General features: G+C 36.9%; 1 protein-coding gene across 1 annotated transcript; it reads left to right on the top strand.

The window, feature by feature from the left end:
- The first annotated feature begins 21995 nt into the window (after window positions 1-21995).
- Window positions 21996-111184, top strand: TANK (TRAF family member associated NFKB activator). Its single transcript, XM_065880753.1, has 8 exons — window positions 21996-22213; window positions 55612-55759; window positions 77060-77168; window positions 78279-78397; window positions 99965-100041; window positions 100687-100802; window positions 106323-106903; window positions 110341-111184. The coding sequence occupies exons 2-8, from the start codon at window positions 55661-55663 to the stop codon at window positions 110515-110517; spliced, it is 1278 nt and encodes a 425-aa protein (XP_065736825.1). The 5' UTR covers window positions 21996-22213; window positions 55612-55660; the 3' UTR covers window positions 110518-111184.
- Window positions 111185-144179: the final 32995 nt, after the last annotated feature.

Raw genomic sequence — 144179 nt, forward strand, 5'->3', positions numbered from 1 at the left:
CCGGCACATGCAGTGGGTTGCATTTCAGAAAAGGATCTTTGAACTTAGGAAACTTAGGTCTTTTATACTGGACAGCAAGCATGCCTGCCCTTTGTTCTGGTGGGAAACACTCTCTCTGTCTTCAAAGGCTATTTGCTATATAAACCTTCTTGAAAAGACTTTCCATAGCAAAGGGCAGTCTGTGTCTCTGCTCGTGCAGAAATGTGAGAGACACACAGAAAACAGTGCTAAGTCTACTGTAGCATTTATAAAGGCCTCAACCCTCAGATAATCCAGGAAAAGAAATCAATTAGCTGGTATGGGTTTTGAAGCAAAAAATTTCATTTTCCAGTGCTTCTCTTCCTGTGATTATAAAGTAGGAAAGATATCTGCCCACTCACTGCTTATTTTGAGAAATAAAGGAAAAAGAATAGTCTGACAAATGTGTTGAGTTTCATGATGGACACACTAAAATAGAAGAACACCATATAAAAACATACTGGGTTCTAATCACAGTTTTGTTCTCTGATGCCTTTGAAGGAAGTATGATAAACATATAGATATTTCATTCTGAGAACATGGAGATATTAATTTTTTAATGCTGAACATGTATTTAAGCCATTAATCTCATCAAACTGTAAAGCTGATTACATGTATTTAAATATTCTGTTTTTGTTTCAAGCACTGTTTAGATTTCTTAAGAAATCCAATAGGTGTGCTGTCTCTTTATCACATCACTTTGTAGTTCAGGGATCCCTGGGTCCTCCTTACAACATCTTCCCCACACCCCACATCATGTCACATGCACAGTGGGCAGGACTGCCTTCCTGTCTGTCTTCCAGCTGAGGGGTAACCGATCTCCTCCTCATTCCCTCAGTCTCACTTCCTCTCTACTGCCTGGTGAGTGATGGCATAAAGTCAAAACTAGATTTTATGCTTATAGGTATAAGAATCACTAGGTTATACAGACTATATTTAAAAGTTTACTTAAGCTCAAATATAGAACCTAAGCATTCCATGGTTAATTGTGTTAAAAGATGTCCTAAATTTTCCTGAAAACAGTGTTTACTTATCAAATGTGCTCTATAACCCCTACACAAGAAAGTCTAGGTCCACACTCTAGATCTAGTTAATCAATACATCTAAGGATAGAGCCAGAAATGTGCTTTTTAATAAGTCCCACAAGTGATTCTGACAGTCACTAAAGTTTGAGAACCAATCCTTTAAAATAATCACCAATAGAATTTTAGTAATTACATTCATCTTCTAAATTACAGAATACAAGACAGGAGCATAGGTCAAGCAAGAGACAAGCAATGTTTTTTAATTCAATGGAATGATTTCTAAAGACCAAGTATATCTCAATTTTATGTGTGTGTGTGTGTATATATATATATATATATATATATATATATATATATATATAGTATGTGTAAATAGCCTGATTACCTTTATTAAAAAGCAAAGAGTCTAAAAGGATTAAATATCCAACAATAGGAAAAGAGTTAACTATAGTACATCCACTCAATGGAATATTTTGCAGTTGTTACAAATGATCATTATGAAAACTATTAAGCAATATAAAAATATCTATGAGAAAATACATCAAAATGTAGAGCACAAAACTGCATGTACATAATTAGTACAACTAAATATATGTATGTGTTTAGGAAAGTCTAAGAGAGAAAAGTTCATAGTTATAAGATTACGGATGAATACACAACTCCATTTTTTTTCAAAAATATATTTAATGTATTTTTTCTACAATTTAAGCTAAAGAAGATTGTGATAGAGTTTGGGAGTCCAAATTGCAGCCTCTGACAATTCTATCAAGTAGATTAACAATGCTATTTTGTAAGTATTATGACACGAGAATAAGTGAAAGTGACTAATTCTGTTAACCCTGATTTCTGATGGGGCCTAGATTTCACATGAACATATTACGGGGTCTTTTCATTCCCATAATCTTCCCACTAATATCCAAACGTTTATCATCAGGACTTTTAACTCACTTCTCAAACTAGAAACCCAATACTCTCCTTCTCCTCCCTCCCTGAATGGCTTCAAGTTCCTATATCTGTTCACTGTCTCTCAAGGGGTGGCACCAAGATCCACCCTCCAGAAAGTACCTACATTTCCCCTTTCTGGAAACCCACAGTAGAATCCACAATAAATTTTGCTCTGCAGTACAAAAGCCACTGACTGACCTATAAAAATTGGACATATTTGGTTTTTTTGTTGTTTTGTTCTTCTTAGAGTTTCAACTTAGGAGGGGAGAAATTTTTCCCACTACATACAAGTTGAAAACATACGATACTGAGACTCTGAAGATGAAATACTTTTCTTCAACCATCCCCTTATCTTATAAGCAGTAAACTAGTATAAATAAAATAAAATCTTGTGTCAGGGATGCCATGAATGGTTATTCAGGAGGTGCACTACACAAGAGTTCAGGCAAGACATTAAGTGACGGCCAACATCGAGTCAGAACTCTGCTCACTACGTCTGTTCTTTTGTTGATGTAACACCTGGAAGGGAGTGTACATTCTCCACTGGGAGAAGTCTGCTATGTTTGTCTATTTTTAAAGCTCCTTGATTGTATGATTTTCACTGCATCAAAAATGCCTGCCCAGGGGCTTCCCTGGTGGCACAGTGGTTGAGAGTCCACCTGCCGATGCAGGGGACACGGGTTCGTGCCCCGGTCCGGGAAGATCCCACATGCCGTGGAGCGGCTAGGCCCGTGAGCCATGGCCACTAAGCCTGTGCGCCGCAACGGGAGAGGCCACAGCAGTGAGAGGCCCGCGTATCGCAAAAAAAAAAAGCCTGCCCAAGAAAGTCTTCAGTATAGCAGACAACCTGTGAATACAGACTTGTTCCCTTTCTTCATGCTTTTTTCCCCCTGTACTTTTAACTATACTGGGAAACAAAGGAACTGGATCAGACCCTGCCAAGACTACTCCGGATATTCAGTTTCTTCAGGGAATACAAGCTCCTGAACAGAGCATGACTTCTGTTTCCCTGACTTAACTCTAGCACCTGTCCCACCCAAGCACAGTTCCAGGAGAGCTCAATAATAATGTTGCTAGTGTCCCTGAAGGTGCTACAGCTCCTTCCGTATATGGAGAACAAGATGGAAGCTGGCACTTCGTATCTACAATAAGTCCTTTCTATCAAAAGATACAAACTTCCAGTTATAAGGTAAACAAGTACTTGGGATGTAATGTACAACATGACAGATGTAATTAACGCTGCTGTATGTTATATATGAACGTTTTAAAGAGTAAATCCTGAGTTCTCATCACAAGAAAAAAAAATGTTTTTTTGTATCTCTTTAATTTTGTACCTATGTGAGATGGTGAACGTTCACTAAATTTATTATGGTAATCACTTCATGATGTATGTAAATTAAATCATCATGCTGTATACCTTAAACTTATACAGTGCTGTGTGTCAATTATATCTGAATAGAACTGGAAGAAAACTTTTTAAATAAAGAAATGAGTCCTTTCTATTTATGAGCTTTAACTTCAGAGCTAATGTGTGCATACAAGTGCCTAACACAAAACCTAGAACCATTGTGTACCTAGTGAATCACAAATATTCTCATCATTGTCGTCTCTCTCATCTAAACTTTGAGTAAAGAGGAAATCAGTCAAACACTAAGTTGGAGGTGGGGAGATCCCAAAGTAATGCACTGGGTAAGTTTCAGACTAGTCCCAAAACTGTATTTTCCACTTAGCTAACTCTTACCCAGATTAATGAATGTTCACACCATGCTTAGGATTGAAACCATAACTTGTGACAGTCATGTGCCCTTACAGCTGTCCCAAACCACCACAAGACTGCTTCTGCTGCCAAACCAATCTTACAACTGTTATCAATTCTTTAACCACCGATACTTTTTTTATAGAATTGCTTATTTTTAACACTTTCTCTCATTCAAATCTAATGAAAACTACAGCTTTCATTTTAGGTGTTTAATATTTTGTGTCCATTTTGCGGAGTTGCTATCAAAAAACTTTTCCCATGAGCTCACCCTAGTGATTCAAGCAGTCTTAAGTACATCAGATTATACAGAAGAGCCAGCTCCAGAATTACCTTTGACAATAGTTTTATTCAGTTCCATCCGTAATTCAGAAATATAGTCTTATGTTAACTATTGAGTGTTAAGCCTGAACGAATCTCTGAATTAGAGTATTTGAAGTTATGATTCTATCCCAATTCCACCTGGATCAAAGTCAAATCAAGGCTCAAGCACCATGCAACTCGTTGAATTCTCTTGGGTGTCTCCAGGCTTGGTCCAATCTGACCCTCCACCTAAACTGGCAAAGACTGTCAGGCCAGAATCATCAGTTATAGGATTTATAGAGAGCCTGGGAGTTAGTCCAGCATTCGGCTCTTCAGCTCCACAGGGAGAGAAGGAGTGTACCATAGGATGGGAATAGTTGAAGATTTACCAGAAAGAGAATGATGGGACGTGATGGGAAGTGAGAGGAGCCAGATCACAGTCCATTACCACGATGTAAAACACAGCTGGACACATCTACTTAATATGCGTTTCACATGCCACTTGGCTGTGGACTTTTAAAGAAATACTTGTCAGCCGTCTATCATATGTGGGAAATATCTTTATGGATATCAAAGAAACACGATCTAACAGGCCCTTCTGCCCTCTGGGGAACACAGCATGTGTGCCATACAAAGACCACAGGCCCTAGAGACAGACATACCTGAATTCAAATCCTGATCTGCCATTTACTATGTCCAAGTTACTTAGTCTCTGGGAGCCTACTTCATCCTCTGAAAAATATCTAATTCACAAGGTAGTTGTGAAAATGCAATGAGAAAGCCTAGCCCAGCACAGAATAGGCTCCCAATAAACACTAGCTTCTTGCTCCTTTCCTTCAGAGGAATTTTCCAACTAGGTGTTAAGGTAATAAAAAGAATCTCTGCATTTCCAGGATTAGCCTTTTGTGGAGCTGCTCCACTTCAAGGCAGTCTAATTAACAGCCACTCTTCACCTTCACCCACGCTTTACAGTGTCAACATGGTTCATCACCAGCAGGAGGTCACATATCAGATCCAGGCCTCCCGATTCTTAATCCCAATTTAAACTTCTGAGTATCTGTTTGCGACAGGAAATTTAAAGTACAGGCTTTATTTGTAGTTTTGGGAAAATATTTAGCTCTTCAAATTCATGCCCTACCCCCATCCTTCTAGGTTCTAACACAATAAAAAGATATTTCTAATTAAATGCTTATCTAATTTTTTATTAATTTATGTGAGCATGTATTTATGCTATAGGAGAGCTGCTTTTTTACGGAGTGTAAACACTTATTATTTTTTCCCCTGAAGGTCTTTATTTTAAAGGTCTTTAAAGAAATAAAATATCACAGACTTCGCAATGCTGTTCGCACAAAACAATCAATTGGGGAAATTTTAAAAATACTGACACTTAGGACAGACCTGAGACCAATTAAGTCAGAATCTCTTGGGGTGGTACCCAGGCACTAGAGGGTTTCTAAGGTTCCCCAGATGATTTTAATGAGCCGCCTGAGGGAAGTAGGATGGAAAAGACATGACTAGTTTTCTCCCCTTTTGTTTATTATACCTCTCCCCACTGATTAATCTCTGAGTCCCAACTCCAGCCAAGGTACTCGTTGGGATTTTAGAAGAGCCACATCATCTCTTCCCAGGAAGGAGCCCGGTGAGTTTGCACTGACTTTCCAGGCACAGCCCAGCAGCATTTCCTATGACGCAGCTCTTCCTTTCAGCCCTCCTGATGACTTGGCCTGGTCCTGTGTCCCCGCTGCCCTGGGCTCCTCTTTTAAACTTGTGCTAAGAATGCCCTCATCCTGTGGTCATGGTAGACTTTGTTCGGTTCGCTAATCTGCCAGGCCCTGGTTTCCTTGACAGAGCAAGAATCACCTGGGGATCTTGTCGAAAGGCAGAGGCAAGGCCCTAAAATGTTGCATTTCTAACAGCCTAATGGTGCTGATGATGCCGATCTGTCAACCACACGTAGGTAGCAAGGACATGGATGGTCTTTTTTATCTCTAAATTCTAAGGAAGAAAGCAATGCTCTTGTTTCAAGGCCTTTTTTCTTTTGTGGGACATTCTTTGTTTGCTATTTCTGGTATATTTGATGTTGAGTCTGTGGGTAGAAATATATCCCACAATTAAAGCGTTGCTCCTATGGAAAAGCACAATCCATTTTATGAAAACCCACTTTTATATTCAGTTCACAGGAAGCACCATGGTGACAAGAAAGAGTGTCTCTGTATAAATTAACTGATAGCTACAATTTAGAGCAGTATATGCTACATATCAAGTGAGGATATCAATCCAAGTTGGTAAATACACAGCCACCACACATATGTCCCACTACCTTGCCTCTCGAGCCTTTTGAAGATATCAATGACCATTGATAACATTCTTTCTCTTTGAGCACATATTTAGCCTTAGAATCCTTCCCAACACAGCAACCTAACCCAATGTCCAGCATTTGCATCCCTGACATGGATATGATGAGAGTTTAGACAAAGAAACAATCAATTCCAAGAGGAGCATTTCCCAAAGGGAGTGGATTTTGATTCAGCCTGGCCAGACAATTTAACAGCATCTCTTTGTGACACCAACCTGACAGTGATTAATAAACTAGTATGTTTAAATGGTCACACACTTAAGATAACATTACATATTCAGTTTATCTGTAACTATGTAATTATAGTTTGTGCTTTATCAATACTTCTCATGAAATCCTTGATTTTTATCTTCCTGATTTACTATCAATAATAACCAAATAACAACAATAATTTCAAATGGCACTCAAAAATAGCTTTGATAGGGCTTCCCTGGTGGCGCAGTGGTTGAGAGTCCGCCTGCTAATGCAGGGGACACGGGTTCATGCCCCGGTCCGGGAAGATCCCACATGCCACGGGGTGGCTGGGCCCGTGAGCCATGGCCGCTGAGCCTGTGCGTTCGGAGCCTGTGCTCCGCAACGGGAGAGGCCACAACAGTGAGAGGCCCGCGTACCACAAAAAAAAATAGCTTTGATAGAAAACCCATAGATGACATTTAGGATGGTCAGCAGCTGCTACTGCTGACTTAGAGAATTGGGTCTGGAATTCGATGCCACTTTTGTTCCGCACTCCGTTTGCTACCATGCAAAAAACATGGTCTCTCCCTGATTAGGTTTCCTGTTTCCTTGTCAGTTGGTATATAGCTGGAGAGTGTGTGGCTTAGATCAGAACTTCCAAAATGTTTGGATTTTATGAAATAGTAATATTTTCAAAAAATATTTTGGAGACTAATGTAAGGTTGTTCATCTTTAATTTGCTAAGCAAAGATATAAAAACCAATAATGACCATCCACTAACACTGTTGTTTTATTTTTTAAAAGCACATATTAATACCAAAAAAAATAAAGTAGGAGGGAACAAATCACAGACTAAAAAGCAATTCTTTAAAGTGACTAAATTTAGCTTTAGAGGAAAAACCACTACATTATCCTCCTCATTTCATGTGGTCTGATAATAGACAACAGTCCATATACTGTCCTTTGGGTACTACAGGCTTAAGTAACTGAACTCTGGGCAGCAGGTAATGTTTTCCTCATCAACAGCAAGGACTAGGGTCTTCCTTTGCTCAGGGAATGAATTGGCTCTTTTTGAACCAGGCTAGAAAATCAGTACCTGCCAAAACCAGCCCTGTACAAATCATGCTTGTTGTGCTCTGCGTGGAGGACACCCAGCTGTCCCTGGAAGGGCAGTTCTGTATCCATCTTTCCCATCTCAGCTTCTTTCCCTCACCTGCTTGTCCATATTGATAGGTTCTATCATGTCTAAGTATGGCAATCCTCTCTCCTATACTGAGGAAATGCCAGGTTATAGACAAAACAATCTTTTCCAGTCTTCATTTATTCCAGAATGTGAATCTCTGATTTCTATCAAGTTGCCACAGACTGTTTTACACTGTGTGGGCTGCATTTATGAGCCCATTTATGAGGCAGCCCACACAGTGTAAGTACTTAGAAGAGGAACAGGTCTCCAAGCCTCTGTCAGGTTTTAATTCTGTCATTACTTTTAAGAAGTTATGTTGGCTTTGAAGAGAAGGCAAAGCAATTATGTTTTCTCCCAGTCTTAAACTGACCTCAATGACAGTAAAGATGAAATCAAAGAAAAGATTTGGGGGCTTTGAGATATGTTAACTTCTTAAATCTTTACTAGCAGGCAAGCTGTGAAAGCAGTGGCAGGATCTTTCCTGATGAGTCACAACAATGGGATGATTCATACTCAAGCAAATTCAAGGCCGCGGAAATCAGAACTCTAGCAAGGGAGAAGCAGGAATCAGGCCAAGATTGTAATTTCAAGATTGGAAATATGATTATTGAAATCAAGAGTAAAGTTTAGAAGTAGCACAGGCCACAGGCTGTTTGAGTCTGTTGATCATGCCGAAATTAGGAACACAATAGATCAGAATTGCATCATAATTTGAGGATCAGGAATGTAAAAGACCAGAGGTAGATGGATACTAAGTGAAGCCTCTTGATTCAGGCTTTCTGGGAAAGAAGGCCTAAAAGACCTTAAATAGACGTTTTGGAAATCTGCTCCTCTGTTGGCTCTAGCCTAACAAAATAACTCTCATTTGCCCAGTCTATTCATTGCCTGTCTGTGGGAACCACCCTGAAAGAGTGATGAAAGTCTCTGAGGCTAATTCTACGCACCAAACTGGGTTCAACCATATTGACCGAAGCAGTACTTCAAATAAGTCTACAAATTAAGCCATTGTCTTGTTGAAAGATATAGCCCAAATCTACACTTTGTGTTTAAATTGTCTCAATAGTAAAATTACTGATGTGTGTAGCAGTATAAGTAGACTTGTTCCTGTTGCCTCTGATTTTCTTTTTTTTTCATGTTTTTAAAAAATTTTTATTTTATATTGGAGCCATCATCGATTAACAATGTTGTGTTTGTTTCAAGTGTACAAGAATGTGATTCAGTTATACATATACATGTATCTATTCTTTTTCAAATTCTTTTCCCATTTAGGTTATTACAGAATACTGAGCAGTATTCCCTGTGCTATACAGTAGGTCCTTGTTGATTATCTATTTTAAATATAGCAGTGTGGATTTTACATGTCAATCCTAAACTCGCAATCTATCCCTCCCCCACTCCCAACCCTGGCACCCGAAATTTCGTTCCCAAAGTCTGTGAGTCTGTTTCTGTTTTGTAAATAAGTTCACTTGTATCATTTTTTTTAGGTTCTGCATATAAGCGATAGCATATGATACTTGTCTTTGTCTGACTTACTTCACTTAGTATGATAATCTCCATGTCCATCCATGTTGCTGCAAATGGCATTATTTTATTCTTTTTATTGGCTGAGTAATATTCCATTGCATTGCATATATGTACCAAATCTTCTTTATCCGTTCATCTGTTGATGGACTTTTAGCTTGCTTCCATGCCTTGACTATTGTAAACAGCACTGCAATGAACATTGGGGTACATGTATCCTTTCAAACCATGTTCTTCTCTGGGTATATGCCCAGGAGTGGGATTGCTGGATCATATGGTAGCTCTATTTTTAATTTCTTAAGAAACCTCCATACTGTTCTACATAGTGGCTGCACCAGTTTACATTCCCACCAACAGTGTAGGAGGGTTCCATTTTCTCCACACCCTCTTTGAAGCCCAAGAGCAGAGAACAGTGTTAAGAGCCCACATTATCTGTACATCTGCTCAGGGGTCACCAAAGAAGCTAACCCAGAAACTCAACCCCAAAAATAAAAAGAGGCAAGGTGATGCATCCTGACAAGATTATAGCTGGCCCAGGGGGTGGAGTTGGGGTTGGGGGTTTGGGGACAGGAATTGTTCAGAGAGAGTAATTATTTGTCAAGAAGTTTCAAAGGGGAATGGTAACAAAAAGATGAAAGATAAATGCTGGCGTGGATGTAGAGAAAAGGGAACACTTGTTCACTGTTAGTGAGACTGTAAATTGGTACAGCCACCATGGAAAACAGTATGGAGCTTCCTCAAAAAATCAAAAATAGAACTACTGTATGACCCAGCAATTCCACTTCTGGAAATATATCTAAAGGAAATGAAAAACACTAACTCGAAAAGATATCTGCCTCCCCATGTTCATAGCAGCATTATTTACAATAGCCAAGACATGAAAGCAACCTAAGTGTCCATCAGTGGATGAATGGATAAAGAAGTTGTGAGATATATACATATTATATTATTCACCCATACAAAAACACGAGGAAATCCTACTGTTTGTGACAGCATGGATGGACCTTGAAGGAATTATGCTAACTGAAATAAGTAAGACAAAGAAGGAATAAGATCTTACTTATAGGTAGAATCTAATAAAAATCCACACAAACAAATAAATACACCAAACTTGTTGAAAAAGAGATCAGATTTGTGGTTACCAGAGGCAGAGGGGGAGGGGAAGGAGGAATTGAAGGAAGGTGGTCAAAAGACACAAACTTCCAGTTATAAATAAGTAAGAGGGATATAATGTACAACATGATGACTATAGTTAACACTGCTACATGATAGACAGGACAGTTAAGAGAGTAGATCCTAAGAGTTCTCATCACAAGGAGTTTTTTTTTCCTTTTATTTTTGTTTTATCTTTAAGAAATGATGGATGTTAATTAAACCTAGTATGGTAATTATTTCACAATAATTGTAAATCAAACCATCATGCCATACACCTTAAACTTAAACAGTGGTGTATATCAATTATTTCTCAGTAAAATTGTGGGGAAAGGGGGAATAATGATTGAGATACAGAACTTCAATTCCAGTCTCCTCAGACTCTTGGTAGGATTTACCACCTTAATACTTTATGAGTGAATATAAATCCTGGCTAAGATATCTCCACATGAATGCTCGATTGCCTCCTGAATATCAGTTTCCATAAAAGTGAACAAATCTCCACCATCATGGTCCTGTTCTCTCTACATCCTTCATCTAGGTTCTAGTGTGATTACGAAGATTCAATGAAATGAGATATTTGCATGCAGCATCTAGAATGGTGTCCGGCACAGCATTCAGCACTCAGGTACTGGCATTACCAACTTTCCAGTCATCCACTTAGAAACCCAGTAGCATCCTCAACAACTGCCTTTCCTTGGTTTCCCACATTTAATCAGTCCCCATATTCTGCCAATTGTACAGTCTAATAATCATTCCTAACTGACCTCCCCGCCTCTAATCTCTCTTCTCTTCATTAGATTAGATTATAATGTTTTATACCTCTCTGCATCCCATATATTAGTACAAGTAATTTATTCTACTCAGAGCTTTCAGCTATTAAATAACCCTTTCCTCAGAAAGAGAATGTGTGTACACAAAAGCTGTCTCCTCTAGATGACAGAAATTTTCAAAGTGTAATGGGAAATCCCAACAAATAAATATTTCAGGTACTTTTAGCTTCAAAAACTTACAAGGCTCCAAAGCTATCCCATCTGTGGTACTACCTGTTTCCAGATCATGCCCCCTCATTTCAGCAGCTGGAAAAATATCTTCCCCGTCACACCCCTGCCCTGCTGGGCCACCAATTGGATTAAAACTGTGGTTCTTGTCTAGGCCACTTCTGACAAGCCCCACTTCATTCTAGCCAATTTCATTCAAACCTACAAACCCAATCCTCAAGGAAATGTTCTCTGCTTTTAGAGGAGACCCAGGTCATGCACCCAATCTAAGTAAGTGAATTTGCCACTCATTCTGATGATTATAGATTCTCTTCTCAAGAGAGACTATGTCATGTAGAAAGAGCCTGGGCTCCAGAGTTAGGCCTCAATCCAAATCCTGGTTCCACATCAGTGACTGTGTGACCCTGCCATCTCTGTTTTCTCATCTGCAGAGTGAGAACAAAATCTACTTAATAGTGTGGTTGAGATGAGTCATTAAGATACTATGGCACCTGGCACAATGAATTTACTTAATAAATATGTTTCTTTATCTTTTTTATTAATATTTATTTTTGGCTCTCTCGTCTTATGCCTTGAATTATTTTGAGAATCTTGGAAAAAAGCTTGGAGTCCTGCCAGTCATGACTTTAGCTCATACTGAGCATTGTCATAATGTTTCTTTGTTTTATTTGGACCATAATTCTTATAAATGGGCAGGACCAAGGTATTCAATTGGGTGGTTTCCTTAAGTTTCTGGGTGGGACTCAATTCAAGAAAAGAGTGAATGCCCAAAGCCTTTAGCCTTTTGTTTCTGTGAATAAGAGTCTTGTTGCTATAGGAAGTTTTTCTTAACATGTAATGCCAAATAGGAAATTCTTCCTTTGATTATATCATTAACTCATAATATATCAAAACTGAAATATATTATTAACCTCATAGCACTTCTAGGTGCCATGAGAGTATAAATTATGTGCAAGTCATGGCCTCTGCTTTCAAAATACGTGGAATAATTCTAGAACAATGAAGGAATATGTAAGATATAGCTAAACTGTGTGTTTCACAATCTCGTTGCTTAGAAAAGTTCAGAAGAGACAGGAAAGTTTCCCTAATGATAGGGGAAAGTTTCAGCTTAGGGAAAAAAACAAAACAAAACTTCTAATTCAAGAACAGAATATCCACAATGAATGTACCATCAAATACTAAATTCACTATATTTGTTCCAAGTTGGATAGTTTCATTTTTCTTCTCAAGAACCCCACCTTCAGCCTTGCACACTGGGCAAGTCATCTCTGCAGCCCACCTGCCTGCAACCATCCTGGCACACACGTTCACTCCCCACCTTTACCTCCACTCCACCTTCTTTTCTTCTCAATTTCCTCCTGCGTCCTGTCCCCTCATAAACAAGCTCTGTGTTAGAAATTCGATCATGCCAAGGAATAGAATGACAAATTATTGACGTGTTGGAGCCAGATGGCATCTTAGACATCATAGACTACCCTCCCCTTCATCCATTGTATGCAGTTGAGGACTTCTATCTTCTACTACTGTTTAGTTATTCATTATTTCACTTCAAAAATATCTAAGCCATCCTATCATACACAAAGTTCCCAGTAACTGTATTTACTGCTAAATCTCTCTTATCCTTAAGGGTCTTATTCCCTGCCTTTTCTCTATGTGATTGGTTCAGACAAAACTGGGAAATGGACAAAATTGTCTTTTGTACTCCTAGCCTCTTCATTCTTAGCCCATGTTCCCCTTCAGTGACCACCCCATCCTAGTTCCTCAAAAATTTCTCATTTCCCTTATCAATGGTTATCATTAGAGTCTTCAGTCACCCTAAGGTTTAACGGCCCATAACAGTATAACAGTTTTCTTTCATGAGGTAGTTACATTTTAATTGGGGTGTAAGTCTTATATTACAAATAAAAGTCAACATATTTTGGACCTTAGTCAAGGAGGATTTGGGGAGCCTCAAGACTTTGGTGAGAACCTGAAGAGACATTTTATAAGAGACCTGTTTTACCTACCTTCAAGTAATATAGATGATATACTTAAATAAAAGCTACCATTGAATATTGACATAACAGGGTAAAATGAAAACAAATCCCCTACCTTCAAAAGTGTTCCAGCTAAAACTGTATTGCTTCCTAGTTCCAAAGCCACCTTTGTTGTCTGCCCTAAAAAATGGAGCTGGAATGTTGGAATATTTCTTCTTTCAATGAGCACGATGTTAAACTTTGTCAGTAAGAGAACTGGAGAGACACTACAAGAGGAACAGGACTTCTCCTACTGGTTCTGGTATCTTCCATTTGCTTCTTGTTCCTATCTCATGGCTGCTGCCAGCTTCATGCTTGCATTTCTTCCAGTGGCACTCACCCTCATCAAATTTCTGTGGCACATGTGCAGACAGCTTCTCATCAAGTTTCAGTAGCGTCTTGATTGACAGCTTCCCAATGAGTCTCACAGGTATCCCAGAAGCCAGTTTCCCAGCCTTGGCCCACCTGCACTTTGGAGGAGTGGTTCCTGCTTGTCCAGCATCTATGGACAAGTCCTAGTCTGGGCAACTGGATTGCAAAATTCTCTGCAATCCAGGGGTCCACGCCACACCTTTTCCAATGTGGCCTTCCTTAATCTCAGCCTTAGGGAAGAGAGATCTTTTCCACATTTGTTCCCTCCTTGGGTACCCTCCTGAGCCCTAGAGTATTCTTTTGAGTTATCTTTACCCTTCATAGATCACCATCTGTTACAGTTAATTATTCTTGATATAAAACTTTCCCTGTTTAAATTACTCTAAGGTGTCTGTTTCCTGATTGGCTTCTCATTGATATAAGAGAGGGGAGAAAAGATCTTCATTCCTGAGGAATAAACCTTCAAAGCATTTGTTTAAAAACCCAAATAATGCAAAGAACCAGAAAGATAGTTTGACTTTCTGCCGGAGTAATCTATTGCAAGCGAGCCCAATATCTTGATTACAATAAATGAGATAGAAAAAAAGGCAGTGAACATTCAAATTTTAGAAAAAAAGGATTTTCATATTAAGCCTGCAATAAAATAAAGCAAAATGAACAAACAAAATTAAAAATTCAAACCTCAATACACAAGGGCCTTAATTGTCAAGTTTCAATATTGCTGTGCCCAAATGATTATCTTCTATATTTAGTTTAAAAGATTATCTGGGGGATCAAGGACGAGGATGCCTGAATAATTAGACTTTTACATTTGTTTTCTGTGAAAATATTAGCACAAAAATATGCCACAAAGAGGACCTGCTGGAAGTATAAGGTCTGCAGTCATGATACTTTGCACATGGTGTTCATAGTTTCACTCTTTGACTCACAGAGAATGAGAATCGTAAAACCTGTCTCATGGAGTTATTATAAAGATCAGTACCTAGGACAGTGCTTGCCGCATAGCAACTTCTCCAAAAGTCTATTTTTTGTGGTTATTGCTGTTATTCATGACTTCTTTTTTATTATATTGAGTATTATAGCAAGAAGATTTCAGTTGCTAGTAACAGAAAATCCAACCCAAATTAACTTAAACAATCAAAAAAGTGCTTTGGGGACTACATAATAGGAAAGTCAAGAGGTAAAGGGAAAGTGAGCTATGCATTCCAAAGCAGAGTCCTGAAATTCACTCAGATTAGATTGGCTTGGGTCACATGCTCACCCCAATAGCAAAGTTCAGAGAAATGTAATGTGCTGACTGGCTTAAGCCAATCCTAGCTTACCCGTGAAATCAGGGGTGTTTTCCCAAACTGCAGATAGGCTATAAGGGGGAAAAGGAAAAAGCAATATGGATGTTGCATAGAAAAATAAAAAGATCTTGCTTAAATAATTTAATTTCCCTTGTCTATTTTTCCTGTAAAGCTTGTATAAATTCACATTATGATTTTATAGAGATAGTGAATACAAATATAACAAAGAATAAACAACAACAACAATCTCACATAGTCTCATCCTGTGCTCAGTGTTTTAAATGCTTTAGATATACTCATTCATTCAATCCTCAAAACTATCACAAGATTTAAGCAAGGAGCTATCCAAGAATGGAATCAGGATTTGAAACTTAGACAATAAGGCTCCAGAAACTGTGTGCCTAGCCCTTCTGTTAGACTGTCTCTCAACAAAGCGGTGATACTTAATTCCTCTGGTGTGCTACAGAAATGTTGTGGAGCTTGGTTCTATGGTGCCCTCTGTCCAGGGGTGATCAGCACAGAGCAATTGATGAATGAAGGACTAATGAGTAAATGAATGACTTGGGAAGGAGGTGTTCTAGAAAGATTTTTTTTCCCATTCAAACAATATTTTAAAACCTGAAACCCAATGACAAGAGACAAAGCACATAGGCCATTCACCAACAGAGTAATCTGAAGTTCTCCAGTCACATTCCACTCAGCTTCCAAACCTTAAGAGCATCCTCAAATTGTAAAGTCAGAGATGATCTTGGATCTACGGTCTCTAATTCCAAAGATTAGAAAGCTGTCAACACCGTCAACTGAGAAAATCAATCTGAGTCTCAGATTCTTCCCCTGTGAAGTAAAGGAATACAACAAGGTTGTCTAAAGAACAGCATGTACACACATACACACACACACACAATTACTCCTACACTTCTAGGACTACCTCAATTTTTCCCCCTCAAACAATAGCTTGTGCTTTTACTTGGAACCCATGTTTATTAAATCTTTCATCATGCCTCTGGCGTCCCTCCAAATATGATCAAACTAAAAAGGAACGTAACTGGTAAACCAAAGAATAAATAACACACAAGAAATCTTGAAATCTCTCTGCAAGATTCAGCTGGTTAATCCTCCCAACATCCCCCCGGAGTCAAGCTAATTGTTTTCAAAGGTCAGATCTTTGAAAGCCTGACTAATTTTATTAAAGCCATAGAAAAACCCAGAGTTTAAGGATTATCCTTCCTGTCTCTCCCTCTTTTCTCTTCTCTCACTGCGTTGTGTCATAGAGGCTATAGATGGGCTAACATGTTTTTTATCTCCTTATTTATATAGAATTACAAATTGGAACTATTAATCCTGCTAATGTTAGAAACTATATCAGGACTAAATTACTGTACTGTGTGCTCGCATAGAAAATTATTGATGACCTTAAACACCTCACAGCAATTTCAATTTCATAAATTTATAAATCCAAAATAAATATGTTTCAGGTAATGCAAAAGCACCATTCATAAATTCTGGACCTTCGTGAAGGATCCAGGTAACTTCTATTTTCTCTATTCTAATAGCTAAATCATTTTCTGGGTTTCTCATCTTAGAAAGAAAGTGCCTATGAGACTCATTCTTTTGGTTGGTGATTCTCATTAACCTCAGACAAGAGAAATCCCAGTACATAGATCAAAATGAAAGGGCCATTTGGCAATAAACTATTGCTACCTTGGCCACTAAAAGAGAAAGTAGAATGTATAATACCTGAAACAAACTTTTCCGTGGTGAGGTACCTTCATTTCCTGATGAAATTCTGTCAATTTATAGAGATTTTTTTATGGAGACCTAGATAGTTCACCTTGTATCCTGTAGAAAGTATCATGGATTTTTATTTTATGAGATTTACTTAGCAATCCATAACAGATGAGAAAGGAAAAAAATTGAAGGCTAAGTAAATCTGCAGAAGCAAAATGTTCACTGTCATCTTCCTTAACTAATGGCATTGAATCTGTTCCAAGGTTGCCCTTTTTTTCTAAATTGACACTTGAGAAAAGGCAGCAAGTCTAATACATCCTCCACTTCTCCACAGGAGCCCAACTTCTGCCCCACCCTCCTTTTCCTTTCCCATCACCTTGCTGTCTCCAATTATACCATTCTTACATGCCCATCCTAAGGCCAAACTGGTAGATGTTGGGCAGGGATTGGAGGTGGCATATGCTCAGTTCATTAACTTCTTGGCAGGCTGGAAGCTTTCAAAACTGGACATAAGAAGGAATAAAAAGTGACAGAGAAAACACCTGAATTTCTTTTCACTGCCTCTAAAATGTTGTGCCCTCAGTAAATGAAGGAATTTGTATTCAATAAAGTGCATTATAATGGACATCCCAGCTGCACTATAGTGAATTTGTTAAGAGCATGGACTTTGGAGACAGATGTCTGGGTTTCCACTTAATAGCTACATGCACTTGGATAAATTAGTTAACTTTCTTTATGCCTCAGTTTTTATCTATAAAAGAGCACCTTCCTCATAGGATACTTCTAAGGATTAAATGAGGTGATATGTGTAAAGCACTTAGAATTGTGCCAGGACCACAGGAAATGCTATATAGGTATTACTCATTATTATCTCATCTGAGATTTTAATAACCTTTCAATATACCCAAGCAGCGGTCATTTATCCTATGCTTGATTTTCCCCCAGAACATGGAACTCATTATCTCCCAGGGTAACTTACTATTGTTCTTACTATTGTAATGTTGATCTTTCTACAGTGAACCAAAATTTGTTTTCCTTTTAGCTCCTACTTACTGGTCTGAGGCTCACCTTGGAGCTCTATAGAAGAATTTAATTCAGGTATAAATACTGTTATTTCCTTCTCATTTTCTTTAAGCTAAATATCTTCCTTTCCTGCAATCACACATATGTAATATGGATGAGTATTTAATAAATAGTTTGTCTGTGGTCTTTTTAAAGCGTGGTACCTGCAAAGATGTGTCTGAAAGCAGAACTAGTGCTTCCCTCATTCTAGAGGGAATTCAAAGGTCCTATTCATTTTGGAATTTTTTTAGCATCCCTGTATTACCACCTCAGATGAAACTCTTAAGTCATTTTTGTATGACTGCTACAAATTGCATCTCACCATCCCTTTCTGGCCTTATGTAATTTTTTCGTGTTTTTTGTTTGTTTGTAGGATGGTGGATGGTTGTAGGGTGATGTAGTCTGTAAGTGAGAGTAGTGATTACTCCTGTTATATTTCATGTGGCAGCAGCCTACAACATGAGTTTGTCAAGATATTTTTGGATTTTAGTTTTATCAACCTTCATTTCATCATACATCACAAAGTGTCCTCTTCCTTTTGATAGTCAAAAGTATGTAGCCATCATACAATGAGGATGACAGAGTACTGTGGAAACCAGGGTCGTATTTTTATTCCTAGTCTCAAAACAAACAGACCTAACATACTTCTTAACTGCTCAGGCTATCTGTGTACTTCGCAGCTTTGTTTTGTAACGAGAGTTACCCAAAACACTAAAATGGTATCTACCTGTCATCAAGACTGTAAATAATCCTCTAGAATGTTAAAAACCAAATTAAGGGCTTCCCTGGTGGCGCAGTGGTTGAGAGTCCACCTACTGATGCAGGGGACATGGGTTCGTGCCCCGGTCCAGGAGGATCCCACATGCCGCGGAGTGGCTGGGCCCATGAGCCATTGCCGCTGAGCCTGTGCGTCCGGAGCCTGTGCTCCGCAACGGGAGAGGCCACGGCAGTGAGAGGCCCGCGTACCGCAAAAAAAAAAAAATTATTATTTTAGAAAATGTTTACTTATAAAGCTATGGAAATGAGCAAAAAGCCACAAGGTTAGCCTAAAAGAATGAATTTACTGAGAATATGCAGAAAGGTACAAAATTGATTTTTAACCTTTGATCTTCTGCTTGCTCAGTTTCTGGATGTCTAGGCATCTCCTTATGAGTTGCTCTAGCTCTGAGAACTGCCTCTCTGCCCACACGGCACTTTGTACGTATCTCTGCTCTCATTTTGGCAATGGGTAGAGGAAAATGTTGTTTGCCTGACTGTCTCTTTCTTAAGATCATGAGCTCCTCAAAGGCAAGAAAAAGCATTCTAATAATTCCTACACCCAGCACGGAACCTAACACATAATAGATAATACATGTTTATTGAGTAAGCATGCTAAATGCATGTACCTACTGATACGAGGTCCGTCATTAATTTAGGTTACAGCTTAAGTAGAAGAATTGTAAGAAGTAAGGACATTTCCCCTTCCCTACCTCCTCCCTACTTCCACCAAATCCACTTCCCCTGTTCACTATGACCAGAAATTCAGTTAAATAAGCACATTTTAATTCTACAAGTCTCTAAGAGAGAAAATGTAAGTATCCCCACTGGAGCAATACTTTGGAATAAATTTATGTTAAGTTGCAAAGTAGTGATATCAGCTACTCCCCACAGTGCACTTTATAGAGACTGAGGTGGTAGCAAAAGAGAGTATCCATCATCCCTGCAGATCCCAGCCCTGCTGCGGCCATGGGCCAATGAAATCCTGTAGCACCAGCTCACCAGCAAGTAGAGGCTAGAAAAGTCTGTTCCTCCCACAAATACCATGCCTGGTAATTGTCCTTGTAATTGTCTGAACGAAGTTTTCCAATTAAACACCTACCGCATGCAGCCCAGCTGCCTAACTAACTTCTTGGCCAGAGTTACAGGCACCTGGGTCCCGTCCTGAAGGAGGAAGTCTATCTCTGAATCCCAGTCAGCAATGAAGAGCACAGGCTTCTGTGCCCTCCGCTATCCCCAGGGAAGACTCTGCTTTCCAGGGATTCTTCTTCGGGAGGTCTTTCACCCAGACCTGCCTAGAGAACCTTGTTGTCCCTTGGTGGTGATTTCTTCATTCTTTGATTAGCAAACCCTTGGCCATTCACCTCTGCCTGAATGGGAACCTGACTTGTGCCTCCCATTGTCTAATTTGGGATTGGAGCTCCCCACCCCCTGAATCCCCCCCGCTTCTTCTAATCATTGGACCCTAATCCTTGCCAATCCCTCAGTACCAATTTGCTCCTTCCTCCCCTGCAGGAATCTCTGCATTTCTATCTGCTCCAGTCACATGGTTTATGACTCTGAGAGGAAAAAAGGAGGGGGAGGGAATAGGAAAAGGAACCACTAGAGACAACAAAGATAAAAACTTCCATCCGCCTCACATGTTTTGCCTAGAGCCAGAACCAGTCCGTGACAGAGGTTCTAAATTCCATGCACGCAGCCAAAATTTCCTCCACAAGCGTTTCTAACTATAGCTTCTCTGTCTTGGCCTCAGGATCTTCTTGCAAACAGTGCCCCGCCAGGTTGAGACCAATTACCCTGGATTAGCCAGTTCTTCTGGGGCTTGGGCTCATGCCAAGCTCACATGCCAAAGTAAATAGAAGAGGGAGGGGGCACAGAATAAAGAGATCAAAGGGGCATTTCCCAGTTAAGACATCAACACTGCTTTAAAAAGTAATAATAAAAATTAAAAAAAATTTTTTTTAAACCTATGTTTTTAAAATCCAATTCAAAAGTGTAAATTCTTGACAAAAAAACTTTTCTTTCCACCAATGGCTATCTCACTTTTTCGTTTTGATTTGCTGTATTCACAGTATTAGATAGGTTTTATTTTCCCGTTACACACAAAAAAGTTTAATGTTTGTATCAGTAAGTTTATTATAAAATGTAAGGTGCTAAAGGAAATTAATACTTCATGATATGTTAGATGAGTAAAAGGAACGTTTTTAATCATAAGCTTATTCATCACTTTAGATTAATTCAGAATTATTTCCTTTTTATAGAATAATTTCTTCAGGAATAGAAATAACTCAGGTTTATTTAACATCTAATTTAAGAGAGGTGGTGTTTTAAAGTGGAAAAGAAACTAGACCAAGAATCCAAAGTTCTAAATTTTAGTTCTTCTGCTAACTGTGAACCTTTGGGTAAGGTCTCAAACTCTTCATCTATAAAATGCAGGAGTTGAACAAGGAGACTGCTCAATCGCTATAGTCCTTTTCCTGTTCAATAACTTGCTACACTGAGAAAAATACACTCATTCAAAAGACAGATTTTAATCTGAGTGCTGCCTCTAACTTTCTTGGTGACTTTGAGCATTTACCCTCTCCTGTTTCCTCATCTGTAATAAAAAGGAAATGGAACAGATGGTGTCTAAGGACATTTCCAGCTCTAAAATTTTATAACAAAGAAAAATGTCTGGGGTGCATATGCCGCCTTCCATTTGCATGTACAACTTGATGTTTTGCTCCAAGTAGCCTGGGAAGAATATATGTATTTGTAAAGCATTTCCCCAGTGTGCTGGCATATATGCTTATCCACATGAAGAGAGAATCTGAGGTCCCAGGGAGAAAAGCTCTTAAGAGCCTTTTATGTTTCACCTCTCTTCTAAGTACATGAGGTCAGGCTCTGGAATGCAGCATAAACTTTAATATTACTAGGCTTCATCCTAGTGACCTCTGTAGGCCATGAAGCAAAGACAACTATACTCAAACCTAGTCTTCACCTACTGTTTATAAATATACTGCTCAGGTCAAAAAGTGACTTCTTAAAACCTAAAAAAAGCCATTTATCAAATAAGCTTACTTTAAAATTTTGCTACATGAAAATGCGCTTAATCCAAATATAATTTGGGGTTTACAATTTCTGGATTTTTGTTAAAACGTCCTAGCTCTTCAAGTAAAGTATCTTTGCTTCAAAAGGAAGTCAAAATTACAGCCACGGTGGTTTACAGAACATTTTCTGGTAGTCTTTGCTTTGTTTCAATATCTTGCCATGATTGGCTGTTGAAAGTTACAAAAAAGGAAGTCTTCAAGGCGGGGGATTTCTCAGTGGAAGTTCCCAGTTTAACTCAAGGGAGATCTCAGGACAGTTTGGGCGACACTGCTAGAGACTCGAGGTAAAACTTCCAGACCCTGTAACTGCCTACTTCTTTAAAAGCAATAGTCTATGAAGGAAGACTTGTAACCTGGAGAAGAGGTAATCAAAACTTTAGTAGTTCCTACCGATTCTCAAGCTAGCAAGGTGGCCTGGATGTCTTAAACTGAAGTGTTGCAGATTTGCTCTACAATTCCTTCTGTTAAGTGAGTAATTTATGACATGATTCAGTAATGCCTTTTATTCATTGCCACAGTTGGAAATTCAGCCTTTTAAAAATGGGGTCCCTAGCCAAGACTAAAGGAAAAATTTTTTAACTGTGATCTTTTTGCATTCTTCTCAACTTTTAAGGTAGAATTTATGTCTTTATTTGAAATGATTTTTTTAAAGTTTATATCTGGAATATAGCTTTCTCCAGTGAGTGGTTTTTATAACGTAAGACTTAAAAGATATATATTTAGCATAAGTTAAGTTGTATACTGCTTACTAGGTTGAAAAGTAAATACTGTATATATTCATACTGTTTTTGGTTAAATTTTTAAAGGTCAATTCTGGCCTGATCCAGTGTGTTCATTCAAACATTCACTCACATTTACTATTTTTCTATCTTCTAAGAAACACATGTTTATGAATATTTCTTTACAGTAAAGTATTAACCTTATAGAAAACTTTGCATTTCCTACCTTCGAACATTTAAATTTACACAATAATAGCAATCCAGTCTTATTCTATTATCAACTGGCCTTTATGTTCACAAAAAATGAATATTAAAGATAGTATAGTACATTCTCAAGAATAAGTAGATAGTTCAAAAAGATTAAACCTCAAGGATCATTACTATTGTTATATTAATAGCTGCCATTATTGAGTGTCTGCTACAGGGAAATGGTCACAGGATCTCCCAGCTAGTAAGTGGTAGAGCCAGAGCTTAACCATAAATCCACATCATTTCTTTTTCCATGGCTCTCTGTTACCACTGCCCTGCCTTCTTACAATACTGAAAAAGTATTTTGAGTTATCTAAACTGCAAACTGATGGGGGGAAAAGGACAATACTTGGCCAAGATCACAGAGAAGCCAAGTCATTCACAGAAGCTTAGAATTCATTCCTAGGTCTTCCTTGTCCTCACTTGCCCACCCCATCTCCTCACTCCCTCCAGGGCTCACTTCCACCTGGGCACAGGTGCACACATTAGTCTGCCTCAATGCAGGAGGGGGGACCTATGGCTGTATACCAGGTCTAACCTGACTGAAGTTCCTGCTAGCAGCCAACTAGAGCAACATCCAATTATTTCTCTTAAACACTTATGACAATGAAAGAGATGGCCAACTGGAAGATTTAAAATAAATATGTTAAATTCTTCCCCAAAAGAGCTGGGGAGGAACTTATGCACTAATTTGAAGAAAATAATTATCCTTACAGGAGAGAACCTTACTGTCTGCAAACATTCTTTCTCTCCATGTGTTAAGGCCTCAGGAAACATAGGTTGTTTGTTTATTATAAAATGTATTCCAATATATTTTATCTTCTTCGTGTGTGTCATAGGGATGCTATCTTGATAAGGGTATTATTTCCACTATATTTTCTAACTAATTACTGCTGACATTTAGGAAAGTTCTTGATATCATAATTTTATCTTGCGTCCAGTCATTATATTGATATTTTATTTATTTCTAAATTATTTTAGGTAATTCACATGCAAAGCCTAGATAGGAAGAATTTACTTTTGTCTTCTTTTTTTCTTCTGGTGGTGACATTGGCCAGAACTTCTAGAACAGTGTTTAATAACAGAGGAGATTGTAGCCAACCTCATCATGTTCTCATCTCAGTGGGAATTTCCCTAGTGGTTAACATTAAGAATGACGTAGGCTGTTGGTTTGAGATAAACACATTAATCATAAAGACCAAATAACTACCAAATATGCTTCTAACCCTAGTTTGCTGAAAGTGTATCAAGACTTCATGGTAAACTATATTCATTGTCTTTTTGATATCATCAGAGACAACTGTATGGTTTTTCTACTTTAAACTATATAGTGCCCTGTTGTTACACAATAGAGTAATTGTATTTTTTAAAAATTACATGTTGTTAAAAATCATCCCTCGGTAATAAAAGTAGGTTTATAATTATGAAGTATATTTTGTTATTGCCCTGGTTAAGATAATAAATTGGTTGATCAAAGCAAACCAAACCTACACATTTCCTCATTTTCTCTTCAATCCACATGCTTAAACGCCTCTCCCCTATTATTTTGGCTTCACAATTCAGTTCACAACTCAAATTAACAGAAAAGAATGAAAACAATGTGGAATAGCCAAGAAACCCTATCAAGGCAGAGCAACAAATACTCAAACAAAGCAGCTGTTCCTACACATTGTGCAAAAAGCTTTCTCCCTATTTTAACACTGCTAGCTGCAGACCACAATTCAGTTACAACCAACAGTGGTGTGCAAAATGTGTGTCCAAATTGATTTATCTTACACCAATTTATATTAAGAAAACACATACTGAAAAAGAATTAATGAGAATTTTTGCATTCCTATTCATAAGTGAAATTCATCTGTATTTTTATTTTCTGATAAAAATACCAAAACTCTCCATGTTCTAAAAAAATTTCGTGGGACTTATCGGCTCCTTGAAATGTTTAAAGAGCATATCTTAGCACTCTGTCCTTGACATGCACTTTTGGAAGTAATTCTTTAAAAGCTTTTCAACGTTTTCTATTGTTATTGACCTATTCAGGTTTTATGCCATTTTTTCACACAGTTTAGGTTATTTGTTGTTTATAAATAAAATTTTATCAAATTTTTCAAATGTATTAGTATACATGGTATTGTAATTTTTACCGTCTCCATAACCATATGGATAACCCTTTTCGTTATGTTTTCTCTCTCTTTTTTTCCTGATTGGACGTGTCAAAGGGTTAATCTCTTGGATGTATCTCATTTATGGTTAGCTCTTTTTTAAATAATTAGTTTTTGCTTTTATCTTTATTACTATTTTCTTACTGCCTTTCCTTCCTTCTAGATTATTTTACTTTTCCTTTCCTCAGTTTTAGATTTGGTTGCTTAGTTCATTTATTTTTTTTCTTTCTTATTTTGTAATGAAAGTATTTAAGGCTAGGAATTTTCTGAGTACCATTTTAACTGCTCTTACACGTTTATATCATTTTCACATTATTTCATTATTATTTTATGTTTTTCTAACTGCAGTTTTATTTCCTCTCTGATCCAAGAGTTATTTAGGACAATAAAGGTTTTTCTTGTTTTTTGGATTTTTTTACCTAACAGACTTTATTTTTTTCGAACAGTTTTAGATTTAGAGAAAAAATGAGTAAACACTACAGAGAGTTCCCATGTACCACCCTGCCTCTTCCCCCGCACCCCTGCTCCCCAACATAGTTTCCCCTGTGATTAACGTATTAGTGTATGGTACATTTGTGACAATAGAGGAACAATACTGATACATTTTTATTAACTCAGTTTATAGTTTATTCAAATTTCCTTATTTTTTCCTTTTACAAAAATTGAGGTAAAATTCACATAACAAAGTTAAACATTATAAAGTGAACAATTTAGTGGTATTTAGTTCACTCACAGTGTTGTGCAACCACCACTTCTATCTAGCTTCAAAACATTTTTACCACCCCAAAAGGAAACCCTTTACCCATTAAGCAGTTGCTCTGCATTTCCTGCTCTCCTCAATCCCTGGCAACCACCAATCTGTGTCCTATCTATATGAATATACCTATTCTGGATATCTCACATAAGTGAAATCATATAACCTGTGACTTTTTCTGTCTGGCTTTTTTTCACTTAGCATAGTATTTTCAAGATATATCCATGTTGTAGCATATGTCAGTACTTCATTTCTTTTATGGCCAAGTAATATTCTGTTGTCTGTGTATACACCATTTATTTATCCATTCATCTATTGATGGACAGGATAGTTGGGCTGTTTTCACTTTTTGGCTATTGTAAACAGTGCTGCTATGACCATGCATTTACATTGTATGATTACCTATTTTCAATTCTTTTAAGTATATACCTCACAGTGGAATTGTGGGGTCACATTGTGGGCTAATTCTATGTTTAACTTTTTTCTTTTTTTTTTTGCGGTACGCGGGCCTCTCACTGTTGTGGCCTCTTCCGTTGCAGAGCACAGGCTCCAGATGTGCAGGCTCAGCGGCCATGGCTCACGGGCCCAGCTGCTCCACGGCATGTGGGATTTTCCCAGACCGGGGCACGAACCCATGTCCCCTGCATGGGCAGGCGGACTCTCAACCACTGCGCCACCAGGGAAGCCCTATGTTTAACTTTTTAAGTAACTGCCAAATTGTTTTCCACAATGACTGAACCATTTTACATTCCCACCAGCAATGCATGAAAGTTCCAGTTTCTCCACATTCTTGCCAACACTTGTAATTTTCTGGGTTTTTTGTTTTGTTTTTGTTTTGTTTTTTGTTTTTGGCTACGTTGGGTCTTCGTTGCTATGTGCAGGCTTTTCTCTAGTTGTGGCAAGCAGGGGCTACTCTTCGTTGCGGTGCACAGGCTTCTCATTGTGGTGGCTTCTATTGCTACGGAGCACAGGCTCTAGGCATGTGGGCTTCAGTAGTTGCAGCATGCGAGCTCAGTAGTTGCAGCACACAGGCTCAGTAGTTGTGGCAGGTGGGCCCTAGAGCATGCAGGCTTTAGTAGTTGCAATGCATGGGCTCAGTAGTTGTGGCTCTCAGGTTGTAGAGCGCAAGCTCAGTAGTTGTGGCACACAGGCTTAGTTGCTCCACAGCATGTGGGATCTTCCCAGACCAAGGATCAAACCCATGTTCCCTGCACTGGCAGGCAGATTCTTAACCAGGTAAGTCCCCTTTCTGTTTTTTAAGTTATTATTATTATAGTCATCCTAATGGATGTTACATGATACCTCATTGCGGTTTTGATTTGCATTACCCTAATGACTAATGATGTCAAACATCCTTTCATGTGCTTTTTGGCCATCTGTATAGTCTCCTTGGAAAAATGTCTTCAAGTCCTTTACCCATTTTTTAATTGAGTTGTCCTTCTGTTGTTAGGCTAATATAATAAAAGAGTTCTTTATATATTCTGGATACACGACTCTTATGAAATACATAATTTGCAAACATTTTCTCCCATTCTACAGATTGCCTTTTGATAATGTCTTTCAATGCACAAAAGTTTATTTTCAAAAATTTTTAGAGTCCAATTTATTTTTTTCTTGATTGTATTTTTTTGTTTGTTATTTTGGTATCATACCTAAGAATCCATTGCCAAATTCAAGGTCACAATGATTTACGTCTTTTCTAAGTTGTATAGTTTTAGCTCTTGTATTTAGATTACTTTTTCACTTTGAGTTAGTTTTTGTATATAATGTGAGATAGGGGTCCAGTTTTGTTATTTTCATTATGGATATCAGTTGCTCCAACATCATTTGTTGAAAAGACTATTCTTTCTCCATTAAATGGTCTTTGTACTCTGCTCAAAATCAATTGGCCATAGATGTAAGGGTTTATTTCTGGACTCTCAGTTCTATTCCTGTGGTCTATATGTCTATCTTTATGCTCTTAGCACGCTGTTTTGATTACTGTAGCTTTGTAATGAGTTTTGAAATGGGGAAGTGTGAGTCCTCCAACTCTTTTAATTTTTTCAATATTCCTTGGTTATTTAGGGCTCCTTGCAATTCTACATGAAACTGAAGATTGGCTTTTACATTTCTGAAAAAAGTCATTGGAATTTTGATACAGATTACATTAAATCTGTAGATCATTTGGGGAGTATTGCCATTTTAACAATTTTAACTCTTCCAATTCATGAACACAGAATGTCTTCCCATTTATTTAGGTCTTCTTTCATTTTTTTCAGCAATATTTTGTAGTTTTCAGTGTACAAGTCATTTGCCTCTTTGGTTAAATTTATTCCTAGATATTTCATTCTTTTGGATGCTATTATAAATTAAATTGTCTCCTTAATTTTCTTTTTGAATTGTTCATTGATAACATATTGAAACCAACTGATTTCTGAGTGTTGATCTTGTATCCTGCAACTTTGCTAAATTCATTTATTAGCTCTAGTAGCTTTCCTGTGGATTGTTTGGGATTTTCTACATGTAGGACAATGTCATTTGCAGATATAGTTTTACTTCTTCCTTTTTAATTTAGATGCCTTTTCTTTTTCTTATTTAATTGCTCTTGCTAGACCTACCATGACAATGTTGAATAGCAGTAGTGAAAAAAAGCACCCTTGTCTAGTTCCTGATCTTAGGGACAAATCTTTCAGTCTTTCACCATTGAGTATGATGTTAGCTGTGGGTTTTTCATAAATTCAGAATGTCTTAATTTCTCCTTCATTTTTGAAGAATGGTTTTGCCGGATATAGAATTCTTGGTTGGCACCTATTTCTTTTTTTTCCCCAGCATTTTAAATATGTCATCCCACTGCCTTCTGGCCTCCATGATTCCAAAGTGAAATTGGCTGTTAATCTCACAGAGGATCCCTTGTAAATAAAGAGTTGCTTCTCTCGCTGCTTTCAAGATTCTCTCATTGTATTTGGCTTTCAACAGTTTGATTATAATGTGTCTCAGTGTGAATCTGAGTTTAGCCTACTTGAGTTCACTGAACTTGAATGTACAAATTCAGTCTTTCATCAAATTGGGAAGTTTTCAACCATTATTTCTTTAAATATATTTTCTGCTCCTTTTCGCTCACCTCTCCTTCAGAACTTCCATAATGCATATTTTGGCTTACAAGATGATGTTTCATAGGCCTCTTAGGCTCTATGCACTTTTCTTTATTCTCTTTCCCTTTCTGTTCCTCTATCTAGATAGTTTCAATTGTCTTATCATCACATTCACTGACGTCTTCTGCCTGCTCAAATCTGTTGCCCCTCTAGTGAATTTTTCATTTCACTTATTGTACTGTTCAGCTCCAGAGTTTCTATTTGGTTCCTTTTTACAATTTCTATCTCTTTATTGATAATGTCGTCTTGTTCATACATCATTTTCTGATTTCCTTTGGTTTTTTGGTCCACAGTTTCCTTTGGCTTTTTGGGCATATGTAAGACAATTGATTTAAAGTAAGAGCTTTTTCTAGTAAGTACAATCTCTACACTTCCTTAGGGTGAACATTTAAAGACATTTTAAATGATAATTCTGACTACTTACTTAAATTAAAAATCAACTGCATGTAGAACGACCTACTTAAGTTACAGATATTATCTATACAACATGGGTTTGAACTGCATGGGTCCACTAATAGTGGATTCTTTTCAATAAACATGTACTACATGATCTGCAGTTGGTTGAATCTGCAGTTACAGAACCATGGATATGGAGGGCTGACTGTAACATTATATGTGGATTTTCAACTGCATACGGGGGTTGGTGCCCCAACCCTCTCATTGTTCAAATGTCAACTGTATTAGCTAATATTTATTGAGTTCCTCCTATAATCCAGGCCCTGTTCATATATTATCTCACTGTACACATACACATACACACACAACTTTTTTTTTTCTTTTGTGGTACACGGACCTCTCACTGTTGTGGCCTCTCCCGTTGCAAAGCACAGGCTCCGGACGCGCAGGCCCACTGGCCATGGCTCACGGGCCCAGCCGCTCCGCGGCATGTGGGACCCTCCCAGACCAAGGCACAAACCCGTGTCCCCTGCACTGGCAGGCAGGCTCTCAACCACTGCACCAACAGGGAAGCCCCACACACAACTTTTGAGGCCAGTATTATTATAGTCTATACTTGACAGGAGAAGAAACTGAAGCTCGAGGTTGGTCATATGATTAGTAAATGGCAATACCAACATATGACTGGGGCAATTTTAATGAGAACTCTCATTTATAGCCTGCTTGCATTAGCCTATGTCAGCTTGAGTTTGCCTTTGTGAGGGCAATGATCATCTAGGCCTCAGACTGTGTTACAAGTTTCTTTAATATTAGTTGTAATAGCCATCCTAACTTCAGAAACACCCAAATATGTGTCTTGGAATTTCAAGTGTGAGGCATGTCATAAAGGGGAAAGGACAGGGTGAAATAGGAGCCCATAGTTCTAACCTGGAAGAGAAGTCAAGTGGGGCCCTGCTTTGGATCAGACCATTCAGCTGAGGCCTTAATAGACCAAGCAAAATGTGAGGGAAACATGTTCTAGTATGAGGAAAACACACTAGCAAACACCTGAAAAAGACAGAACACGGAGCATTTGAGGTGTTGAAAGAAGCCAGAAGAAGAGGCAGGATATGAATCTAGAGAAGTAAGAAGAAACCTCATACTATGTTTAGAGTTTGGATTTTATTCTAAGGTTAATAGAAAGTGACTTTGGGTGCTAAAGGAACATAATAAAATTTAGAATTTGACAAGAGAAGAAGTTAGGAGAATAGTTAGGAGATTGTGTGGTAAATACGAATTTGATGATGGCCTGAACAAGGGGTGTCTATAACAGAGTCAGAGTGTGACAGTGAGGACAGAGTTGACAATGAGGACAGAGTATATGCATGCAAAAACAATGTTGCAGAGGAGTGCTCACAAGAGTTACCTTACTGGATGAGTTTTACATCTTCATTACATGAGCAATGCTTTCCTTTCTTTCTCCTCTATTGAGGAGCATGAAAAAATGGGGAATTCTATGGTGGTCCAATGGTTAGGATTCCTCGCTCTCACTGCCAAGGGCCAGGGTTCAATCCCTGGTGGGGGAACTAAGATCCCACAAGCCATGAGGTGCGGCCAAAAGCATAAACATAAACAATAAGCATATAATTTTTAATGGCTTTATTGGAGTATAATTGCTTTTAATTCTACTTGTAGTTATTTACCTTTATATATTTTTTAAAAATCTAAAATAATATATGTTCAATTATAATATAATTGTTAGAATGAGAGCTTATCATTTCCTTGTTTTCACATATAGAAGATAAGAAAATGAGTAAATTAGAACTTTCTCCTTCCTGCCACCTCTCTTCTACCCACTTGAGTTTTTGTTGCTATAATCAGGAAGTTTAGAACAAATTATTACTAAACTATTTATTTATACTTGGACCTTATATCTTAAAGATTACTTTTAATATTCTCATTATATTTGCAACAAGTTTTTACCTAATCCAATATTTAAATTATTTCAAATATTTACAGATATTTCTTTTATATCAGAATTTCACCTTTCTTAGTTTTTGCACTTTGATTCCCTTCTGACTAACTGAAGTGTATGTCCAGTTATTTCAGGACATAGGTGAAATATCTCTGAACTATAAGGTATCTAAGAATGTCTTAGTTTTCCTTTCCTATGAAAATGATAATTCGAGTGGGTATAGACTTTGTAAGTCAAATCTTTCTCAGGCTGCTGTACGTGTTATTCTATTCAGCTTCTGAAATTTAACGTTGAAGTTAAGTCTATTTTTCATTTTTTTTCTCCCTTTGAAAATAGTTTCATTTTTTAATCTGTATTCTTATTGAATTTTTTCCATACTTTATATTCAGAAAGCTTTCTCTCACCCCCTGATGACTAGACTAAGGCCTCTCCAATGTGTTTTTTGAGTACCCTATTCTTACCCTTATTGTTATGGTGTAATACCACATTGTATAGCAATTGCCTGTTTCTTGTGTGTATATCATCCACAATAGACGCTAAGTTCTTTTAAGGTAGAACTGTGACTTGGTAATCTTTGTAGCCCTAACTTTTAGCATATAGCAAGCACTCACAAAATAGTTCCTGAATAAATGAATGGATACATAATTTAACATTACAATTTTTATCAGGATAGGTCAAAACGTTGGGCTCTTTTCATTAATACATTTCAAAACTCGCTGAGTTCTTTTCATCTCTGATTGTCTTATATCAAAGTATTACTTCGGATATATTCTGATATATCTTTAGTTGCTACTTCTGTTCCATTTACTCGGATCTCTTTTTCAGAAGTTGGAGCACTATCTTTCCACTATTACATTTAATATCTATTTCTCCTTTCCATTCACATTTTGAGAGAGTTTTTCAAGCTTTTTCTCTAATCATTGATTTAACATTCTGCAGTATGGATTCCATTTTTTATTATGTTCAAATAATATTTGAATTTTGATGTTGCATGTTCTGTGTCCTTACAACCTTAACTTACCCAACTTTGTTTTTACTTCTCCCTTCTTATCTTAGCTCAATATCATGTCTTAGATTTCAACTCTTGTATCACAGAAAATACAAATTGGATTCTTTCCACTTACTTATGCTTCTGGCAAACCATTTTCTAGAGTGCTCATTTTCTTAGGATTTGGGGGGACTTTGCTCTTCTTCCTTTATACAACACAGTCTTTTCAAAGGAATGCTTTATCTTGTATTACACTCATTAATACAGGTATATTATATCTTGTATTAAACTCATTCCAAGGTTTGAGTAGCCCTTACTAACCAGATGTGTGGATTTTATTTGGTTCTTCTCATTATCTTCCTGATTTCTACTAGCTCCTCAGCACGGATCTTGAGCTGGGAGACATAAAGACATGCATAGTTCACAGCAACTTTTGGATCTAAAGCTAACATTTACCAACTTTGTCACTATGAATACTGGCCTGAGGCAGAGATCCCTCACCCTTATTGCCTAGTTGTTTTACTATGAAGAAGAGAATTCCTGGTTAATCAGGAAAAAGTCATTGGTCTTTTCCTTGATAGGAGCCATGTATGAAAAACTAAAATCCCAGAAAGTCAAACACACAGCGTTGTCTGCCCAGGCCCTTCCATTATTTGCTTCACATATCCTTAGATACAGAGTATCACATCTGTCCACTCCCATTGGGATCATGTTGGTATACTCCAAACCAGAGCTCAAAAATATCAATAGATAATTTAAAAACGTACTAATGGGGGACAATGGGGCAACAAGTTGTAAAATAGTACTTGAAGGTAACACATAGTAGTGGGGTTACTGTCCAATTCACTAGTAGGTGACATGAGGCAGATAGCTTTCTTACTATCCTTCAGGGTCACAGGTTTGCTCACCTTCAAACAACAAAGTTCATGTCCATTTCAGCCCTACAGTTCTTGCAAGTGGTGGAAAATCTTGTCAAATTCTGTCAGTAGGATGCTTATCAGCAGGGTTATAGCAACTCTGGAAGACTCAAGCCCAAGGTGGCAAGGCTTGGCAAGCGAGTGAGCACCTATTTCAGCCAAGTGCCCTGTACAGGGCACAGCCTCTCAGCCATATGCGCTGGGTCTGGTCATCAATCCTGCCTTTTGATGCTATTGTGAGTTCTCATATTTTTCTGATTTTTCATTAGGCATTTAATTCAGAGACTCTGAAACAAAAACAGCTAGTCCAGATGTCATCCTAAATCAGAAGTCAACCAGATTCTATTAATAGTGACATTTCACATCAAAGATTTGACTAAGACCATTGATGCATACCTGGCATTCCAAGTTAGTTGTAGTAAGTGTTTATACTGGCAGCTTTCCTTGTTTCTAGATTTATATTCAGAACTCTCAATAAAATATTAAGCAGTTTTGAAAACAGGTCCTGAAATAGTTTTAATAAAGCTGCAGTTCTCATTTTCATTCCACCCTACCCTCCAGTACTACTTGTTAACCTGAGGTATATAATAATATAAGGAAAATTAGAGTGAAATTATGTCATTTTTAAAGAATTATTCCTCAAATGAATATCCCAACTCAATTCCTAACCTTAATAAAACATATTGTATGTCATTTCTAAAAAATTCATCATCATTATAAAAAAAGGAAAATGTTTGACACTGTTTTAGCACAAACTCATCCACTTACCCCAGCATTTATGCATGTTTCAGACATTGGAGCAGTATGCAGCCACTTCTCTTTATGACTACAACATCATGGGAGTGGAAAGAGATAAAAATATATAGTTAAGAAATGTGTGTTTAATTTTTTCTTTCCTTATTTAAAGTGTTTAGCACTTTCATATTTCAAAATGCTCATGAATTCAGTTTTAGATTCTGAGTGTATTATTAAATTCTACTATTTAAATTAGAAATAGTCAAAGTAGCTCCTTCAATTTGCTCAAAAGCAGTGCTGGATAAGTTAGACTTTGTTAAAATTAAATTTTTCTGCTCTGCAAAAGACACTGTAAAAAGAATGAAAAGACAAGCCACAGACTGGGAGAAAATATTTTCAAAAGATACATCTGATAAAGGACTGTTATGCAAAACATAAAAAGAACTCTTAAAATTCAACAATAAGAAAACAAACAACCCAATTTAAAAATAGGCCAAATACCTTAACAGATAGTTCACAAAAGAAGATATACAGATTGCAAATAACCGTGTGAATAGATGCTCCACATTATATGTCATCAGGGAAATGAAAATTAAAACACAATGATATACCACTACACTCCTACTTGAATGGTCAAAAGCCAGAACACACAACACCAAATGCTGATGAGGATGTGGAGCAAAAGGAACTCCCATTCATTGCTGGTGGGAATGCAAAATGGTACAGCCACTTTGGAAGACACTTTGGCAGCTTGTTACAAAACTAAATATACTCTTGCTCTACAGCCCAACAATCACGCTCCTTGGTATTTACCCAAAGTAGTTGAAAATATGTGCACACAAAAACCTGTGCACTAATGTTTATAGCAGCTTTATTCAAATTGCCAAAAGTTGAAGCAACCAAGGTGTCCTTCAGTAAGCAAATGGATAAATAAACTGTGGTACATCCAGACAATGGAATATTATTCAGTGCTAAAAAGAAATGATCTATCAAGCCATGAAAAGGCATGGAAGAAACTCAAATGCATATTACTAAGTGAAAGAAGCCAATCTGAAAAGGCTACCTACTGTATGATTCCAACAATATGACAATCTGGAAAAGGCAAAACTATGGAGACAGTAAAAAGATCAGTGGTTGTCAGAGATTAGGGAGAGGGAGAGATGAATAGGTGGATCATAGAGGATTTTTAGGGCAATGAAATTATTCTTGTATAGTATGATACTATAATGATGGATACATGTCAGAGTGTATAGAGTATACTAGTATCCTCCAGTATACTGTAGTATAATACTATAATGATAGATACATGGCATTATGCTTCTGTCCACACCCATCAAATGTACAACACCAAGAGTGAACCCTAATGGAAACTATGGACTTTGAATGATAATAGTATGTCAATGTAGGTTCATCAATTGTGACAAACGTATCACCCTGATGGGAAGTGTTGATGATGAAACAGTCTTATGCATGTTTCAGGTAGGGAGTATGTGGTAAACCTCTGTATCTTCCTCTCAGATTTACTGTGAAGTTAAAATTACTCTTAAAAAATCTTTTTTAAAATGTGCTGTACTGTCATGTTTAACTCAATTACTTATTACAGGAAAACTGTTCAACTGGTCATAATGCTATAAACAAGAAGTTTCTGTTTTTTTTTTTAAAAAGTTTTTTAAATTATGCTTTGGCTTTGACTTTAAAAAATAAGCCCAATATTCAAGTTAACCAAGTAGAATACACTGCAATTTGGCAAGTTTTTAAATTCTTGGACTTACCGGCCTAAGGAAAGAAGTATAAACATCCATGATTCAGAAATGTAGGGAGAAACTGAGGCAGTCAGAACCCCATCCTTCTGCTCTAACAGAGAAAAGATACTATCCTAGGAGGAGCAAGATCCTGGACTCCCCTGGGAGATAGCAGCTTCTAAGATATATGGGACAGCATGACTAGAAAAAAGGAGCTCAAGATTCCAGGGCTAGGCTTGCAACTTTCAGGATGAATAAAGATTCTTGCATGGACTGAAGACCTTCCCAGGTATGGCTTAGCCAAGACCACTAGGACAGGAGTGTTACAGGAGTGTTCAGGAGTGTTCTCAACTTTGGAAATTTCATCAAGTCTATGGATATAGAGCTATGTTCTAGAGCAGGCTCTGCCTGACAACAATATACAGTGCTCATGGTCACTTTAATCTTTACTATGAAATCACTGTTTCAGCACCCTTAGTATGCTTGTGCTTGGTGATAAAGTCTTTTTTAAACACCATTAACCATTGTCAGATATATGCAAAAATAGTGAGTTTTAAAAATGTTTAATTAAATAAATAGTAGGTCATCACCATGGAAGCTTCTGAAAGTGCTACATGCATTCACCCAGAACAGTTATGCTCCAGTCCATGTAGAGAGTCCCAGCCTTCAGTGCTCTCAGGAAGCTTCCACATGTGCTGTGGATTTGACTGCTCTTTTCCTGAAAGGAGTCCTAGGGATGACCTTGGTGGTGGGAAGGAGCCAGCATGACATGAGTGACTCCAGACAACACCTTTCATTTACAGAGCATTCTGAACTTTACCACGACTTTTGCTTACATTATGGATTGATTCTGCAGCCATCCATCCAGTGATGTAGGTTATCATTGTCATTTGTCAGATTTTAGAGTATCAATGTTCATTAGGTTAAGCAACTTGCCTGAGGTAGTAGGTATTCGAGCTAAAACTTTTCTTGAGGTATCTGTCTAAACTTTCTATCTTGGAGAATATTCAAGCATGGCTAGGAAATGGAATAATGGGGAGTCATAAGTCATGGGAAATGTTAACGGTCTACTTGCATGTAGCAATCATCCAACTTTTAATGAAAGGTGTTACTAGTTGGGGGAAAAAAACAAGCGTGTGTGTGTTTGTGTGTGTGTGTGTGTAATTTTTCTCAGAGTGTGGAGCTTAATCACCTTAATCACATTCATATAGGGATATGTTGAAAATTCGGGTTCCTGGGCTTCACCCCAGTTGCTCTGAACTCTGGGAATCTCTAGGGGTGAATCTACATCTTTAACAAGCCTCTCAGGTGATTCTTGCGTAATTCTCAGGTGATTCTCAGCTCACACACTGGGTGATGCTAGACCCTGTTATTTGTTGTTTGGCAAAAAGCTAGCCAACACACTCAGGTGACCTTTAAACTTGACATTGTATGCCTTTCCGTGGCTGTGGTTTTCCCTGCGAGGAGGGGCGGGGCTGCGCTGGGCGGGGCTTGGATGAGCGGGGCTTGGCTTGGATGCGGGGCGAGAGTGGGCGGGGCGGGGAGGGGCGGGGCCGGAGAGGCCAGGCCTGGAGAGGTGGAGGGTGAAGGGTTAATGCTCCGCGCGCAGGCGCTGCCCTCTGAACTGGAACGGAAAACAACTTCCGGTTGGAGTCACTCCGCCGGGCGCCGGCGACCCGAGGTGTGAGAGACCGGCGCGGAAGCCCAGAACTGTGAGTAAGAAACTTCGTGAGCTAGTTGGTGTGTCCGAAGCCGTCGGGCACGGCGACAGAGAACTTGTGTGTGTGAGCGACGCTGGCCGTATGGGCGCCGCAGGGAGAGAAGCCGAGGAGCTGCAGAGACAACCAGTTCTCAGAGTGGGGAGGGACTTAGTGCGAGAGAAACCACCTGGGTCCCCATCCCCGAGCGGACCAGGGAGGGGCTTTCCGGGCCCGCGACGTCAGCGCAGCAACGACGGACCCCGCTGCGACGGCAGCAGGCGAGGGATCCTGCCCGACTCCGCGTCGGCTGCTCTCGGTGACTTGACTTCTTGGCTAGCCACCGGGGAGGCAGGGCTTGCGATATCAGGGTGAGCAGTGGACCCCGCCTGGAGGTCCCAGCGTCCTTTGAGGACGCGGGCTGCCTTGCAGAAGCTAGTACTATCGTTGTTACTCTTCCGAAAACTTCGTCGGTTCTTTCTGTTGTTTTTTCCCCAAGATTATTGCACAGTTTCGCTCTCAGCTTTCTTGTGGGGTGTTATCATAGCCTTGTCAATGAGAAGTTGGGTAACTTCCCCGAGGGTCACGGAGAGAATAGATGGCTGAGGCGGAAAGAGCAGAAGCAAACCCTGCCCCCAGTGGGAACCGGGCGTTAGGTGGAATCCCCAGCGCGGCGTAAACTGACTAGCGACGAGTTACGGGTGTCACAAGCTGTGCTTGTCACGAAGTGAAGAAAGAAGGGGGAAGACACTCAAACCAAAGAGTCTTTGTGTCTCTTATTATGCTGTAACAGGCAGAAGTAGAGCAGCCTTTGCTATGTCAAGTGTCATTTATCTCACAGATTCACTTGACAAGTTATATCTTAAGAGAGAAACGGTAGTAAAGGAAGTGAAATGACATGAAAGTGAAGGAAAATAACGTGATCTGCTTCCCAACCGCGGTTGGAATACACATTTCAAACGAGAGGTAGCAGAGAAGCAAGCTCTGTATTCTGCTGAAAAATTATTTTGCCCCTCTCATTAGGGAGGGGAGGAGAACCCTAAAGTGATAGTCATGCATAAAGCAGAAAATGTAACTCCTTCACAGCCCTCTCCCCAACCACAGGTACTCCAACGTCTTCCACATCTCTCGTGTATGTAAACGTGTTGTTTCGCTTTCTTATGAAAATGAGATTATGTATGCATACAGTTCTATTATCTGGTTTTTCAGATGAAAAATATATAGTGGAAATCTTACCACATGTAGCTCTACTTTATCTTAATGTCAGTATGGTATTCCTTTGCCTGGATGTACCATATGTAGTTAACCATTTCTTGATATTGCCTGTGTATATATTTTGCTCTTGTTCTACAAAATTATCTGTATTTCATTAGGATACAGATATATTAATCCTCTGTGAATTATATGGCAAATATTTTCAAGAACTATCAGTCTTTGGTTTAAATGCCCAGGTTTTGTATCGCTTAAGAATGCTGTCCATACTCAAAAATTATTAAAATATTTTCCTGTATTGTCTGTTAATTCTTTTCATAGTTTTGTATGCTTTACTCATTAAAACATATGAAAATTATTTTTGTACATTGTATAAGATAAGGTTAGCCATTTTCCCTGAAATCATTTGCTGAAATCAATTCTTTCCCAACTGACTAGAAATACTACCTTAATATAGTAAATTTCCACCTGTACATGAGTCTTTTTTTTTTGGATTCTTCTGTTGCTGTGTTCTATTTGCCTCTTCCTATACAAATACCAATCTCTTTGATTAGGCACTTTTTAGTAATTCATAAAGCAAGTCCCTCTTCATTTGCCTTTTTCAAAATATCCTTGGTGATTGCATTCTCTTCTCAGGTAAAATTTAAAGTAAACTGTTTATGTTTCATTAAAACATAACTTTTGGGGGGGTCTTGGCCATCCAGTAATATTTTGTGACTGGTATGTAGATAATTTATATATCTGGCCAACTTTCTAAACTTATTAGTTGTAATAAGTTTTTTCTCTTGAATTTTCTAGGGAAACAGTCATCTAAATATAATCTTATCTCCTTCTTTATACTTCTTTCTTTCTTTGGTTTAATAAATTTCTAGCTTCTCCAGAACAGTGGTATATAATAACATTGATTCAGGCCATCCTTATCATATTTCTTAGTTTGGGGATGTTTTTACTGTGTCATCATTAAATATGAATTTTAGAGTAAATTTCAAATAATTTTATTTATCAAGGAAGTGTCTTTAATATTTCTAGCTACTGGGATTTTTGCAGGGAATGGATTTTGGATTGTGCCTAAAGTTGGGTTTTTTTGTTTTTTCTTTTGGTCTGTTTGCATTGGCTAGCACTTGGAGAACAGTTTTAACTAACAGATGTTGAATGTTCATTTGGTCTGTATATTTCTTGTTGTCAAGATGATGTCTTTTCATTACTACTTAACTAAACATTTTTATCAGGAGTAGAAGTTGAGTTTTGTCATACGGCATTTTGGCATCTATCATGGCCTATCATGTGCTTTTCTTCCTTGATCTATTAGAATGGAAAATTGTTTTAGTAGATTTTTGGGGGTTTTGTTGTTGTTGTTTTGCTTGTTTGTTTTTTAATTTTTATTGGAGTATAGTTGATTTACAATGTTATGTTAGCTTCAGGTATACAGCAAAGTGAATCAGTTATACATATACATAGATCCACTTTTTTTTTTTTAGATTCTTTTCCCATATGGCCCATTACAGAGTATTGAGTAGAGTTCCCTGTGCTATATACAGCAAGTTCTTATTAGTTATCTATTTTATATATAGTAGTGTGTATATGTGAATCCCAATCTCCCAATTTTTCCCTCCCCCCCTTTCCCCCTTGGTAACCATGTTTGTTTTCTGCATCTGTGGCTCTACTTCTGTTTTGTAAATAAGTTCATTTTTACCCTTGATTTCTAGTTTTTGAACCAACCTTACACTTGGTCATTGTGTAATAGTTAAGCATATAGGTTTCTTTCCGGTCACATTTTTATTTAAAATCAGTAATTGAGTTTCATCTGTAGTTATCTTTTTACTGTTATCTTTGGCAGAGTTTGATAGCAAGGCTATGCTGATTTTCTAAAAAGAATTGAGAAGAGTTCCTTCTTTCTCTGCTCTGAGGTAGTGTAAATACAGCTTAAGAGCTCTCTATTTGAAGGTCTGAAAGAATTCACTCATGAACCCATCTGAAAGTACAGTGGACCCTTGAATAACACTTGGGGGTTAGGGGTGCCAAGCCTACCAGCAGTTGAAAATCTGCATGTAATTTATAGTTAGCCCTCCGTGTCTGAGGTTCTGCATCCTCAGATTCAACCAACTTCAGATAGTATAGTACTGTAGTATATATTTAGTGGGAAAAAAATTCCCCTGTAAGTGTATCCATGCAGTTAAAACCCATGTTGTTCAAGGGTCAATTGTACATTGTTCTTAAAAACAGCAATAATATTCAGCAAAAAGGTCCAGAACTTTAAAAGGCGAACAAACAAAAACTCCTTAGAGTAAATCCTTATAAAAGAAAGGGTGTGAAACACCAATAATGTCAAGAAAGAAGAACTGCTGTACTGATCCTGGTTATTTTTGTCCCCCACCTTTTTTTCCCCCCCCCGTTCTGGGAAAATGCTGTAGGTAGACTGAGGCTGATAATAAAGTGTTTTACTGTTTTTTCTCTTCTCTACTCCAGTTTATGAAGGAAAGAGTGTTGCTTCTACATGGGCAAGCTCTTCTATGCCCTGAAAGAAACCAGGAGGGATACTCAACTGAGAAAGCATCAGTTTCACTTTGTTGTCATCAGCTTCCCAATTTTGCCAGGAAATTTCTTGCTTTAGAGGTAGTAACCAAGCTGACATTCTCCTCTAGCCAAATCCCATAGGGGAGTTTCAAAAGGAGTGGTTGAGAACATATGCAAGCTCAGCATGCTTTTACTTATTTAATATGAAGTGAAAATCAGTAGCACAATCTAGGTATGTACATGGCCTGTGCACACACGTAAGAACAGGGCTGGCTTCTAAGGAATACAAACCATCCAACCAAAGCCCACCGTTTTACTCAGCTAACGATTTACTGTTAATATGTGGATAGTATTGTATTATGTAATCTTTGGTAGAGTTATTAACTTTTATAAATGATTATTTTAAATATTTTTTGATTACTTTCAAGACTATTACCTTAGATAATGGAGTTTAGCAGTGTACATCTGTGAACTGTGGAGGAGACTTCAAGACACTTTTAAGTGTTATTTACAGAAGAATACAGGCATTATGTCAATGCTTGGATATTTGAGTATCTTAAATTATCATCTATTAATCTAGAACAGATAATTATTGGCATAATTTGGGGGGCATGCCCTAAATAAATAAAGACTTGCATGTTTTTTAAAAGCATACCTATTATCTGTAAGGAAATGGTAAAAAATAGATAACCTGTTGATGTAAAACTTCACTATTCTAACTACAGTTGATCCTTGAACAACACAGGGGTTAGGCATGCCAACCCTCTGCTCAGTTGAAAATCTGCATATATTTTACAGTCAGCCTTCTGTATCTAAGGTTCCTCCGTATCTGTGGTTCCACCATACTGGCAGTTCCACATCCAGGGATTCAACCAACCACAACTGAGCAATGTAGTGTTTATGTTTACCTCAGATGGGTAGAACATCACATGCCTAATTTCCTTTTTGGTGTTAATACTATTTAGTTTTGCACTTCAACCCATAGAATTTGATAAACAGTTTGAGAGAGGTCCTACTGGAGATAAAAAAGGAAATGAGGCAAAGCTGAGACTCATGGGTGTGGTCTTTGGCTATAAAGTCTTCTTTTAACTCTTAGAAGATAGCACAAAAAGTTTCACCAAGTTTTAACATCCAGCAAAGTGGAGAACCTGGTCTGGGGAGCTTTTGGTTTGATCAGTGGGATTGTCTTACCTTGTTTATCCTGATGCATTTAGCAATCCAGCTTATGAAAAAAATACAAAATCCAAATTCTGACACTACTGGATCTATGATATTTAAGTTTCTATTATTTTAGCTGCCTGATTGGAACATAGTAACAGTGTAGTGCAGTGTGCTATGGGTATATCCATAACCGAAGTTTACAACCTGGAAAGTGAGAACAGAAATGCAAGCTGTCATTTTGGGGAATTGGCTGCTTGTGTTATGGAACTTTCTTAAAAGTGGGAAATGATCGTAAGTAAATGTCAGGAGTGACAGTTCTCTTCCATTTCCTCTCTTCAGGCAAGGAAAACATACATACTTTTTAGTGTCTTTAAAGGTTTACCTTAACCATCTAAGACAGAGGATGTTATTTTATTTATGTGTATATACTACATTGTTGACTTATTTTCTGCTTTTTGCTTCTGTTGCTTTGTGTGAGTGAGGAGGCAAACATAGAGCTAAGATAGGATGTATCTCACTTATTCACCTCTTCGTTTGCTAAGATGGCAACTTTTCTGAGATAGAATATGAACTCTTATTATTATTCATACCCTGAGGGGTTGGGAAAAGCAGGTGACTTTCTTTTCTAGGGCAGAGTGGAAGACGTCATAGTTACTCTATGTGGTCCTTCCCCCATCCTGAAGCTTCTGTAGATTTAAACTGGCGTCTTACCACAAGTGTGAACCCTGGTAGAATACTTACCCAGAAGCAGAATAGTCTCAGCAGTGGGGGAAACCCAGCAGAGGACCTTTTTCTACTTACTAAATCACCCAAACTTGTCTCTACTTGTCCACCAAAAGTAGACTTGTTAAAGATTTATAAATCATTTTAGGGGTGGAGGTGGTGGAAATCTACCTTTAGGCCTGTGATTCTTTTCAAACTTGAAATCCCAATGTATATAACTAATCACAGTTGAGCTGCTCTGGCTGAACTGAGCAATTGGTGGTAGACCATTGTTTGGCTCATACACCTACAGCCTCAGTGGAGCTCCAAAAGCACCACTACTTTCTTTGATTATTACTTTTTATTCAGGATTGGTTAGATATCATTTGGTATCATAATGCTGGTTGTCAAAGACAACAGGCTTAAGATATTTTTATCTATAAAATAAGGGAAGAAATGTTTGTTTAAAAAGAAGGAGGGGGACTTCCCTGGTGGCACAGTGCTTAAGAATCCGCCTGCCAATGCAGGGGACATGGGTTCGAGCCCTGGTCCGGGAAAATCCCACATGCCACAGAGCAACTAAGCCCATGCTCCACAACTACTGAGCCTGTGCTCTAGAGCTCACTAGCCACAACTACTGAGCCCACATGCCACAACTACTGAAGCCCGGGCACCTAGAGCCCATGCTCCACAACAAGAGAAGCCACCACAATGAGAAGCCCGTGCACCTCAACAAAGAGTAGCCCCCGCTCGCCACAGCTAGAGAAAGCCCGCGCGCAGCAACGAAGACCCAATGCAGCTAAAAATAAATAAATAAACAAACAAGAAGAAGGAGGGTGGGAGGAGTTAGAGTACCACTTCAGAAAATTTAACATCCAGATAGTAGGAGTCACAGAAAGGGACACAGAAGGAATGAAATTGCTCAAAAAGTTATTCAAGAAAATTTGCAAGAACTGAAGGGTGAATTTCCACATGGGTTAAGTACAAGATCAGAAATCAAAATGGCTCTGGACTTCAACAAAAACAAAAGGGAGCATAGTAAAACTTACAAAATTCTGAGGAAAAATTACTTCCAACCTAGAACTCTTAACCTGGCAAACTGTCATTTAAATCTGAGGGTAAAGATATTTTCCGTTATGCAGGGTCTCAAAAAATTTACTTTGCAGGCACTTTATCAGGAAGCTACTAGAGGGTTTACTCTACCAAATTGGGGAGTAAAACAAGAAGGATGAAGATTTGGGATACTGAAAATGAGGGATTCAGCTAGAGAGAGAGGTGAATAAAGGGAATCATCAAATTCAAGTTGAAAGAAGGTCTCAAGATGAAGGCTTTCCTCTAGGTATAGAAATCAACAAATCTAGACTTGAGCAAGTCAGAAAGCTCAAGGAGAGATTCTTCTAGGAAGATGAAATTGATAGAATAATTGAAGTGTCTCAGTGGATTGAGGAGTTGTAGTAATGATAATAAGAAATGAAACAAACAAGAAGTTTTTTCAGGAAAAATGTTTTTCAGGAAAGGAAAAGGAGCCATAGTATATTATACGGCTCAGCAGTGAATAGCATTACGTAGTCATAAGAAAGTTAAAGTGGAATGCAAATCTAACCAAAAAATAGGATATAACTATATGAGGAGAATGGAAAGGATATAAAGGGAGGGGAGATTTTCAAGAGAGCTGAATCCTTATTTTGCATAGTGGGAAGACAAGTAAAACTGAAAAATCAGTAGTGGCAATATTAGCATGTTATTTAGAGATACAGAGATAATACCAAAAAGAATCAACCAAAAGGGACTTCACTGGTGGCACAGTGGTTAAGAATCCACCTCCCAATGCAGGGGACATGGTTCGAGCCCTGGTCAGGGAAGATCCCACATGCCGTGGAGCAACTAAGCCCGTGCACCACAACTACTGAGCCTGCACTCTAGAGCCTGCGTGCCACAACTACTGAGCCCACGTGCCACAACTACTGAGGCCCACACTCCTAGAGCCCGTGCTCCACAACAAGAGAAGCCACTGCAATGAGAAGCCCGTTCACCACAACGAAGAGTAGCCCCTGCTCGCTGCAACTAGAGAAAGCCCGCGTGCAGCAACAAAGAGCTGACACAGCCAAAAATTAAAAATAAAATAAAAATAAATTTATTTTAAAAAAAAAGAGGAATCAACCAAAAGAGCTAAAAATTGTTGCCAAGGTGAAGCAGGAAATGGGAAGGGAGGAGAGTAAGGTACTACTGTTTTTCTTAAACCTTATAAACTTATTTTACTCATTAAAATGTTACTCATTAAATGTTACTCATTAAAATGTTACTCATTAAAATGTTACTCATTAAAATTTGTTTTGCTTTGATTAAAAATAAAATAAAAACTAAATTAGGGTGAAAAGAGCTAGGATGTTGGACTTTCACATCAAAGAGACCTGGATTTATCTGGGTCTTCCATTTTCTAATTCATTGAACTCAGGCAACGTATTTAACCTTTTGAAGCTCAGTTTCCTTATCTGGAAAGGGAACATTAAAATAAGGTAGTTTATGTAAAGTAGCAAGCAATTTTTACCTCAGCAGGTGTCAGTCTCTACCCCTGTCCCTAAGGTTTCCCAGGAGGAAATAGGGAACCACCACCACTGTTGGGAAGCTTCCCATTCAATTATAAGACTAAGATTGTCCTTCTGGTTCATAGCTGTGTGCCTCTTCAGATTGAAGGCATGGCACTGGGATCTATGCCCTTTCTAAACTATCTGTAGATAGAGAATTTAATTAGAATTGAGATGATTTAGAGTATTGGTAGGGGTAGAATCAAGTTATAAGGACTGCTTGGTGGGAGAACTCTGGTCACACTCAGATTTCTCTTTCAGCATGAACTTCAGTGCAAATGCCATTAATGGTGTCTCTTCCATTAATAGAGAAAACAGTTGTCACATAGACTGATGAATTGTGGAAATTTCATGGAACCAAGATCAACAAGAGTGCTGTTGCTCTGGACCATCTGCCAAAGTATCAAAATACCTTTTTTTTTTTTTTTTTAAGAACATCTACCTTAGCAACTACTATTTTTGTTTCTCAATTCTATACACTTCTTTTGGAACAGTTCATAAAGCAGATCACTGTGGAACAAAAGGACACTTTATGAAAGCCTATTTCCCCGCCTTGGTGCATATTTGTGTAGTGTTTTACAGAGTACAGTGCTTTCCCAGTTATGACTTGATCCCCTATGGCAATGATTCTAAACCTCTCACACTTGCTTCTCCCTCTTCCTCCCCTCACCGCCCCCTCTCCACCAAAAAAAATTATGATCCAAGAAGTCTTGGACAGGGGTGGCTGATCTGTTTTTTGAAACTGCCCTGGATTATTCTAATGTACTGACAGGTTGGGAACCCATGTCCTACAGCGTGCTGTACCCCAGACATTCTAAACTGGGACAGATGAGGGAACCAAGGTCCACAGAAAGGTTACAGCTTATTCACTCTCACCCATCAACAAGCATATCTAGACTGGACATGTTTTCTGCACTTCAACTCTGATTCTATCTTTGGTTGACTAGGCTTGTTAATTTTGATTCTCTAACTTGTATTAAGAGAGAAATTAACACATTTTACACAAGATGTGGTCTCAGTTAAAAATAAGATTTGGAATCTTATTTTATAGCATCTTTTTAATTTTTTCCAGATGCAAAAGGAAATGAAACAGAATCAAACTTTTTAATAAACTCTTGCTCCTCCACAGTAGGGTAGCATAACAAGCTAGACTTAACTAGATCTGAATATCCACATTTGGGATCTGGGACTTAACTAGATCTGAATATTCACGTTTGAGGAAAACTGGAGTGGCCTTGAAAAGAGTAGAGATTTGGGTAATTTTGGCACAGAGGCAGGTTTGAGAAGTTGGTTCGTCAGGCTACCCAGGGAGTTTTGGTCCTGTCTTCAGGAGTATTCAACAGTAGGAGTAAGAAAGTGTGTTGCATGATATAAAAATACTGTATCTGGTTTTAAACTTTTATCATATTATACATTTAAAGTCACAACCTAAACATCTTGGGAATGACTAGGAATGGAGATCTGGATATCTCTGAAACCTTATTTTCTCACTGGAGTTCTCTCAGTTACTTCTAATAAGACAAGTTGTGACTTGCAAACATTTGCCCAGCAGCCTCTAGGTGTCCTCAGGGAAATTAAAAGCAGCGGTATGAAGAGCCGTAGAGTTCTGTGCTGGTAATTAAGAGCACAGAGTACAGCTTATAATTATGTAGGCTTTTGCCTGTTCCCATTTATCATTGGTAAGCTAAATGACTGTTCAGCGATTTCAACTGCGATTTAAGAGAAAATAGACCTTTTTGTGAAAAGGTCCTCTGTCTCCCGAAGTTTCATTCTCTTTTCATAGAAGAGCTGTCTCCTTTCGTAGTGGTTATGATTTAGTAAATGACTCAGAGATGCTGGAGGGGCCCCTAATCTGTTAACTCATGAGATTTTAACTACTTCTTTTTCAAAAACAACTTTGTCCTTTATGAATCTGGTGCAACCTGTGTCATCTCTTCTGGTTGGGAGGACCTTTTTAAGATTACTGAAAATATTTTTTCACACTTTTTAAATTAAAACCAGAAGATAGGTACAAATGTTCTACTCTTGTGAAAGATCATTAATAATACTATTTCATTATCATAAATTTGGTAGAGTAGAAGAGAGAGACTTAAGAAAAATAACACATTCACTCTACCAGAAAGTTATTTTTCTTGTTATTTAACACTGTATAAATGTTAACAGAACAGAGCATTAGATACCTGTTTGGCTAATAATCTCTTCATATAAGGTAACAGACTTATACTAAAATGCCTTACTATTTTATGCATATCCTAGTTTTCCTTCTGACGTTGTCCAGTGGGCCTATCCTCTTTTTTGGTTTATATTTGGGAGAAAAAAAGTGTGCATCTTGTGACACAAAGTGGTACAATAACAAGTATTGCTTCTTTCTCCCTCCACTGTTTTCTTTTAAAAAATGTAAGGGTTTTGTTTGTTTGTTTCTTTTTTGGTAAAAAGATTTTGGCCTGGTTGACTGTCAACCAGTATCAGAGGACATTAAAAACTTTAAGAATATAAGCAGGAGGGAAGGCATACTTAGCCATCATTTCTTCCTTTAGATTTCATTATCACTCAATTGGTACATTTTTCCTGACTGTTGTTAATTGTGTCTCTGTTAGCACTTTTGTTCAAAATTGAATTCAATATCCTCTCGTCTCCCCCTCAGTATTTCTTCCTGTTTCTCTGTGGCTGACTAGCATCACTGTTTGCCTAATTTTTGAAGAATATGGCTGGTGAACTATCTTTAACAAAATAACCTGATTACTTATTAAAATATAGATTATAGGACTCCTTCCCAGGCCAACTGATTCAGAATTGCTGGGCCCTGAATGCTTCCTTCTTGTCTGTTGTACAGATCCAGTTGGCCAACAAATCCTATTGATTCTACCTTTAAAACGTCTCTTGAATTCATTCATCATTCATTTTCCCTACTCTAGTTTAAGCCCTCATCTTTTACCCAGAATACAACAGTAGTTTCTTATGGATATCCTCACTTTGTCTCCCTCATTTGTTTATATTCCCTGCTGGTATCCAGTTAATCTTTCTAAAACATATCCATCTCCTGCTTGACAATCCTCCATTATTCCTTAACGTTAGCAAGTTAAAGTGTAAATTTCTTAGAGTGACATTCAAGGTCTACTGCAATCTGGCCATATCTAATCTGCTGTGTAGTATAGTTTATGTAGTTAGTGCACTCTGTAACTCTAGGGTGTAACTCTTTCCAATTATGGTCTACATGAACGGTACCTATAGGGTTCTTTCAGTGCAGCACAATCACACATGGTGGCCCTGACTATGCACCTGTCTTAGCACCCTGGCCTCTCCATCCTGTCTGTACATACACCTTACTTTCATAAATACAATACTCACCACCAGTCCCTAAGTGCACTATACTAGTGATTTCTCAGAGCCTCTGCTCCTTCAGAGTGAATGTTCTTTCCTCTCTCATTCCCTACTTGTTGAAATCCTTCTCATATTTCAGGTCCCAGTATAAGCGTCAGATCCTCTGTGAAGCCTTCCACAGTTCCTCTCATGTTAATTGTTCCTTCTATTGAGTCTTTTTCCTCCTTATACTCTTTATTTAACAGTTCTTTCTTTTCTTCTACCTTTGAGATAAAACTTAAATACAATGAAATGTACAAATCTTGAGTGAGCCTTTGGGTCAGTTCCTACAAATGCTTCTACCTATGTTTCCCAGATACCTATCAAGATACGCTTATACATTTTTACACATTTATAATTGATCTATTAATATGGTTAATCATTTCTATGTGTTTCTGCCTTACTAAATTATAAGCTCTAATTAGAGCTTATAAGGCAAAGTCTATGAGTTTGTCTCTTTCCCATGGAAAAAGGAGAACCTACTGTGTGTTCAGCACTGAACCAGTCTTGAATATTGTACCAATTAGGATACAGCTCAGCTCCTCTCTTAAGAGGCCCCCAAAGACACTGGCTTAAACAAATAAGACAGATTTTTTTTTTTTTTAAGACAGATATTTTATTTCTCTCACGTATTACAATTCAAAGTATAAGATGTCCAGAGCAGATCTGGCAGTTCCACAGTGTCAAGGACCTGGGCATCTTCATTCTTGTTGTTCCACATCTCCTTGTTCCGCCATCCTGGAAGTGTTGCCCTCACCACAGTGTTTCGGGTGACTAACCACAATATTCCATCCAACTGGGAAAGGGAAAAAGAAGAGAGCTTGTCTTGGAAGTTACACTTACTTGCCGATGACCAGAACACAGTCACATGACCACATCAGCTAAAAATCAGGAATACTAGAAGAGGAGAGAATGGATATTGAGGAACAGTTAACAGATATTGTTTCATATATGATCTCAATCTTCACAATAAACCTACAAACTATGTATAAGAAAACTAATACTCAGAGAAGCTAAGTAAATGGCTAGAAAACTGCAGATCTGAGATCTGAATTCAAAGCCTGTACTTTTTTTTCATTCTACCTAGTAAAGTGTTAGGAGGGACTATATAATTGTTATGAAATAAAGAAAGTCATTAATTTTCACAGTGTTACATCATGTATTTTCATATCACATATTTTCATAGTATCATATCTCTTCTAGGACATCCCATATAACTTTATTCCATACTTCTCATTATCTTTAAATGAATTACCATATCAACTGGCTTGTAACTTTTAAATCTATGATATCATTTATGAGGAAAAACAAATCACTATATTTGCCAAGCAAAAGCTTCTATACTCTGTATTTGTTTAGAAATGCTGTCTAGTCATAAAGTTGAAGGAGATTGTCTTGTAACCCCTTCATTTTAAAAGCAAGGAAAATCGAGGTCCAGAGCAGGTATAGGACTTGTCCTGTATTCCATTACTACCCTTGCTTCTTTTCAAGCATCATGGACAAGGACTAGCCTAATTAATCACTTCTATAAGTAACCATAATTGTTATACTTAAGAATTGTCTCAGGTTTGCAGAGTTGTCCTGATCTGGAAATTCAAACTGAACAATGCATAAGAAATGTGTGTAATCCTGGGCTGTTTTAGTGAAGAATGGATATTATCTAGCCCAAAAAAAAAAATCTTTATAACTGTCAGGAACCTGTTTTAGAAAGGATGACTGCTATTTGACAGTCAAATAAAAGGAATGGGTGAGGTCATTCCTACCCATAATTCAAAACCCAAGTCAAATGCCATCTACCTCTCAAAGCCTTTCCTAAACCTTGTAAATTGATGTGAGCACTTTCCTTTCCAAACTCTAGCCTTTAAATATCTCCAGGTACTCATATATATTCTTTAAGTTACAGCTAATGGTGCCTTCGTCAGGGTAGGTTTCATGTCTGTTTTGTTTTCACTACATCAGTGGCGCCCAGCCCAGGCTTTGTTTTTTGTTGGCACTCAGTAAATGTTTTATGGAATGAAGTATCCATCATGGCATTTTAGGAGAATACTTTGCAGCTGGCTTTAATAAACAATCCTTGAACTAAGAGTTTCAAAGATTTAGTCCCAGTCACTTGCTTATAGCTTTGTAGCTGTATGCAGGTCATTTAACTCCTCTGAGCCTTATCAGTCAGATTGGAATACGAGTAACAGGAAATGAAGAGCTGGTGAAAAACTTAGTAAAAGGAACACAACATTAAGGTGGCACTGTCCCTAAAGCCGCTTGCTGCATCCCACATAGTGCCTTACATGTATTAAGCAAACAACTACTTCAGTTTTTCTAATTTAATTGAATCATAATGGTATATATTTTATTGAAATCAAAGTTTGGCCCTAGTAGTTGACACAGCTTTGTTGGAGCTGGGAAGTTTTACCAAGGGAAAGTAAAATTATTGCCCTCATGCAGGCTGATTCTCCTATCCTAGAACAGTTTCATTATGAACCAAGGATCAATGAAAGAGGAAGCAGCCTGATGCCCAGGGATTTTCTTAGTACTTCTTCCTGTGCAAGCACATGCTGGACCTGGGAGGCAGAACAGGAACTTGCCACCCTCCATTTTCCATCTTACAGGAACAACCCAAAGGAAAAAAGGGACTTCTGTCAGAGGAATAGAGGTAGGTGTGACAGGACTATCCTGAAGCCAGGATTACCCTGGGGGTGGGATGCTTTGTATTCTGCCCACCCAGCTAAACTGTCTTGGGCATCAGTGAGTTAAGTTTTTCCTTGTGTGGTATGAGGAAACTAGTAAACCAAACCCAGAAATAAAGAAATTACCACGGAAGGCTTTCCTTAAAATACATTTAAAAGAGTGAAGCCATAACTAGAAGAATGTTTCCAAGGCAGAGCTGGCTCTAGCTTGGACCTCCTGGGTTTAGGGGATGAGAGTGGCCATTTGATTTGAGTTTGAGCATGTTTATTGTAAATAAAACCATTTCCCTGGAGCCTGGCAAGTTTTGCAGAAGGCATACCAAAATGTAATTGAATTGTGACTGCCTCTTAAATTGTGAAATTAATTTTACACTTAACAAATGCTTTAAAAAATAGAGGAACAAGTGGCTTTAAAGTTCAGAGTGTTAATATTTGAAATCTGTCCAATTTAATTAACTGGGTCCCAGAGACTGTTTCCTTTTTCTCTGGTCAGTGTCACTGATCTAACACCCAATTTTCTTCTTTGTTGTGAGATAAGAATTAAATGTATCATTTATTTAGTTGTATTGACCTGAATCATATCTCCCCAGCATACATTCTTATTTCAGGAAATAGGATGCATCCATGTGGAATTTACTCAGTAACTCTTCCTAGTGACATTTGTGTGATCTAATTCAAGGAACTGAAATGAAGGCTGCACATGGTTTACTTGCATATGATGCAGCTGTTTTTAGTACTGTATTTACATTTTTAAAAGCAAGAATGCACCTTCTTGATGGAACAGACATGCATTTTTAGATTCACAGACTCAAGAACCGTAGAACAAAGAAGTTTCTTAGAAATTGAACCCAGACATCTTTTTTGTTTTGAAGAGGTAGAAACTTGAGTCCCAAAAGATTTAGTGGCCCTGAACTAAGCTCACAGGGTCAGCCAGTGATAGAACAAAACAAGAAACTAGATGGGTTCCCAATTCAAGCTTCTTGTTTGTCCCAGATAAATATAGGTGTGGTTTACATTGACAATTTGTTATGACATCTGCAGCTTATTAAGACAGTGATAGACAACCTAGCCACTTAGCTACTTAAATCATCTAATTTCTGCATGAGCATATTATAGTATACTATAGTCCCTTTAGCTACCTACCCTTATTTTTCTTTTCCTGCTTATATACTTATTTTTAATCTTGTGTTTTTTTAAGCCACCCTAAATCAATTTTTTGAATGATAATATCTAAATAAATACTCCAAGTGATGCTTTGTGTTCATGCTAATTACTCATGTTTCCATAGTGTCTATGGTATGTCAGAGATCCTGGCAATGTTAATTATCCTAACAGTGTTTCATCTTTTCCATCTATCAGAAGTAGCAGTAAAAACAAATTTCAGGTGGAATGCCTAAAAAATATATCATTCTTTCATTGCTTCACAAGGTAAAGACACTGTAATCCCCATAATAAAATCCTTGAAATTGTTTTTATCAAGCCTAGAAAATAACTTAGGAGTGTATTTAGTATCTTAAAATGAAAGACTGGCTGATGGGATTGAAATATTACCTAGGTATTTAAAAGGGCATTGTGATTTATGGTAAACTGATTTTCAACAAGGCTGCCAAGGGCATTCAGTGGGAAAAGAAAAGCCTTTTCAACAAATGATACCAGGACAACTGGCTAGCCACATGCAGAGGAATGAATCTGGAGCCCTACCTCATACCATATTATACAAATTAACTCAATATGGATCAAAGGTCTAAATCTAAAAGCTAAAATTATAAAATTTCTAAAAGGAAATGCAGGTGAAAATCCATGTAATCTTGGGTTAGGCAATGGTTTCTTAGATATGATATGAAAAGCACAAGAACAAAAAAAATAGATAAATTGGACTTCATCAAACTAAAAACTTTGTCAAAGGGCACTATCAAAGAAATGAAAAGATAATCTATAGAATGGGAGAAAATATTACAAATTATATATATATGTATGTATATATGAAAAGTGGGCAAAGGACTTGACTGGACATTTCTCCAAAGAAGATATACAAATGACCAATAAGCACTGTAAAGATGCTCAACATCAAAACTGTGATGAGGTATCACTTCATACCCACTAGGATCCTAGCATATAATTTTAAAATGGACAACAATTATTGGTGAAGATGTGGAGAAATTGGAACTCTTGTACGTTGCTAGTGGAAATATAAAATGGTACAGCTTCTGTGGAAACGTCTGGAACTTTTGTGGCAGTTCCTCAGAAAGTTAAACATAATTGTCATCTGACTCAGGAATTCTGCTCCCAAGCATATATCTAAGAGATTAAAAACTTATGTTCACACAGATATGTATACACAAATTGTAGCTTTATTCAAAATAACCAAAAAGTGGAAACAACCCAAATGTCCATTAACTGAGAAATGAATAAACAAAATGTAGTATATTCATAAAATGAAATATTATTCAGACATAAAAAGCAATGAAGTACTGTTACATGCGACAACATGGATAAAGGTTGGAAATTTTATGCTACATGAAAAAAGCCAGACACAAAGGCCATGTATTTTATGACTCCAAACATCCAAAGTAGGCAAATCCATAGAGTCAGAAAGTAGATTAGTGGTTGTCAGGGGATAGAGGGGAGATGTGAATTGGGACTAACTGCTATTAAGTACAGGGTTTCTTTCTGAGGTGATAAAAATGTTCTGTGATTAGATATTGGTGATGGTTACACAACATTGTGAATATACTGAAAACCACAGAAGTGTATACTTTAGAACGGTGAATTTATGTTATATGAACATCTTAATGTAAAATACTGAAAGTTTTTTAAAGCATGTATACCCGACGATAAAATAAAGGTGTTGTAAAAGGTTAGAGACGGTTATGAAGGATTTCTAATCATAAGGGAGTGAAATAATTTGCTACCCCCAAAATCCCCTATGACTGATAAAGAACTTTGTCTCCTCTGGCTTTCAGAGGATTAAGAGAAAGGCTCTGTGGTGTGGTTTTTACAGCTTGACGGGAAGAATCAGTCATTAGATGACCCTCTGCTCAGAGTCAGGGAATGTCGTTAGAGATGTTATGCAAGTTGAGATGATAAAAATAAATTACCTCCACTGAGTAAATCACCTGTAGTTCAGAAATAGCAAAACAGTTGGCAAACTAATAGAGCATAGGGGTAGGACTGATGGGATGTGATTTTTCTTTTTTAATGTAGAGTCCAACGGCAGCTCTCCCTAGATTTTGGTGCTAAAATAAGAGCATTTTCACACATTTTAATTGCTCTGTGATAACAGTGTGAACTCCATCCACAAACATTTATCTACTTAATTTTGCTCTAATTTCAGTGTAGCAAGCATTTACCTTGTAAGTGGGAATAACTGTCCATTTAGTAAAAAGAAGTCCCTTCTCACATTGCTAATCCTGTTGTGTATTTCTGTAATAAAGAGTAATAACAAATGACCTTTTATATTTTTCCATTTTTAGCTTGCATTTATAGAATACCATGTGCAAAGTAGCATCTTTATGAACTGGAACCCTAATTGCTCCTTAAACATTAGTGAAAAATATTTAAAAACTGTAGAAGTTAAGGTTTCACAATATTTCTGATCAGAATTTTAAATGAGGCTTTTTTGCCTTTATAAAACTTGATAGTACTTGGTGCTATAATGTTCATGATAAACCATATAGAACTGTCTTTGAGGTACATTTTTTTTTTTCGGTACGCGGGCCTCTCACTGTTGTGGCCTCTCCCTTTGCGGAGCACAGGCTCTAAACATGCAGGCTCAGCGGCCATGGCTCATGGGCCCAGCCGCTCTGCGGCATGTGGGATCTTCCCGGACCGGGGCACAAACCCGTGTCCCCTGCATCGGCAGGCGGACTCTCAACCACTGCTCCACCAGGGAAGCCCTGAGGTACATTTTTTTTTTTTTTTTTTTTTTTTTTTTTTTTTTTTTTATGCGTTACGCGGGCCTCTCACTGTCGTGGCCTCTCCCGTTGCGGAGGACAGGCTCCGGACGCGCAGGCTCAGCGGCCATGGCTCACGGGCCCAGCCGCTCCGCGGCATGTGGGATCCTCCCAGACCGGGGCACGAACCCGCGTCCCCTGCATCGGCAGGCGGACCCTCAACCACTGCGCCACCAGGGAAGCCCCTGAGGTACATTTTTAAAGTGAGATTTATATAACTTAATAGCTATCTAAATTTTTCAATTATTTTCCAGACCTGTCATTTACTCCATCATTTATAGTGATGCTACAAGACAGAGAGGAATGGATAAAAACATTGGCGAGCAACTCAATAAAGCTTATGAAGCCTTTCGACAGGCATGCATGGATAGAGATTCAGCAGTAAAAGAGCTACAGCAAAAGGTATGTGGTTTTGTTTTTGAAAGTTATTTACCCTGGTAAATGGAATTTGAGTCTTGTGCAATGGAAAATACTATATTGTTAGAAAGTGCCTTGAAGAACTAAAACACAGTGATATATTAATGGATGAAATTTGAGATTTTTATTTGCTATCTTTTTTAAAAACATTGTGACCTGTGGGAAGAATTCATTTTAAGGTGGTTGTATTGAGGAAAGATAAGAATGTTATCTTCCATAAATAATTTTTAAATAAAATGACAAACTGAAAGTCAGAAGTATTATTATCTCAGCTAGTTTTATTTTTGTGTGTTTTTTTTGTTTTTTGTTTTTTTCGATACGCGGACCTCTCACTGTTGTGGCCTCTCCCGTTGTGGAGCACAGGCTCTGGACGCGCAGGCTCAGCAGCCATGGCGCACGGGCCTAGCCGCTCCGCGGCATGTGGGATCTTCCCAGACCAGGTCACGAACCCGTGTCCCCTGCATCAGCAGGCCGACTCTCAACCACTGCGCCACCAGGGAAGCCCTTTTTGTGTTTTTTTTTTACATGGTTATTTGGCTGGTGCAAGGACTGTACAAATCTTAAAATATCCTGGAACTAAATTTGTTATTAATTTATAATAGTCTTCCATTCTTTAAATGTAACAGTTAAAAATCAACTCTTTCAGTGAAATCTTTAGTGACTTACCAGAATGTTCAGCTTTTTAAAATTACTGCTGTACACATAAAACTTCTGTTTAGTGCTTTCAGTTTCAAAAGAAAGTAAATTGGAAGAAAGGTATACCCAGGCAAAAATTACTTGGTCTAGTAGTTACCAGGCACATGTCTGTTATTGGTCCATTATAAGGTTTTCACTGGTCTACAGCAAAATGAGAAAAATGAGAATAATGTAATGAACTTCTTACAGTGCTAAATATATTCCATTTAAAATTCTGTCCTTTATTCTGATATTGTTTCCATGTTTCTGTACTGTCAGAATAAAGAGCAAAATTTTATTAACATATATATTCATTGAATGATGATCATAGAGTTTTTTGCTTGCTTGTTTAATATCATTACTTAGTGTTTTGGGGGTCCCCAATACCACCCACACATTCTGCGATTCTCTAGAAGGACTCACAGGACTTAGTATACTGTCATACTCAGAGCTAAGATTTATTACAGAGACATTGTAAAGATACACAGCCAGATCACTAATGGAAAAAGACATCAGGTGGAGTCTAGAGGAATCTGTGTGCAGGCTTCCTATGCTCTTTCCCTCCTGTGAGAGGTCACACAGAGTGCACCCTCTCCAGCTCAAAAATTCACTCAACACACTTGCAGTGTTTTGGCATGGGGAACTCCATTTGAGACTCAAGAGCTTGCGTTTTTTTTAAGGGCTGGTTACATAGGCACCGTCTGTCAACCAAAATTTCAGATTCTCAGAAGGAAAGTAGTTATTCACCATAAATCTCATGGTACAGTCTAAGTAGGCTGGCACAGCATTTAGAATCTTATCACTTAAACGTTTTCAAAAATCAAGTTCCCAGATGCTGTCAAGGGCCAGCCTTGCAAATAGGCCTTTTTGAAGATAAACAGCCTAAGGCCTGCTATGTTAAATTATTCCTGCACGGGCAGTTGAAAGTGGAGGATCTTATGTTGGTTCCCTCAATTAAAATAAAAAATTTACTAGCCTGTGAAATTCTGAAGTCTAAGAAATATGCTAGCCGTGCGGTTCTTAGTTTCTTCCATAAATATAGGAACTACACAATTCGCTTCCTCCTTTCCGTTTGATACATCTACCATAAAACTAGCTGTTATACATACTTCACTGCATTCCTCAGAAATTGTCATTATTCTTTGTGATTATCCTTTTGATTTACTAAAGAATACTCACAGTTATATAGGTAAACTTAATGGGCTAGATGTCTTCATTAGGGGTGCACAAGAGAAACAGAGATGGGATAATGACAGGCACTTTCTCAATTTTTTTTTTTTTTTTGTGTGTGTGTGTATGTGGTATGCGGGCCTCTCACTGTTGTGGCCTCTCCCGTTGCGGAGCACAGGCTCCGGACACGCAGGCTCAGCAGCCATGGCTCACAGACCCAGCCGCTCCGCGGCATGTGGGATCTTCCCAGACCAGGGCAAGAACCTGTGTCGCCTTCATCAGCAGGTGGACTCTCAACCACTGCGCCACCAGGGAAGCCCTTTCTCAATTATTGAAATGAAGTTTGGATTTCTTTTCCTTTCCAGTTCATGTATAAGGCATAATCACCTTTTAAAAAACAAAACAAAAACTCCCAGCTTTTATTCTTCTTATTTTCCCATTAGGTTCATTAAGAAACTTCAGCAATACTGTACTTGCTCTAGGAAAGTTAGGAAACACAGAATTAGGGAAAAGGAGTATTGAGATATTCTTGGGTTAAGGCAGACACAGGAATTTCTCTGTCTCCTCCTCTTTCTGCACTGGCCAGTGGTAAGCAATTGAAAACTTTTGTAATTTAATCTCTTATCTGCCATGGAAGAAACCTTCACTCACAGCAGCAATTATCTTAAAGAGGGGAAAGGGAAATATTTTTTTACATTTCACAAGAACAGGGGAAGAAAAAATGTATACTATATATTTTTATATGTTAAACTCTAAATATTTTGATTTATTTAAGAAACATTATTGAGTGTCTGCTGTGTACTGGGTCCTTAATGAGGTTCTAAGAATACTGAAATAAAATATAGTTTATGTCCTTAAGGAACTTTCAATAAGTAAAAAAGGAAGATCAAGTTATTACCATAGCATACTAAGTGCTACAGTAGAGATCTGTACAGGATAATATGTGAACACAGAGAAGAGGCATCTATTTCAGTCTGGAAGGATCAGGTCATAAGCCCACTACTAAGCCCAACCCTTTAGCTAAGATTAGGAGGAGTTGGGTAGATTAGGGAAGACAGATCCTGCAAGCAGAGAGAGAATAGTATATAATAAAATCTTGGAAGTGAGGAATGTGTGGTATGTTTTATGTACCATAAGGTGATCCTGTGGCTCCAAAAGGAACTATAGGGCAGTATAGGAAAAGAAGCTGTGAAGGTAGATTAGAGCCCTATCTCTATGATTATGATTATGTAGTTTGTACGTATTCTTACTCATTCAAAATTTATTGAAGGATTTAATATATGCTTTAGAAGGGTCTTCCTGACAGTGGGATAGGGGATAAATAGGATAGAGAATAGTCTGGAATTCACTCAACAAACATACATTGATGCTAAGCAATGGTCTAAGATCCAGGAATATAAAAATAAGTGGCAACCATCAAGTTGCATTTTAATATATATATGTATATATATATATATATTTCTATTAATATACATATATTAAATACATATGTACATATGCTTCAATTTACAAAAGAAAGAATGAATGCAATCATTTCAAGCGATCAAAATGAGGACTTAAATTAAGCATTGGGAATAAATTTGGGAAGAAATCTAAGATTTATTTAGGAGATAGAGTGAAAAGCAGGTGGCATATGAATGTAGGCCACTTCTGAGGGTGATGGCATAGATTCTAAGATGATACCCATGTATCTGGAAGAGAAGACTGGATTAATAGTGGTGCTAATTAACTGAAACCAAGAATGGAGAAGAAGGGCTTCCCTGGTGGCGCAGTGGTTGGGAGTCTGCCTGCCAATGCAGGGGACGTGGGTTCGTGCCCCGGTCTGGGAGGATCCCACATGCCATGGAGCAGTTGAGCCTGTGAGCCATGGCCGCTGAGCCTGCACTTCCGGAGCCTGTGCTCCGCAACGGGAGAGGCCACAACAGTGAGAGGCCCGCGTACCGCAAAAAAAAAAAAAAAAAAAAAAAAAAAAAGAATGGAGAAGAAGGTTCAGATTTAAGGGATTGGGAAATAAGATGTATAATTAGATTTTAGTTATTAGGTTTGGTTACCTATGGGGCATGCAGGTGAAAATGTCCAATGGATGGTTGCAAATATGGACCTAAGCGCCTAGGTAGAGTTCTGAATTGGAGATTATAGATATAGGTTATAGAACAACAGATTTCATCATAGCCTTGAATGTTTATAACATTTCTGAGTTATATGTATGGGGTGAAGGAATATATGAAGGACAGGAGGGTAAGAGGAAGAAAATAAGGAAAACCAGTTGGTTGCTGGAGATTCAGAAATAGGTTAAGGAATTTACTATGAACAGAGGAGAAACACCCATTCCTCTAAGAATTGGCTGCAAGTGAAAATAAGTTTGCAGATAAGAGGTGGAGGTGGCAGGAAGTTAAAAGGGTTATCATGAATCACTTATATCTGGAATCCAAAAAAAGTCAAACCTGTAAAAAACAGAGTAAAATGGTGGTTACTAAGGAATTGGAGGGGGGCAGATAAGACTGACGGTGTTTAAATTTGTAACAAGTAGTAAAGCTAGAGATCCAATGTACGGTATGACAAATATAGATAATATTGTACTATAATTATTAAATGTAATAAATATTACTACAACAATCCTATTACAATATGTAAATGTATCAAAGTAACACACTGTACACCTTAAACTTACAAAATGTTACATGTCAAATTCATTCAATTTAAAAAAATCAAATAAACAAAAAATAGTAGGGTTATCATATGAGAGTACATTTTTTTCCTGTGAAATACAAGATAAGGTCATCTACTGAGTGAAATGATTTTAGAATATTCTGAAAGTGGTAATAAAGACTTGAAAGCTTCAGTTAAGAAAAGAAAGAAGAAAAATTTTGCATCCAGCCTTTACCATGAATTTTTGGTGGTGTCAATCCATGTTTGCCGGTTATTTTTTCATCAAGTTTCTTGATATAGAAGTAGAACAAGTGGGTAGCCAAATCCAGGATTAAAAGATTGTAGAGTTAAGAGTAGAAGAATTTCTGGTTAGGTGGCCAGAAAGTGCATACTAAAGCAATTGAAATTATGTGCTTTGCGATATAAGCTAAAATCAGAAAGAAGCTAATCTAGGAGGAATCTAACAGACTAAGAACAAAAAGAGGGTTTATGGCTGAAGTGTTCATGAAGTGAGAGAACAGATATAGAGGGAGTAGAAGAATGTGAGAGTTCAAAGGATAGGTTATTGTCAATGAGTAAATACTGATGTTTAGGATCTTCTGTCTTCATAATGAGTCATAAAAGTGGGTAGCTGGAATGAGATTGAGGAATTCAAGAAACTCTAAGACTAGAGCAGTTCTCCTAGAATGGTGGTAGTTTTAGGAGCATTTAGAGAGACTGTTGTGAAAGGAAGATCAAAAATTCTTGAATGTGAGGAAATGACTAGTATCTTGGAAGATAACTGTTTTGAGGAGAGACTGGTGTAATTGAATGCCTTGTGAATGGTCTTTTGCTTAAGTTTAAATGAGTAATGGCCCAGAAGTGGCAATAATGAAGCAAGATCATACTTATCTTTTTGTTCTCCCACATCTAACTCCATCACCCAACCCCTGTGGTTTGATATGACACTAGACAGCTTCATATGAGGGGTTTACAGAGGCATCTGTGTCCTCAAGAGACAACATAATTATTCCCATTTTAATGTGAGATGCCAGGCTTGCTGAAATGCACATTCTTAACCACTGGACCACCAGGGAAGTAACATGGCCCTTTCAAAAGAACAAAATAAATTTCCAGAAACAGCCCCTGAAGAAACACATGCATCATACTTAATAGACAAAGACTTTAAAATAACTGTTGTAACTATGCTCAAAGAGCTAAATGAAGCCAGACTCAAAGAACTAAAGGAAATCGGGAAAGCAATAATATGAACAAAATAAAAATTTTACTAGAGGGGTTCAAGAATACACTTGAACAGGCAGAGTAAATGATCAGTGAACTAAAAGACAGGTCATTTGAAAAAATGGAGCCTGAGGTACAAAAAGAAAAATGAAAGAAAAGTTAACAGAACCTAAGGGACTTATAGGACACTATCAAGTGCAGCAATATATGCATCAAGGGAGAAGGAGAAGAGAGAAATTCTTTTGAAGAAATAGATTATTTGAATAAATAATAAAACTTCTCAAGTTTGAGGAATAACATGGATATACAAATCCAGGAAGCTCAACACACTTCATGTAGGATAAACCCAAGAGTCATACATCAAGACAAATTATAATCAAACTGTTGAAAGACAAAGGTAGAATCTGGAAAGCAGCAGGAGGAAAGTGACTTATCATGTACAAGGGAGCCCCAATTAGGCTGTCAGTGGATTTCTCAGCAAAAACCTTGCAGACCAGAAGACAATGGGATGATGTATTTAAAGTATTGAAGAAAAAAAACTGTTAACCAAGAATTTTATATCTGGCAAAACTGTCCTTCAGAAATGAGGGAGAAATTAAAATATTCCCAGACAAACAAAAGTGGAAGGAGTTCATTACCCCTAGACCTGACTTACAAGAACTGCTAAGGAATGTCCAAGTTGAAGTGAAAGAGTGCTAGAGAGTAACTTGAAGCCAAGTAAAAATATAGTCCTCTGGAAAAGGTAAATACATAGACAAATATAAAAATCATTATTATTATAATTTTGGTTTGTAACTCTGATTTTTATTTTCTATAGGATTTAAAAGACAAATGTATAAAAAATAATTTTAAGTCTATACTAATGGGTACACAGTATATAAAGGTGAAATTTGTGACATCAATAGCAAAGTGGGGGGCAGAGCTATAAAGGCATAAGATTTTTGTATGCAGCTGAAGTTAAGTTGTTGTCGATTTGAGAGATTGTCATAACTTCAGGATATTATATGTAATCTCAGTGATAACCACAAAGAAAATATAAAATATGCACAAAAGGAAAGGAGAAGGGAATCAAAGTGTGTCACTACAAAAAACCAACTACATACAGAGGAAGGCAGTAGCAGAATAAATGAGGAACAAAATGCTATAAGACATACAAAAAATAAAGAACAAAATGACAAAAGTAAGTACTTCCCTATGGGTAATTACTTTAAGTATAAATGGGTCCCACCCTACTCAAAAGACATAGATTAGCATAATGGATAAAAAAACAGGATTCCACTATGTGCTGTCTATAAGACTCACTTTAGATTTTAAAACATGCATAGATTGAAAATGAAAGGATGGGAAAAGACTCCGTGCAAATAGTAACCAAAAGAGAGCAAGTGTGGCTATACTAATATCAGACAAAGTAGACTTTATGTCAAAAATTGTTACAAAAAAAAGGAGGGACATTACATAGTGATAAAAGGATGGTATCAAGAAGATATAACAGTTATAAACATATATGCACTGAACATCAAAACTCAAAAATATACGAAGCAAACATTTATAGTATTTAAGGGAAGAAATAGATGACTCTATAGTAACAGTAGGCAGCTTCACTATCTCACTTTCAGCACTTCCATTAATGGATAGAACAACCAGACAAAGATGATCAATAAGGAAATAGAAGACTTGAACAACATCATGGACCAATTGGAAATAGCAGACTTATACAGAATACTCCACCCAGCAGTAGCAGAATTCACATGTTTTTCAAGTTTACATGAAACATTCTCTACGACCATATTTTAAGCCATTAAAAAGGCACCATAAATTTAAAAAGATTGAAATCATACAAAGTGTCTTTTCTAATCACAGTGGAATGAAACTAGAAATCAATGGCAGAAGGAAAACTAAGAAATTCACAAGTATGTGGAAATTAAATAACACACTCTTAAATAACCAATGGGTCAGAAAAAAAATCATAAGGGAAATTAGAAAATATCTTGGAGACAAATGAAAATGAAAGCACAACATACCAAAACTTATGGGATGCAGTGAAAGCATGCTGAAAGGGTGAAGAAAGATCACAAATCAGTAACCTAACTTTACACCTTAAGAAATTTAAAAAAGAACAAAATAAACCCAGAGCTACCAGAAAGAAGGAAATAGTAAAGATTAGAGCAATGATAAACAAAATAGAGACTAGAAACTAATAAAGCCAATGAAACCAAGAATTGGTTCTTCTAAAAGATCAACAAAATTGACAAATCTTTAGCCAAATTGATTAAGAAGACTCAAATAACTAAAATCAGAAATGAAAGAGGGGACAATACTACCAATTTTACAGAAATAAAAAGAATTCCAAAAGTACTATGAACAATTGTACACCAACAAATTGGATAACCTAGATAAAATCGACAAATTCCTAGAAACACACAACCTACCAAGACTGGAACATGGAGAAATAGAAAATCTGAATAGACCTATATCTAGTAAAGAGGTTGAAACAGTAACCAAAAAGTTTACAACAAAGAAAGCCCAGAACTTAATGTCTTCCCTGGTGATTTCTACCAAACATTCAAAGAAGAATTAACACTAGTCCTTCCCACACTCTTCCAAAATATTGATCAAGATGGAACACTTTCCTAACTCAGTTCTATGAAGCCAGCAACCCTAATCCCAAAGCCAGACAAAGGCACTACAAGAAAACTACAGGCTGATATGTCTTATGAATATCAATACAAAAATCCTCAACAAAATACTAGCAAACGAAATTCAACAGCATTTTAAAAGGATTATACACTTTGACCAAGTGCGATTTATTCCTGCAGTGCAAGGATGGTCAAGTCAATCGGTGTAATCAAAATTAGTCAGTGTGGGCTTCCCTGGTGGCACAGTGGTTGAGAGTCCTCCTGCCGATGCAGGGGACATGGGTTCGTGCCCCGGTCCAGGAGGATCCCATGTGCTGCGGAGTGGCTGGGTCCGTGAGCCATGGCTGCTGAGCCTGCACATCCAGAGCCTGTGCTCCACAATGGGAGAGGCCACAGCAGTGAGAGGACCGTGTGCTGCAAAAAAAAAAAATCAGTTAATGTAATACACCACTTTAACAGAATGAAGAGGGGGCCAAAAACCACAGGATCATCTCAATTGATGCAGAAGAGTTGATAAAATAACACCTTTTTTTAAAATAAAAGCGCTCAACAAACTAGGACTAGAAGGAAACTATTGCAACGTAATAAAGGCCATATACGAAAAACCCACAGCTAACATAGTACTCCATGGCGAAAGACTGAAAGCTTTTTCTCTGAGATCAGGAACAAGACAAGGATGTCCACTTTCACTACTTCTATTCAACATAGGACTGTAAGTCCTACCCAAAGTAATTAGGCAAGAAAAGCAATATCCAAATTGGAAAGGGAGAAGAAAAATTATTTCCATTTGTTTGCAGATTACTTGATCCTGTGTGTAGAAAACCCGAAAGATTCCATCAAATAAACTAGTAGAACTAATAAACAAATTCAGCAAAGTTGTAGGGTACAAAGTCAACACTCAGAAATCATTAACATTAAACAAACTGAAAAGGAAATTAAGAAAATTCAATTTACAATAGTATCAAAATGAATAATATACTTAAGAATAAACTTAACCAAGTAGGCGACAGACTTACACACTGAAAACTACAAAATGTTGCTGAAAGAAATTAAAAGAATAGGGAGTTCCCTGGTGGCTTAGTGGTTAGGATTCCAGGCTTTCACTGCCGTGGCCCAGTTCAATCCCTGGTCAGGGAACTGAGATCCTGCAAGCTGCACAGTGCAGCCAGAAGAAAAAAAAATTAAAAGAAGAAACATATGGGGGAAAGTCTGTGTTCTTGGGTTGGACCCTTACCTTTCACCATATACAAATTAACTTAAACCTGATCAAAGACCTAAATGCAAGAGCTACTATAAAACTCTTAGAAGAAGTCGTAGAGGGAGAGCTTCATGACATTGGGTTTGGCAATGACTTCTTAGATATGACACCAAAAACACAGACAACAAAAGAAAAATTAGGTAAGTTGGACTTATCAAAATTAAAACTTTTGTGCATCAAAGGACACTATCAACAGAGTGAAAGGCAACCCAAGGAATGAGCGAAGATAATTGCAAATCATTTATCTGATAAAGGATTGATATTTAGAATATATAAAGAGCTCCTACTCTCAACAACAGAAAACAACTTGATTAAAAAATAGGGAAAGGACTTGAATAGACATTCTCCAAAGAAGTTACACAAATGACCAATAAGCACATGAAAAGATGCTCGACATCATTAGGGAAATGCAAGTTAAAACCACAGTAAGACACCACTTTGTACCCATTGGGATAGCTATTACAGAAAATTAAATTAAGGGGCTTCCCTGGTGGCGCAGTGGTTGAGAGTCCGCCTGCCGATGCAGGGGACACGGGTTTGTGCCCCGGTCCGGGAGGATCCCATGTGCTGCGGAGCGGCTGGGCCCGTGAGCCACGGCCGCTGGGCCTGTGCGTCCGGAGCCTGTGCTCCGCAACGGGAGAGGCCACACTGACTAATTTTGAGAGGCCCGCATACCGCAAAATAAATAAATAAATAAATAAAAAACCAAAATCAGTGTTGGTGAGGATGTGGGGAAATTAGAACTCTTGTACATTGCTGATGGGAATGTAAAATAGTGTATCCACTGTGGAAAATAAATGATGTTTCTTCAGAACAAAACATAGGATTACCATATAATCTAGCAATTCCACTTCTGGGTATATACCCAAATGAACTGAAAGCAGGGATTCAAAGAGATATTTGTATGCCCATGTTCATAGCAGCCTTATTTAGTGGCCAAAAGGTGGAAGCAACCCAAGTGCCCCTCAATGGATGAATAGATAAACAAAATGTGGTATATACATACAATGGATAGACTAGTTGGATTCAGAGAGACAGAAAGTAGTAGGGTGGTTCCTAGAGGCTGGGGGAAAGGATTGGGGAATTAGTGTTTCAAAGGACAGATTTTCAGTTGGGGAAGATGAAAAAGTTCTGGAGGTGGATGGTGGTGATGGTTGCACAACAATGTCAGTGTACTTAATGCCACAGAACTGTATACTTAAAAATGGTTAAAATGGCAAATTTTATGTTACATATATTTTACCACAACTTTCAAAAAATCTATTACCAAAAAACAAAAATCAGTGTAGCCTAGATTCTCCTGCTGTCTATGTTTTATTGCTGTTCACCTGTCATTCATCAGTTTGTACAGACTCGCCTGCCTTTTACCACTTAGCTGTCCATACTCCAAGTCAGTTCTTCTCACAGCATTTCTTCTAGTTCACTGCAGTTTAAGACTCAGAAGCTCCTCTTTGAAAAGTCAGTGTGCTACATCCATTTAAGAAAATTCTGTCAAGCAAAGACATCTGAGTATTCCAAATCAATAAAGGAGACAAAGACAAATAAGGCAGGTAAGTGATTTTTTTTAAATACTATTGGCCAAAATTACAAAAGCAGCACATGCTTATTGAAAAAAATGCAAATAATCCAAGATACACAGAATATAAAGTGATGGTCCTCTCCCTCACTTCCCAGAGGTAATCATTGTTAGTAATATATGTATATCCTTCCAGAATATGTGAATCATGTTTCTTCAAAAATGGAGTTATGCTAATTTGAAAAAGGTTTTAAATTTTTTTAAATACCTTTATCTTCACCATCATCATCACTAAGATTTATTGAGGCTTACGTTTGCCAAAGTGCTTCACAGTCATCTGATTTAATCATTTTACAGCTCTTATGAGGAAGAATTATCTTTCATATGAGGAAACTGAAGTACAAAAAGGGTGAAATAACTTGCCCACAACCACATCACTAATAAGTAGTAGAACTATGATTTGAAAAAAAAAATTGCTTGACCACAGATTTCATGTCTATGACTTCTTTGCCTAAAATCATCCACAGTCTTTCAAGTTCACACATACAGAACTACCTCATTCCATCTAATAACTGATCATATCTCTTGTACTACCTCTTACTTAAAGCACTATTTTTCTTTAACATTTCAGATACCATATTTGATTTTTCTCATTCCTTTTTGGGTTGCATTTCCTCATTCTTCTCTGTAGGTTTATTCTCTACTACCAGGTCGCTAAACATTAGACTTATTCAAGGCCTTCTTTGCATCTTACTTTATATTCTTGTATGAGCGATTTCATCTTCTCCTATGGCTTCAAATACCTATGACAGTGACTCTTAAATTTATCTCCCTACTCCAGATTTACCCTCTGAGCTCTAGACTCATATATCTTATTGTCACTTGGAAGGCACATTAAACTGAATGTCAGACCTGAACTTATATATCCACTATTTTTTTCCCACCTATACCATATTAATAGAGTAATGAGTTTTATAAGGTACCGTGTGGAATAATACTGCCTTCTATTTATCCTAAGTTACCTCAGTTAAATTTCAAAGGATGATCCTTCATACTGCTACTAATATCCTACTATTGATCGTCAAGTATATTTACTTTCCCTGGCCCCTAAGAGGTGTTCTTCTCTATACCAAATTTTCCATTGTTACATCTAGGCACTCCTACCACCATGACGTTAAATTGTTTGTCTTAGAACCGCTAGTCTGTAAGAAAACATGACTATTTTTAGCTCTTCCTTACAGTTTAGCCTTTATTCTAGACCATATTAAAATGGCAGGTAATCCCAGAAAATACTGAATCAATTGTATCCTTTTCCCTCCTTCAATCCTTAAATTCATATTACTTCAGAAAGTAGAAAGGAGAATTAACTTTTTATGATGAGTATATTTTACAAGAGTCACATACTTTATATGTAAATACTCCCAGCACTACAAAGTTGGCATTGTTAGCCCCGTTTTCAAATGAAGAAACTGAGACTCTCAGAAATACGTTAATTTTTTAACATAAGTGGCAGAATCTATACTGAAACAGTTTATCTGACTCAAAAGTCCATATTCATTATACTAACCTAGTTAAATCACAGCCCATTCCAGGTTTTCAAACCGTTTTCTTCCCATTGCTATAAATAACCAAATATAATCTTCCCTATCCTTGGATAAATCCTTACTTTGTGATTTATACATCTCTTACTAAGAGAGCCTAGAGTATAAAGTTTGCCATTCATATTTCTTTTATTCATCCTACAAATAATTTATGATGTTCTAGGAACATAATAAATGCTAGGGATTCAAAGATACATAAAACATAAAATGTACCTTTTAAAGGATTCACAGTCTAATATGGCTTATTCTGTTTCTTGCTTTGTATAAGCACTTAGGTATACCCAGACTAAAAGGTCTTCTGACTGTTGCAAAGTAGAGGAATATTTTAATCACGGTAGCCCCTGACATAAACAACTTTCAATGTGCTTGAAGGATAAGAGAAGAGATTATTATGTAGGGCAGTGGTAGAGTTGGCTTGGCCTCTGAATTTTGTGCAGATAGAATAAGCTATTGTTACAAAGAGATCAGGAAATACCATGCTTAAATAAGATAGAAGTTTATTTCTCTCTCATGTAACAGTCCAGAAGTGAGTAGCCAGGGCTAGTCAGGCAGCTCATTCACCCCTAAATTACAGTTTCCCTCTCTGGAGTCACAGTGGCTGCTCTACTTGTTATCATTTCCCTGCCAGTAAGAAGAGAGAGAAGTGGGGAAGAGCAAACAACTTCCTTTTAATGATGTAGTCCAGAATTTGGACAGGTCACTTCTGTTCATACCCTATTAGCCAGAACTTAGTTACATGGTCACACCTAGTAGTGGGGAAGGCCAGTAAATATATTCTCTAGCTGGATGATCATGTGCCCACTTAAAGGTCTATATTACTGGGCTTCCCTGGTGGCACAGTGGTTGAGAGTCCGCCTGCCGATGCAGGGGACACGGGTTCGTGCCCCAGTCCGGGAAGATCCCACGTGCCGCAGAGCGGCTGGGCCCGTGAGCCATGGCTGCTGAGCCTGTGCATCTGTAGCCTGTGCTCTGCAACGGGAGAGGACACACAAAAAAGTCTATATTACTAAAAGAAAGAATGAGAATGCGTATGTGGTAATAATTAGCAGTCTTTGCCATATCTTGTGACTGACTAGTTAAGCTGCCTAGGGAGTTTCAAATATCACAAGTTTCCACAGTGTGGAATTAAATATTAAATCAGTTTTATTATACCAAGTTGCTTGTCACTCATTTCTGCCACTGTCCTGTGGGAGAAACCAAATATTTTTTTTTTTTCAAATATATTTTTAAAAGACTTAAGTACCCTCTATTGTTTCTTTGACCAAGAGAAGAATCTTAATAAAGTAATAAAAACATCTGAAAATTTAAAAACTGATTGCCAATTTAAAAGTCAGATTACCATATTCATAAATGATTAAGTTACAGAAAACTTCCTGCGTTTGATCTGCTTGTCCCCAGAGCCTTTGTATTATGTAATCAGAAAATATCCTCTTGTTGAGAAAAGAAGTATTTGTCTCTTCTTGCCCAGTTCTTGATTAAAAGAGAAATATCTACAATAACTTGTATATAAAGGATGAAATTTCCTTAATTCTAAAATAGTTCAGATGCTGTGCTATAAACTGCTTTTTCTTTGTACTGATAAGTAAGTTGAAGGATATAAAATATTTCAAATCATCCTGTGTGCTAAGCAAAGAGCCTTATTGACTAACCAGTGGGTATAAGGTGAAAACCTCAGATAAGACTAAATTTATGCTGTCTTTTTATCATAAATTACAGTTCTAAATGTTGTTCTGACAAACGTAAAGCCATAAGGATTGTGCTGTCAGACTGCTTTATTCTAGAGCTAGTCTTGACCCATGTGAAATGTAAACTCTCAAGGCTTATGTTACCTATAAAAGCTTGTAAAACATATTTTAAAGGAATGCATAAAGGCATAACATGCCTTTATTTTACGTACTACTTTATTTTAAAATGCCTTTACTTTCACTTAAGATGTGAATGGCCTCATTATTGTTTACTACTCTTCCTTTTTACCTTTCTTTGCTCCTCAAAACATTTATCTTGGTGTAAAGTGTCGGTAGGAATAAAGTAGTTCACTCTTTTTTTTTTTCTACTGAAGCTACTGGTATTAGAATAAAGGTGCTTCTGGCTGTTTCTGATCGAAGGCTTATTTCTTCTATTGTACATTGTGAGTACTTTGCCATAAACTTGTTTTCCACCTATTAGAATTTAAAATGTTTGTATCCTTTGTTCCAGGCCTTAATTTTCAGAAATATGTCCTGTTAAAACTTTTAGGCAGGTATGCTAGGATATATATTCAAGAAGATTCATTAATAATTAGGAATATTTAAATTATGATACCCATTCAAAGATTATTTTGAGCACCTGCTCAATGTATTGTATCAGGAACTGCTCTAAGTTACTGGGTCTACAATGAGCAGCAGAAATGCTCCCTACTTCATGAAATGGTGGCACAGACTAGTTAAGCAGAGACTAGTCAAACAATCCTGTAAATGTAAAGTTTCAAACTCTGATAAGTATTAGGAAGAAAAGTAAACTGCTTTTAAAATGTCTGTTAGGGATTTGACCTAATTTAGAGAAGACAATTTTTATGAAGTGATTGTGGAAGGACAAGGTTGGGGGGCTTTCCAGGTACAAGCCCCATTCGCCTAAAGAACTGAAAGTATAAGGGAAATAATGCAATGAGAAGAGTCAAGGGCAAGACTTTGTAGAGTTTTAGAGGCCATATTGAAGATTTTTGGTTTTTTATTCTATAATCAGTAGGGAGCCATTTAAGGTTTTTTGGGGGAAGGGGTGGGAGGAGGAAAGAGTGGGTCTTATGATTAGATTTACATTTTGCAAAGAACACTATGGCTACAGTGTAGAGAGTGGATTGGCTGATAGATTTAAGAAGAGCAGTTAGGCTGTTGCAGTAGTTCATTAATGTTGGATGCTTGAACTGTTATGTCTACATTGGAAATGAACAAGTGGATAGATTTGAGAGTATTTAAGATTAAAATTGACACTTGGTGATGGATTGGCAATAGAACAAGTAAATGTCAAGGATGGTCGTAGCTTTCTGGATAAATAGCGGTGCCATGTATTGAGAGAAGGAATACTAGAAAAGGACCGATTTGGTGGGGTTGCAGGGGGTTTGAGGGGTTTGTTAGTTGGAGGGAGGAGATCATCGGATTTGAGTAAGTAAAATTTGAAATGCTTTTTCAGGAGCACTTGACCACATAGATATAGAGTTCAAAGGAGGGTTCTGCTAGAAGGAGAATTTGAAAGTCTGGGAAATAAGCAACCACTGGGAATGAGATTGCCTGAAGGGAGAATATATAGCAAAAAGAGGACCTTGGTAGAGCTAGATAGACTCACATGAGTCTAGCCATGGTGCTTATTTAGGGTCTTGGGCATTGTGGTCAGGCAAACCTGTATTCAAATCCCAGCTCTACTACCTACTGAGAAACCTTGAGCAGGTTATTTTGTAACTCTTTGTGCCTCAGTTTTCTCATCTATAACATGTGGGAAATAATCTCAGAAGGTTAGTTTAAGGATTAAGTGAGATAGAGAAAATAAAGCTCTCTAATTTCTGGAGCATAGTAGTCAGTGAAATGATCATATGATGATAATGTGTTGATGAAAAATTTGGTTGCAAAACAGTTCACATTTTTAAAAAAAGATACATACACATGTACACAGAAGTTTTGAAAGGGCAAATGCCCAAGTGTCAGTAGTAATTACCTCTGAGGAGGAAAGGAGAGCAAAGTAAAGGAAGAGACTGTCACTTTTACTTTGTACATATCTGGGGTTTTGTTATGTTGGTAATGGTGGACATTTTGTTGTTTTTTGCATTGTTTCAACAAACGTGCTACTTTTGTAGTTTTTAACGACAATTTTGTTTCTTAATCATTTCTGAGCCTATTTAGTCTCTTTGTAAACTTTGAACAACCAGAGTTTGTTTTTTTGCTTGACAGAATGTTTTTGATTCAATGGAGATACCACACTGATTTCTTGAAGAGAAGCTTCTGAGTCCTAGATTACAGTGAACTAGAAGGACTGAGAAACTGGCTTAGAGCATGGGGTGGTTGTGTGGTAAGTCTGGTGACAAATTGCCTATGTACAGTGATAATCAGAGCTTTAGTTAATGGACATATGCACTACATGCTATAGTAATAGATATTATGTGGAAACGTTGTTCATTATTACAGGAAAGTAACTAATGTTTGCAAAGAGCTTATTATGTACCATAATAAGCAATCTCCTTCAATCCTGTAAGTAAATATTATTTTCATTTCAAAGTGAAAGAAACCAAGGCTCAAAGAAGTTGAATAAATTAATCAGGACCACAATGCAATATTGTAAAATAAAAATAGTTTACCATTTGGCATGCAGAGAAATTGGTGACAGCACTGTCACTTAATAGTAGATAATCAGATTGATAATCTGATCTGTCAAATTGCAGATCTCCCAGGTGAGTCTTGGTATCAGGAAGGTGGGAGAGGGCAGGGTTTATAACTTCTTAGTTATAGGAGAATATAGCAGAGAATGGTTTAGCAATGAGCTGTGTAAACTATATCTCTGAGTTTTTAATCCTATACCATCTCTTTTTTTTTTAACCTAAAATTGAAGTTGGTTTTTAGTTTACCAAAGTTTCAAGATAAGACAATTAGTTTGTGTCTGAAGTGTTATGTGTTGGAATAATTAATATTTAATTATCTTCCTTCATGAACTGTGGAGCTCCCTATTGAGAGCTTTTGTGGTAGCCAAGCAAATCCTTCAATAAAGCTTTTGTCCTCTTTGTTAATCTTGGAGCAGTTTGAAAGGTTTTTAAACCAAGGCTTTTTCTTTTAATCCATTCAATATTTACTAAAATTTTTATTCTTTCTATACTTAGAGGAAAAGAATGGTATGTCTCAGAATATTGGGATTAGTTCTTGAGGATGAGAAGAGATAATGTTTGACCTATTTAGAGAATTATGGATGACTTAAGGACACTTGAACTTTTTTTCCCATTTAGGAAATACGTGCTTTGGAAACTATGAAAAATGAGAATTTTCAGTATCAGCAGTAGGAAAAAATTCAATTTATAGAACTCTATATTAATATTTATGAAACCCATGAAAACTTGAGCAGCTGTATGTCCAAAATTATAGAGAATATGCTGCCTTAGTTTTGAAGATGGATTGAAATTTTGCCTGGATAAAGGGACATTTCTTAAGATAAGCTTTTTGCTTTATTTATGATAGTCGAGAGTACGTATGGACAACCATTTTTAGTAAATTCAAGATGTGTACTGTATTTAATCACCATTGTTTTAAGTTTTGCTTTTGAACACTGAGAAAGAATACAAAGTACATTCTGGCACCAAGTACCTAAGTACCTGTTTACCTCTTTAGATGCTGATAGACCACTTGTTTTGCTAGTCTTTGGAACTGGAAGGAGTGTCAAATACACAGAAGCCAGAGTCATCTCGGCCAGATGGTGTTTGATACAGATGGATGGTTAGTTGTCATGCAGATCTCCTAGTTGGTAACTTGTTGCTGCCATCTGACTCAAAGAATCATTCACACACACTGGCTGTCAAAAGCATCTTCTCTTCTGTCTGTTTTAGCTGTCATGTCTGTGCTCTGTACAGAAGTGTTGACAAGACATTGCTGTTGTACATTTTCAATGTGGTTGTTAGTGATTTTTCTGTTTTGTTGGGTCTTTGGTAGTGCTGGAATGTACTTGCTTTTTAATTGTACTGTTTTTTTAAAAAAAATACTGTGACAGTGCAACAATTATCTGACCTTTTAAAAAGACTTTTCAGATAGTAAGTTTGTTGACATCTGTTCAGTGAACAAAAGCATTTACTAAAAAGAAAAAGAAACCAAACTTCTTGTTCCTGTTAGTTTCCAAACATAGCAAGTAAACTGAATTCTGCTGGTTATTTCCCAGTTTGATACAGTATCCTCTTCTGGACTTCCCCTCTCATAGCCTTGTGGTCAGAAGCTTTTATACTATTTTCTAAATATGTATTTTCTCTTCTCAAATTAGTACTTTTTTTTTCTGATAGTATAAGCTTCCCTTTTTTTCCAAAAAAAGAAAAAGAAAATCTTCAGACATGGCCTTTTTTTTTTGCATCCATCTTCTGAAACTTAATTTCCTTTTGTCTTATTTACCTACTGACCTACTGTCTCTATTTTTCCTATTTTCCTTATAGAAATGTAAGCAAAACCTTATCTCCATTCCTTCAGGTTACTTCTGAAGGCATATCTATTTCTCTTATATTTCCTTATAAAACTTAGTTTATTTATTCGACTAATATTTATTGAGCATCTCAGTGTGTGCTAGGTACTCTGCTGTACTCTGGAGATGGAGTACTCAGGAGAAAATAGTCTCTGCCCTTGAGGAGGTCATAGTCTAAAGGGAAGTCATACATATAAACATTTAGGCTAGACTACTGTAATTGATATAATGTAAGTATGTGGAAAGAACAGTAAAAGAACATGGGTCATTGCTGTTCTATTTCCCCTGCTATACTTCCAGAGTATTGGTTTTTAAATTATTACAGAATTTGCTTAAGTTTATAAAGTACTTTGTTGAGTTGTTTAAGAAATAGTTCAAAACTTCAACTTGAAATTATTGTTGATCTATAGATTTTTTTCCAGCTAATGAAAGCATTTTCAGCATTATTCACTTATTGTAATATGTTATATGCAGATGTGCTAAAGTATATTTTTAAGCCAGAAACTAGAAGATGAAAATTACCTGGCAGAGGCTTTCTGAGTTGGTTCCAAAAGAAAATACAAGTCATTTGTTTTTTCATTAAGGTTGGGGGAAAATATATAGTACATGGAGAATGGACTGAGGCTTGAATAACATACATTTATTCTGGGCCCGTCTCTAACTTACTAAGTTTTTTTGTACTGGTTACTTAATGCTGGATAGTAGAATATATATAGCTCTCAAAGAATAGTGAATGAATGGGTAATTTTTCGTTGATATTTATGAAAAGCTTTGAGTTCTTTAGAGAAAGTTCTAAATACACAGAAGTAGATAGTACAGACTGTAATATCAGCGTGTTTGCTGATTCCTCAGCCCTGGTGGCTCTGTGTAGCCAGGTAAATTTAAAGTATTACAGAATTTGCATTAGAGGTTTAAACCCTTCTTACAGTCAGCCTACCCACTCTTTCTAGGGGCTTGGACGTAAGTTTATGTAGGAATAAGAAGTCTTATTTGGGGAAGCCTAGCCCTCGACTGGAATTTGGTATCCAAGGTTCTGTTCTCAGACTCCTAGTCATAGGACATATGGTTCAGACAGATTCAAAAGACTCATTCTTTTATTCATTATAATAAAATTTACTTGGATTTTCTTTTAATTGGATTCTTTATTTCTTTTATTTTATTTTTTCAATAAGCATGTACTGAATTCCTCCTATGTGTAAGTTACTTTGCAGAGTTCTATGGGAGTATCAAGTTATATGATACTACCCTCAGGCAACATGCAAAGACAACACACCACTTGGGTTATTTACCAGCTTTGTCAGTTACTCATGTTTGAAGTGTAATACTTATAAAATTTCACCTTTTATTTGGGAAAATGTGGTATTTTGCTTTCATTTCTTAAGCTGATTTACTTTGGGAATCTAGGAACAGCTGTGTATATAAAGAACTTTAGGTTTATAGATCTCTGAAAATAATAGAGCTTCATTAATTTTGAACCTTGATTAAGTATCAATGCAAAATAGTATATTTAGTATCTATTGAAGGACAGTCCAAGATTATTAGAACCCCATTTCATATTTCAAGGAATTTATAATTTAGTCATTTATATGTTCTTCTAGTGATAGAAATTGTTAAAGAATTCTCTATTATTTTTTGGTCATACATTTTTCAGACTTCGTGTTAATTTGATAATTGTAATGGAACGTTTTCAAATTTCAGATTTGCAACATTTGTATCCTCTAATGCAAACTCGTGTTCTTCTTTCATTGCTTAATTCTCACAGCCACTGCAATGAAATAGTAAGGTGAATGGATTAAAAATATAAGGGAAATTGTGGTATTTAAGATATCCACTAGAGATTAACCATGTGTTCTCTTGACTTCTTAAAACTTAATCTTAGAAGTTTCTGATCAATGTATTTTATAATTTGTACATGTCCCTTTGATTTTCATAGTGTTTTAGCTATAGCTACTTCCTTTGTGTTTTTGTACTCTAAAAGTAAATTCAAAAGTGTGTTTATTTAAAAGACATGAAATCTTAACTTTTTAAAGTTAGTGGGTATTTTTATAGAATAACTTTAATATCCATTTTGTCATTCATGCTTTTTTTGTTATTATTAAGGATTAAATTCTAAATTATAATTTTTATCCAAGGAACTATACATTGAACTCTTAACTGAAATTTAAGAAGATTTTTAAAATTTTACAGTGTTTAAAGCGTTTTAAATCACTTATGTGTAATGATTATAAATGCGTTATTGGATCCTATTTTTAGCTCATAAATAAATGCTCCAGTACCTGGGAAATGGCAATATGGGTAACTCATATCTATATGTAATTATTAAGGGGCAGTAAATGTATGTACATGTCTGTCAGTAAATATCAGGCTAACTGGTTTTTATGTCAGCAGACTGAGAACTATGAGCAGAGAATACGTGAGCAACAGGAACAGCTGTCACTTCAACAAACTATTATTGACAAGCTAAAATCACAGTTACTTCTTGTGAATTCCAGTCGAGGTATGTTCATGTTAAATTTTTATTTATTTCTTAAACCTCTGGGAGAAAAGAAAGATGGAAGTTAAGTTTTTCTATTTTATTTCTCCATTGTTTTACAGTAGTTCTGATATTTTAATAACTGTGGTACAGTTATGTTTATTTAAGAAATGAACAGTTGCAGGAAATGGGAAAATGGACATTCACATATATTATCTGGTGGAACTCTTAAGTTGATAAAACTTCCTAGAAGACAATTTGTCAATAAATAGCAAAAGCTTTTAAAATGTCTGTGCCTTTTAAACCAAAAATTTAAGTCCTAAGAATATATCATAAGAAGATATTTCTTTAAGTACTCAAGGTATATATGCAAGGATGCTCATCACAGTATAATTTCTAATAATGGAAAACTAGAAATAAATGTTCAACAGTCAAATTACAGTCATTTGTGTAGTGAACAGCTACGTAGCCAAGAAAAGTGATAATAGGTGTTCAGTTACAAACGTGAGACATATTCATGACATATGGCAAACTGAGCAAAGCAAGATAAAAAAATAAATGTAATTTTATCTATGCAAAAAAAAAGATTCTTTTTTGAATTTATATGTATTGGAAAAGAAAAATTCTGATAAAATATAAACCAAAATGTTAACAGGAATAATTCACAGATAATAAAAACTGTGGGTAGCTTTTATTTTTTTATTCTTTTCAGCATGTCTGCATTTTCTCATTTTTTAATAATAAGCATAGAGTATTATGCAAATAATTATCATAAACAAATGCATACCTGAAAATATGACTTAAATAAAAGTTTAATTACATTGCTGATGATAAGATACAAAGAACATACTTCTAGTTTTCTAAATTCTACATATTTTATATACTACTGATACTGGAAGAGTAGGGGTTTTGTGCATTTAGTGGGAATGAAAGTAAAAAAATATGAATCAAATATGCCAAAATCTAAATGGGCAAATTGTCAAAGTAACTATTATCTAAAGAATTTTTTAAATTCATAGTTTAAAATCTCTACTCTTTAAAATTAGGGATTTGGGTTTGTATTCTTTTTACTTTTCCAGGTGGTACCAAAAACAAGGATTTCCCACTTATGTCTAAGAGGTTTTTGTCTTACAGATAACAATTATGGCTGTGTTCCCCTGCTTGAGGACAGTGAAGCAAGGAGGAATAATTTGACTCTGGATCAGCCACATGATAACGTAAAATCACGAATACCAAAAGAAAAAGAATCAAAGGTAGACTGCGCTGCCAGTTTATTCCCTAAAGGAAATAAATGAGAAATCGGGCTTCTTGAATTATTTAGTCAGTATTCTGTCACATTTGGGATGGGCAGGAACGGTGGAGAAAGTGGATAAGATTCTTTTCAACCCTAACACTGCTGTTGCAAGAATCAAAATTTAAATGGTGGTACATAACACATCTTCCCCATTTTATTTTCCTGAAATGGATCCACCACTGGAATTCTAAACAGAAGTTCTCTATATACAAACAAGTAACTTACATGTTCCTAAATATATTTGAAGCACTATTTCCAAGTAAAATAAAGACTTAAATTTCCTATTTCCTAGTATTCTCTTTTCTATCTCACAGGTGTTTACCAATGAAATAAAAGATTTTACATAGAAAGAAATAAGATAGTAAGACACAGATGATTCTGGGCTAGAAAATAGTATTCTAGTTTTTTCATTTGCCTGTGTTTAATTAAAAAACAAAATCTGCCTGACTAGCTTAAGCAAAAGTCTTCATTGAAGCAATATAAAAAGGAATATTGCATATCTGCAGAGAGATGTGTACAAAGATGTTCATGGTACATTGGTTAGAAACAACCTAAACATCCGTCAGTAGCAGAATGGTATATCTTTACAATTAAACATTTTAGAAAAATTAAACTAAATATTTATATATTAATATACCTAGATTTCAAAAGCAATGTTGAGTAAAAAATGGAAATTTCAAAATGAAAAAATGGGAATAATTTATTTAGATTTTTTTAAAATATAAAACATTATGATATCATTTATAAAAATATAAATGTGTAGTAGAAGTATAAAAACATATGCAGGAAGGGTATTCTTTAGAAAAATGAAGGTGGGGAGAAAAGAGACTGATTCTGGGAAAGGAATAAAGAGGGCTTCAGGTATATCTGTAACTTTTCTGTTTTTAAAGAGAAGTTCTGAAGAAAATATGGCAGAATCTTAATGCTGGTTAAATCAGGGTGGTCGAGATACAGATGTATATTGTATTATTCTCCATGCTTTTCTGCATCATTGGAATTTTATGTTTAAAAATGAATTTTTTTAATGAGATGAATTGTGTTTTAGTGAGATGAAACAGCTCTTGAGTGAAATAATATCTCCTAACAAATGAGGACACTTAACAACCACAAGACAATTAAGTCAAGAGTGCTATATTTATTTATTTATTCCCTTCTAAATCAGGTAGGAGATTTTGACTTTGTGTGTCAAGGTTATTCAGTTACTTATCCCATAACTAATATCTTAACTTGTTTTTATTTAACATCAGATCTGAGAAATCCAGTTTGACAGTTCCCTATAAATAAAAATTTTAGAATGAAAAATTCCCTACAGTATCTCCCAGTTCATATTTCTTTATTTAGAATCATTATTGGTTTTTTTATTTGAATCATTCAGCTCTCTTCACCCCCACTGCAATTTCCGTTTATCTAAAACTGCTAGTAAACACAAGAAACTGTGCCACTGGAACATGTTCAGGTTTATTTTGCAAAAGACAAAATTCAGAAACAGTGATTCTGAGTTTTAGAATACAATTTTGTGATAGAGCCTATTATAGTACATTTTAAAATCATTGAACTACTATAAAATGCTGACATTAATTTAGTGCTTAAGTAAATAACATTTGCAGACCATTTTCCTGTTTCAGAGACTTCTAAATGTCATGATTTATCATCAATTTTTAGTCAAAATTCTTATATTTATTCCAATTATAACATTTCTCTGAAAATAATAAAATATCTGCAGTTCAAGTACATAGAAAGTATTTTTGAAAGTAGCAGTCTTGATTAGAACAAAGGGGATAATGTGAAAGGCTGTAAGATATATTAATAATTTAGTTTATTTTGAATTTGGATAATTTGTCATTATGAAAGTTTTAGAGTTTGTCAATTAGTGTTCAAAGAGAACCTTCAAACAGATTTCTTTTTTAAATTACGTTTGTTTTAATTTTGTAAGATGTCTTTATGTCTCAAATATATATATATCTGAACAGCTGGGCTGAAATTAAGTGTAAGTAACAGAAATCATGTCAAAGGTAGCTTATTTCCAAAAAATTAATAATGTTGCATCAATTATAACCTTATTTGTTGACAGACCATAAGAGGGAAAAATATAAAGCTCCAAGTAGGAAATAAATCTAAATTCAGTGAGTTCTCTTAATTATCTTTACTAACAGGGGAAAGATTTATTTGACAGCTACGTATTTAACTCTTCGAATAGCTCAACTCAATCTTTTTGTACTATAATAAAAATTAGCAGTTTTATATTTCAGTTTTCTAATCTTCCTTTATATATCTAGAGCCAAAATGCTAATGAGCACTAAACATATAAAGGATTAAAGAGAATAAATATATTCTAAAAGAATGGATAAATTGGATTTATTGAGTATTCAAGAGCTGGCTATATATATGCGTTACAAAAATTAGTCCTAATTTAGAAAAATACTGGCCAATTGAAATTAAAATCTTTTCCATTGGCATATATGTTGATCTGAGCTAATTAAATTATAATTAAATACACTTGTAGGTAATACAATTGAAATCCTTTCCTGAAGGAGTTTGACTGGCATGGATATCATTAAGGTTTTTCCAAAATGAAAAAATTCCATATTGGTTGCTTGCAATTTTGTCAAAGTATGCATGTATACACAAGACAAAACCTAGAAGGTAGTATGCAGAAATGGCTAAGATAATGGCACAATTTTCTGTTTTCAATCTTTTATTTTATTAGCCTTCTCAAAAACTAATTGATTTTATTTTTTTTACTGAAGTATAGTTAATTTACAACATTATGTTAATTTCTGCTGTACAGCAAAGTGACTCAGTTATACATATATATATATTCTTTTCCATTATGGTTTATCATACTGAATATAGTTCTCTGTGTCATGAAAAACTTAACTGATTTTAGAAATTACATTCCCAATCAGTTGGCCTAGCCTCTGTAATGAATTAGTGAGTTAATAGAAACGTTTTGAACCAACAACAGAAGGAGGCTACTGCTAACTACTCACAGTCCTTTCCTCCTCCTATTTGGTGGGTAGTTTGAGAACTGTTTACCTTGTTTGGGACTTGGATAGGTTATTTGAAAAGGGAAAGACCCCCAGACATTATGGCAAATGGCAACTATGGCTGCCTTGGAAAATGAGACACATAGAGTGGAGGAAAAAGGAATATGTTGAGGGAAAAGAGGACCTTTTAGAAAATTGTATTTGAGAAACGTGAAACGTATAGTTTAGTCTGTTCATAGAAATCCTACACAAAGAGCATGCAGGAGTCCTTTGATTTCTAAAAGGACATAAAAAAGTCAAGGTCGCAGAACCTGTGTCATTGGATGACCCTTAGTATTCTGCTTGTAGTTTAGTGACATTAGAGGAGAAGTACTCAGTTTAATGGAAAACTTGAGTTTTACCTCTTGTACACCACTGTAGTTTGTACAGTATTTCTTGTTGAGATAGGATTCATTGTATTATCTATCATATAACAAAGTACCGGGCTTCCCTGGTGGTGCAGTAGCTGAGAGTCCGCCTGCCGATGCAGGGGAAATGGGTTCGTGCCCCGGTCCAGGAAGATCCCACATACCACAGAGCGGCTAGGCCGCTGCTGAGCCTGCGTGTCCGGAGCCTGTGCTCCGCAACGGGAGAGGCCACAACAGTGAGAGGCCCGCATACCGCAAAAACAAAAAAAACAAAACAAAGTACCCCAAATTTACCCCAATATATAGCAACAACTATTTATTAATCACTTTTTGTGGGTCAGAAATTCAGAAGTGACTTAGCTGGGTAGTTCTGATTCAGGATCTTATGTGATTGAAGTCAGAATGTGGCCAAGGGCTTCCAGTCACCTGAAAGCTTAACGGTGGTTGGAGGATCCACTTCCAAGATGGCTCACTCCAAGATGGCTGTTGGCAAGATACCTCACCACATGGGCCTTTCATCACAGTGTGCCAGCTATCTTCCTCAGAGTAACAAAGAAAGAGATCCAAGAGAGCAAGGAGGAAGCCACAGTGCTTTCTACAAGCTAGTCTCTAAAATCACACCTTTGCTTCCACTTTATTCTGTTCATTAGAAATAAGTCACTAAGTGCTCCAGAGATAAAATAAGTTCTTCTTGAAAAAAAAAAAAGATTATCAAAGATTTTGTAGACATACTGTATTTGAAAGCATCACAGGGGGACTTCCCTGGTGGTCCAGTGGTTAAGACTCCACGCTCCCAATGCAGGGGGCCCGGGTTTGATCCCTGATCAGGGAACTAGATCCCACATGCCACAACTAAAAGAGCCCGCATGCCACAACTAAGACCCAGCACAGCCTAAATAAATAAATATTTTTAAAAATAAAAATAAAAGCATCACAGGGATTGTTGATTGTGGTATACAGAAGAGGGTACCAAAAGATCAAGGGTGTGCGTGGGGGCAGCATAGTACATCATTTACCATATGATAAATATTAATGAGAGTTAAAGGAACCTTGCAGAATTTAATAATGAATTTGACTCACCTGAATCCTATTGTTATTCATCTCAGAGGAAAGAAATAATCATAGCTTATTATCTTGAGAATAATTTCAAAAATTCTAATATGAATATAGACTTTCCAGAGGAGATTAGCTGAGCAGTGCTTTAGAGCACCAAGAAACTGTCACATGTTATTACTTTAAAAGTTAAAAATTGTAAGAAATCAAATAATACAAAAATGCATACACTTATTCTTGGCAAAGACTACTATCTTGTTTGCAGGACACCATTGTCAGACATAGTAACATATGTCATGATAGCAGTTATTATTTAGCAAATTTTCTATTTTAATATAAATACAAATTCTGAGAAGGGATTGAACCCAGGCCCCCCTGCAGTGGAAGCGCAGACTCCTAACCACTGGACCGCCAGGGAGTTCCCCTGGATCATTTTTATGATCTTGGAAACGAGATTTTTTTATAATACGGCTCTGGGAGCCACTTCAGTTGCAAACTAAATGCTACCCTAGGTGTGTAGGGTGTGACAAAAGATTTTGTCATCTTTCTATCCCTTTTTTTGTGTGGAAGTTATACAAAAGTCTAGAGTGTTTTGACACAAGAAAATATAGAGAGCAAAAATGTAGAATACATAAAAGAATTTAGTGATGTTGGTAAATTTTCTTCCCTCATTCATTCAATAACTCTAAACTGCCCTCTGATTTAATAACCAATATAGACGTTATTGAATGTTATAAAGTTTTTTCAGATTCTAGGATCCGAGATACAAAGTATATATTATATGAGTTTATTTGAACTTTTAATTATTTAGAGACCATGTGTTCATGTGTATAGAGATGTTTTTATGCTTTATTTCTGATTTTCTATATATAATTTATTCTTTATACATCTTTTTTCATCTGACTTATATGCTTTAAACAAAAGTTTAAAAGTACAAAGAATGGGTCTTCCCTGGTGGCACAGTGGTTGAGAGTCCGCCTGCCGAAGCAGGGGACACAGGTTCGTGCCCTGGTCCGGGAAGATCCCACATGCCATGGAGCGGCTGAGCCCGTGAGCCATGGTTGCTGAGCCTGCGCATCCGGAGCCTGTGCTCCGCAATGGGAGAGGCCACAACAGTGAGAGGCCCGCGTACCGCAAAAAAAAAAAAAAAAAAATACAAAGAATGCAGTTGTTACTGAAAGATGCCAGTTAGACAGTTGGCAGATTTCTAGTGTAGCTATCATTGTGATTAGATCAGCAGATACATGGTAGCTTTGAGGAGCAGGAAAGATTTTATAGGTTTAGAATAGTAAAACAGTAATGGAGCTGTGGAGCTGCCATCAGTGCTAACATTAAGGAAGTAGGATGTGCTGTACCTGTCAATTGCAAGTAAACATAGAAGCTCTGATATGTTTGAAGAAAGCTGATGTCTAAAAATTCACTTGTCAGTCAGTTAGACAAGTTTTGGGGTTTTTTTTAACATCTTTATTGGAGTATAATTGCTTTACAATGGTGTGTTAGTTTCTGCTTTATAACAAAGTGAATCAGCTGTGCATATACATATATCCCCATATCCCCTCCCTCTTGCATCTCCCTCCCACCCTCCCTGTCCCACCCCTCTAGGTGGTCACAAAACACCGAACTGATCTCCCTGTGCTATGCGGCTGCTTCCCACTAGCTATCTATTTTACATTTGGTAGTATATATAAGTCCATGCCACTCTCTCACTTCATCCCAGCTTACCTTTCCCACTCGCCGTGTCCTCAAGTCCATTCTCTACATCTGCGTCTTTATTCCTGTCCTGCCCCTAGGTTCTTCAGAACCATTTTTTGTTTGTTTGTTTGTTTTTTTAGATTCCATATATATGTGTTAGCATGTGGTATTTGTTTTTCTTTTTCTGGCTTCACTCTGTATGACAGACTCTAGGTCCATCCACCTCATTACAAAATACTTAATTTCATTTCTTTTTATGGCTGAGTGGACAAGAAGTATTTATTGAACTCCTTCTATTTTCCCAGTCTTGCTAGTCCTTGATAGGAATACAAAAAAAAAAAAAAAAAAAGAATAAGATCTTTCCCCTTTAAGGAGCTACAATCTGGTTGGGGAAACAAAATTTGGAGACCCAAAGCAATTAGCAAGCAAATTAAAAGACAATGTGAAGTCCTAATTACATGACAAAATGAAATCCTAATTATCATTTTATGGTACAGATAAAACATATAGGACCTTAATTTAAAAATAAAAATTCCCAGTGAGCTGAAGGTAGGCTTGATCAGGCACTCAACATTTAGTTTAAGTAGGGGAAAGAAAACAAATTCTTAACTTGCTTATGTGGTAGTATGTGCATAGATATGTAAACTTAAATTTTGTGCAGCATTTTAATAGAAAAAGAATAATCTCTAGGCAAGAACCCATATTATTCCAGGCTACTTTGGAGAACATTAAATAAACTGAAAGCTAAAACTGAGGGTTTTGGGGGCTTCCCTGGTGGCACAGTGGTTGAGAGTCTGCCTGCCAATGCAGGGGACACGGGTTCGTGCCCTGGTCCGGGAAGATCCCACATGCCACGGAGCGGCTGGGCCCGTGAGCCATGGCTGCTGAGCCTGCGCATCCGGAGCCTGTGCTCTGCAACAGGAGAGGCCACAACAGTGAGAGGCCCGTGTACCGCAAAAAAATAAAAAATAAGAATAAAACTGAGGGTTTTGAAAGAGCAATTTCATTTACTATAACTTTTTTAAATTACATAATCATGACTTCAGAGGAGAGAGTGCTTCTTTTTGTTTCCTTATTCTTTATTTTTGTTTCTTTATTCTGTAGACGGTTCTTCAGTGAAAGGCATTTGCCCATGGTGTACTCCTCCAGTTATTATATATGACAGTTTTGGCAGACACTGTATGAACTTTAAGTTGTTCTGCTGTCGGCCTTCTGTAGCTTATAAAATCCTAGCCTCACAAATCTAGGTCTTGGATGACATCTCCATCCATGAACTGTTCCTATCTCATATACTCTGGACTTCAGGAGCACCACCTACTTATGGATCTCCATCTGAGTTTCAGGCCCCCATAGCTTCTTTCAACATCTAGATACTTTCTCTACTGCAAGTCTCTTAAACTATATTTATTTATAGGTTAGGTTTATTGTCAGGTACCTGGTTTCATATACATTGTAAATGCTTTAAAATAGAGTATCGTGTACAGGTATATGATAAAAACACCTGTTTTTAAATATGTTTTTATTATTTGAACAAAAGTTAGAAATTATATTATTAGTCAAGATATGTAACTATCAAGTGATTTCCTTGGCAAAGTAAAATATGGTTTACATTACCAAAACGCATAGTACCTTTCCTGAGAGAGGAACTTTAAAAAAAATATGACTGCTTATGTTCTCACCTTTGTATTACTCACCTTTGTAAAAAACAACAAAAAAAATGTATCCCTATATTCCTTTAAGGCTCGATTCTTTCTTTTCACCATCTCTTATTAGATAGAAATGCCCATTGTACAATGGCACATGACAGCCTAGCCTGGGGATTACAGAGGATTGGAGAAAACGTGTGTATGTAGCAACTTACCTTCTTGGTCAGAGCAAATGTGCCATTCCCCCTGGTTTTGTTTTTAGAAATTGGATCAAATATACCTTCTTTTTATATGTAACACTTCTATATTACTTTTCTCTGGAGATTAGTCTTTGTTTATAGACTCTCTGGTAGAATAATAATTAGAAGGAAAAAAGTTATTCAACAAGTTTATTCATTAAAATTCATAGTTTTCCCCAAGGTGTCATAATAAATATATCACAAACTCTAAGAAAATTGATATCCAAATCATTTTAATGTTTACATTGAAGCTTCTGTTGTAGAAATTGTTTCCAAATCTGAATTATTAATTCATTCTAACTCTTTCCTGTTTTGAGTCTCTGGTTTTGTTTTTGTTTTTTTTATTGAAGTATTGTTGATTTACAATGTTGTGTTAGTTTCTGGTGTATAGCAAAGTGATTCAGGTATATATACATATTCTTTTTCATGTTCTTTTCCATTATGGTTTATTACAGGATATTGAATATAGTTCCCTGTGCTATACAGTAGGACTTTGTTATTTATCTATTTTTTATATAGTAATTTGTATCTGTTATTCCCAAATACCTAATTTATCCCTCCCCCACCCCCTCTCCCCTTTGGTAACCATAAGTTTGTTTTCTATGTCTGTGAGTCTGTTTCATAAATAAGTTCATTTGTGTCATATTTTAGATTCCACATATAAATGTTATATGGTATTTGTCTTTCTCTTTCAGACTTACTTCACTTAGTATGATAATCTCTAGGTCCATCCACGTTGCTGCAAATGACATTATTTCATTCGTTTTTATGGCTGAATAATATTCCATTGTGTATATATACAACATTTTCTTTATCCATTCATCTGTTGATGGACATTTAGGTTGCTTCCATGTCTTGGCTATTGTAAATAGTGCCACAGTGAACATTGGGGTGCATGTATCTTTTTGAATTATGGTTCTCTCTGGATATATGCCCAGGAGTGGGATTGCTGGATCATATGGCATCTCTCTCTCTTTTAGCTTTTTAAGTAACCTCCATACTGTTTTCCGTAGTGGCTGCAGCAATTTACATTCCCACCAACAGTGTAAAAGGGTTCCCTTTTCTCCACACCCTCTCCAGCATTTGTTACTTGTAGACTTTTTAATGATGGCCATTCTCATCAGTTTGAGGTGGTACCTCACTGTAGTTTTGAATTGCATTTCTCTAATAATTAGCAATGTTGAGCATCTTTTCATGTGCCTGGTGGCCATCTTACCTATTCTTTGGTTAAATGTCTATTTTGGTCTTCTGCCCATATTTTGATTGGGTTTTTTTTTTTTTCTATTACTGAGTTGTATGAGCTATTCGTATATTTTGGAAATTAAGCCCTTGTTGGTCGCATCATTTGCGAAGATTTTCTCCCAGTCTGTAGGTTGTCTTTTCATTTTTTTTATGCTTTCCTTTGCTTTGCAAAAGCTCATAAGTTTGATTAGGCCCTATTTGTTTATTTTTGCTCTTATTTCTATCTCCTTGGGAGACTGACCTAAGAAAACATTGGTATGATTTATGTTGGAGAATGTTTTACCTATGTTCTCTTCTAGGAGTTTTATGGTGTCATGTCTTATATTTAAGTCTTTAAGCCATTTTGAGTTTATTTTTGTGTATGGTGTGAGGGTGTGTTCTAACTTCATTGATTTCTATCTAGCTTTCCCAGCACCACTTGCTGAAGAAACTGTCTTTTCTCCATTGTATATTCTTGCCTCCTTTGTCAAAGATTAATTGACTGTAGTGTGTGGGTTTATTTATGGGCTCTCTATTCCGTTCCATATGTCTGTTTTTGTGCCAATACCATGCTGTTTTAATTACTGTAGCTTTGTAGTATTGTCTGAAGTCTGGGAGGGTTATACCTCCAGGTTTGGTCTTTTTCCTCAGGATAGTGTTGGCAATTTTGGGTCTTTTATGTTTCCATATAAATTTTAGGATTGTTTGTTCTAGTTCTGTGAAAAATATCGTGGGTAATTTGATAGGGATCACATTAAATCTGTAGATTGCTTTGAGTAGTATGGCCACTTTAACAATATTAATTTTTCTAATCCAAGAGCATGGAATATCCTTCCATTTCCTTGAATCATCTACAGTGTCCTTTATCAGTGTTTTGTAGTTCTCAGCTATAAGACTTTTCACCTCCTTGCTCAGATTTATTTCTAAGTATTTTATTTATTTTTGGATGCAATTTTTAAAAATATGTATTTATTTATTTATTGGCTGTGTTGGGTCTTTGTTGCTGCGCACGGGCTTTCTCTAGTTGCGGCAAGCAGGGGCTACTCTTTGTTGCGGTGTGCGGGCTTCTTATTTCAGTGGCTTCTCTTTGCTGCAGAGCACAGTCTCTAGGCACACGGGCTGCAATAGTTGTGACACGCGGGCTCAGTAGTTGTGGCTCGTGGTCTCTAGAGCACAGGCTCAGTAATTGTGGCACACGGGCTTAGTTGCTCCATGGCATGTGGGATCTTCCTGGACCAGGGCTCGAACCTGTGTCCCCTGCATTGGCAGGCAGATTCTTAACCACTGCGCCACCAGGCATGTCCCCTTGATGGGATTTTAAAAGGGATTGTTCTTTTACTTTCCATTTCTGATACTTCGTTGTTAGTGTAAAGAAATGCAACAGATTTCTGTATGTTAATCTTGGTGAGTCTCTGTTTTTTAATTTAATACATAATTTTAGTTTTTGTTTTGTTATTATACTAGAAATAATTTTTGAGGGGAGAAGAAAATGAGAAGTGGCATATCACTTTTTAAATCCTCTTCCCTGGCTTCTAAGAAGATTTAAATAGCTCTAATATGGTATTTCTCCCCTTATTTCCCCTTTCTGTACCCTTTCTCACATTTCCCATTTTTCTTTTTTCTACTCTTCTCCAGAGCCCACTAAACAGAGTTACTGTATTCTGTTCTTCCGTGATTTATCTTGACCAAGGCCTGAAAGGCTGTTTTTTCAACCTCAGTAGGTTGGGGCTAGCCCTCCAAATCAATCTAGTTTCTCTTATTAATATATTACGATCTGTCATCCTAAAAGTTCTCAAAATCTGTTTTAAAGATATTTGTTTCTTCATACTTCCCTGGCGGTCCAGTGGTTAAGACTCTGCACTCCCAGTGCAGGGGGTGAAGTTTTGATCCCTGGTCAGGAAACTAAGATCCCACATGCCGCATGGCGTGGCCAAAAAAAAAAAGATATTTATTTTTTGGTTAGAAATGCTTTTTGCATTTGATCTGTTGTGATATGTTGTGGTGGGTGGTTTGGAGGGGGGGTTGTGGGGGTTTTTGTTTTGTTTGTTTGTTTGGTTGGATTACATGAAGAAAATCCAGCTTCACACAGATACGTAGTTGGGAAAGGGAAGAGTATTTTAATAACCTTTTTAGAAATTGTAGATATTTTCCTTTGATACTATACCAAAACTTGGCAAGTGGTAATTTCTTTGTTAGCTGCAGTATGAAAGCTGAAACCAGTGAACTCTTCTGGTACATTAAAAGCCATTGGTCTGTCTTGTACTTCGAATGCGTCTTTTACTTATGTATGATTTTGTAGCATCATGAATTGGTCATTTGGAAAATACCGGTTCAGGGAGCTATGCACAGCTTCCAAATATTGACTTATTTCATGACATAATATTTTAACTCACATTTAACATCATCACTGATCTCATCAGAAAAGTCTTTATACTGGGCAGCTGTCAAGATTATTATAACAGAAGTTTTCCAAAATTTGCACTTGAAAACTTAAATTTTTTCGTAAACAACAAATCTTTTCAGTTGTTTTCCTTAAAGTGGGAAGCTAGCTTCATTTGCTTTTGAGAAAATGTCTGAATAACCATAACTTGCATGATAATCATGCTTTCAAGTGAAAATGGCATTCCATTAAAAAAGTGACTAGTTCAACTTGCAGCTCAAACACTTGAACAAGTGCTTTTCCCCCTGTACTTCAGTATGAAATAGAAGTCCTTTGTGTATATTTCACATTTTGTCACACAGAATACTAAAAAATGTTAGCTTGGGATCAAAATTCAATAAAGTTAATAGTTTTTACTGTGTCATCATCAAGGATATTCTTAGGTGAAACTGGCTTCCTTTTTGATCGAGTATACAGCATTGAAGAATACAATGAGTGCAGTTTGGTAACATGGCCTTGGTCATACTCAGGCACCAGCAGTTTTACTCACCATTGCTTTTGTATCATCAGTATAAATGCCAACACAGTAAAAAAAAAAAAAAGGCAAATAATATTTAATACTATTGTGACAGTTGTTGACCCCATGAGTTTCAGGGTCTGGGGTTTGATTTTACCCTACCTACAAGCTAATAAGTTATAACTTCATGGATGCTGGAAGAAGACATGAGGCTCCTGGATCAGAGTAAAAAAGGTCTCTGTTATTTATAGAACAGCAAGCAGCTAGAGCATTATATTTGCATTGGTCTCATGGTGGGGGACACAGGGTGGACCCAAATGGATGCCTGCGCATGCAACGGGTCGCATTATGCTGTTAAAAGATGGTGTAGTGCCTGATGCATTTCTTGAGCTATTCCACAGAACCCTAGACTTGTGAAATGTTGCATAGTATGTATTCTTCGTGGTAATTTTTAAAGGCATAAGAATGTATTATAGGATCCAAAATCAACAGTAAGAAAACTACTTAGCGGGAATTCCCTGGTGGTCCAGTGGTTAGGACTCCACACTTTCACTGCTGAGGGCCCAGGTTCAATCCTGGTTGGGGAACTAAGATACCGCAAGCTACGTAACGTGGCCAAAAAGAAAAAAAAAAAACTACTACTTAGCTTCATTTTACCATAGAATCTCTAGCTAGCACTTTTCCCAATATTGTATTTTAACAACTCTTATTGAATTTGTAGTCCCCTTTAAGATATTGCTAGAATTTGATGGGGGAGAGATGGGGAGGACATACCTAATTTATCATTTGAACGTAATATGCTGTGTTCTTTCAGTGTCTTTGTTGCTTGCTTAAGGCACTCTTGCCATGTTATGAAAGCTTTTTTACCTGAAAGATATTTTTTCTTTGCCAATTAGACATCTTTCCATACACTTGATACTCGGCTCTAAGATAAATAGATAGATCCTAGAATCCTGATAAAACTATTGTAAGGTAGTTTCCAGGCATTCTGTAAGTCATTAAACTATGATTTTTTTTTTTCTTCTCTGATAAGTTCCTTTTGGAAAACCAAATAATTCCGAGATGGGTATCTTTTGTTTTCTCTCTCCTGTTATGCTTATCAATAGTGGTGTGATTTTTATACTCCTTATTAGATGGGTTTACCCACCGTTATTACTACCTCTAATTGCTCTTAACTATTTAACATTAAGGCAGCATGTTTCCCTCTACATTTCATCCAAATAATGATGTGCAGGAGGTCACTGACTTGTCCAGATTCCCTGAAAGTGTCACCTAGAATGTATTCCTGCTGGATGGCCAGTGGCCACAGTAAATGTTGCTTTCCTTCTTGCTGCTGCTGATTTGAACATTTTCTCTTCCTCCTCTTTCCCCATGCTGCAGCCACAGAATCCCTGTTCTTGTCCCCGGCTCTTGTTTCTCATCTTGTCCTGAGGACAGAGTGAAAACTTTTTAATAAAGCTGAATCTAAAACTCTCCCTTCGGGACTTCCCTGGTGGCACAGTGGTTGAGAGTCCGCCTGCCGATGCAGGGGACATGGGTTCGTGCCCCGGTCCGGGAATATCCCACATGCCGTGGAGCGGCTGGTCCTGTGAGCCATGGCCGCTGAGCCTGCGCGTCCGGAGCCTGTGCTCCGCAACGGGAGAGGCCGCAGCAGTGAGAGGCCCGCGTACCGCAAAAAAAAAAAAAAAAAAAAAAAAAAAAAAACCCAAAAACTCTCCCTTCTACTTTTTTGATAAATGTCCATTTCTCTTTTACATGAAGAAGATAATAGATCTTTATAGTTAGTTGTTTTTACAAAGTTTTTTCTTGGCAAAGTAAAAAGTTGGTAGCCCTTTATCAGACCCCTAGTTTTGTTTTGAATTTTGCTATTCTAGGAATGCTTAATCTCAGTTTCTTTAAGGTTTTATCTTTCCCTAAGATTTTTTTATTTTAAGGAGAATGGCCTTGCATCAACAAAGGAAAATGAAGATTAGAAGTGTGAACCAGATTTGAGGAAAAGGTGATTGGGTTTTTAAAAAATTTTTTTTAATATTTATTTTTATTTATTTATTTATTTATGGCTGCATTGGGTCTTCGTTGTGGCGCAGGCTCTTTGTTGCGGTGCGTGGGCTTCTGTCTAGTTATGGCACGCAGGCTCCAGGGCGCATGGGCTCCATAGTTTTTGTCACGCAGGCTCTCTAGTTGAGGTGCATGAGCTTCGTAGTTGTGGTACGTGGGATAGTTGCCCCGCGGCATGTGGGATCTTAGTTCCCTGACCAGGGATCGAACCCACGTCCCCTGCATTGTAAGGCGGATTCTTTACCACTGGACCACCGGGGAAGCCCCTGATTATGTTATATTTTAAAATGTGGTGCTCTACAATAGACAGCAGAACAAGTGAAAATATATTGGATTGAAAGAGAATTGAGAGTGGCTATCAAGAGAGAGGGTGGGCCTGAAGATACAGACTTTAGGAAATGAATACTCAATAGACTTAACACGAGAATGAACAATAAGAGAAAGGTGTATAATGAGGGAAGAACAGTGTACCCATGTGTGAACCTTAGAGAATGCCTACATTTTTAGTCTAAGAAGAACAGGGACCAATAAAAACACCAAAACTCAAAAAGAAAACCTAAATATTATACTGATAGCCAAAAAGGTATCAAGAAGGAGGAGCTGCTCACTACTGTGAAGTACTGTCACTAATGGGAGATTCCGAGTTTTCTGTGGTTTTGTCCTGAGGGTGGCCACAATTCCAGTGGCTAAAATTCCAATTGAAAGCCCACCACCATTCTGGCTGGAAGAAGCAGAAAGGAAAATGGGCCCAGAATAACCACAGTCACCAGAGAAGGAAGGAGACCCATAAAGGAGAGAGCCAGAGAATGTAAACCTGAAGTTCTGTGTTTAAACTCAGCCCGTCTCTGGCTCTCCCTAAAACCAAGGATGTGTGGGCAAACTGAAAGCAGTTTGCAGCTGAAGCATAAAGGAATGAACTGGGATCTGAGCTGCTGCTCTTCAGAGGAGTGACAGTTTGGAGTCTGAGTCTAACCAACTTAATTTCCTGCAAAAACAAAAACATCAACACTCTTTGGCACCATATAACCGAATATCTCCCCAACATAATATTCACAATGTTCTGGGTACAGTCCAAAATTATTCAACATATGGCGAGTCAAGAAAATATGACCCAGTTTCAAGGGAACAGATACCAACCCTGAGATGATGCAGATATTGAGATTATCAGACAAAGATTTTAAGTCAGCTACTATAACTATGCCCAGTCATCTATTAGGAGGTAGTTAGGAAGGCAGGAAGAGAATTAAGGTTTCAAGAGGATAGCATTAACAGTAAGGTACTCCACTGTCATGCTTTGTCAAATGGTTAACTTTTAATGACAAGTCTGAGAAATACTTAACTGTGAAATTCTGGTTAAGAAGCTATTGCCAAATTGCCTCTGTTAACACGTAAACTGGTTTGGCAGAACTTGAGTAAGTCTATCTAGGGTGATTTTGGGGTGTAAATTTCTTCTTGGACATTCTTGAGCACAAAAAGGGCCATACCAAAGGCCATTCCCCAGGCAGTATTTAAACATCAAAACTTGGCTTATAACTATGCCTCACTGAGAAATATATTTGTTGTATTACAGACAGGTTTTAGAGTCTTAAAAGTAGTTTGCATTGGTGCAATGTGTAAATGTTACCCTTCTGTATCTTCCTCACCATGCTAGGTAACCCTACTACTTCACTTCTCTAGCAGTCGGGACCTGTAAACTGAGAGGTTAAGAGCCTGAGGCGGTAAGGCTTGGGTTCCAGTTGCAGCTACTCCACCTACTAGACTGTAGACAAATATTTGATCTCTCCAGACCCTTAGTAACTATAGTGAACTTTAAAATCAAATTAAAGTACTTAATTCACAAGATTATGTGGATTTAGTTAACTAATTAATATGTGCAAATTGCTTAAATAACAACTATTTTCATGAAGATATTTTCTGTTCACCATGGTAGTGGTATGACAAAAAAGTAGTAGTTAATGAAAAGGATTTTCCCAAATCATTTCATTTTAAAGTAGTGTTCAGAGAAGGGGTGAAGGAAGTATGGGAAACCTTACTTTTTAAAATTAGTCACTTATGTTATTTTTCTATTTTGCATGAAAAGGCATTCCCACAATTAGATATTTCTTCCTATTAAGAAAATCAGAAAGATAACTTTTTTTAAAATGTTTTATTGTAATATTGAATTGATAGAAGTTTTGGGGGATTTACGTTAAACCAAAACCTTGTAAAGAACTTGGAAGTAATTGGGATATTTAATTTTATTTTTATATTGTTTATTTTCTTGCCTCTTCCTTCAGAACTCTGGGATGGATCCCATTTTGCCCTGGAATTGTTCCCGCACTGGCAGTGGATTTGCCTAGCACACTGTGTCATGCGGAACAGACAAGGCTCCTAGGATTTGTGTTCCTCTTGCTTTTCTAGATTTTCAGTAATATTATTGAGGGTGAGAGAACCACAGATTTCACATGGCCATAAGTTCTTATAAATACAATTTCTGTGTAGTTTTTTAAATTACCTTTTGTCCTCAGACTTCTTTTTTAATATGCTTTTATATTCTTATCAAATCTCTTGTAACTTTTTTCTGTTCCTATTTTCTACCTTAAGCTCTTCACTTTCTCAGCTCTTTTTTCACTTTCTCCCTAATTCAGCCATATTCAATGCTTGACTTCACTGTAACATTTTGTTTCAATATATCTAAAACTGGTAAATTCAACCTCAGTTTCTCCTTTAACATTTCATTCTTAGTTTCAGAAATCTAAGTGATACCTTATTTTCACTTTCTTTTTCCACTACTCATTTTTTCTTTTTCTGTAGTAAATTTTATTAACTTAGTATGTATAACTATTCCACAGTTTATATTCCCTTTACTAATCCATGCCATCTCACCTGGGCTGACTTCCTGGTTGACATTGTTCCAAGTAAGAACGTAGCTCTTTTCTGTTTTAAAAGCGTAATCTCAGAAATGAAATCAAATATTGGCTACACTCAGTTGCCTGAGCCACCTGAAAATAAATATTCCTTTTGCCTGAAAGGATCTCAACTAAATTTTAGAGAGAATCTTTGATATGAACCCTGGAATAAAGCGATAGTCATTGCTATAGGTTAAATATGTATCATTGAAGACTTACCACCTTTATTCAGTATTAGCCTTTTAAAGTTTAGATTCCAGGGAAAAAAAATGGAAAAAATAACTAAGAGGTTGTTTTATCTTATATACCATAAAGAAGAGAACGTTTCTGTTTTTAATTTCCTTTTGAAGTATATGGCTTCAGGCAATCAAATAAATTGGTACAATGTCTAAATAAATAAAGTTTAGATTCCTTCCATATGAGAGGTATTAATGAGTTTGAATTGAATTATCTTTAAAAGTTCCATAACTCAATTTAATTTTGCTGACTTTAGTTGCTTAAAATTTTTAAGAAAAAACATGATTCTGATTAAAAATTTTTATTGCATTTCTTCTTCTCCCCTAGCTTTTTGGAGCTATAAATTGACAAATAAAAATATTATATATTTACAATGTATAGCATGATGTTTTGATATATGTATACATTATGAAATGATTACCACAGTCAATCTAATTAACATATCCATCACTTCACATGGTTATTTTTCTTTTTTATTGTGGTAAAAACATTTAAGATTTATACTCTTAGCAAATTTCAAGTATACAATACAGTAGTATTAACTGTAGTTGCCATGCTATGCACTAGATCTCCAGAATTTATCCATCTGCATGACTGAAACTTTGTACTTAACATCTTCCCACTTGCCCTACCCCCCAAACCCTGGCAAGCACCGTTCTACTCTGCTTCTATGAGTTTGACTTCTTTAGGTTCCACATATAAGTGAGATCATGCTATATTTGTTTTTCTGTGCCTGCCTTGTCTTATTTTACATAACATAATGTCCTTCAGGTTCATCCATATTGTCTCGAATGACAGGATTTCCTTCTTTTTTAAAGCTGATGTGTTCGGCCTTAAAATGTGTGTGTGTGTGTGTGTGTGTGTATGTGTGTGTATACACACACAATATTCTATTGTATATATACCACGTTTTCTTTATCTACTCATCCATCATCAACTGACACTTAGATTGAATTCATATCTTGGCTATTGTGAATCATCTCTGTATTTTTCACATTGATTTATAAAGAAAACAAAATACTTTCACTTTTAGTACCAAATATTAAAAAGGCAGGCATTGGGGAAAATATACATTTCTTTCTTTGAAATGTTGGTGTCTAACAGATCTTGGATTCCAACACAAAAACATTTCCCATTATCGCTGCATTAAGAATAAGAAGGTTTTGGACTAATTAAATATTAGCCACTTTTTGTTTTTTCTCCTTCTTAAATATCATTGCATATTCAACTAAGTCTTGAACAGAACCTTTTTTATATATAATACACATCTATGAGAAGCTTAAATTGATTTACACTAAAACAAATTCTCCCAATTTGCATAAGAGGAAATTTAAGGAATCATTTCACAACGTCTTCCAACTGCTTTAAATGGGTTTATCTTAATGATTTAGTTGAATGACTTATCCAGTGCCATACTGGAAGTGTAAATGAAAAGTACGACGTGTAAAACTCTTATTTCAGTATTCATTCCACAAGTTCGCCATTTCCAAACTAGTACTTGGAACAGTTTATAATGTTAAGTATTTTAAGTTTTAGTACCTCAAAATAAATTCATTTGTTGAATGATTTAATGTTAAAATCTCCTAAAATATAATGTTCAGAATTCTCTTGCTTTCTTATTTGAAGTTGTAATAACTTCAACTTCCTACAGTGCGGGGTCCACCTGGATAATATTTGAAAATAGAAAAATACAAATTATCTCTTTTAACGTTTACTTACTCCCTGGGATGCTCAGCAAACTGAGTAGTCTTCATTAGGTAAGATCATTTAGCATTTAAAAGAAAGTCTGAGTTTCTGGGGAAAGTGTTGGAGTTGCTGTTAGCTATACTAATCCTAAATCCTTTGAAAAAATAAATGATCTTTTTCAGAAAGTTGTGTTCGATTGCTACAGTGGAAAATAATATTAACATTCTATACCCATTTTAGATAAACCCTACTTCAAAATGTCAGAGAACTGCTTTGCTTTTTCTTGAACTAACATGTTATGGTCTCTTTCGAAATTTTTTCTTAGGTTGTGGGGACATAAAACTTTCATTTGAAATATATCAATAGACTTATTTGGTGCAAATGATAGAAGGTGCAATGCATTGCTCAGTACAATCAGTAATATGTCTCTTCAATAATTATAACAAAAATGATAGTAAGCAGAACTGTTCCTAACCCCAAAGAAGCTTCTTGAAGTCCTTAGTTTAGATACTTCATAGAAATTCCTCAATAAGTCAGTCCTCCTTTTACCCCCTGCCAACACAAGCAAGAAATCTTTTCCAGATAAATTCACCCACACCGGTTATCAAATCTTAACATTGCAGAAGTAAGTCAATACCAGTTATTTGGCGAGCCAGCTAAAATTTATCATTCTTCTCCTGCCTTTTCCTTCACCTCTTTCCCACCCCCACCCCCACCCCTTAGTTTTTAGGCTTCTTTAACTTCAGAAGCAATCATTCCTACTTTATGTCAAAATCAGTACTTTGAAAATCGGAGTAGTCTTCATTACTGTTTTCTGTAACTATCTTCATTTTCAGACTAAAATTACAGAAGCACTTCTTTTTGGTTCTTTCTAGCTCCTAATAGAATATTTTTATTTCATGTTGAGAATTTCAAATAGTAAATTTTAAAAGGAGATTAATTACTCTATTAATCACTTGTTTTATTATTTATTTAATATCTTAAATTGTCAAATGTTTCTGTTCTCTTAATATTACTTCTTCTCTGATTTTGTTGCTATAGATTTAATATAATATAGCCTTTTAAGAGTTTGTTTTTATACTTGTAGCATCCTGAATGATTGGTTAGCTTTAAAATGTTGCCTTTTTTCCTAGTCCACACTAAAATCCATTGAGTGTTCTAATTGCACATAACACTAAAGAAAAGCCTTGTCTACCACTTTTAAAAACAAACTGTGAATGTGAAAATGTCTTTTGATATGACTGCTTTATAAAGCTCAATAAAGCTGTTTTAATCCAGAAGAAGACATGGCCTAAACATTTGTCAGACAAAAAGTATGCAGCAGCAAATGATCTTTATTTTACCTAAGTCTAATGGCATAATATATAAAAATAATTGTTTGGGTTGCTAAGATTATATTTTACTAATTACTGTAAAGTAATACACTATTTTAGAAATGGTAAGCAAACACTAGTATTTAGAAAAAGCTGAAAAAGTAGAGCAATAAACTGAAGAAATTGGAGAAGATACTAATTTTAAGAGAAACAAACTAGAATCAGGTTTTTTCCCTAAAGAACAAATAAGACTCTTAAGAAATTGAAAGAACCTTTTAAAAAGCAAGATTATAAGGGAGATGTACTCAGATGATAAGAAACAATGAAGTAAAATCATCCATTTTAGTAAGAGCTTAATGACCTTAACTGAATAAAATCTAAAAAATCACCTAATATAAAAAACACTGGTTTGAATTTGAACTTAAATAAGACCCTACACAGTTTTGGCCAAATTATAAATGATTGAATCATATTAGGACTTCTTCAAATATTTGGATTTATCAATTTGTAGTTTTAAAAGGTACACAAAGTTCTCTAGGTTATGACTGAAGATTTTTTAAAAATCAAAATGTTGACTTTTGTGTCATGATGAATGTAATACCAGTAGAAGCCACAGGGTGGTGGCAGGAACTTGTGTTAAAGGAGCTTAAATACATAATTGCACTATCTTTAAAATGTTTGTTAAATGCTAAGGAGCTGTAGCTTGGTTTTCTTTATTCCTCTAATACAGCCGCATTTCTCAGCAAAGAATCTGTAACAAAATACAGAGACATTGATTTAAATGTATAGGCCAACAATGGAAAAAAAAGTAAACTCACACGGATATTTTTCTTAAAGTTTCTAGTCATGTCAGATGCTTGGTGATCAGAGTAGCAATTTCATCAAGATATGAATTTGAGGAAATTTCTTGAATTAGCAATACTGGAAATAGTAATTGAAGAAGTTACCAGAAATACTTCATGCCTTCATCTTATTTTTCTACTTTCATTTTCCTTTTTCCCTGAATGTTCTCGTTGGAAAAAAAAAATCTATTGTACTATATATATATATATATATATATATATATATATATATATATATCTGTAAGCTAACAAAACTTATTTTTCATTGAAGAAGATAAATTTTCTATTGTGTTTTCTGGTAACCCATTCTCATTTGAGTTTAGAAGCAATTTAAAGTGGTAATCATTTTATATCTTTAAGGTAAGAAGACAAGAGGTTTCTTCTCCAAGAAAAGAAACTTCACCAAGGAGTCTTGGCATTCCTTTATTCCATGAAAGGTAGTTCTATATCCTTTTTTGCCAACCCTACAAATTATAAATATTGAAATATATTTTTATGTACATATTTTAAATTTTTAGCAATTGTAAGAAAAAGCAGCCTTTCCAAACTAGAAGAGACCAGCTCAAGGCTCCTCCATGTTAAAATGACCTAAAGAAGTCATACAGTTAATAGCAAAGATGGGTCTAAAAACTGAATTCTCTGAAGTTCTCCTATTTCAATAGAACAAGTAATATGGCCACATTGTTTTATATGGATGGCTCTTAATGTTAACCTTATCAAAGTGAGGACTATTTAGTTTTTTCTATTTAAGATGTTCACAGAGGACAAAAAGTCAATACACTGAAATTTCTAATGTAAGAATGAGACAGCCAGCATAAGTGTGATATATGAATAAGTAGGTATGCTAGTCTTTGCTACATTTATGTATTAGAACTTTAATTTATCACTTACTTTGTACCGGGCTCTCCAAATATTAAAGTTGTTTTAGGAAACATTTTCTAGGAATTTAAAATGATTTTTCTTTAACTTTAACCTTTCAGTAATTATTTTGTGGTACATTAAAAAGTACTATGTAAATTCAATCATGATTTTTAAAATTTGAAGATATAGCCTTACATTTTAAAATGTTGATTTATTTTTAGAGGTTATATAGAGAAGACTTTCCGGGATCTGAAAGAAGAATTTCATAGAATATGCATGCTAGCCAAAGCACAAAAAGACCACTTAAGCAAACTTAATGTACCAGCCACTGTAACTGGTAAGGTTTGATGTAATGTACAGTAATATTAATTTTATTGGTTGAAACTGATTTATTTTTGATTGTGAAAATATTTCTAAATCCTTATTAAGTGCTGAGGATCTATAACTTGCGCTTCTCACCACTTATAATGGGTAAGTACTGTTTAAATTCTGTAATGTATTGCATTATATAATTATTGGCCTTTTCCCTCTCTATTTTATGTGGCACTATGTAGATTGAACTGAATGACATAATTACTAATCATCTTAATGAGAAGTCCCACCTTGGAAAAATAAATATAGAATATATCTCTCAAAGTCTTCAGTGGCTATTTGGGGGTCTTATTAAACATTAATTGATACATTAGTAAGCAACCTTGAAGCTACACTATCACATATGAGCTAAGTGAAATTATAATATTAGGTTTGTTTTTAACTTCTGCCTAAAAGTTAATTGGGCACCATGGATAGATTCTTGTAATTTGATTGAAGAAATAAACATTTCACATTTCATGAGGCCAGTTCTGTTGGACGTACAAAGTACAAATTAAGTATAAAATATAACTTAAAAGGAATATCTGTTTTACAGATATATTGCAGTGTGTTTTTTAGAAGCTCCACCCTTCCCTAAAACCCCAGACCGGCTTCCTGGTATTTGCCTCAGTAGTTCGATATGAATAGCAAAATACCAGGGATTGAATCTGGCTACCATGTACCCCTGTAAACAAAAGGAAGGTAAACTGATGGTTTATAATGATAAATTCTCCTTTACCCTTGTCATTTGAGATATTCTACCTACAATTCCCAAGAGCTGTGATTTACAGTTTTTACTCTGAAAGATGTTGCAGCAGTGCTAACACTCCTTTAATTAAAGATCACTTTCCATTTCTTACAGCTCTTATAGCTAGGCTATTTAAAAAATCATTTTATAGGGTAAATTCACTTTTTGCTTACTACTACCGTTTTATTTTCAGAAAAGGTACACGGTATGCTGTTGGAGAAGCATAACAATCTTTGTAGACAAACATAATCTACTTCTTCCCCTCCCTTCCCTCTGCTTCCCCAAAAGGAACTCTAATGTTTCCACCTTAATTTTTGTCATTTTCTTGAGAATTTGATCTTTTGTGCAGACTGAAGACACTAGGTACTTCTGAAGTACCAATAAAAGAATTATCTTTATTTAAAATCTACTAGCTATAGAGATGTAGTACCTACAATTAATCATTCTTTTTTGAACATCAGCGTAGTATCAAAACATTGTAATGGTGACGTATTCATTGTTACACAAAGAACCTACCCCGTTACCAATGGCTTAATACTTTGACCATTTTTAAATTGCACAAGTCTAAATCTGAGTATATATTTGTCAACTAGAATGCTGAGTGTTTAACTTCAATTTCCTTCCCACTAAAACTGCTTCCTAACATTATTCTTATGTTTTATATTAACTGTGTCACAAATAATAAATACAACATTATTCTTGAAATGTTTTAGGTCTTTTGTGCTACAGACTCCAGTGGAGTTTTGCTGGCTCCAAACAAACCACAATATCAAATATTATGCTTCTGACAGTAGTAGATCAAAGGGGGAAAGAAAGAAAAAGAAATATTTTGGAAAAAGATGCCTATTCAGGTTTTTTAAGAGTGAACGCTACATTGAATACAAATGGAAAGGAACTATTTTAAATGTGATTTGCATAATACAGCTGGAAAGAGCTTATTTAACATTATTGGCCCCTGTGTTATTTTTTTGTTAAAATTTGATTTTTACTTTTAAGTAAACAGATATAATTCATAAATTGCTGAGTTAGTAGAATTGTACATTTTCTTTTTATTTTTTTGCTTCTCATCCACATGACAGTAGCCTTGAGAAAGGACAAAGGTAAAATGTATGTTTAAGTAATTGTGGCTTCAAAAAAAAGTACTGTTTGGTCCATGAAGTAGGATCATATTTCAGTGGCGATCAGGAGACAAGGATGTAGGACTAGAGGTTAAAATAACCCTCAGATCTTTTTCTTTTGTCAATATACAAGGTAATTAAACTGAAAAGTCATCCAAATGGACAGCCTATACTTAAAATTTAGAAACCTAAAAAATTTTCTCATTTTTCTTTTTTTTTCTTGCAGGAATACACGTCTTGACAAAACAAAACAAAACAAAATAGAAAGACAATTAGCTCACCTGATCATGTTTCTTAGTATAGTGTCAGAATGACAAGTGCTTTCATGCACCTTGTTTGACTTTTAAGTTTTCTAAGCTTGGATTTCTAGTAACCTTAGAAATCTTAACGTTTAAAAAAAAATTTTTGTGTGTGTGAATAGTAACGCTCATTGCTTGAATAGATTAATTCAAAAGATTACTTTAATGTGCTGAGGTATGCCAGCTAGCTATACTAAAAGAAAATATATGCTTTATTACACCTGTTTGGGTTTTCCATGTTTTCTTCACAAAGGGGATATCTACTACTGGAAAAGAAATTCAAAGCACATTTCTGTCATTTTAGAGACTCTTCTCTATAATTTAGAAACCAGCATGTTCAATTTATCATAATGGTTCAGAACACAGGCTCTAGGCTGCCTGGGTTCCAGTTCCAGATCTGTCACTCATTCATTAGCTGTGTAGCCCTGGAATTAACCCCTAAATTAATGCACAAACAATGGTTATAAGTGTGTGGCACATAGAAGTGCTGTATATGTTAATAGTTGTCATTATCAGCAGCAGCAGATTCTTTATTCTCCTGTTCTACTGAAGAGCATTTTGATAAGTGTTTCCTCCTTCTCAGGTGTTGTAATCTACAAAGAAAATACTGTTTCCTAGAATTTCCTGCCACTCTTATGTCTGCTACCAGGAAAAATGACAGCAATTGAGCTTGGTCTCAAGTACTGTACCACTCCTAGTTACAGACAGATTATCTAGTAAATGTACATTATTATGCTAGGCTCTGTGGGAAAGAGAACACAGATTCATTCAGAAGGCATTTATTGAAGGCATACTATGTGCAGGCACTGGGCAGGGTACTGGAGATAAGTGGGAAACAAAACATAGTTTAGGACCTCAAGAAACCTACTTCAATGGGAGAAAGAGGTATATTTGCAAATACAATGCAGTGTATAGTCCTCAGAGCACCCAAGAGTCATGACTAAACCAGTCTTGGGAAACCAGGGAGAACCATCCAGAGAAATTAATGCCTAAAGCAAGACATGAAGGACAAATAAGAGTCAGGCAAAGAGTAATGGAAGTGGGAAGTTCAGGCAGTCTGCACAGCATGTGCAAAGGCCCAAAGACAAGAGAGCATGGCTGTTTGGACAACTGTACCAAAGTTCATTATAGCTGGAGTACGGAGTAGAGCAGATGTGGTGAAAGATGACAGCATGGAGAGGTGACAAAGGGCCAATCATGCACAGCTTTATATGAGTTTTAGGGCTGAAGGTCTTGGAGAACCATGAAAAGGTTTTATTAAGAAGGTAACATGACCAGATTTGTATTTTAGAAAAACTAAGAGAGGGTTGGCGAAAGCAGTGTAAACAATAGAGTGGATATGAGAAAAATTTAGAGGCAAGGAAGTGGTTCAAAGGCTGCTGTAATCCAGTAAGAGAAGATGGTACATACTAAAGAGAGGTTAGTAGGCATGTAACAGGGTGAACCAAAGAAGCTGTTTGCATTGTACTACAATCATGTCGAAACAGAAAACATCTGTGTTGAAATGTGCTGTGGCAAAAGAGAGAAAAGTGTCACAAGTCTGCAAAGACCAAAGGAAGGGAAAAGAACTGACATTTGTTAAGTGCCTACGAATCTGGACAGACACTGTGCGCAGTGCTCTGTATACCCCGTCTGCTCAAACAGGCATCGTTGGTTAATGTATAACTTCACTGATGACTACTTTTTTAAAGTGCTAGTTTAAAATAAAATGTTTACCCTTTGTCCATTTAATGAAAATATACACATTACCAACCTCTAACCTGTCTTCTTTTTTTTTTTTTCTTTTTTTTTGGCTGTGTTGGGTCTTCGTTGCTGCCCGCAGGCTTTCTCTAGTTGCGGTGAGAGGGGGCTGCCCTTTGTTGCAGTGCGCAGGCTTCTTATTGCATTGGCTTCTCTTGTTGCAGAGCACAGGCTCTAGGCACGTGGGCTTCAGTAGTTGTGGCACGCGGGCTCAGTAGTTGCGGCACGTGGGCCCTAGAGTGCGTGGGCTTCAGTAGTTGCAGCACACAGGCTCTAGGGCACGTGGGCTCAGTAGATGTGGCTCGAGGGCTCTAGAGCACAGGCTTAGTAGTTGTGGTGCACGGGCTTAGTTGCTCCACAGATGTGGGATCTTCCTGGACCAGGGCTCGAACCCATGTCCCCTGCATTGGCAGGCGGATTCTTAACCACTGCAACACCAGGGAAGTCCCTCACTGTCTTCTTGAAGTAACATTGTGGAATATAATCTAGCTTTTTCTAATGTCTTGGTATCATCAACATGGAGAGTGCTTTGATCATTGATTTTTTTGCATTGAAAAATGTAGCCCTTGTTCGCTCTACACTAGACTGTAGTGTTTTCTGAGTTCTTATACCTGCTTTTTTGTTTCTCTTGTCTCCTCTCGTGCTTTCAACTCTTACTGATATCTATATCTGCTTTCAACAATTCATATCCATACCTTGTAGTTTGTTGCTTGTTACCAGCAATGAACTAGGGAGACATCATCAAGCTTGTTAGAATAAATCTAAAATGAGAATAAGAGCAAAATTCATCTGTGGGCCTTGTGGCTCTTAGCCTGACTCCTGAAAAGCACTATTTACTTTCTAACTTTTGCCTATGTCCTAGAGAGCTGAATTTGTTGGATAAGTGGCTTCTAGATAAATGAGCTACAGAGGTCCTGGTATCTACCTGATATCTACCTGTTATCTACAGAGGCCTTTTTCTAATAAGATGAGAAAATCATATATTCACATAGAGCTTTCTGAACATGCATCCTAAAATTTCATCCTTCTTTTGCCTCCAGTCTTCTCTCTCCCAGCACCCGCCACCACCACGCCCTCACATAGTATTAAGAGTAGACAATGGCTAAGCTGATTGGTGATACACTTTGTCACACAGAGATATTAGGGGGAGTAAATGACCTAATTCATATAGATTCATAACCTGTATACTGTATATGTGCCTGGTAGGGGTTTTTCCTTTTAATAACTTACTTGTCTAAGCAAGCTCACAGTTGCAGCTCCATTACTGATAAAATGTTTAGATGTATACACTACAAGCAAATGTTTTTTAAGTATAGAGCAGTATAACTGTGAACAAGATGCAAGGCTTACAGCACAAGGACCTAGGAAAAGACAAAGTAGTTAAACTGTGACTAATAAGCTACGTTCCAATTCACCCACTGGAGACTGCTAATATTTCTGTGTAAGGTGGTAGCAAATGTAAAAAAATCCCAGTTGTCTTCAGTTGCTGTAAAAGCCAGTAGAAAAAATAATACTCATCTATCCAAAGCTAATTGAATGTTCAGATTTTTAAGAAGGATTGAAATGCGACTGTTTTCCTTTTGTTTTTTTTTCCCCTGCAGAGACACAGTGCTCTGTGCCTATACAGTGTACGGATAAAACAGATAAACAAGAAGTGCTATTTAAGCCTCAGGCAAAAGATGATATAAATAGAGGTGCACCATGCATCACATCTGTCGCACCAAGAGGATTGGGCCAAGATGAGGAAGACACCTCTTTTGAATCACTTTCTAAATTCAATGTCAAGTTTCCACCTACGGACAGTGACTCTACTTTCTTACATAGCAGTCCAGAAAGACCCAGTGTCCTTGGTCCTGCCTCATGTGAGGCTATGTGCCAGGATAAATTTAATATGGAGCCAAGAGACAACCCGGGAAACTTTGTCAAAACAGAAGAAACTTTATTTGAAATTCAGGGAATTGACCCCATAGCTTCAGCTATACAAAACCTTAAAACAACTGACAAAACAAAACCCTCAAATCTTGTAAATACTTGTATCAGGACAACTCTGGATAGAGCTCCGTGTTTGCCACCTGGAGACCATAATGCATTATATGTAAATACATTCCCACTTCAGGACCCATCTGATGCACCTTTTCCTTCACTCGATTACCCAGGAAAAGCTATCCGAGGACCACAGCAGGTAACTGTTTTGCATTAACAAATATATTAAGTGTGAACACACATTTTGCCATGCATGCACAGATATGCAGCTTTCAGATTATCAGACACCTTTTTTAAACTAATGACTAGCCGAAGTTAAGCTTTCAATAAAAATATCCAAGTCCTGTAATAAATGACATGAAATTTAAAAGATGAATATGGTGAAGCTCTATTAAAAAGTACCTTAAAATTTACGGCACATTTTAAAATACATGTAAACCGTATCCATATCTAGTGTGTGTCATTTTCTTACTTAGTCCCTTATTCAAAGCTTTTAACTCGGTATCATTGTTATAATAGGATTCTTTATTAAATTTCATTCTGTGAAGCAGGTGGCATTTTTTTATCAAAAAGTTTGTGTGTATCATACTTATCTTTACAAGAATGCATGATTTTTTTTATAAGTAAATAATCACATTGTATGTTTCTATTTCTGAAAATAAGGGAACTGTCTTTCAAATAATACTTCTATTACATTCTCAGTTATACAGTACGTAGATCTGTAGGGTTTGGTTTTGGTTTTGGTTTCTAATCTGCAGCCTAATACATTTTTTAAACAGTCTCTACATATGTATGATTCTAATCAAATACTTTCATGTTTCTAAAGCTTGCAGACTACTTACAGCCCCCCCACCCCAATCCACTCCTACCCTCCCTTTTATTCAGGTTCTATTACAAAATGATTCTTTAAGTTTCAAAAAAAAAAAGGTGATTAATGCCTAAAGGCAAATGAAAATATGTAATTGTTACAATAAACAGAAGCTCATAAAAAATGCAGATTGGTAAAAGTGTCTAATATAACTTGCAGACATTTGTTTGATTTCTCTTTGCCTTGAGATACTTAATTTACCAAAAACCAAAAAACACCAACAACTTGATTAATACCCTTTGGCTTTATAAGTACTTTTATAGGTTATAGACTTTTAAATCAGCATACAAAGAAGGCAGTAGTCAAGCTGTGGTATATTTTAGTAGTGGAGAAAACTAGGCATCTCTGACAATAAGCTTTAATTGTAAACTCACTTATGTTCTACATTGTACCTTATTTCACATCATAGTCACAGTTATAGTTACTACATAATGAAACAGATTAAACAATTTTATTTATTTCAAGTAGAATTCCTGTGGAGCTGTGAAGTGCATCAGTTCTAATGCTTGTTATTTTTTTCTCCATTACATCTCTTGCTTGTTCTTTTACTAGTCTGTGCATTCATGTTTCAGTAGATGGCACCCTGCATTGTGCATTTGCTTTCTAGGCTACAGCAAGGGAAACAGCTGGTATGTGATTACAACTTGATGGAAAAGTATTCAGCTTAAAAAATGCAGGAGAATTGGTGTTGAGCTGTCACAAGACGTGGGGCATAAGGTTAGATAATTGATATTTTGGCAGAAAGGCAAAGAAATTTGTTTGTTTTGAAGGCCATGTTACAGTTTAGGATTCAAAGGATATTTCTTAAAATGGGTTTTTTAAAACATTTTGTTGTTTTATTTGTTTTAATAAAGCTATGAGAAATACAAAATTCTTGAGTTGTCAATAACAAAGGGAAGTGAAATTTTGGTTGCATATTTCAAATTTTTACTTTTATCTCAATCATTACTACTTAACACCGTTTTTTATACATTCAGCTATCATAATAAAGTCTAAAATATACCTGCTTATTTTTGCTCTATGTGATTTTCTTTTCTTCCTACTTTTGCTGAGTCAGTGATTGGGGTCCCAACTGAATTCTATGAAAAGCTCAAATCCAAACTAATAGCTCCTAATAGAGAAGGATAAGTATGGACTTTGAAAATAAATTGGCAGTAGAAGATTGGCTCATCCAATTTAGAAGCTAAATTGCTTCTGAGTCTATTACTATTTTATAGATCTTAATTTAAAGTATCTTTAACATAACAATCTTTTATTTATATCCGTATCAATTTCCCATTAGAGTGGTGCATATTAATCAATTGTACTTTTTGTTTAAACTGCCAACACTAAAATTTAAATCTAGTTAACTCTGTTATATACTCACAATTATTACTGCTTTTCTTTTATCATGGAAGAGAGGAAATTATTTTACTCCAGATTTCAAATATGTATTTAATATTACTGTTTTTTGTAATAAAATTGCCACTTCTCACAAAAGTATTTGAGTCAGTGTTATTATACACCCTCTATACTGATATTTGAATGTTATCTTGGTGCTTAGACAGACTTTGTATATTTACATCAACCATACACAGCTGTCCACTAAAATGTTTATAATCTATAGACAGTGATGTAGTGAAACCCAAATGCTTCAATTAGTAATATACTGTTTATGTAATGATTGGTTAACTAGGATGAAAGAGATTGGTTAAGGGAATATAAACTAATACTATGTCAGGAGTTGAACTAGGTTGTTATTTTAAAAACATATTAGTAACAGGAATACAAAGGGGTCTCTTTAAGTTGGCATTTCGAGGTGATTTTCCTCAAAGTGCCAGAATTTAGATATGTCAAGATAAGAAAGCAAATTTTAGAAATAATTTGGTTTACAACATTTCAGGAAAATAAGATATTCCAGTCAACAAACATATATTGAGCACCTACTCTTGAACTAAATGCTTTTTCTGGCCCTTCTAGATATTTTTTAATAAGTACAGTTAAGAGTATGTAGGTGTTGCTTATAGTAATGGAGGTAGCTCTGTAGAATTATGCTTCCCATAATCCTTTAACTGGCAACTGTTGACAGGCTTCACTTTAGTTAGCCACCAGAAAGGGTAAGAAGGCCAAAGTATGTGCTTGTAACAGAAGCAAAATAAGAAGTCAAAAGAATGCATCCAATGTTGGACTTTGTTGAACGATTAAATATTTGAGGTTTTAAAAAACAACTGATCAATAGAATTTGTTTCATACTTTAAAAAAATTATTTTCAAAAATTAGAACACTTATTTCTATATGATTTATTCATTGTGTATTTGCTTATAAATAGTAGCGAAATTACATTGCTCTTGATCAAAATGCATGTACACACACATCATTTCTAGTATGCTGTGTATTAATAAAGGTCCTATAACTGAAAGTTCCAATATAAAATAGAAGAGATAGAATTTAATTTTTTTAAAGTCTCAATTATTGACTATTGTTCCAAAACCCGTTGGGATAACGGGTATTAAAACATGCTGGTGTTAAAGCTGAAAGATGTTTTAATGTGTGAAGATAAAGTGCATGAATGTGTATTTTAAGTGATTCCTAAAGTTAAATTATGCCCTTTATGAAAAAGAGAATTGAGTCATGTCCTCATGCCAATTCTAAAGGAAAGGTAATTCGCTTTCATATTAGGGAATTTTATATATATGCACATAACCCGTTCAAAAATTTTGAATTTGAAATTCAGTGCAAGTTGATTTTAAATACAAATAACAGAAGATGTTTTTATTTGTTTCCTGCAGCCCGTTTGGAAGCCCTTTCCTAATCAAGACAGTGACTTATCGGTACTAAGTGGCACAGGCTCAGAACTGCATATACCTCGAGTATGTGAATTCTGTCAAGCAGTTTTCCCACCATCCATTACATCCAGGGGGGATTTCCTCCGGCATCTTAATTCACACTTTAATGGGGAGACTTAAGACGCATTTGAAAACAGACATATCAAGTTCTATGTGATGATTCTGGGTTTGTAATATTATGTACTTGATTGCAAACTTAGCTCAAAATCATTTATTGAAAAATCCAGTGTCACAGCTATTTGAATTTTTTTCTAAACTTACATTGTAACTTTCTTTTATTGCCTTTTAAAAGATCATTCTGTACAAAACTAATTCATTGTATTCATGTTTACAGTGTTTATTGCCATAATTCAAAATTATGTATGTGACTTATGGAATTGTATAACAATAATTTATGTTTTTTTCAAATGTCTAAGCTTATTGCTTGGATTTCTAGTTAGATCTATTGAATTTGGTGATGTCAAATGTTTATAGGGTTTTTTTCACTTGTTTTCATTTAAAAGTTTAGATTATTTATGCTGTGGGTGTTCTTTTTGAATAAACCAATAACAGAGAATAGCAGACAAGATAAACATCTGAGTAAATACCAAACCTAAGACATTTGTTGCTCAGTGATAAGATCACTGGTAGGATTATTTAAACACTTTATTATTTTTTTTTAATAATAGACATGGTTTTAATTTTTACTATACGTATAGCAACATGATGAAATTAAATATTAAAAGAGTTACTTATATTGTGATAATCAATGTGTTCTTTGTTCTTAATAAATAAATAAATCACATTTGGGGGCAATTCATAAAATTCATGTTTCTTTCCAGTAATCTGATAGAAGGGTGATACCAGATCTGGTGACATTTTATTATAACTAGTAGATCACTTTGAATTTTAAAATTATTTTTCAAACTAAACTTACTAAAAAACACATTTGTCTTTAATGGGAGCAAATCTAAAACCCTGTAAGGATTATCCATATTAATTAATTTATATTAGAAATGTTCACATTCTTGAGAAATTTGTTAATTCATTGGTAGCATCCTGCCTGATGACGAGAGGAAGATATTTAAGAAAGAGGATACCAAATTCAGAGGGTTGCAGAATTTTAAAATGAGACTTCCCTTTCATTTTTCTTCCCTATGATTCTTGTCTTTTAGGTTTCTCTTCCCTCCCCCACCCCACACTTAATTTTTAAAAATGGTCGAGGCATGGCTTCCATTTTATGAAGTAAACACTGATTTGCAACTCTCAAAACAGTAATTTAAGCCTTCTTGGGAACGAGTGTTGTAGAAGGCTGGAGGGTTTCAGGTAAGGGATTGGAACAATTTGTTCAGGTATCACCTGTGCCACAGTGAAGAGCCTTAACTTGTGGAAGAATGAGAGTGGTGCTTCGACTTCTCAGGGTGCCAAGCACATCACACTGACATCTTCCTCACCAAGGTGACATAGCCATTATTAGGCATTCACTGTGAAGGGTTCTGAGGCATGTACATCTTTCTTTCATTGCCGCTGGGGCTGAATGGAAATGCCTAGACAATTATTCAAGTCTCTTCCCTTCCCCCCTACCTCCCGCCCAGCCAGCCTCCCCTCTCGCTCACTCCTCCCACACACACGCAAAATTAAACATAAAAACTTCCCAGCGTGTTCCAGCCAGAATATACCACTGTACCTATCTCATGAAAGGGGATTCTTTTTCCTTCTCTTTTCTAGGTGAGGAAGAGTTCCTCTCACACAGTTGACATCTACTAGCCTGCAGACAACCAAAGGAAATTGTGGCCCAGAAAGTGACTCGAAGTGGATCACTGACTCCTCTTCTCCAGTCCACCCTTTTGACACCTCCACCACTTTTAGTAAGCGGGGAACTCTTGTTTTCTATTGGGTTCCAGTGCTACCCCAAGCTCCGGCTTCCGAGGGACAGAGGCCCTCTCGGGCCAAGGGACAGGCAGCCTGGAGAACAGGCTCCGGGCCCGCACTGCAGAGGTGGTGCTGGCTGCAGCTTGAAAGGTGGAGTTGGGCACCCGCTGGGTCTCCCCTCTGGCTCTTAGTTCCGAGTCGTGTAGGGGCTGCATCTTGGCATCTGCTACGCGTGGCCGGGTAAGAACAGTTCCCAGGTAAAAAAGCTTCACACGCGAAACGCTGAGTCTGAAAAAACCACCCCCGCCGAGGCGAGGCAGTTGTGAGCGGGATGCCTGAGAAGTGGGAGGTGAATGTCCTCGGGAGGGCCCCCCCGGTGCAGCTTTCCCCGGAGGCTGAGGCTGCTGCCAGCGGGGACATCTGCTTTCTTACTCTCCAGCCTGGCTCACCCCGCCCCCTCAGCCCCGGGTTGCGTGGTTATTTTACCAACACGGGGGGAGGGAGAGCTCGAGGAGGTAGAGAAGGGGTGGATGGAAGCTCGGGAGATGTTCTTCCCACTCCCCCACGTCCCCTCCTTTTTTCTTCACATCTTTTAACCTTCAAAGTAAAGACTATAAATATGAAACGATAAGCGTGTCCGCTGGCTCCCAGGCCCGCCTACTGCTCGCGGGGCTCTCGGGTGCGGGGCCTTGCCCTCCTCTCCAGCCTCCCCGGAGGCGGCCCGGGTTTCGGTGGTTTCGCCGGGCGCAGGGGCAGGCCGGGTGCGCTCAGCCGGTGGCGCCTTCTCTCCCGGGCTGCTGCCTCGACAGCTGCTTGTAGCTACAGTAATTAGACTGTCAGTGCTTGTTAGAGGAGAGAGGGGGAAACACGCTTATGACAGCAGATTCCGAGACTCCCCAGTTTGTTAATTTCTAAGAGATCTTTAAAGCATTAATTGAGGTCTCCCTAACTCTCCCCCCGCCACGTCCCTCTCCTCTCCCCAACTCCTCCCTTCCCAAAAATATCTTTAGGGGAAGAGAATTCTCTCCGCGTGGAAGCAGTGTTTCCCGCAAAACTGCAAGCCCGCCCCCGACTCACGCACACGCACACTATTTTATATATACATCTATATGCACACATGTATACGCAGAAGGTTAACTCGGCAGAGGCCTCGTCCAAATAGGAACCAGGATTGCATTTAAAATAATAATAAATAAATAAATAAACTAGGACGGAAAGGGGGGGAGGGAAGCAGAAGTCGGGAAGAAAAGAGAAAAGCAGCAGGCTGATTACGAGGTGTCAAAACTGCCAGGAGCAAGAAGGTGATAGCAATCAGGGGTGAGAAGAGTGCGGCATTCGTGCGGGGCAACTAATTATCCGTCTCATTTGAGAAGAGCAGCATTTGAGGCAGCAGCGTTCGCCTGCTGAACGGTGACAGATTGGCGCGGAGGAGAGGGGAGGTGTTAAAACAATGGAGCCGGGCGCGCGAGCGCTGCTGCATGCTAATCAGCCCTCCCTCCGCCTGCCTGCCGCGCTCCCTCCTTTCTCCCGGCCTCCCTCCTCCGCGCTCCCCCTCCCGCCTGCGGCGCTCCCTCCTTTCCAGCGGGCCCGCCGCCGCCGCCGCCACCCGCTTCCTGCTCCCTCTCTTTCCCGCGCGTCCTTCCTGCCGCTGGCAAGTGGAACCTGGGCCGGGCCACCGCGTCCACCACGGCCCGGGAGCCCCTGCGCTGCCCCCCGCGGGCGCCCTCCGGGGTCCAGGCCGCTCGCGAGCCGCTGGCGAGCGCTGCCCCGCGCGGTGCTCCGAGGGCCGGCCCGCTCCCCGCGCGCCTCTTGAGAGTGGGTCTTGGAGGAGAGGCCGGTGAGCCTGCATTCTCGCGCCCACCGCTTTCTGCTGGTGAATTGGACGCGGTGGGCAGCGAGTGGGAAGCCAGGCGAAGTCAGGAAGGGCGAGGGGTGGGAAGAGAGTCGGAGCCAGGAAGGCGGAAAAGGTCCCCCGGACCGACGGCAGGCCCCCCGACTCAGCCCCAGCGCCGCCGCCGCCGCCCCGAGCAGCGTCGCCGGCCGCGGGCGAGGTCACCGCCGGCAGAGTCTCCCGGGTCGAGCCCCGCAGACCCCAGCAACCTCCCCTCGCCAGCCAGGCCCCAACTGGACTTAAACGGTTTAGTAAGCACCGAGAGGAAGACAAATACAGGGCCTGAGCGTTCGTTGTGCTTCCAAGGCTTGACCTCCTGACCCTAAGACTAGGCTAAGGGGCTTCCGGACCCCCGGAGATCATACCATTCAGTCGTTGCGGGGGAAAGAAAGCCTTTAAGAAACCGGCCACCCGCGCCCTCCGCCGCGGTGACCAGAGGCAGGACCGGGCCGGGGCATCTCTGGCAGCCCATCTCCCCGCCTGAATGTTCCACTCCGCGTTCTTGCCTTGGGAAAGCTGGTCAAAACCGCAGGGCCGTGGCTGCCCCTGTACAGATAATCCACCAGAACCTGAGTCTCTGCTGGAAAAGGTCTCTTTATACCTGTTGAGGCAGGCCCAGGACCTGAGGTTCTGTCTACTTTTTGAATTTAAAAGCTGATTGTTGAGCTTTTGCTTAAAATACACTTTTGTTCGTACGTTTTTACTACTACAGATTTACATAAACTACCCTTAGAGAATAAAAATCATTGAAACATTGACGTTCTTATGGCTTACGTAGGTTAAGTGAAACACAGCTACAGAGAACTGGTAGGAATTTGGACTGAAGGAGAATGTAATTTCTTCTAACTTGTTCCGTACTATTTAGTTAACCAGGTGCCTAAATTAACATAATAAAACTTCCTTCCCTCAAGCCAGACATGGAAAAGGAAAGCAGTTGAAAGGTAATCCATGCAGTATAATTTTTGTTCTGCTGACCTTTACCATTGCATAACTTCACACACAGTTGTTTCTTTAAAAATATCAATATAAAATGTGAAAGTTTGATAAAACTGTCATATATATATGACGGTTTCATGTGTATTACTCTCTCTACCCTTCTCTGTTTCATAACAAAAGTACAACACAAAAAATAAAATGACCTGAGTAAATTTTGGTATTTTCTATCTTCATCCCTGACCTAGTCCTATGAAAAACTACACAAACACACAGAGTGAATAATTTTTCCTTTTAGAATATGCCCAGGCATACCAATACAATAGCTGAATGCAAAATTGTTAGGATCTACTGAAATCATACAGAATGTTTAAAAGTTTTAAAACTGAAAATTCTTAAAAAGAGTTGTATAAAGAATTGTGTGTAAATAAATGTTAATGCTTTTTGGTTTCCACTCTTGGGAAAACCACTAAGTAGGCCTCTCTGCGCTTAGTACATCACAGACATTTTAGTGCTAGAGTATTAGCTGGCATTTGGAAAATTCCCTGGCATCTCAGCCTGTTAAAATATCAACCTATCTAACAGAAAAAAAAATTAACTTTACATTTCTTAATGTAAACTTGGAGATTCAGATGCTCCATCAGCATCAAAATTAAGCAATTTATTAACTGTTCATCAGCCTTTTCTCCATTAACCAATTCTGTGTGAGCAAAGTGTCTCTCTCTGATGTGGTAAACCTATAAAGTTCAAATAAATTTAGTTCAATTCCATGTTGTGTTATGTATTTCTAATATATAATCAAATCCTTTACCTTCCAACAACTTGGTTATTATGGATTTAGTGTAATTTCTTCTCAGTCTATAGACTTCACAAATTTGCATGATTGTTTTAATGGTGTATTTACAGATAAGTTTTTATTTGCACATAAGGACAAAAAGGTGAAGTGAAATTTGGTCCCAATGGAAACCTGTTAGGTTCCCTGAACATATGGCTCATTGGGCTGTTACTTCCTTTTTGAGATCATTTTCCAAGATTTTTTAATATATACATCAATTTGACACCAGTTATAAAGAAAATATATTGGCTTTGAAAGTGCCTCCACCTGGGACATATCTCTCAATAACAAACCATGTAGTCAGGTGTACCTCTGAATGTACAGGTGTCCAGTCTCAAGAACAGGGCATCATTTGAATCTACTCAAAACTGACAGTTGATTTTACACTGTCTTTGAAATTAGGTAGTTCTTTGTATTCTTAGAATGCCACAATGACTTGATTAATACAGTTTAGGGGTGACTACTTAAAACTCTTTTTAGGGAAGGCTGTGCATTTGGAATCCACAGTATTACAATGATTGCTCTCAGTAAATACAAGTGATGTTAAGTTTCATTTATTGAAAGTGTGTGGTGCCAGCTTAAGACTTAAGGGGAAAATCACAGCACTTTGAAAAAGATGTAAATGTTCAATTGGTATAAAGTGGGGGGGGGGGGGGAACCGTGCTAAAACATGTGCCTATTTCCATTACGCTTAATTTACTATTCAAAACAAGTTTTTCCTAATAAGCTCTATTGTTTCTTTCTGTTTTGTAAAAGTTAATATGTGTGAGACAAAAACCTGATTCAGAATGTGAATGAAGTCTGTTTAGCGAAAGCTTGTTGGAGCTTACAGTTCAAGGAGGGCCTCAAATTAAAAGACACTTCACCTAATGACACTGATAATATATAAGGAAGCAAGTCTTGTAGGTCATTTCTAGAACCAGTTACAATTAGATTGCTAATTTCCTCCTGTCTCAGAGTGAATTCATACACTTAAAGAGCAGTGAGCACTAGAATATTCGGAATGAGGATGCTGTGTATATTTATTAAATAACTTTAGCTTTTGCTTTATTGCAGTTCTCTTCTTTCTGAGGTCAAGGGTCCCAAATAGGACTGAAGTATAAGTTCTCAAACATGTTATCCCTTTGTCCTGTCTGTACAGGGTTGTTTGTCTTTAAGTCACTCACACTTTTCCAGAGTATTTGCACCTGATTATGCAAGCCCTTGATGTTGAACTGGTCTCCCTCATTTGAATATCCCCTTGGGATCTGGAATGCCCGGATAACCTGGAGTCTGCCCATGCTTTCTTTGTTGTTTAGGGCTATATCGTGAATAAATTTAAAAAATATCTTGCTTATATCTTTTGGAAACAGTATGCAAAAGATGAGTTATTGCTTATTAATTCAAGGAATAATTGTTTTAGAAATAAAATCTTATAGATTGCCTAATCCAACTTTCTTTTTGTGTGGACCAAAAGAAAAAAAACCAACCCAGAAAACAGCAAAACAAAGCTGTGTCTAGAGAGAATGAATGAGTCCTTCAAACCCACTCAGAAAGCTAGAACCCAGCTCAAGCTCTCCCGCATTTCAATCCACTTTTTCCCATAATAATCCTTTACCTCAAAAAAGATATACTTTTTCATTGGCTTTGTACTTGACTTCATAGGACGCGTAAATTACCTTATATCTGGAATCTTTTGTACACAAAGATACTACCCATTATGCTAAACCACAGAGACAGTAGGTTCCCTGACAAGGGGGTGGGGTGTACTATAGGGGGATTATCAATTTATCACCACCCTAACACAGGGCCCCAGAACGTGTCTGCTGGGAGAAGAAGCATCTTAGTGAACTGAGTGTTGAGATACCTCATGCCTGCTCCAATGAACAAACGGCAAGTGTTGGAATGTATTTTGCAGCGTGAGACACAATCTGAGGTAGGAGAGAAGGTAAAAAGGATTTGTACCTCTAAAGCGTGGGGTTAAAACCTCACCGTGACACCCAAACCACAATGCTAACCATTTAATAATCCAACTTCTAAATCAAAGGTTATAGTTTGTATGGGAAAGGAAAAAAAAAAAGTAAACCAGTATGAACTGGAAGCGAGCCTATATATTTTCTAAAACTATTAGTCTGGAACTAAAACATTCTCTAAAGCAGAGACTTCATTTTCTTCAAGAGGTGGCCTTCACTTGTCTTGATGGACCCGAGACTCACCAGGAGGTCTCAGCTTTACACTGTCTTCCCTAGAGTGTTGGTGAATCAACACTGAGAACAGCTCTCATTAGACAAATAGTTTCTCCGTTTGCAGTTGTTAAATAGCACTAATTGCTAGCAAGAAAGGGGCATCCTGTGTGGGTGTATTCATACAACTTCAAGCAACTGGCTTAAAAGGAAGGCAAGCTCACTAGGAATCCGAAGTATCAGTAAGGGTGATACAGCTTCCTTGAAAAAGCTCTCTCCAACCAGGACTGAGGAAGAAATGCAAGCAGCAGGCTTCCTCTGCTAAGCAGCTTTGTGACACACTTACACACACACTTTCTCTCTCACTCACACACTCACACACACACACACACACACTCACTCCAGTATCCTGAGGTTTTACCACTGGCATTTTGAAAGTCTTTTCCTTCAGCATCTATGGGGCAAGGCCTGGATAAGATCTACTTGTAGGTTAGAATGCTTGATAAATTTCAAAGCAGATTTTGCTCCACCCTGCCATCTTTAAAGTTGTCAAGTCCCCACTTAGTTTCTTTCGAAATACAATTAATACCAAGGAGTGATGTGGCTCTCTAGTAAGAGTTAGAAAAAAATACACGATCCCAATCTGGGAGTGACATTGTAAGTGACACTCCACTTCTAGGCGGTGCTATTGGTACCCTGGACTGGCCTGGAAAGGAGCCAGCCTCAGGGAAAAGGACACTGGTCCATTGTCCAGATAAGAGTCAACAAGAGTCAAAAAAACTCTGCCACTTGCTCCAAAAATAAGGACGTTTCCAAGTGTTTCAGTCATTTCATCCTCTTCCACCCCACCATGTGCTTGGGAAAGTGTGCTGTGGGGATGACTCATTTCCTCTCCAAGGCAAAGTCCCATTAAAAATGTCCCGAATATCCTGATTAATATACATCGGAGAAAGAGCCTTGCTTCTCGTACAGTTTTCCTCAATAAAGTATTTTTAGTTAAGATTGCCCGGTTTAGCAAATAAAAATACAGGATGCCCAGTTAAATCTGAATTTTAGATAAACAACAAATAATTTTTTTACCGTAAGTATGCCCTATGCACCCCTATTTGTAATATCTTGTTGACTAAAAAGATGTGAAGTCAAGTCTTACCTAACAGATTTTCCCGTACTTTTTCGCTTTTCTGTGCATGGTGGGGGTAGGGAATTAGGGGTAGAGCAAATACCCCTATTGTGCCCGGAATTTTCTTTCTTCCTTTCTCATTCCGCAAGGAGAGTCTCGGTGCCTCTTAAATAGCTCTCGGGCTTTGCTGTACACACTGCTCTCCTCGCTTTTGATTATACAGTGTTTTGCGTTGTGTCGAAACGTGTGTGTTGATCTAGTCTCCTCCAGCATAATGTGAGCTTTTCAAAGGGAGAGAGGGCGCGTATTGCTTGGCTTCCTCTCTAACTCCTGGGTTCTCTGGAGTCTTGCTAACCTCTCCTTCCAGGCTGCCCAGGTGGGCGAGGAGGCGCAGCGGGAATTCTTCACTTCAACCTCTGACCCAGGTGCCAAGGGAAACTGAGACTCGGGGATTGGGCCCCTAGAGGCGTCGGGAAGAAGGGAAGGGAGAGGAGCCAGGAGCGCTGGGTTCTTCCAGGCCCGCCCCGGGAAGCGGTGAGGGCCCAAGCAGGCCCTTCCGGAGGCCCGGCCTGGAGGCCTTCTCTCGCCGCCCGGGGCCTGCCCGGGCCCGCGAGGCCTGCAGCCGGGCGCCTGGCCCCGTGGCCCCTGTGGGCGGCGGGCGACGCGGGCACCGACGGCTGGGGGCGCCCGGAACCCTCGGCCCCCCAGCCCCGCGCTTCCCGGCCCGGTCGGCCGCTCGACGCCTCGCTTCAGCCGGGCGTTTCTTCCCCTCATTTGTTGCATTGTTTGCATTAATATGAATATCTTGTTCTGTTTGTTTTGTCTCCTGGGAGCCAATAAAGCTGTGAGTTTTTTCTTTACACCAAATGCAGCTCTACGGGCGATCAATCAATGGGTAGTCTTCGGATAATCTGTGAGAGTGAGAAATCTAATAAAGCTAGCGACTAAAAAAGGAAAACAAAATCTATTTTTCTCTTAGGTTCACTACGTCAGGACGTGTTCCACTTCTGCTGCTTGAGGTGGGTTTAATTCCATTTTTGGGGGGGCGGGCGGGCGTTTGCTTTAAACAAATGGAGTTAAATGTCAGATGGGAGGGGAAGAGATTTGAGGGGAGACTGAGAAGAAGAGGGATGTTTGGGGGCTTCTTACATTTTCTGATGATTGGGTTGTTCTGGCAAGAGGGAAGAAGGGACTTTCTAACCTCCCAGGAAACGAGAGACATGCACTTTGCATCTGATAAGACGCACTTTGGCAAAGAGGTCTTTCCTCAGTTTTCCAAGCAGACAGGGAATGTAAATTAATAAAGAAGTTTAGTAATGATAATAAATCCAGTTATTTTAGTGTCCTCTGCCCCCATCCCTGGTTTCCCCCTGCTAGACGCTAAACTCCCCAAACACATTTTGAGAAGGCCCCTCAGCTACCCTGAGCAATGCAAGGAGGATGAGAAAGACTTGCCTGGGCTGCTGCAGCCCCCTCACAGCACAGTGCAACCCAAATCATTTATAAACAGATCAAAATAACCATCTGAATTATCTAACATTAACAGCAGAACTGAAGAGCCCAAGATTATGTGATGAATTGTTAAATTGCAGTAGCATTGTTTTGGATTGCTAATTAAAAAAAAATAAGCAAACCCCATGACTCTAGATATGACAACTGAAAATACCCACAAATTATTTAATAAATGAAGCGTCTAACAACTTTAACACTTCCTGGTCGCCTTGTTAATAAATGTAATTTGAGGTAGATTTTTTAAATCTTCCATCTAAACAGTGAATTCATTACGCGCCATTCAGATATCTGGATGCCTATGGACTTCTTGGAATTAGGTGTTAAATAGACAAAAGTGAACCAAACTGCCTTTAAAAGCACAGCATGACCATGTAATTCTTTTTCCAGTTTGTGGTAAAAAATGATGAAACTTCTTTCCAAGTAGCTATCACCCAGATTTAGTGTGAAAAGTAGTGTAATTGTAATTCACGCCATCAGGGTCTATCGCTGATAGACGATCAGCTGTTCTGTAGTGGGGAGAGGCTTTCTTTTCAAATAGGAAAGCTGCCAAGTGCTCTGCGATACCTCCAGCAAGCTTATCGGATTGAGTTCAGAGCCAAAACAGCAGCTGCACACATATGCAAATTGGCAATTAATAGTATAACATTCTGCAAAAAAAACAAAAAAAAATGTTTAAAAAAATTTTTTTAAGAAAATGGAAAGGAGCTACCTGAACATTAACCTTAACTGTAACTGGGACTTCTAGGATGAATGACTAAGGATTAATTACCCTCTGGAGAGGACTTGCTCTGTATTACTTTTTCTCCTACAGATCAAGTCTTTGTTGTCTTGCTGAGTTTTGTCTGTTTTATGGAACATAACAATAGACTCTAAAGGAAGAAGTTTAAAAATAACTAAAACCCCTTATATTGTGATTCCAGAAAAGGGTGGAAATGAAGCCCTTTCCACTGATCATTCTTTCTCTGCACAGAGAACACAAAGCAAGAGCTTTAGCATCCTCGTGGAAAAGACATTTTGTTCTGGATGTCATCATCTCTTTCCACTACAGCTTGCAGTAGGAGCAGGCTTCACGTCCTGGGGGTGCTGCCTGTCTGTGTCTTGATTTCTGTCTGTCTCTTCCTCCCATTGACAGGAATGCCGTTTGTGGGCTTCACGCAGCAGTTTGCAGAAATCCAGCAAGATTTATGGTTTATGTTGCCCAGCATGTATAAACACAACACTCTCAAATATTTAAAGAAAAAAAAATTGTATGAATTTGTTAAGTTTCTTAACATTCTGGTCCCCCCACTGCACCCCAATTCTCACACACAAGTACTCTGTTTCCCCTGATACAGTCATACAATAGCTGTGGCTGGGAATAGGTTGACAACCTAAACCCCAAGAAGGGCCTGACGTTTTCACAGCAGGCTTTTCCCAGTGCTTTGAGCCTTTCTCTCTAGCACGGGGGTGGGGTGATTAGCAAATGTTTCAGATAATCTGTGAATTCTTAATAGTCATATTTCCATGGTTGAAGATCTGCCTCTTTCTGGGATGTGGCCGGTTTCAGAAATGTTGGTGTTGGGCATTTTACCGATATTTCCAAGTTCTGGGAGTTTGAAATTTGGGTCAGGATCCTGATTCCCTTCAGTGTGTAAGGGTGAAGTAGGTTTTATTTTGCTTTGGTTTCAAGATGTCTCAGTTGGAGATACAGTCCTAGCTGTAACATGTGCCATAAATGCAGAATTGCGACCCTTATTTCTGCCTTTGTCTCCTATCACCTATGCTTCTGGCATTAGTACTTTCAGTTTTACTGCCAATCAAGTGTGCCTTTAGCTTAAAAACATTCTTTTTCTTACACCCTGGAAACACTTCTTTTATAATCTGAGGCAAGTTTTGGATTATTAACTCTTGGAAGTTTGAATATCAAATTTTTAATAGGAACTTCACTCGTGTGGAATTTAAATATGTCTGTTTATACTACTTGGATACAATTTTTGGATAACAGTCAATTAAACAACCAATCCCATTTCGGGTACAGAAAATTTTTAGCCCTTAATAAGAAGCACACAACTCCTTTCCTCTGGGTCGGTAGATTGCACTTTTCTAAATGTTTATGATTAACAGAACTTTTTTGGTCTGATTCCAATAAAAGTATCCTGTGTTCTGAAGATTATAAGGTATAGGAGAAAAATTATCAAGTCTAAATTCTATTCATAAGTATTATTTTTCTTGACTTGTGATCCAATTAGAATGCATTCTTAGACTTTCCTGTTTTCTTATGACTAAATGAAAACTAGTTTAAAATGATATATAGTCAATTGACAAGTTGCTTTTGAATAAAACAGAACAATGGGAATGCCAACTTTCTTTCCTTCTCCATAACTTCATTAACATGGTTGTATAGACATTTGCATGTAAAATGTAGTTAACAAAAATTACACAGAAGTAAATTTAGTCCTTTAGTGCGTACCTCTATGGTAAAATCAGACCATTTGGCATAGTTTGAAGTCTTCCAAGAAGCCTGGTTTCCACCTGGAAAATAAATTACTAAATTTGAATGTGTTACTTATACTATGATGAGTTGTCTATCTGTTACATTTTATTTTAGTACATATACTAGAAACTGTACTTAGAGTTTTCTAAAATTGTCATCTGTTAAGGTAGAGAATTATAATAATTATATAATTATACCCAGAAAAAGTGTTCTGACTTTAGATTATTTTCATACTGTTACAAATGTGATGGATTTTTTAAAATTCAGGATGTTTGTCACAAATTCATGTTTCATTGTCAAATTTTGAGATTAATTTAGATTAGCTATAACTGTTTTAACCAAAGTTTATTTTCTTTGCATTTATTGATATACAGATCAAGCTTATATATGGGCTTCAGTGTAACACATATACACTATTGCAATATCTAGCTGTACTTACTTTGCTCCATCTTTAAACGGAACTTCATCTCAAAATTTTCTGAGTTTGATAAATATAAGATACTTATAAGTCACTGTATTCTCCATTCAATGTATCCTACTATTTTAAATCATAAACAATTTGCATTATAAGAGCTATATTTATTAATCAAAATTCTATGTTGACAGAGCATCATGAGATGATTGGTGAGATGTCATGTACAGTGAAGACAGCACACAATTAATTTCTCCAGATAGAAATCCTGTTTTCTAATGCTTCAGGTGTGCACAGTGGGAGGAGATGGAGATGTGGGACCACGGCTCAGTAAAAACTCTTTACAACGGCCAGTGAGAAGTCTTATTAAAATGTGTCTGTAGGTTTTTCTTCATCTTAAAGGAAAGTGCATTAATCTCTGAAAGAAAGCAATATTTCTTTCTGAAGTGTATATTTTCTCAGTTGAGTTAAATAACCAGAATGGGTGTGGTTGTGGAATTCTATATTCTCAAGCCCAGAAACTTTATGATTTACTACAATATACCCAGATATTTCTAATTCCTATGCCACCTTCATAATAATTATGTTTTATGTTTGACTTTGTTTTTTAACTCTAAAGCACTTTGTGAATCCAGGTGAATATATAATAGACACCACCTTCTGTGGGAGTGAAAGGAAGAAAAACTTGATTCATATTTAAAGGTGCTATATTTGAACACTGTGATGCTAAAATATTTTATCTTAGCGCAGGGTATTTGTTTTGAAGAATCTATCTGGAGGACTCTATATAATAAACTGAACGAGGAGCCTTTACTCAACGTGCTAAAAGAATAATATTTTTAGAAAATCATGCCTCTAGGTAATCTACTTGGCCATTGGATTAATAGTCTAGGAAATTATGGTGATAGAATAATAATAATTTCTTGGTTCTCTGTGCTAGGTACTTCACATACATTTCCTCATTCAATCATAATAACCACCTTATGAGACAAGCATTATTATTTTACTGATGAGGAAAATGAGGCTAAGTTTAAGTCAGATAGCTAGTAGTGGATGAGCCCCTATGGCCATGGAACCCTCAAGTCTGCACTCTCATCATGTAAGGCACTTCCATTCTGATGTCTGAAAGATAGAGGCGTGGAGGGTAGAAAACCATCTCTCCCCTCTTAAAATTCCATTTTTCCTTTACTAAATCAAAGAAAGTCAATGAAGTAGTTCAAGAATTTAGCAGTGTAGTCAAGGTCCATCTGATTGGGAAGTCTTTATATGACTAGGAACAGGATTGCTTTGGCACATGCATAAAGACTCAGGCGATCTACACATCCATCCTCAAATTTAGCAATTCGAAGCAGTTAGCTACACGGACAGTTTTGTATGCATTGCTAAATGCAGACACAAAAACTGCATTTGCAAAAAGAGGAAACCCAGTTAAACTAGGTTGCAAATTTGGCCCTAATTTAGCGTAGCATTTGTGATACATATAGGTTAGAGTGACATTTATATAATGGTGTGAAATACGAGAAAGTTCCAATGCTAGACACAAAGACTTTTTAAAATTGCTTTTGCCTACTTTGGTTAGTTTAAGATACAGGAGGAAGAATTTGGTTTTTCAAGTGATGGGAAGCCTTTAAGGATGTTGGAACACTGTTCGGTCCCCTGGGGTTCTGCCTGCTGTACAATTTTAAATGTCTTTTAGCTAAAAAATTGGCCAACAAGGGAAACATAGAGATGAAATCTCTTCTCCCTTATCTGGGAAGTGAGAAGCTATAGGTGGCTAACATAATCCAATTGTGATAGTCAAATAAATGGTCAGCTTTGGCGATCATATGCCACAATCATTCATCCTAGTTAATATTTCTATTTAACTAGAGTAACTACCTATCTATTAGAATTTACTTTGGAGGTTTTGTCCTTATGCTCGGTTGTAGACATAGGCTTCAGCTTAAGAAATATAGCCAGAGATGAGACTGGATAAATATTCACAATGTTTTACATACATGCTGCAGTCATGGTACCTGAAACTATTTCCATTTTTCCAGTGAAGACCACTGGAGGGCAGTGTTTTCTCCTTTGGGACCAACACCAGTTTTCAGATGGAGAATGCATTGATGTGTTAAAAAGGCGTCTGGGTTATGGAAAATGAGTTGCACTTCTCATTCAGACAGTGCTTGGAATTTACCCCCTCCCATTTACCTGTCATTCAGGTTGTTGCTTATCGTACTGCCAGCCAAATTAGTCATACCTAAAAATCAGAGCCTAAAAGAAGATCATGCACAGTATTTGCTATTTGGGAGTCTATATTAATTTTTCATTTGAGGATTGTGCAAAGTTTGTTTTATTAACATAAATAGAAAATGAAAGGGTATAGGAGCAAGAATGGGTCGTTTTAACTATGAAGTTTTAACTATCAAGTGCTTTGCCCTTCATAATTTCAATATTTCATTAAGTTTACACTAATTTTATTTTCAGTATAATATATGTACATATGCTTGTCACAAAATCAGTTGTCAGCAGTTTCTAGAAAGAACAAATGAAGACTTTTCCTAGAAGTTATTTGCCATATTTTATGGTGTGACTTGTTCTCTAGCAATAGTAATGGAAAAATATTTAGAAATTTTTTATTTAAAAAATGATCTGCTACTGTCAAATTGTACTTATTTGTGTTCCCACTAGTTAAAAAATGAAGCTGAATTACATAATATAATTTGAGGGAGAGCCATTTAATCTTTATTTAAAGGCATATAATGCTAATTGAATTCTTTTAATTATACTAATTTGAAAATCTATTTTACCTCTGAAAAAAAGATTCCTATCTTTTACAAAATCAGCATATAATTTTATTATAATGATTTATTTGATTTTTTTTTCAATGAAATGCCTAGAAGCTGGCGTCGGATCATGCCTAAACAACACAAAGCAACCCCAAACCACCAGTCTCTTGAGGAAAAACATAAATTTCAATGTCTACATATTCAATAATTGTTTAATGTATCTTATTTGTGTAACATTACTTCTGATTATAAAACTAGTAAGTGTTTATTTTGGCAATTATGGAAAATTAATATAATGAAATAAAATCACCCATAACTTAGCCAGTTAGAGAGAGAACCACTGTTAACTTTTTAGAGTATATCCTTACAGCATATTTTCCTATGCACTAACATATGTTTAAAATAACTAGGATACATGAGCTACACTTTTCACTTAAAATATATCATAAATATTTTCCCCCATCATTAAATATTTGTCAACAGAGTTATTTTGAATGCCTAACTAGTGCACCATAATTTATCTAAGTTCTCAGACACTGTACTTGGTGGTTTCTAATTTTCCTGCATTATAAACAATGCTATGATGAACATCTCTGTAGACAATATTTGCATACATCTATAATTATTTCCTACAGATAAATTTCCTAAAGAAGAATTTCAGTGTCAGAAAGTTTGTTGTTGTTGTTTTTTAAAAGTTTTGATACTTACGTTCAAAGTGTCCTTCAAAATGGAAATGTATGAGAGTGTCTACTCATCCATACCTTCACCAGCACTAAATGTTACCAGGTTTTTAATCTTCTTTAATTCGATGTTTGAAAAACATTTTGTTCTTTTAGTTTTTGTTACTTTGGGTACTTGAAAAATTTAATATATTTCATATGTTTATTTGCCATTTATACTGTTTCATTACGGCTTGCTTTTTCCTAAACCTCACCCATTTTTTTTTTCTCTTGGGATGTTTATATTTTTAAATTAATTTATGATAGTTCTTCATATAATAAGGATACACTGACCCTGTTCCATACATTTTACAAGTAGTTTTCTAAGCTAATACCATATTTTGTTACTGACTTTATTTTAAAATTCTCATTCAAATGTTTTTATTAAAATTTCTATCCTTGCTTTTCTATTCCCTTTAAATAATATTCCTCACAAAGATTATTCACTTATATTTTTCTCTGATACATTTGATTACTTTGTTTTATATATGTTTTGTTATTTGCTTTCATTTCATGCATTTAATGCTTTAATCAATCTGCAATTTATTTTAGTTTATCATGTGAAGTTAGGATTTGATCATTTTTTCCAGTTGTTAAGCAATTGTCTCTGGATATCTATTGAATAATACTTCTTTCCTACTGATTTAAAAAGACTTTTTGAATCAAGATGAAAACTTTTATGTTCCAGGGTCCAATCCTTAGATTAATTTCTGCTCCACTGATTATCTTCCACTTTTATCACAATATTTTATTTTATTTATTTATTTTTTAAATTTACCATACTGTTTGTGTATGTGTGTGTGTGTGTGTGTGTGTATGTATTGTTTGATTATTTTATCTGAGGGACCACATTGTACTGTGGATGTATTTAATAGTACGTTTCTTTCTTTCTTTCTTTATTTTAGCCACGCCGCGCGCAGCTTGTGGGATCTTAGTTCCCCGACCAGGGATGGAACCCACACCTTTGACAGTGAAAGCGCAGATCCTTAACCACTGGACTGCCAGGGAATTCCCATAATATTTTATACATTTTTACATCTGGAATTGCAGGTCCCTCTTAAGTAGTTTTTTTTTTTTTTCCTGAAAGTTTTCTTTGTCATCCTTGCCTATTTATTCTTTATATCCTTCATAATTACTTTCTTAAGTTAAAAAATTCACTTGAGAACATATGTTTTGCTATGGAAGAATGCTCAGGATATATTAAGTGAAAAAAGCAAGTTGTAGAACAGTGTATATAGTATTATCCCTCCTAGAATTAAAAAAAAAGTAAGAAAGAGCATAGAAGTGTGTCTGCATGCTCATGTGTATGTGAGTACATGCCTTATAGATATGTACAAAATTTCTGGAAGAATAGACAAAAAAATTGTTAACAGTGATTACCTTTGACGAATGGTAATGGACATTGTGGGGAAGCGGAACTTTTGTTTTTTACTATAAAGTAGTCTTTTTTAAGCAGTTTGTATTCAAAAATTTACCTGAAATTCTAAACAGAATTATAATACATTAAATTTATAAATGAAGTGGGACAGCCTTATAATATTGTCATTTTCCCATATAAGAACACTTTTCAAAAAATTTTATGTTCCTCAGTAAAAGTTTTGTAATTTTCTTCAGATGGGTACTACACAAGCCCTGTAGTTTATTTAGTTGTAATTTTATTCAGATGGGTACTACACAAGCCCCGTAGTTTATTAGTTTAGCCCTGTAGTTTATTAGTTATATATCTATAACTATATGTAAATTATGTATCTATAACTATTGATTGATATATGGAAATATAAAGATATGTTCCATAAATAATATTGCATAATTGCCATTATTTGTAAAGTTAATTTGTCTCATGGAAGACTATTTTCTAATTGTTTTTTCTTTAAATGAAAGAAATGGTTGATTTTTAATTTTCTTGACTTTAAAAATAATCCTAAAGTAATTGGTCAGTTCAAGTTCAGGCTAAAATTATTGGTTTAGGTAGAAATATTCTAATTTTACTTAATATAATTGTCTTCATTTATATGATTTTTTGAGTCATAGAAACATGGCTTGAGAAAATACCAATTATGAAGAATCCCTTGAAATATAAACGACTGCAGAATATAATACCTGTCATTTTCTGAAAAGAAATGCAAAGAAGTAATGAAGAAAAATGATTATTAGAGTATAGATAGGATTTGTACGAATAATTTATGAGAACCTAGACAAGGAAGAAACTATAGGTATGACATATTTTGAGTCCTGTAGACTTTTTGCCATATTTGTAGTAGAAGATACTGCTATTTTTCATATTTTTTCTTTTCAAAAGTACAGTATTTTATTCGTTATTACCAACTATAAATATTTAATGTTCTCATTGTAAAAAGCATTCAAATATCATAGAAAAAATACTTTCTTTTTTTGAAGATCAACCATAACCCTATCATCCAGAAAAAAAATACTGTCAATATTTTCCCTAGGGACTTTCCTGGTGGCACAGTGGTTAAGAATCCACCTGCCAACTCAGGGGACGTGGGTTCGAGCCCTGGTCCGGGAAGATCCCACATGCCTCGGAGCAACTGGGCCTGTGTGCCACAACTACTGAAGCTGTGCTCTAGAGCCTGTGCTCCACAACAAGAGAGGCCACCGCAATAAGAAACCCGTACACCCCAACGAAGAGTAGCCCCCACTCTCCGCAACTAAAGCCTGCACGCAGCAACAAAGACCCAATGCAGCCAAAAATTAATTAATTAATTAAAAAATATATATTTTGCCTACTCTTCAAGACTCAATTCTATTCATATATATTTCATATATTTATAAGTGAGACCACACTATACCTACTGTATTATAGCCTCTTTTTTTCTTTTAATGTATAATCACTGCTGCCTTTTAATGTCCATAAATGCAGATCTTCATAATTCTTAGTGGTTACCATTGAAATGTATATTTTATTTCATGACGTTCCATAATTTATTTGATCAGTCCTCTATTGAGCAACGTTTAGTTTTCAGTATTTTACAGTGAACATTCTAAAACATCTTTTTACATTTGACACATTATTTCCTTAAGAAACAGAAATGCTAGATCAACGAGCATGCATAATTTTAAGACTTTTGATTTCATCCTGCCTCTGTTTCCTCCAGAAAGTCATAGTGATTTTATCTCAAGCCTTCCCAATACTGAGTGTTAATATTATTTAACATATCTTTTATAATCTGATAGCTGGGGAATGGTATTTCATTGTTCTTTTAATTTCCAGAATTTGATTAGCAATGAGGTTTATCATTTTCTCATATATTTATGGTCTATTTTATCATGTTTTCATATGTTTTATGGTCTATTATTATTTCTATATTTGTGAATTAACTATCCTATCTGATTCCTCTTTTTCTTCTGGAGTATATATATCTCACTGTTTTTTTTTGTTTTTTGTTTGTTTGTTTGCGGTACGCGGGCCTCTCACTGTTGTGGCCTCTCCCGTTACGGAGCACAGGCTACGGACGCTCAGGCTCAGCAGCCATGTCTCACGGGCCCAGCCGCTCCACCGCATGTGAGATCTTCCCGGACCGGGGCACGAACCCGTGTCCCCTGCATCGGCAGGTGAACTCTCAGCCACTGCGCCACCAGGGAAGCCCATATCTCACTGTTTTGACTTGTAAGTAGTTCCTTAAAGATTGAAAATATTAATCTTTTATGTATTTCTTTCAGTATGTCTTTTTATCTTGTTTGTGTCATTTTCTGAAGTTTTTTTAAGTAATCAAATTTACAAGGTATCACTGAATTCAATGTCTTTGGTATCAAAGACATTTCCTATGACAACATTAGTAAGAAAAAATTCTCCTGTGTTTTACTCTAACTGTATTTATGTTTTCATATTTTGCACTTGTATCTTTAACCTATCTAGACTTTCTTCTCCAAGATGTAAGTAGAGATCTAACCATATTTTTTCCCAAATGGTTAGTTAATATTTCCACACCATTTTTAAAATAATTTCTTACCTCTCATTTTTAAAAATTTATTTATTTATTCATTTATTTAATTTTTGGCTGCATTGGGTCTTTGCTGCTGCATGCAGGCTTTCTCTAGTTGCAGCGAGCAGGGGCTACTCTTTGTTGTGGGGCGCAGGCTTCTCATTGTGGTGGCTTCTCCTGTTGCAGAGCACAGGCTCTAGGCATGTGGGCTTCAGTAGTTGTGGCACACAGGCTTCAGTAGTTGTGGCTCGTGGGCTCTAGAGCGCAGGCTCAGTAGTTGTGACGCACAGGCTTAGTTGCTCTGCGGCACGTGGGATCTTCCTGGACCAGGGCTCGAACCTGTGTTCCCTGCCTTGGCAGGCGGATTCTTAACCACTGTGCCACCAGGGAAGCCCTCCATACCATTTTTGAGCAACCTACATTTTCTCCACTAAGTTCTTGGATATATTATAATCTAGGTCCAGATTTTATCTTCTGTTTTATTCATCTGTATTAGCATGATCTGTATTAGTGAGATTCTGAGAATATTGTTCAGGTTTTGCTGCAATAGTGCTGTGTAACAAACACTCCCCCAAATCTCTATGGCTTACAACAAACATTTATTCCTCTCTCATGGGTATCTGGGCCAACTGTGACATTGCAGGGTTCTGCTGGACCCAAATGGACTTTGCTTGGCTCCAGGTCAGGTTTATGACATTCACGTGCCACTTTTTTTGAGCTGAAGTAACAACAGCTTGCTAGAACATTTTCTTCTCATGATTAAGTGGCAGGAGTTCAAGAAGGCTGGTGAAAACTTAGCCACACTTCTTAAATCTCAACTCAGCACATTCTCTTTTCCATCCACACTCCATTGGTCTGAGAAAAATCACCTGGCCAAGCTCTAAGTGAGTAGAAAAGGAAAGTATATTGCCTTCACAGCTCAAGGACTTGGGGGAAATTGATGACTTGTAAACAAATGATACTATCTACCAGATTGGGCTACTTACGTTTTTTAAGTCTCTGGTTCCTCACTGTTAAAATGTGGTTAATGTGAAGATTCAATGATATAGATGATAAATGTCAAACACATTATACCTGGCAATCGCTAATTCAAAAAATGTATATCTGCTTCTTCACAGTATACTTACTATAGCTCTGCAAGATACTTTAATATGTGGAAAAGCATAATAGCTCCTATCTCATCACTCTTTTTTTTACAGGATTTTTTTGACTATTCTCTACCATTTTTTCCCAAATGAATAAACAGACTTTTGATTCCATCACATATATTCATCTCATTAATAACTGAGGAAAATATCTTCTCAATCATACTACTTTTAGAATGATGAGCAATTTGTTTCAAGGCCTTACCAAGAAAGGGCTGAGGGGTTATTCTTGAGACCCATAATAATCAACATATTTTCTGTTTATTCTAAAAAGTCAAAACTATACTGCACAAATTTTCAAATGATATTAAATTAATTGTGGTGGTTAGTATCCTGAAAAAATAAAATTGAATTTAGGATAATAATCGTATAACAAATGTTGCTCAGAAGAAGCAAATGGCCATAAATGTTCAGTGCAGTATATGATTTACAACAGTGTCTAGGCAAAAAGGACAGAAGAAAAAACTTTAATGTTAATCGACAAAGTACAAATAGTCAACAATGTGGGATAAAGCAAACGTAATTTTTATGATTTCCTAAATAATCTTAAATAGGCAAGGGACAGTTTCTCCTATTGTCAAGTATTAGTTATACTTTTGTTTGAAAATTACTTCCCGTTTTAGATCACATTTTGTGTGTGTGTGTGTGTGTGGTACGCGGGCCTCTCACTGTTGTGGCCTCTCCCGTTGCGGAGCACAGGCTCGGGCCGCGCAGGCTCAGCGGCCATGGCTCACGGACCCAGCCTCTCCGCGGCAGGTGGGATCTTCCCAGACCGGGGCACGAACCTGTGTCGCCTGCATTGGCAGGCCGACTCTCCACCACTGCACCACCAGGGAAGCCCTCGATCACATTTTTAAAGGATGTGGGGAAATTCATGAGAGTCGAAAGAATAACAACAACAAAAAATAGCTGAAGATCTAATTCAGGTCCTTCAGGAAAGCTAAGGAATTGCCATTAGTCAGTCTTAAAAGACTAAGGTGTGACTTGCTTGGTATTCAACTGTAAGATTTATTTTCAGAGAAAAGATGCTGAGCAGGGGTTCTTCATGTCTAAATAAGAAAAAGATGTTTATTAAAACAGACAGTTTTATGTGACTTTTATAAGGAAGTATTGTTTATTAGGTCAAGGAAACACGACAGATAAATACCAAGAAAGATTTAAAATTTTCTATTTCTGGAAAGACAAGTATTCTATTTTATAAGTAAGAGAATAAGCAATTATCAGTCTGGTTAAAACTGTCATTTGAAGGTCAGTGACAAACCAAATGAACTCTTCTGACAGTGTGAGCCTATGAATTTATCTCAAGTTGCCTAACACTTCTTTTTGTTTTAAAGAGAAAGATTTTTTTTTAAAGCAAGACGTCATTTGAGAGGTTGTTGTTTTCAGTTTTTTTTTTTTGGCCACACTGCATGGCATGTGGGATCTTAGTTCCCCGTCTAGGAATCGAACCCGTACCCCCTGCACTGGAAGCACGGAGTCTCAACCACTGGGCCACCAGGTAAGTCCCAAGTTGCCTAACACTTTAATCTGTATTATTCATTAATGAATTAACACAAATATTTATTATATGGTTTCATCATAGCAATAAACTGACACATTTATGTACATTTTGAACATAAAACAAAATAGCACAGTTGTCTAATTTACTCTTATTTCCTCTTAATAAATAGCAATGAATATATTAGAAATACATCAGTTATGCTATGTGGATCATTTTGGGCTATTATACACAAGCATCCAATAAAATGCTGCTAAAACTATACCCATTCATTCTTGATTATAACATAGAAATACAGGGTTTTAAATGTACTTTTAAGCATCACTTTGAGGCTTAGAGCCATATATTCAAAGTTGTCCTCCAAAGACCCAAGTTTTGAAAATAAAATGCCCTCTTAAATGTTATTTGCTAGTTCTGAAATACTGAAGTTTGAAAGGGGGCATCTTCAAAGCATTTAAAAAGGGGTATGTAATATAAAACCGAAGAAATTCCCAGTAAAAAGGCGATTGGGAGGAGATGAAACATCCTTTGCTTTTAGTCTTACGAGGCACTGACTGTTTCTTGTGTGTGTGTGTGTGTGTGTGTGTGTGTGTGTGTGTGTGTGTGATATATATGAGTTGAGAATTTTTAAGGAAGAATAAACATCATTTTTCAAAAATATAACACAAACCTGTCAATTAATTTAGATCCAATCATAAGAAATGTGTTTTGGTAGAAAGCAAGAATGAAGTAAAGTTGTTTTGTTTTCATTTAATCATATGCCAGTGATTCTGAGAAAAGTGTATATGTACGTGGAAAGCATACTAGTTTATTCCCAGGTCTCAGCTCAGTGGTGCAACCTTTGTGTAAGAAAGCAGTGTATTTGTATATTATAAATGGGTCAGTTAATCTTGCTCAATTTTTAAAAAATATTCTTTCCAAACTACTGATATTATTTGCCATGATTTTATTCTGGCCCAAGTGAAGGCCTGCTTTCATGTTTTACCACTTTACTCATCTCTGTCTGATTAAACAGCCTTGAAAGCCTTCCAGTGGGTCTCATGTTTTTTTTCACTGCATTTTTCCAACTATTGATAACTTCATGTTTGCATAACTAATAGGCTGTCAAAGTGTGTTGATGTCTGTGTTAGTTTTGAATATCCCTTAAAGTTTTCTCTGCATTCGATATAGACAGATCAACCCATTTGGAGGACAGTATGTTCAAAAGTGATAGCCTTTCTCTCTTGGTCATAGAATTGCCAAAGCATATGTATATGCATAAGTTGGAAATAATGTAGGATGCCTACTTCAATTTTAAAGATCAATTTAGTTTTATATTATTTTCTATTTTATTCAAACATTCATTCCTTTTTTGTAAGACAAAGGGAAAATTGCGTCATAGGACTCCACTGTCAGAACTGACTGTGATCTTAAGGGTGAAGATGATGTTTATTCTGCCTTGTAACTTACTGTCCCGCCACTAGCCTGCACCTGAGGTATGGCAGCACTCAATACATATTTGTTGCTTGGATGAACTAACGATGTAATATAATAGTCAAAACTGGCCCTTTGGTTCTTTGAACGTCTACGCAACTTTGTTGTTTTTAAAGCTAGCATTTAAAAGTGTTTAGCTGACATTTTCATTCGTTATGGTCAACAATTGGCAGTGTTTATCAAAATGTAATACACATGCATTTGATCCAGCATTTCCAGTTCTGTGAATCTATCTTATAAAATACTCAAGCATACCCACAAAGATAGGTATACAAGGCTACTCACTGAATCATTGTTTTCAATAGAAAATACTTGAAAGAAACTGAAAGTTCATCATTGGCAGGGTTAAATAAATTGGGGTACGTCTTTACTTTGGAAAACTATGCAGCAGTTTTAAAAGAAGGAGGTATATCTATATATAAGTACATGGAAAAATCTACAAGATGTATTGTTGAGAGTTAAAAAACCAAACAAGTAAAACTCTCCAAACAATTTATGTGATGCAAATACATAAGAATATGTTCTGAAATGATAGACACCACACTTTTAATCTTATTTCCCTCTGGGATAGGGAGGTATAGTGATAATAAAATGATAAGTTTTAAAGGTGCTGAGAAGTGCTTTCACTTTTTACTCTAATGTATTGGTATATTGTTTTAAATTTTAACAATGAGCATGCACTTGTAGATTCAATAATTAAATAAAACCTGTGATTTTTAAAACAATACTCTTTTATACAAAGAAATTTTCCTTCTTAAACAATGGTTAAAGTATGATGTATTTATAATTATTCTCTACAGCTCTGTCTTTTCTGCCATTCCTCTCTTCACACATCCCACCCATTACAAGGCTACAAACAGTAAACAAAGAACAATCTCTTAAAAATAAAAAAGGGAAATAAATCAAGATATGCCTAGAAAATGCCTTGTACAGATTATGTTCCCCTCTTTGTTTAGAGGCAAAGTAACAAATTTCTATTTAATCCAATGGATACTATTCATACATGTGGTGTTGAGATTACCATGAACCTAGAGTGTTGGTCCCTCCTGGTAAACTTCTAGGGACATGCAGCTGGTCATTTCTACCAAGACTTAAAGATAGACTAGTTCTTTGAATGAGTAGATACATCCCATGTTAGGATTTTATCTGATTGTCTTATATTGATTAATATCTGAGTAGATTAATATTTTTCTTTAAGTCTATCTTACTTTGCTTTAATTCCACTAGGTATTAATATTTATTAATGTATATTCCATTGTGATATATTATTTCCTATTTATTTGCCTCACACATGGTATTTATTGCTGAGACTAAGTCTTGTCCATGCCTTTGTAATTCAAATACAAAAGCATTACTTATCTCTTGTCATTTCTTATTCTCTACTTTTACATATACTTGTATACAATCTAATGTTTTGTTATAAAATTATTTTCCTATTTCTATGTTACCATATGATAAATATTTTAAATAATGAATGAGGAAGAGAAATTCTCACCTATGAGAAATTGCCTTAGAAAGAAGGTAAACTTTTTAAACGTTATAAATGCTTAAACTTATGCTTGCTCTATGTAAACTCTCACTTAGATTTCAGCTACAGGCTTTGATCTCCACTTTTTAAAACTTCTAATATCTAAACCACGTCATTCATTATTTTCTCTGAAGCCTAACTTAATCTGAACAGATTTCTTTCTTGAAAAGACGAAAATTTTTTCATGATTGAGGCCTGAGGTTGTCTCATTCAATGATCTTTTGAGCTGACTTCTAACATTATTAAGAAGCAAATTTAGGCATCACCTGTCCCCTTAGCTTCTACAGAATCTGATCTAGTCAGTAGAAGAACCACTAGCCAAATAATCATTTCATAAAACTTATCACTGTTTTTCAAATTAAAACGCATTAAGGTAGTAAAATGATACAAAATCTAATGATGGCTACCCTCTTCTGCTCTAACTATTCAAATTAAGAAACAGCCACCCACTTTATCAAGAAGATAAGAATTTTAACTAAATAAGTAGAAAATAAGCTACTTTCATACATTTTTCTATTAAAACATTCCAAGGAAGAAAGAGGCAGGTAAAACCCTTAAAGCAGGAAAATACAGCAAGAAATACTGTGGCTTTTTGCTTGTGTTTCATCATTCATATTATTTTCTTTTTTTTTTTTTTTGCGGTATGTGGGCCTCTCACTGCTGTGGCCTCTCCCGTTGCGGAGCACACGCGCAGGCTCCGGACGCGCAGGCTCCGGACGCGCAGGCTCCGGACGCGCAGGCTCAGCGGCCATGGCTCACGGGCCCAGCCACTCCGCGGCATGTGGGATCTTCCCGGACCGGGGTACTAACCCGTGTCCCCTAGAATCAGCAGACGGACTCTCAACCACTGGCCACCAGGGAAGTCCCTTATTTTCTTTATTCTTTAAATCTACTTCTCTCTCCTCTCCTCCTAAAAGAGTTGTATGTCGGGACTTCTCTGTCTGGTGTTCCCACTTGCCGTGAGGCACGGCCAAAAAAAAAAACCAGTTGTCTACAATCAATGGAAAACTGAAGACGTTGTTGTAGACCAGGTAATAAGAGATATGTTAGTGATTTCTAAAAATATGGAAAATCCTACTGAGGTCTTTACAGTCCTTCAGGACGTTGGCCTCTCCTTACATTCTATTTTCTTACCTCCCTCCACCTCCATTTTTAATCATTACTGACCAAGGCCAGCAGAATAAGTGATACTGTGGGAACTATAACTTTCATTTAAATGTAGTTCAGATTTTGAAACAGTTGATGGTGTAACAGGATAGACAAGATAAGCCCAAAATGAATTTACTTAAAATAAGCTAGTATGGATTATTTAGTTATTCTAGTTATTTTTATAGGTTTGCTTCTTATATAGCTATTTATATACATCCATTACAAATACTATTACATATGAACACATGCACATGAAAGGAGGAAGTGGTCAATTGTTATGCATTAATCAGAAATGGGTTTTAAGAGACGGGAACTCCACATATCTCAACGTACGGTTGGCTGATAATTTCATGCTTATGGAAAGCTCTAAGATTATAATGGACCAAAGGACTACCTGAACTTTTTACTTCTAGAAATTGCAGTGTTGTCACAGGAATGATTGTTCCTTATGGAACAACTAAAAAATATATATTGAATGTATAGAAAATTATTATTGTATACAATTATTATTATTGGCCTGTTCACCTTAAGATGAAAAATCTCCCTTCTTTGAGCTTTTTTTCAAAGTTTTGTTTCTAATGAACTGGAAATAACTTCACATATAAAGAAGAAAATTTTCTTTCTGTTTTCCATTTCTGTACACAGAACAACAAACATGCACAACACACATAGACAACAGACACAGTTTGATAACTGAATTCTACTTTAGGACTATTTTTCACACAAATCTAAATAATACACATTGAAAGAAATGTCTGTTGTCAGCTGGAATGGAAATTTTAAATTGTTTTACTAAAAATATAACCAGTCCTCATGTAACCTTCACTCAAAAGAGCCAAGAGCAAGATAAATGCATCCCATGTATTGAAACCACCATTCATCTTTCTAACATTGATGATTTTAGTAATTTTATACTTTAAAAAAAAGTAACAGACTGAAAGGATTATATTTCCCTGTACCTGTATGAAGAAATTAATGAGACTATAAAAATAATTTTATTTATTAGTTAGCATATGTTTCTATAGGAATTGAGCTCCAACAAATCTGGTCTTAATGATCTTTTTTCTTGTCCTTGCTGGGGTGAGTTGGGAAACCCTTCTGATATTTTTTGTACTGATGATACTTCTGTAGTACTTCAAAGTCCAAATGATCTTGAAGATCCCATCTAGCATAACTTTGGTTAAGGATATATTATCTACCTGTAACTGAATGGCAAAAATAAATTTTTGTTCAAGAATAAGGTGGGAAGAGTATGCTGAGTTACATCTCAAACTTGGTGCATTTCTCTATAGGGTACACTGACTGAATTAAACAACTTTTTTCCCCCTAATTTTCTTGGTTAAGTGAACTTCTCACAGTAAAACAAGCCACCTAAATGGTTTTCTTTTGAGATATGAAGTCCTGTAGAGGCATTGGATTATTTTTTTAAAACATCTTTATTGGAGTATAACTGCTTCACAATGGTGTGTTAGTTTCTGCTGTATAACAAAGTGAATCAGTTATACATATACATATATCCCCATATCCTCTCCCTCTTGCATCTCCCTCCCACCCTCCCTATCCCACCCCTCTAGGTGGTCACAGAGCACCGAGCTGATCTCCCTGTGCTATGCGGTTGCTTCCCACTAGCTACCTATTTTACATTTGGTAGTGTATGTATGTCCATGCCACTCTCTCACTTCATCCCAGCTTACCCTTCCCCCTCCCTGTGTCCTCAAGGCCATTCTCTAGGAGGCATTGGATTATTTTACCCAACACTTTTTGCCGTGACCAACACACGGTTACGTTCTGAACTAGACTGTTATACGCCTTTCATGGTCTAATTTTATAGGTTCTGAGGAATGGGACTTCCACTACCTTCCTGGGAATACAGTTCTCCAGTGCAGTCCCTCTAATTATTTAAGGTAGGTCTTCATTTCTTTAAAAGAGCTGAGTTATTCAAGTTGGAAAAGCAGCTACTACGTAAGCAGCCTGACTTAAACTGACAAAAGCAAGGAAATTCTGGATCTATAATTCACCTTCCACCCCTTGACCTCGCAAGCCGCCATATTAGCGTGATCACACCAAAATACCAGCTTGTGTTTACAGTTTCATTCCTCCTGATGGCGGACGGGCGCGTGTACACGAGCACTCGCTCTGTGTGCACTGAATAGGATCACGATCCGGAGAGCTGAAAATGTAAACACAAGCTGGTATTATGGTGTGACTGGCGGTTTGTGGTTCTTTGTTTGAATACTTTAAAAATGGGCACCCTGGCAAGAACAAAAGAGGCAGGAAGCAGAACTGCTCTGAAATGGCTTCTCTCATCTTTGTCCCTCCTCAGGTACACCCAAAATAACTTATCCACTTGACGGGGTCTCCAGCAACCATTTGTTTTTGCCTAGTTGGCTACACTTCAACGCAACAGTTTTGTTTTCAAAGCCAGGCCGTTCATTCTTTGCCTTTCGTAATTTTAAATTAGCTTCTGAGTATTTGCAAGCACTATACTTCTGTAGTCATTATTTGCATCAAAATCTTCCACGTGGCAATTTCATGGCAAGGTTTGATGGGTTTAAGCAAGAACCTAAATGTCTTCTGTGGCCTTGTTTTCATATGTGCAAATCAGCAGTGGTTCTTTTACCTCAAATGAGGATTGGCATCAACATAACCCTATCAGACAACATATCTACCTACTGTTCTTGCTTATGCTACTTTAGTCATTGATTTTGAAGTGCAGAAGTTGACCTTAAGAGAAATGTAAAGGGTAAAAAAAAACCAAAATTATAAACTTTATTTTAGTGTAACATCTACTTGCATTGGTGGACCTTTAGTTTTCTCTGCAGTCTTTGTCATTTCTCCATTTTTACACTCAATATGTTCAATCATTGGCTCTCCGCTGTGCACTTTGATTCTGAAATAGATTTACTTGTGGGATGAAGAGATGATCGTATCATTTCAGAGAGAAAATTAAGACATATAAAGAAGGAAGGCTGAAAAAAACTCATTTCCTGAAAAATGTCAAGGTAGCTCATGCTATGCTTGGTAAAGTACACTATCTTGTTTTTTAAAAAACAAAAATTTCTCTTTGGAATTAGGTATACCGTCACTACCCAAAATCGGTAAGCAAAGGAACAGTGGATAGTATGGCAGGTCCCTTTTCTTAAATAAGAATTACAAAATCTGATTTTACACCTACTGAGGCAGCCATTCGCCACTGTAAACTTATTTCTGACAACTGTTTCTTTTGGAATCTAATAAATAATTGAAAAACAAAAGTGATTTTCTCAATATAATCGAAAGGCAGTTAATGCAAAGACATAAACACAAACAACTCATGGTTGTAGACAGTTCTGATGTAGACTGCAATACTTAATAAAGGAATAAGAGGGATCCTAGCTTGGGATTTTTAATGAAATGCCACTCAAATGGAAGCAAGTGATTTCAGAAGTGTTGTCAGTCACTTTAGACTGAAAAGAAATAATAAGAAATAGCTTTTAAGATATCAAATAATTTGCACTCAAATACTGTACTATAGCACCTTGCCTTTGAATAAGCCAACAATTTGCCTTGTTTGTTTAAAACTTATTGTATTTGATCACTTCACGAAACTGCACAACTTGACTGACCTTTGCCAATTTGTATCTTTCTTATCTCTTTCCATGTGAGAATGCTCACCAAGAGCGCTTGCAAGCATTCCACAAATTATAACAAATGAACCATCTGCATATACACCAATACTGACAGATCTGGATCATCTTATTTTCACCTGATATATGTTCAGGCTCAACTGAAAACTAAATTATGGAATGAATAGATATACTGGAAGAGTGAGTTTGGCCTTATCTTACACATATGTTTTGAGAACAGCTATTTTGGAGGTTCAATATCTATGGTAATATGTTCAGATATACAAATAATTAATGTACAAAGCATTGACATTTTCACAGATTTTATCCCCAATATCATATAATTTCATATCTTGTGAGCTGTATTTCATATTCTGGAGGGAAAAGTCTGTGCTACAGGATTTCATAGCTTTAAACTTGAGCTTTTAGTTTTATAGTTTTTTTTTTAATTCTTTTTTTCAAATATACAATTGTAATTTTACAGAAAGTTCAAAACATCTTTGAGCCTGTAAACATTCTTATTACTCCTCATAATTTGTGTTGGCCCATCTACTTGCTAATGCCATCACTTTCCTTAGCTACCTCATGCTACTAGTATCTGTTGATAGTAAATACAAACAAACGCAGCCTTTAGGTTAGAAGGCCTTTGGCAAATTTATCTTGTGGAAGCCAGCTAAGGAAGGGAAAATGGGGGTCAGAAAAGCTGCAGCAATGGTTCAATTCTGCATCTGTAGCAATAAGGGTTAAAAAAAAAACAGGATGGACGGTTGAAGATGGATGGTGGTCATGACTGTTCAACAACGTGAATGTACTTAATGCTACTGAACTCTACACTTTAAGTGTAGCCATTTTTAAAATGGTGAATTTTATAATGTGTATTTTACCACAATAAAAAAGTAGAGGTTAAAATTGACTCTAATGAGAAATTAGGGGCTGACTCTAAGAACCTACTTGCCCAATAGAAAAGCAATTTTACTGCCGAAAAGATATATGAAAGCAGGAAAACCAAACTTTTCGTTCCCATTCATTGTAGCAAACACTTAAGAATTCTTTGCCATTGGAGTTTATTCAAACACAAATTATCATGTAAAATAGCCAAAAGTTGATATTAAAGTAAGACAAAGTTTATCAAATATTCTTTAGTCCCTATTCTATATTTTTTACAACTGGCCATCTTCTTTTTCCAGGTTATTTTATTTTATTTATCTTTTTTGTGTGTGCGGTACACGGGCCTCTCACTGTTGTGGCCTCTCCCGTTGCAGAGCACAGGCTCCGGACGCGCAGGCTCAGCGGCCATGGCTCACGGGCCCAGCCGCTCCGCGGCATGTGGGATCTTCCCGGACCGGGGCACGAACCCGTGTCCCCTGCATCGGCAGGCGGACCCTCAACCGCTGCGCCACCAGGGAAGCCCTCCAGGTTATTTTTTTAAAGCCCATGCACATAAGCATATAACTTATCTGTATGACTATTTATAAAAATGAAAAGGAATGAAGTTAAAAGAAGTGAAAAATAACACTGCCTTAAATACTAATGAATTTTAAGTAGTTGAAATATTTAAAAGTAAACTATAAGTCATACTGTAGGGCCTACTTTCCTAACTTTTAATAGATTTCTAAAAAAATTCAAACCTTGAAGTGCGTGCAATTAGAAACATGCAACAGTGAGGCTAGCCTTAGTCACAGTACTATTTCGATGCAAACGGCTTCTATTTTTGGTGTCCTACAGAGAAATAGAATTAGAATGTTCTAACCTCTGCTCATTCTGTAGGTGAGAGTATAAAGCTGACTGCTTAGAAAATTGGGGTGGGGGGAGTCCTTCCTAACCAATTCTTTCCCATGTTTTATGTATTAGGTGATTGTTTTACTATGATGTGGACGATTAAGGACAAACGATTAATTTTGCATGCATAATCAACTCCAAACGGTCCTGGACAGATTGCCATGAATATGGCCTATCTATGAACATCAGAACATGGTTGATTCTTCATATTTGTACTATCCTGCTGTTTTTTTTGCCCTGCTGTATGGTTTTTAAGGCTAAAACAGAGCAGTGTTACATAAATTTATAGAATCTTAGGGTTGGATGAATTTTAAATTCATCCAGTTCAAGCACCCATTTGATGCCTTAATCTCTTCAAGTACTTACACAGCCTTAGCATTAATAATTCTAGTGATGGTAATGCTTACTTCCACTGGAGCATATATAATTGAGAGCAGGAAAACTAAGAAGTCAGGAATAAATTACAATTTCTTCATCTGTAGAAGATATATACAATTGAGGATTAAATGAAATAACCTATGTGATCAGGCCTAGCACAGTGCTAGAAATATAATACATACTAAAAAATAGTTATATTTAAATTTATTTATATCACACTCACTACTCTTTATGTTTCAAGTGTCTAGTGCTTGGTAATGTCACATAATTTGGGGGGGGTGGTACCTGGTTGTCTGTTATTATGTTAGGGTCACTGAAGTGTCATTAGACTAATATCATGATATAGAACCAGGTCACAATTTTTTTAACATGAGAAAAATAAAGATACTTCTACTATACACTAGATTCTTGTTGTGTTAGGGTAATGGCTGTGTCATGTTATATTTACATAAATATTTACCTGTTCACTTAATTTACCTTACCACTCACTCACTAATGCTAAAATTTCATCATGAGATTTAAAGTTCACCAGAAATTTTATAATAGCCTCAATAATGCTTGTCTTCACAAATACAAGGTTGTTTTTTTTGCTTCATTCACGTCT

This window comes from Phocoena phocoena, chromosome 7 (assembly GCF_963924675.1).
Source record: "Phocoena phocoena chromosome 7, mPhoPho1.1, whole genome shotgun sequence".
Lineage (NCBI taxonomy): Eukaryota > Metazoa > Chordata > Mammalia > Artiodactyla > Phocoenidae > Phocoena > Phocoena phocoena.

What these genes read in the sequence shown, in the direction of transcription:
- TANK (XM_065880753.1), top strand. Translation starts at nt 55,661, where the DNA reads ATGGATAAAAACATTGGCGAGCAACTCAATAAAGCTTATGAAGCCTTT. An exon ending in TCTTGTGAATTCCAGTCGAG is followed by an intron (nt 77,169 to 78,278) that starts GTATGTTCATGT and finishes TTTGTCTTACAG; the next exon opens with ATAACAATTATGGCTGTGTT. An exon ending in CAAAAGAAAAAGAATCAAAG is followed by an intron (nt 78,398 to 99,964) that starts GTAGACTGCGCT and finishes TATATCTTTAAG; the next exon opens with GTAAGAAGACAAGAGGTTTC.